The sequence below is a fragment of the Haemorhous mexicanus genome, chromosome 4 (genome assembly GCF_027477595.1).
Source record: "Haemorhous mexicanus isolate bHaeMex1 chromosome 4, bHaeMex1.pri, whole genome shotgun sequence".
Lineage (NCBI taxonomy): Eukaryota > Metazoa > Chordata > Aves > Passeriformes > Fringillidae > Haemorhous > Haemorhous mexicanus.
In genome coordinates this window covers 77,523,916-77,645,811 of record NC_082344.1, presented here as the reverse complement: position 1 = coordinate 77,645,811, position 121,896 = coordinate 77,523,916, and the positions used below count along the sequence as shown (strand labels likewise).

Here is a 121,896-nt window from a genome sequence, read left to right as displayed (position 1 = left end):
TTCCAGGCTTTCTTGGAGCCAGTTGCTCCATGCCAGAGCAGGGCTGCTGCAGCCAGGCCCTGAGCTGAGCCCCACGTGCTGTCCCTGTGCAGAGCCTGGGGAGTCCCACGGGGGAGTCCTGGGAGCTCCTTGAATGCCAGGACCCCCTGGACCCCCCTGCAGCTCCTCCAGCCCAGCTCTTGTGGCCCTGGACTGCCCCCCAGTTCTGGGTGCTGACCCTGGTGGAGAGCTGCTCGCCAAGGGCCAGGGAACCCCTCAGCTCTGCAGGGCTTCCACAGCGTGCTTCAGGTTCAGCTGGCTGGGGCCTGCCCAGGAGTTGTCCTTTGAGTCAGCAAAGCCCAGCCTGGGTGCTGTGGGGAGGGAAAGGCTTTGAGGAGAGTCCAAGTCCTTCCCTAACCCTCAGGTTCTGCTCCTCGTCCGCATCCTCAGCTGCTCCATGCACACATGGAGGCAAACATGATTTCTGGGAGAAAAGAGTGCAACATTCATGTGTTCAACCTTGAACTCACTTTAGGAACTGACTTGAGTTTTACTCATTATTTTTATAAAAATTTTATGTACATTTATTTTCAATTTTTTTCCCCTACCCAGAACTGGCAAGAAAATATTCCATGTAGCTCTAATCAATTTTCCTGTGATTTTTTTTTTTTTTTTTAAGTTGCCAAAAAATAGCTCACGGATGTTCATGGCATGGGCAGAAGCCTTCCTGGCTGGCATGACCCACCACCCTCCCTTCTCCTCCATCTCCCTTCCTCCTGTGCCCAGCACAGGGTGCAGCACCAGCCCTTCACCGCTGTTTCTGCTCCATGGGACACTGGTGACATCCTGGCAGCAGTGGCTCCACAGGCCCCTAACTGCAGATGCAATTATTCCATCCCTGCTACATCTTGCACTGCTTCCCTCCTTCTGTGCTGGCACCAGCTTTGAGCCAAACCTGCCCAGATTTCTCCCAAACCTTTGCATGTTTCACCCCGCACCACGCAAACAGCCCAGGACTGGTGTGGGGACTCGTGTCTCCCCTGATGACAGTGGTGGCTCTCCATCCCAGCAGAGCTGGTTTGCACCTGTCACCCCTCCTTGCTGGGAGACACGGGATTGGGGCTGGGGTTTGGGGCTGGGATTGGGGCTGGGGTTTGGGGCTGGGGTTTGGGGTCTGGGGCTGGGGTTTGGGGCTGGGGTTTGGGGCTGGGTTTGGGGCTGGGGTCTGGGGCTGGGGTTTGGGGCTGGGATTGGGGCTGGGATTGGGGCTGGGGTTTGGGGTCTGGGGCTGGGGTTTGGGGCTGGGTTTGGAGCCCTCAGAGCTGTCTGCAGCTCCTCCCGAGGGCAGCTCTGACCTCTGCTCTCTGGGACCAGGGACAAGACCTGAGTGAACAGCTGGAGCTGGGCCAGGGCAGGTTGAGGTTGGATCTCAGGAAAGGTTCTTCCCCCAGAGGTGCTGGCACTGCCAGGAATGGGCACAGCCCCGAGGCTGCCAGAGCTCCAGGGGCGTTGGGTCAGAGCTCCAGGAATGCCCAGGGTGGGATTTGGGGGTCTGGGCAGGGCCTGGGGTGGCACTGGATGATCCTGTGGGTCCCTCCCAGCTGAGGATATTCTAGGATTCCATGATTCCAGCCAAGCACGGCTCATCTGAGCCCCACCACTCTTCCAAGCCCCAGAGAACATCCCCCAGTTTCTTTCAGCTGCCCTTCCAGCACAGGAGCAGAGCTCAGCAGCATCCAGGACGTGCTGACAGGGACAAGCTGGCATGGCAGGAGCGAGGGGTCAGGAAAATGCGTGTGTGCTTTATTCATGGATATGTTTGAATATTGACATGTACAGAAAAGGTAAGTACAAGTTTGACCCCAGTTTGGGCTGGCACCCACCACCCTCCCCTCGAGCAGGGGCACACAGGGGGTCCCTGCTCAGCACCATCTCCCAGCCCCAGGTCTCCCTCCCAGCTCCTGCTCCCACCTGGACAATGCTGGACATGACATGACGTGACATGACATGACAGGTACAAGTACATACACAATATTTCACAGGCTCCCAGGGCTGCCAGACACTGGGAGTAGTGCTGTGCAGCCAAAAACCAGAGTTCAGTGGCTACAGAAAGTCTGGCTGGTTCTTTAACTGTGGTTTTTTTCCTTTATTTTTCACATGATTCTTCTTTGTGCTTATGGAAGTTGTCAGGAACAGAGCAATTCCTCAAAAAAAATTGTCTCCCTTTCTGTCTCTTGGCTCGCTCTGTCTTTTGCCTTTACAAGCAGCTGCTGTGACTTCTGTGGTTAATCAAGAGACTTAAAGATGAAGATCCATGGTTCACTTCACAGAATTCAGCAGAGATGGAATTTCATCCAAAAAAATTACTGACTTTTCACAAGGAAAAAGCAGTGGTCTGTGCACACATGTTGGTGGGTGGGAAGAGAGTAATCATGTTTGCTTCCTCCAGCAGAAAGGTTCAAAAGTCATCAATTTTTTCAAAGTTTGATTCATGAACAGGCTTGGAGGGAGAATCAACATTAAATATAGGTGAGAAGAATAAAATTATCAGAACAAAGCCATGAAAGTTTGGGGATAATTTTTTTTGTTGTTAATTCCCACTCCCCAGCTCTTTCCTGCCAGGTGAGAGGCTCCTTGCTCTGTGCCTCATTCGTTTCATCCCAAAGCATCCGTGAACCCCAAGGAAGCCCCAGGAGGGCAGGACCTGGCCTGGGACAGGGCTTGGAGGACAGGACATGGGAACTGAGGATCTGGAGTGAGACAACCAACATCTGCAGAGCCTTTGAAGCAAGACAGCCCTGGAAGTGTCCAAGGCCAGGCTGGATGGGGCTTGGGAAGCCTGGTCTAATGGAAGTGACCTGCTCATGGCAGGGGTCTGGAACAGGATGAGCTTTAAGGTCCCACCTGACCCATTTCATGATGCTGTGATGTGAATCCAGGGGAGATGATGATGTCTCTCATTGAAGTCATTGAAGATGGTACTGGGATGAGGTAACCTCTGGAGGTCTCCATCCCATCCAGTCCTTGAGTAGGATTCTCCACACCTCTTTTTACAGCATACCAGTCTGAAGGGAGAGGTGAGGTGGGGCCACCAGGCATCCTGACCACCCAGAAGAACTCTCTCTGCTGAATGAGAAGGAAGTGGCAAAGTGGCACTTCACCATCACTGGCACATGTGAGAGACACAGGAGTGGGTGCTCCTGGAAAGCAGCTGACACTTGCATCCCCATCCTGTGCAGATGCTCGGCCTGGGCATGACTGAAAGCTGGTGGAGACTGGTTTGATGTGTGAAAAGCAGAGCATGACTAGAGGACTGGAAAGGAAAGGGGCAGAAGGATGCAATTCCCAGCATGACCTCGTGGTGTTGAGGTAGTTCCTTGCCTTGAAGGGCTGAGCAGTCAGGGTTTCATCCCTCTCCACTGCAGCTGTGAGGACACAAGCTTTGTGTCACTTGGTCTCTCAGGAGACCCTGCTGTCCTGGGTGATGGGGAGACGTTCACAGCAGCTCTGTGCATGTGTGGGGTCACTTTGAAAGGACTTTCCTGCCTGCAGCTCTCCCTCCTGGCCTGCTCTCCTGGTCAGAGTGAGCCCCTTGGCCATGAAGTTCTCACATACAGCCTTTGCCGCAGGGTGTGACCCTTTGGTCAGATGTGTCACCCTGCACACAAGCCTTGGAACTGGGCATGTTCCTTTGCACAGCCCTGCATCAGGAAAACCAGCTGCTACAGCCCTGAGCACCTCAAGGAGCAGCACTTTGGACAGGATGCAGCAGGAGGATTTCTGTTCATGTCAGACACGTCCACAGGTGTTCAGCTGAAAACCAGAGGGGTTTCTTGCTGGAGCAAAAGCCAAGGAAGAAGTTGCTGCTGTTTCTCAGAAAATCTGAAGCAATAAACAATGGGAGAGGTTTTGCAGGAAATGGGAATAAAAAGCAATGGACTTTGCTGTGTCAGATGCTTCCTAAGCCTTTTCATGCATTCAAATGCCAAGGAATTGATGATATTTATTGGAGGAGCACAAACCAAGGAATAAATGGACTGCTGCAAAGGCCAGGCCTAAACACACTCAGGGGGATTCTGGGCCTATTGCTCTTCCTCCTATGGCACTCACCCTGGGTAAGTATTTATCCTGGGAAACCTTCTCACTCTTCCTTACCATCTTCTTTCCTGGCTTCAGTTAAGGGGTTCAGCCCCCCAAGAGGGCACTGGGACTCCTCAGCTCACGTCCTCGAGGAGAGACCCTGGGATGCTCAGGTAATCCAGGGTCACACGCCTGCCCCTCTGTGCCCCAAGACACCAGAGAGGCATCGATCCTCACCTTCCTCCCCTGGGCTCTGGATGTGGCTCAGAAGAAAGGGTCACTTCAGCAGCCATTGCTTAAATGACATCCTCCCTGAAAAAAACAGGAACAGGCAGGAGGCAAAACCCTTGGCCTGCTCACCTGGACACAGGTGGTTGCCTCAGCCAGTTTTTCAAGGAGGGGAAACTGTAACAATCCAGTCCCTACCCATGATATAATTCATGACTTGGCCTTTCTTGGCTGGGTATTTCTGTCTTCAGAGTGGTTTCCAGAAAACCTCTCCTACCCTGTCTCTTCCCAGGAAAACAAACAAAATCCCTTGGCTGGAGACCCTGTGCCTGTGAGACCAGAGGCCGAGCAGGTAGCAGGTGAGAGTGGGGTGTGCTGGGCTCACGTCAAACCCTGCCCATGGGCTCACACATTGGCCCCTGATGGAGAAAGGGTAGCCTGGAGTGGGACAATATTGGCCTCTGGTTGTTTGGATGTGACAAAAATGCCCCAAAACACTGAACAGGACCAGTGGATAAAGATGTTTGGGTTGAGACACAAAAAATTCAGCCGTAAACAAAATGCACCACACGTGTTTCTTCCTGAATAGCATCGATACAGGACACAGGTTTCCCTAAGAGGGAGGGCCCGAGGGGAGGTGACAGGTGAGACATGGATGCTGGTTGCACTCTGGCCATGGTTTTGAGAGGGTGGATAATCCCTGCCAGCCAGTTCAGAGTGTGGTTACTTGGTCCTCCCCAGAGGTGCTTCAGGTTCCTCTCCAGTGAACAAAACCAACCACCTTCCCACCAGTCTTCTGGTTTCTTCAGTCTGAAGGAACCAGGTGTGTTGTCCTTCAGGTCCTGAGCAACCGTGCAGACATCCCCATGTCCTGTCAAGAGCCCCTCAGTGTGGGCTTCAGGAAACCTCCTGACAGGTCATCCAGTCATTCATCCATCAAAAGTCTTTCCCCTCTTGGCTGGGGCAAGAAAAAGCATTTCCTTTGCAGCCCTCATTTCTTGGATCACCTCTCTCCTTCATCTTTTCCAAGGGAATTGTCCATGGCTTCAGCCCTATCCATAGAGAGCTGGAGAAACAACAACCAAGCTGTGGTGTGGAAAGGTGGCCAGGACCAAGAATGAGCTGGTTGCCAACAACGCTGATCATATAAAATCAAATAAACTGGCAGACAGATGAGGAGGAGGAAAGGATGCCCAAACACTGACCTTGCCTTCCCTTCCCCTCCCTTCTCCCTGCTCTCCTCCTGAAAAAGTTACTGGTCTGGTTGTTCAGTAAAGAAACCAACACAAATCGAGTCTCTGCCTGGTGTGTGCCAGCCCTCCTCACATCACAGGGAGGCTCAGCACAGCAGGGCCCAGGAGAAGCCACAGCTGCAGCAGAGAGGCTGCCCAGCAGGGAGGGGCTGCTGGGCTGGAGGTGCCTGAGGACAAACGAGTGGAGCCACGCAGGAGCCTCTCCTCTCCAGCCACCTAAAGAGAAAGGAGACAGCGTGGGGTGAGAGCTGTGCCTGATCATGGAATCATGAAATGGTTTAGGTGGGAAGGGACCTTAAAGACCATCCAATTCCAACTCCCTGCAATGGGCAGGGACACCTTCCACTGTCCCAGGTTGTCCCAAGCCCTGTCCAACCTGGCCTGGAACAGCTTCCCAGGACAGCCACAGCTTCTCTGAGCACCCTGTGCTAGGACCTCCCCACCCTCACAGCCAAGAATTTAGTCCCAATATCCCACCTAACCCTGCCCTCTGGCAGTGGGAAACCATCCCCCTTGTCCTAGCATTCCAGCTCTTGCCCCAGTCCCTCTCCAGCTCTCTTGGAGCCCCTTCAGGCACTGGAAGGCCACAATTCAGTCACCCTGAAGCTTCTCTTCTCCAGGCTGAACCATTCCAATTCTTTTTCTCCATAGGAGAGGGGCTCCATGTCTCTCACCAAACTGGTGTCCCTCCTTGGTGCCTCGGAGGATCTGGGGCTCGGGGGCTGAGCAGCCCCAAGTGTGTGCATATGCAGAGGGGCCAGGGCTGATTTCAGCACCCAAACTGCAGCCTGGAGGTCAGCACAGCTCTTCAGCTGTTGGTGAAGGTGGTGTCACAGCAGCAGAGTCATTTGTGGGCACAGCACTTGTTTGGACACTGGCTGGAGGTGTCTGTGTGAGGTGGGTGCCTGGGTGTCCTCTCAGGTCAGTGGCCATCCACGCATCTTATGGAGCCACTGCTGGCCAGTGCCTTGACCTGGTGACCTTAAAGGTGGGTGTGGAATATACCTCCATGGTGCTGGGAGACATTTCACCAGCTTTCCCCCTCAGGTCCAGAGGTGCCAACCTCATTAAACGTTGAACAGGATCTAGATTTGAAGCTGAGTCCAAAGTCAAGACCCAAATCTCTGGTTTCCAGCAGGGACCACACTCCAGCAGCACTCACACCCCAGAGGAGGGATGTGCTGCTGCCACAAGGAGGTTGGAGATGTGGCAGGCCCATCCTCCACTGCAGCTGCTTTTTCCAGCTTCCCACCTGCTGTTGGGAATACTGTCCTGGTCACAGACAGTTCACAGCTTCTCCTTCACTTCCAGGATGATGTTCTCAGTGCTAGGTCTGGACCTGAGGCCACTACTTGGATTTCTCTAAGATCTGGGGAGCACCAGCTGGAGGGAAAGGCTCCAGATCTGTTGGGTGCCAAACTTGTGGCCTGGTGAAGGTGTTCCTGTGCCCTGCAGCAATGCCACCGGGAGAGCAGTGAGGGAACCTGAGGCCACTTTTCTCCACCTCCCAACCTGCTGCTTATTGATGCAGGATGACCCCCAGCTGGGGAATGATGTGCAGTGACTCCATGATCCAGAAGGCTGAACAATGGCTTTATTAAGCTATACTAAATTATATTAGTACATATTGTGTGTGTATATATATATATATATACACTACCTACTAAACTATGCTAAAGAAAAACCCATGACTCCTTACAGACAGTCACAACACAGCTTTGACCTAATTGGTCAATCAATCAATCAAAACAACCTTCACCAGTAGCCAATTAACAAATCACTTTGGGTAAACAATCTCCATAACACATTCCGCATGTGCCAAACAACAGGAGCAGCAAATAGAGATAAGAATTGTTTTTTCTTCTTTTTCTGAGCTTTCTCACTGCCTCCCCCAGGAGAAATCCTGGGGAGGTCGTGCCTGCTGCTCTCTGTGAAGAGAGCTGTGGCCACAGCCACTCTGTGAAAACAGGGGGGAGAGAGGTGAATCGGGCGTTTTCCCCCCAAAAGAAACAGTGATTAGCCTTAAAATAACCCACACTTGGAAGTTCTGAAGTATCAGTCAGCCCAGTGCAAAGCTCAGTCCTTGGAGTCTAGTTAAAACTGACAGCTTCTGTAACCTGAACGTTCAGCAAATCAGGGGCACTGTTAATTATTCAATAGGAAAATAATTGAATCTGAAAATTACTCTGGTGTAGCAAGTCAAGGTCATTTTGTTTTATTTAAAAATAAAATATTTAATGCCTATCACAGCCATCACCAGTAAATGAACATGGTATTTGTTTTAAAATAATTTCAATTTAATATTATTCCGATTGTAATAATTTACTGATGAACAGAACCATTCCTTTCAAATTTTCCAATGCTTAGCAAACCTTAAACCTCTTAAACCTTAAACCTGCATTATGACCTCTAGAATCCTCAGCTAAAAAGGGAGGGACTTGTGTCCTGGGAAGTTGAAATGCTTGTCTGAAGCTGAACTGATGCTCTGAAGGACAGTGAGGAGCCAAGCCAGTGACCCTGGGTGAAAACCCCACGGATTTCCCAGGACTTCAAATGAAACATATCTCTGAATAATGGAAGGTTTGGGAAGGGAAGGTTTGGGAAGGTTTGGGAAGGTTTGGGAAGGTTTGGGAAGGTTTGGGAAGGGAAGGTTTGGGAAGGGAAGGGAAGGTTTGGGAAGGGAAGGTTTGGGAAGGGAAGGGAAGGTTTGGGAAGGGAAGGTTTGGGAAGGGAAGGTTTGGGAAGGGAAGGTTTGGGAAGGGAAGGTTTGGGAAGGTTTGGGAAGGTTTGGGAAGGTTTGGGAAGGTTTGGGAAGGTTTGGGAAGGGAAGGGAAGGGAAGGGAAGGGAAGGGAAGGGAAGGGAAGGGAAGGGAAGGGAAGGGAAGGTTTGGGAAGGGAAGGGAAGGTTTGGGAAGGTTTGGGAAGGTTTGGGAAGGGAAGGTTTGGGAAGGTTTGGGAAGGTTTGGGAAGGTTTGGGAAGGTTTGGGAAGGTTTGGGAAGGTTTGGGAAGGGAAGGGAAGGGAAGGGAAGGGAAGGGAAGGGAAGGGAAGGGAAGGGAAGATCAGACCTCCAGGAGCTGGAGGGTAGGTTGGATGCCTACGTGTGACACAGGTGGAAGGAGTTGAGGTGAGGAGGCTGCAGGAGGCACAGACATGGCTGATCATCTCTCTGGGCCAGGCCTGCCCTCTCCTACCTTGGTGGGCTGGAGGTGCTCCAAGCTGTTCTCTCTGAGGGTCGCCACAGCTCTGTTGGCATTTCTGTCCTGCTTGTACATCTGTGTGGTGGGGGGGATGGACGGGGCCACAGCTGTGTTCAGGTGAGTCCCATTGCCAAAGGCCTGAATGGCATTTTCTTGGTGTGGGAAAGATGGAGAAAAGGCTTGTCAGGGCAGGGTGAAGCCTCTCTTTCCCAGCCTCTTTCTCTGCATCACCTGAAGGGATGCCTGAGGCTCTGCAGAGCTCCTTGGCTGGTAGCACAGGGAGCTGGACACGCCCAGACCCTAGAGCACCGTGGCACCCCCAGGTCCCCATGCCCAAAAGCCCCCCCAGCATGCAGCAGTGGCACTTACGGAGGCAGATGTTGTTGGTGAAGAGGTGCAGGAAGCTCTGGCACTCGTCCTGCCGGTTCCCGCTGGCGTTGCAGGTGCACCAGGGAGCAATGCTGGATGTCGAGTTGTCGATGTAGTTGGGGGTGATGGGGCTGCCTGCCGGGACCGACGGACAAGTGTGACTGCAGGGCAGGGACGGCAGGAAGGGGCAGTGGCATCCCCTCGGGCTGCTCTCCTGGGTTACGCTGCCTCAGCTGAGCCCCTCCATGACAGCAGCAAAACCCTTCAGGTGCTGATGTCATGGCTCTGGTTTGCCCCAGGGAAGAGCAGAGGAGCAGTCACAACCCCTTTGCTCACATCGCCATCACCAAAGCCTTGGGTCAGTTAAAAAAGTGCTATCAGGCCAAGGAATGGGCAGTTTCTGGGAATTCAGGTTCCCTAATAACCTTCAGAGAATAATGGAATGGTTTGGGTTGGAAGGCACCTTAAATCCAATCCAGTGCCACCCCTGCCATGGCAGGGACACCTCCCACTGTTCCAGGTGCTCCCAGCCCCAGTGTCCAACCTGGCCTTGGGCACTGCCAGGGATCCAGGGGCAGCCCCAGCTGCTCTGGGCACCTGTGCCAGGGCCTCAGCACCCTCACAGCCAGAGATTCCTTCCCAATATCCCATCTGGTCCTGCCCTCTGGCAGTGGGAAGCCATTCCCCCTTGTCCTGGCACTCCAGGCTCTTCTCAGAAGTCCATCCCCAACTCTCTTGGAGCCACTTTAGGCACTGGGGGTGGCTCTAAGGTCTTCTTGAAGCCCTTTATTCTCCAGGCTGAGCATTCAAAAACTGTATGTGAATGTGCATAAATGTTTCCATGCTGTCGTTGAAAAAGCCAATCTCAATCTCCAGAATGAAGGATTAAAATGGAATGAAATGTTGGTCCAGAAAGGTCAGTCTGTCTCATCTATGAGGACAGACCTGGTCCAAAGGCCACTGGTTTGGACTCTTGTCTGTTCCCATGCCAACTGCTGCCAGCTGGGCTCTGCAGCATCTGAAATGCCCATCTGACACCCTTTGAAGTTGGCAGAATGGCAGTGCATGGTGATTTCCAGTGGCAGCACTGGCGATGGCATCAGGGAATCCCTGGCAGAGCAGACACCCTGGGACAGCCCATCTATTTCCAACAGAGAGAGAAGCTGGAATCTGTCAGTAGCCCATGGTTTTCCTCCCTCCACTGCTCCATTCTAAAGTTACCCCATACCCATGGCTTAGTCATGTCACTGAAGGGAGAAAGACCAGAACCAGGTTGGATGTGGCTTGGAGGAACTTGGTCTGGTGAAAGGTGTCCCTGCCCATGGTAGAGGGCTGGAACGAGATGGGCTGTACAGGTCCCTTCCAGCCTAAACCATTCCATGACTCTGTGGTGTCCTGGAGAGCTCAGCTCTCCACCTTACTGTCCTCATAGCCAGAGTAAGAGGAGACATTTCCCACCCAGAGGAGAATTTTCCCTCCCGGAGGAGAGGTTTCCCACTCACAGGAGATGTTTTCCTCCCAGAGGAGAGTTTTCTCTCCCAGAGCAGAGGTTTCCCCCCCAGAGGAGCAGTGTCCCCCCCAGAGGAGCAGTGTCCCGCCCCGCTGGAGGAGGAGGAGGAGGAGGCCCTCACCGATGATGCCGGTGTAGGCCAGCAGGCAGGCGGCGTAGCTGTCCCTGCGGCAGCCGCTGGCGGCCTGCGGGGACGGCTGGCAGTTGAACTGGAACTCTGCGTAGCGCGACCTGATGGAGCCAGAGCACAAAATGGAACGTGTTACCACATCTGTGGGGAAAGGGGATGCAACAGCACACCCGTGGTGTTCACAGAGAGGAACACATTTGCAAGATGCTGCTGTAGGTGTCCTTCAAACAGCTGGAACAGATGTCCTTTTACAATCTCCTGCCTATCCCAACAAACCCAGGTAGAGGTTTTGAACAGGTTCTGCAGTCAATGTTTTACAGGCTTCCTCCAGGACTGCAAGATAAGTCCAGTCTTGGAAGAAATGTTTGCTTTCTGTTGTGTGAGGTTGGTTTTTGAGGGAAGAGCTGTTGCCAGGAAGGAAATCAGTCTGTGTTACCATTTTCTATCTTTTGGGGGATAACTTTGCCCTAAGACCCCAGCTTTCATTTTTAGTCTGATTGGATGAAACAGAGAATTGCTCTGGTCCAGTTTCTTTCTCTAAAGACTCTAAATACAGCTGAAGTCACCTCAGATCAAGGGAAATGTCCAGAGGTTCAGACATGAAATGTCCTACCCATGGGCAGGGCTGCTGCCCATCCTCTGCTGCAGACACCCATTCTCAGGAGAAGGCCTCTCTGGAGCCGGTGGAGCAGGCAAATCATTCTGCCAGCCACGTATCTGCCACCAAACTCTTTAGGCATGAGTCAGCTCTTGGCACATGGTGGTGTTGGAGATTGTAGGATATCTGAGGCATCAGCACAGGACTTCCAGGCAGGACACAGCAACAGCTGGAGACCCAGATCCATCTCAACATTCGTTTCGTGGCCAGGCAGGAAGGGATTTCACGTGGCATCTGAGCTGCTTCGGAAACTCAAGCATGCACCAGCACTGACAACGCCTGAAGGGAGGGTTCCTTAGGTGACAACCTGCACTGTCTGAGCTGAGAACTGAGAACCTCAAACGTTTACCCTGCCCGGGCAGGGTTCCTTAGGTGACAACCTGCACTGTCTGAGCTGAGAGCTGAGAACCTCAAACGTTTACCCTGCCTGGACAATCTCAGAAAAACAGAGCATGTTTCTCCTCCCAGACATCCTCTCTCTTCCCGACACGTTGCTCTTGCTCCTGGTCAGTGTCAGCATTCCAGTTTGCACTTTCCAGCCCACTTCTCCCCTACACCCCTCTTTTTTTCTCATCTTTGTTCCCATGTTTGCCCCTTATCAACCCTTTCCTCCTGTAACATGGACAGGTAAAATCTTTCCCAAAACTTGCTGCATTGTTTGGAGATTTAGAGAAGGGAGCTAGTGACTGCAGATTTGATATAATCCATATTAGAAGAAGCCACCCCTCTGAGCTGGGAAGTTCAAAGGGCTAGAGCTGTGCAGGAGTGACAGGGTGAGACTTGGAGTGTTTCACTCCACCTCTTTATGATTTATTCCTGGCTTTCCTTGTGGATTCTGCACTGCTGGCTTTGACCAGGTCACATGTCAACCTCTTGCTCCCTCTGTGTCTCTAGAGGATATTTTATTTTATATATTCAGAGACCAAGGGACCAGATAATTAACAGCTGTGCTGCTTGCAGGAAATAGTTTCCAGTCTCCTGGGGAGTAACACTCTCCCCTTTGAACCTCTTCCTCCCCACAGGGCCCTCTTGTCATGTTAGGGAGAGGGTGGTACCCATCCACTTGGGATTCCCTGGACAGCCAGGGGACAACATCTGAGCAGGGCCTGGTCAGCCCAGGGGCTCTGCATCTCTCAGAGTCTACTTCTGCACAGTTCAGTCCTCCTCCTGCCTCCATGTTTCTGGGGTGCAGAGTGCTGAGGGTATTTGTACTTTCATGCTTCCAAGAGGATGCCACTGCTCTCACCTTCCTTTGTGAAAATACATAATATTTTCATTGCAATTAAAAGATGCTGTGCTGGTAGGGGGTGGCTGCTGGAAGTTCAGCTCAGGAAGTCCCAAACCCCACAGCAATTAGAGACTGAGACAATACAGGGAGGTGTGTCCTACACTTGTTCTTGTGCTCTTCCCCAGGTATCTGCTCACAGCCCAGCTGCACACAGGGCACTGGGCTGGGCCCCTGTGGTGCTGTTTTTGCCTTACATCTCTACTGCCAGCTGGGCTCTGCTCCCGAGAGCTCTGTGTGCATTAACCTTCTGGAATATCAAAGACTTTTTGAGCAACAGGGAGGGGGAAAATAGTGCAGATGAAGGAAAAGCACTGAAGGGGTTCTGCTGTCAGTGTGCACACGGGATGGGTCTGTGTGTGTGTGACTGGGGCTGGAAGGAAACAGAGGAGCCAACCAGGCTGGCCACAGACTGTGCTGTGGATATGGAACGACACCAGGACTCTGAGACTCCTGGTGCAATCATCAAATCATAGAATCACTGAATCACAAATGGTTTGGGATGGAAAAGACCCAAAAATCATCTCATTCCACTCCTGACATGACAGGGACACCTTCCACCATCCCAGGGTGCTCCCAGCCCTGTCCAGCCTGGCCTTGGGCACTGCCAGGGATCCAGGGGCAGCCCCAGCTGCTCTGGGCACCTGTGCCAAGGCCTCAGCACCCTCCCAGCCAGGAATTCCTTCCCAATATCTCATCTAAATCCACCATCCCTCAGTTTCCAGCCATTCCCCCTTGTCCTGTCACTCCTTGCTCTTATCCAAAGTCTCCTGCTCTCTTGTAGGCTCCTTTTAGATATTGGAAGGTGTTATAAGATCTCTCCAACAAGCCTTGCAGTACAAGGGTGTATTTTTTATGTATATAGAATAATTTTTCTAATTAAACAAGCAAGCAAACAAACATGGTTTTAAGGCTTTCACAAGTGCCTGTGGCTGTCAGGATACCTTGGGTGCTCCTTGAGGATGCTCTGGGCTGGGGAAGAGGAGCAGTGAGGGGGATGGATTGGTGAAAGTGGCTGTAAGGACCCCTCCCCCATACTCCTGCTTAGCCTGCACCTTCCTGGAACTGTTCCCATAACAGGTCTTTCTCTAGAACCAAAGCCAAAAATCCACAGAAAATGTCCAAAGAGCTCAGGGTGATCATCCCCCATCCCCTTCTGTCTGCGAACACGTTCTGTGGGGTACAGGGACAGGGCTGGTGGGAAGCACAGGGCCCGTCACGGCCATGTGGGACATGCCCCAGGAGCACCGGCGGGCGAGGGCACGGCTCAGGGCTGTCACCAGCCCTGCCCAAGGGAGGCCCTGCGTGGGGACAGCCCTGTGTGTGAGCATCACCTGCAGACGTAGTTGTCCCGGCAGGAGTCCAGAGGCGCCAGGCAGTTGGGCTTGTCCTTGGACTCGTAGGAGCAGGCGGGGACGATGGTCTGGCGCCGGCGCTCGGCGCAGGCCGTGTCCTCGCAGGGGCAGAAGAGCAGCTCGTGGGTGTACTCGGGGGGCACGCGGTCGAAGAACTTGCGCAGGGCCTTGTGGCACTTGGCGCGGTTGCAGGTGTCGGCCCGGGCCAGGCGGCGGATGCAGAAGGAGACGTACTCCGTGCGCAGCCGCTGGCACATCTCGTCCACGTTGCAGGCCTTGGCGGCGTCCAGACACCGGTTCACCTGGGTCACCTCGTTCTCAGACCCTGCGGGGCGGTGGGACACGGTGAGGTGGTCCTGCGCTGACCTCCCCACCAGCAGCACCGCCCCTGAGGCCTTCACCCCCTGCTCCCATCCACGGCCTCCCGGTGACACCACACCCGCTCCAGGAAGGCCATGGCCACGGGGAAGTGCAGGTTTGCTCTGCAGCTCCTGGTGGGACCAAATCCCCTTTCCACACTCATCTTTTCCCAGGAAGTGCCACAGTCACGTACCAGACTTCACCCCCCAGAGCTCACTTCACCAAGCTCGTATCTTTAATAAAATGAATTTTGCTTTAATCTGGGCATCTGGTAACACTTTATTAACGCAGATTAACCAGCCTGAGGCCTGGAAGACAGCAGGCATTAGAAAGTGCAGCTACTCATGGCCATGAGTGGATCCATCGAGTGTTGGGACCTCTACTAATGGACCTTCTTGCTTCTGCAAGTTGCTCAAGATCAAAGGCTGAGTCTCTGCTACATGGGTGGTCTGCACTGATTCCTGGCACCTCAGCCTCACTGCCCTGGACAGGCAGCTTCTCCTGGCCTCTGAAAGGTCATGTCTGGCTTTGGAGCAGCTCTGTTTGTTCACCCCAGGACCTGCCCAGCTAAGGGACACCTGTCTGGGTCTCAGTGTGCCCCATCCAGACCAGTCTGAGCCAGTACCCCGCTGTCCCCAGTAGTGACAGTGCCTCCCCAGGGTGGGATCAGAGGTACCATCCAGCCTTGTGTCCCTGGGACCTGATGCTGCCTGCATGTGAGTGCACGTGGGTCTCTCCCCACACCCTTTGCAGGGTCACCCCTCACTTACATCAGCAAAATCACCCTGCATGACCACCCTCCTAAACAAGAGGAGAAAGAATGTCCCAGTCTGGGTGGGAGAGCTGAGATGTGCTGTGGGAGGCAGGGAAGGTGGAGGAAATTTGCAGTAAGGGGAAAGGTCAGGAAAATAAAGCAAAAACTGTAGTGATGGATGAGAAAAACAGTGTCTTCAGTGGGAAAGTAGGGATCTCATGAGTTTATATGCCAACAGCCTTCTCTTTAAAAATAAGGAAAAGGAAGAGGAAAAGGCATTTGTCTAACACTGGTTGTAGGGCTGCTTCAAAGGTGGATGGGGGTCTGTTTTATAGAGGGGAAAAATGCTATGGAGTCACTGGCAGGAGTCAGTGGAACAGCAGACTGTGTCTGATTGAACAGATAAAACAAGGATCCTTCAAGCTTGAGAGAGAAAATGAATTTGAAGCTGTTTTTCAATTAACTCTGAATTAAAATCATGACCAGTAGGACACCAGAAGGATTTTCTCTCCAGCAGAAAAAGATTTTTCCACTGAGAAAAACTCCCCAGTATGATAAATTTCCAATGCAGAGTCAAGCCCTATCTTTGACTGGGAGTTAAAACCAGCCAGTCACTGCTGACAAGTGTTAAAACACTGACAATCCTCCTGAGCCCTTCTGAGCTGGCTGCCCTCCTTTATTTCCCTGACTTTATCAGATGCTCCTTCTCCCAGCATTTATTTTTTCCTTCCTGTTGCCCCCTGTTGCTTACAGTGAGCTAGAAGTCAAATTCCAAGTTTCTCAGTTATTTTATGGTGGGTGAAAGTTTTGCTTGTTGTGATCCCCTCATTAAATAGTTACCTCTAAAACTGCCCAGAGATGAATATTGTCAGAGCATCAGCTTATGCTGGGAAGCTGCCAGCTAACGTGTAGGAAACAGTTACTTGGAAGGGTTTCATTACCCATTCAGCCAATAAATCACAGGGAACATGCTGGATTCTCTCCTCTTCCCACGCAACACCAGCAGATGTGCTTTTTGAATCACTGCTACAATTAGAGTGGAGGGATATGGTTCCATTTGTACAGTTTTAGTAGTGGCCATATATTGTTTATGTAAAATTTAGTTAATATACCTGTTGTTCACTTAGCCTATGGTCACAGTGGTGTCTTATGTTTCAACAAGTTCTTGGGATTTCTGTTTGGTAGATTTGAAAGAGAATCCTTTGGCAGTGTTGACCATATGACCCTGGACACTGGACAGGCAGAGGGCAGCAGGTCATAAGTTATGTAACAGAAGATATTGATTAGTATGAATAAGGACAAAAAGGCCAAGAAATTTCGTGTCCCTAAGTGGATGCCAAGTCCTCTGAAGAATCCCTGCTGCTCTGGGCCTATTTGCTTTGCTGCACAACCTACTTAAATTTGCTTTAAAAACCTGAGAGTGTGTTAACCCTGCACAAAAATCCCCATCCCTTGTTTTCCCCATGCTCTGAAGCTTTCTGGGACTCAGCAGAACGGGAAAACTTCCAGTAAAGAAAACCATGATCCAGCAAAAAAATTTTCTGTCCATGCACCAATCTACCAGTCAGTAAGAGCAAGGTCGGGGAGCACCTCCCATCCCCTCTGGTGCCCTTCTCCAGGGCTGATGGGTCAGTTTGCTGCAGGACATCTTCACCAGCAAGTGTCTGGCCGTGGTGGGGACGGCAGACCTTGCCCAGCTGCAGGGACATGCTGCTCCTTCCTTGCTTGGGTGCACTCCAGCTGTGGATGTCACCCCAGAACAAGGCACACATTTGGAAAAGCTGTTTGGGCACATCTGCCAGAGACACAGGAGGAGCACAGTACCTGCTCCCAGACAGGTAGTTTGGTAAAACATCCACTCTTGGAAAGCTTCTCCACAGCTGTGGAGCACAGGCTGGTTGTGGTGGCAGCTGTGCCCTGGTGATGGATGGGTTATTGGTGGCCACACTGACCTTTGAACTGCTGAGCCCTCGAGGAGTTAAAAGGTGTCAGGCTGCTCTGCTCAGCCATTACCAGGGTTAGATGTACAGCAGAACACGGCTCTGGGTCGTGAGGTTGCCCTCAGGGCTGGTGGTTAAAGGCTGTGGCTGGGATCAACACATAGGCTGAGTTATCGACCTCTTTTCCTGCAGAGTTTGATCCTTGGCTGACGTGGAAGCACCTTCTCAAACCTGACAACGCCCAAGCAGCTCCTGTTTGATGAGCTGTCTGCATGGAACAGATCATCCAGCTGCTATGGAGAATGAGTGTGCCTGGGATGGGTCATTGGAAGGGGTCTTGGTACCACATCCCTAAGTCCCAGTCCTTCATAGTACGGACATGAAACAGCCCAAAGACAAAAATCACAAGCAGTTTTTTCCCAGAACATGTAACAGTTTAGCAAAGGAGTCAGAGGCACCTCCTTGGAAAAAACAACTGCTAGACCTGAACCATGCAATGCTCCCAAGGAGCAGAAAGGACTTCCCCATCTGCAGCCCTTGACCCCCAGCCAGGGCCCTCCCTGTGTGCACAGAGGTGTCAGAGCATTTCCCACCCACCTACCTGCAGTGATGGATGCCAGCCGGACGTAATCAAAGCCCCTGAGGAACGGCTCGTAAGGGGAGCTCTCCAGGACATTCATGCCTGGGGGGAGAGAGAAGCTGGTGAGAAGGCAGATGAGGCTCCTGAGGGATGGCTGAGATGCACAAGGTTCAACATCTGCAGTGAAAGATTGTTTGGTGGGTCCAAACTCGTGTAAAGGCCATGAGTAAATGAACACTCAGAGCCATGGGAACAGGTGTGTGGACACATCCTTGGAGAAGGGAATTGAATGTAACTGGCTTTAAAAATATATCTCCATTTTGGAGTGGGGCAGCCTGTCAGGAACTGTTGAGTTGCAACTCTCTGTAGCTCAAGCTCTGGGGATTGCCAGAGAGGACACCAGACTGTAGCACAGGCTCCTGCCCATGGGAAGAGCTCAAATCACCAGCTCCCTACACATACAGAGTTTCCATCACCATTCTTACAGTTTCTTCTATGTCCCTCCCTGGGTCAAATGTCCTCACCTCTTTTAGGACACAGACAGGGCTGTGCACAGGATTATGTTGGTGATGACACACTCCATATTTACTGTCACCTCTCCCTTTTCTCCCTGCCAACAGCCTTTTCTCACTTGGCACAAAGCTAGTGACCCACAGCTCCTGCAGAAACTTCCTCTGGTTGTTTTTAAGTCTCTGGGAGCCTGATTTTATTCAACTGGTGCTTCCCTTTCATCTGTGCAATGGTCTGTAATGCCCCATCATCCTGATGGATGCCATGGAATATTACTGAAGCAAACAGCTCAGTATCTGTTGGGTTTTTTATTAGACATTTAGAAGGATGTGGACAGCAGCAGCAGATGCACTGGCTGGGACAAAAGGGCAATCCAACCTCATGCTCTGGGCATGGGCTGACCTCCAGCTACAGCAAGAGGCAGCAAGAAGTGGCTCCCAGTGTCCACAGCCCTGTGCAATCACCACGGCACATTACAAGGCAGCTTTACACCTTCATTGAAATATCTTGCATCGTTACTGAGTAGAGAGGGGCCCATTTGTATTTTCCAGCATAGCAGTTTTATGTCCTGATGATAAAGCACCTTATCAGAGAGTTGTTATCGGGTTGTCATCATGTTATTGTGTCTCTAAGTGGGAAGGTGGCTAAACACAGCGTGCTCAAGAGAAGCTGAGTAAATAGTGTGCTTTGTAAATTCCCTGAGCACGCACTTCCACAATTGTTTTTGCAAGAGGGCTTCTAGGAAGCTTTTTGCAGCCTCCTGGGTATGTGTGATTGAGAACAAAGCTCTACATGGACCGTGTGGATTGGCTTCCTTTCTCGGTCAATTAAACATGTGTAAGGACTCTGAAACATGGGACTGCCACGATATATATCTCCCTGGGGAAATTAAGGCAAGGAAATCAAAAGTTTGGTGTGCGAATCTGCATTGCAAATGAAGTCAGTTGTTTGAAAAAGTGTGGGGCTCAGGACATGACAGCAGGGAAGTGGAGCAGAGCTGTTGTCAGCCCCCAAGAAGCCCTCTCCCAGTCACTCCCGAGGTGGAAGTCCCAAGGCACTGGGCAGGGAGTCCATCCATCACCCAACTGCTGTTCTGCATCTGGAGACCCAGAGCTGGCTCCTACTCGCTCTCAGCACTCCTTGCCAGCCTCTCTCTTCTCTTCCTTCTAGAGGAAGGTGTCTCTTCCTGCCCGTGGCAGGGGCTTGGAACTTTCAGGGTCTTTCAGGTCCCTTCTGACATTAACCATCATGTGTCCCAGAGCTGGAAACCCTCAACACAGCACTGCCCTACACAGCCATGTCACAGGTGACCTGTTTCCAAGTTTGAGCCATGAAGGCCAGCTGGGAAGGAGCTGTGACACCACCCACTGAGATGAATGGAGTAACTGGATTGCCACCTCTTCCCCAGACTTCCCTTCAATGGAAACAAATCTGGCACATAATTATGGGAAAGGCCACATACTGGAGGGTGCTGAGGTCTTGTATTTGCCCAGTCAGTTCATAGCACCGTGCTTGGCACCCTGCAAGCTGTGGCACCTGGAAGATTCCCAGGAACCTGATCAACCAGTTTCCACCCTGGCAAGCCTGTGCACTGCAGTGTCCATCCTCTTTGTTTTGCTTGGCCTTTTGGCCTGTGGTTTCACCCCTGCACTTTTCTTTTCAGGTTTCAGACAGTGTTTTATTAATCTACTTCACAGCCCATGGCTGGAAGGGTCTGTTTTATTCCCCATTTTAATTTTCATGGTGCATAAAATACTCACCAGCCTGACAAGGAAGAGTTATGGTCACTGAGGTGCAACTTTATGGTGACTCTTAAAAAACGTCAAAATCCAAACTTATTGAATACTGGCTCTGGGAACACTTTAAGTTCCAACTTGATGTCACCAGCCTCAAATCTTCACTAACACAAAGACACTGGTGCACTTGAGACATTCCAAGAGAGTGATTTTTTTGAAATTCATGCTGTTTTTCCTCAATGCCTGTGCTTTATGTTGTATTTCCATAAAATCTACAGTGTTTATGGTTTTGGTTAACATACTTAGATAAAAAATACGCTGTGCATTTCTCCAGCAAAAGATCTCAATGTATATTGGGAATGTCATAAAAGAGAGATTGGGTTAAAAAAAATAAGGAAGGAGGCATCTCAGGTTTTCAGTAGTGCTTTCTCCAAAACATCAGTACTGTGGGGATCAGTAGGATCACCAAATATCTTGAGTTGGAAGGGCCCCACAGGGACCCTCAAGTCCAATTCCTGGCTCTACCAGACACCTCAAAATCCCACCCTGTGCCTGAGAGCAGTATTCAAATGCTCCTGGAGCTCTGGAAGCCTTTGGACCATGCCCATTCCCTGGGGAGCCTGGGCAGTGTCTGACCACCCTCTGGGGGAAGAACCTTTCCTGATATCCAACCTAACCCCCTCCAACACAGCTTCATGCTGCTCCCTCCAAGATCAGCATGTCTTGAGACAGAACAGGATCATACCGGGGTGTTCAGCAGCAACCTCAGTGCTGGGGAGCTCTGTAGAAGGGCCCGTGAGCCATTCCCTTTTAGGAAAGACAGGAAGGAGTGCCCCGTCCTACTGACCTTCCATCAGCGTGTGGTGGATGCTCCAGTAGACGCTGAGGCAGTGCTTCTCCTTCTTCATGCCGCGCTTGCACTTGCAGCCGTAGAGCTGGCTGGAGAGCAGGGCGCTGACGGTGCTGCGGCACTGGCTCTTGGCGTCGGGGCCCAGCTTGTTGGCGCCGTTGCCCGCGATGCACTGGCGCAGCGTGCGGAACTTGGCGCTGCACACGGGGTCGGTGGTGCACGCCTCGCCCGCCTGCAGGCAGTCCCTGCTGGAGCCTGCAGCAGCTGCCATGCCTTCTGCAAGGGAAGGGGAGAGGCGGTCAGCGCCACGGAGCAGCCCCACGGGAAATGCCTGTGTCTCCTGCGATCTCCTTCTTCTAGGGGCCCCAGAGAAGGTGTGGATGCCCCGTTCCTGGAAGTGTTCGGGGCCAGGCTGGATGGAGCTCTGAGAAACTGGGATAGTGGAAGGTGTCCCTGCCCATGGCAGAGAGGTGGAACCAGATGAGCTTTGAGGTCCTTTCCAACCCAAATCATCCCATGGTTCTATGAAAGGATCAGCTCAGTAGCAGGATTACAAGAGACAGAAACTTGACCAGTTCCTAGTGGTTGATTTTTCCTTCTTGGAGAACAAAAGTATTTTCAAATCCTTTCTTTCCCAGCTCTCTATCTCATTTCTGCCCTCCAAAGTTAACAGTGGCCCAATGTTACAGAGACCCTGGCCTCTGCTCCTTGAATATGGTTTAACTGTTCCTACACCTTCCTGGAGCTATAAATGGCTCTGTGTGGGTGTTTTGACATGTAATCAGCCCACATATATCCCAGGAGTTGGCCCTTGTTCACTGTCACCAACTCCCCAGGACTCCCACTGTTTCTGTCTTGGCTTTTTCCAATCTTTTGTAAATTGTCTTCAGAGTTCCTTTACCAACACAAAATGCTGTGTTCTCCATTAGGAGATGACAGCCCAAAGCATGGGAGGAAGATGGTATTGCTACACATACACCAATAAATTTTCCCCTCAGGGCTCAGTGATGCTGTGCCTCAGTGCCAGGAGCAGACCAATCCCGTGTTATTTATTGCCCTTCCTCGCTAAAGCAGGCTGGACACGTCCAGGCTGGCTCCTGGGATCTGCTCAGCCCAAGGCTCGAGGCTGCATCGCTGCTCCTGGCAAAGGGCAGGGCCAGCCGTGCTCAGATGGGGCTGGGTGGCACCAGGGGGCAGAGAGGGGACTGGTGTGCTGGTCTGGAGCATTTGATGTAGGTCAGGCAGGACTGCTCCACGGCTTGGGAGAGTGAGGAAGAGGCAGACCTGGTTTATGGAAGGGGAGAATCAGTTCCAGTGGCCATACAGTAATTTTGGACACTGCTGTACTATCAAAACAGAAACTGCTGTCATGACCTTGAAGGAGAACTTCTCCAATATTTCCCAAAGGAAGTCTCTGTCTCTAACATAACTTGTCTTCCCTTTGGGTAGGAACCAGAAGGGGAAGGACAGAGAAGACCATTTGCTTTTTGACTCCCTCCAGTGTCTGCTGCTGGTGAAACCCAGCTTGGACAATATTAGAAAATCCTGCTCCCTGAGAAAAATGCGAGTCCCTGATCTCCATCTCTGAGGGCTTCATGAAATCTCTGCTTTCTCCAAGACTCTACAGATCTCTTAATAAAAGTCCCCTTTTCTGCCTTCCAGCTGCTGCCTCTGCCTAATTTCTGCACCTCCCAATTGAGCACTCGAGCCCAGTAGATCCATTTCTGTTCCCTCAGCAGTCACAGTGTGTTTGCTAAGAGGGAGCTGCCTCTGTTGCCCTTGATTAGAGTAGAAAGTAGCAGCTGGAGTTCAGATACTTCAATTATGTTTATTACAAACTTTGGGTGAACCCACTAGGAGGTTTCCTCCTGAAGTATCCCAGTGGAATCTCAAATGAAAAACCTTTCATCTAACTGCAGACTATTTCAAAGTGCCTCATGGCCAATGTCAGGCTTTCAGGTGTTTCAAATCTCACACTATCTCAAATTTGAGTTCTCCTGCCCCTGATTTATTCATAGACCTAGTTTATTTAGCACTCAAGGCTTGTTTGGATCTGCCTTACGTGGAGAGAGAAATTATTTCCAACATGTGGGAAACTCTGCCTTGGGCTGTCATATACTGACGAACTTCGAACACAGGGAACCAGTTTCCTTGAAATATCATATGGGCAATTTGCAAATTCACCGAGATCCATAAAATGAGCTAGAGAACATATTCTGCTCATATCTGAGCAGAATCCATAGGAATAAAGGAAAAAATACTTTACTTTGTTACTCTGGCTTTTTCCAAAGGTTCTCCTCTGAATGAGGATAAAGCCCAGCAGGCTCTATTCCAGAAGAGATGACTTTGTCAGTGTCCTGTCAGCTGCTAGAAAAGTAGGTTAAAATAGAAATTATGACCTTCCTTCTCTTTCTCCGCTACATGAATTGCAGAAGATACTCCCCAGGATGGTTATAAACACAACCAGCCTGTAAAGGCTATAAAACACTTTGGGATCCCACTCTAATAAATCAGGTAGATTGACCATTCAAGAAATTTTCCTGCAAAATTTTAAGTAAATATATCCTCAAATTGAGCCTTGCTTCATAGAACAAAGGCCAGGGGTGAATATTTACAGCCCAAACCCACAGCATAAAACACCTCCATTCAGACTTTATGACAGAGGTGCTTGAAGCCACTTGGAATGTCATGAATGACCCGTTCTGTAATTGTGTCACTTAAAAACCAAATCATTCAGGGGCTTTTATTGTTAGCAGTGTCTTTGCAACTGAGACAACACAACACCAGTTTTTCTCCTCACACTGCCCCTGAGAGAGTAATTTTATGCAACATTAAGACAGCACCTCTTAGGGAAAAAAATAAATCTCCATGACTTATAAAATTGATAGTGCTTCCTAACAGGCAGGGACAAGAGCAATATTAGGTCTTCTGTCCCAAAGATGGAGTGGCCTTTCTGGTTTTGCCTTCAAAAATAGCTCCTGGCAGGCTCTGTGCCACGGGATTTTCCTCCTCCTTGGCTAACCAGGGAATTGGGATATGCATGGAGCTGTGTGTGGCTTGGGCTTTCTGTGTCTCTGCTTTTCTAAGAGCAGCCCTTCCAGCTCCCTCTGCTCCCTTTAAAAAGCCATTTGTCTGGAGTTTTATTCCTCACTCCCTGCTAATTTCACGCTGTTTATGGTGGGCAGATGGAGTAATGAGTTTATTTTCACATCCTGTTTGTAGCTGTGCTCCACATCTGTTTCTGCTCACTCTTATCTCAGTGCCATTCACCCAGAGTGACTCCTCAAGTGTGGGAGTAAGAGAAAGTCCTGTCTCTTCCCATTTTACAGACCCTCAGCTCCTCTCAGATAGGTGTCTCAAAGTGCATTGTGCTGACCAAGCAGGTCTGACTCTCCTCCAAGGACAGAATTTCCTTCCTCAAGGAAGTGCAGCTGTGTCTGGGGTACAGAAGTGTGAAGGTGATTCTGTGTGGGCTGGAAATAGTGAATAAAATGCCTGGAGAGCACCAAGGTGGGTCCTGTCACTCTCTCTTTCTTACTCAACTTGGGCTTCAGATGTTTTAGCAGGAACCACACCAGTTCCACTGGGGGCCTTGGGACACATCCCCCTTCCCTGCCCTCCAGTTTATATATGAATTCAGTGGGAATCTTTTTACACTCCTCATTTGAGGGGCTGGAGAATGTCCCGAAAAGGGCAAGGAAGCTGGGGAAGGGTCCAGACAGTAAGTCCTATGAAGAGCAGCTGAGGGAGCCGGGAAAGGGGCTCAGTCTGGAGAAAGGGGGATCAGGGACATCTTGGAGAAATATTCCTAGTATTTCCCAACTGTCCATAAACCAGTAGTCATGCATGAATGGGCCCAGGTGGCTAATGCAGGTAGCTAATGCAGGTGGCCCCTGCTAAACCTTGTTTAAACTGTGTTTTCATGTCATGAATTTATAGCAAAATGCTCAGGATCACACAAGGAACAAACTCTTGTACACAGCTCAAATTTCATTGCCCATTTGCTGCTGAAATACCTGCAGAGCAGCCCCAGTGAACAGCTCTGCCATACCTATGCTCCTTCCCCCAGCCTGCTTGAGAACAGTTGTCCCACGAGATACCACACGCCTTGTCCAGAGCTTAGAGCTCTCACCTGGGTTTTGTAGAGCCCAGAAACCTCCTTTGGGATGCTGTTCTCCATGCGAGGGGAAGTTTCCTTCCCTTCCACCTGTCTTGTCCTGATCTCAGTGCAGGTTCCATGCTCCAACACCTCTCTGTTGCTGCCCCAGTGTTTCCTGTGCTAACTCAGAATAGCTCACCTGGGGAGGACACCACCACTCCTAGCTGACAGTCCTCTGTGGCCTTTGATGGTTTTACCAACACAGCACACACATAATGGAATCCCACACTGCAAACGGATCTTCTCCTAGTGATCCTTCCCAGCCAGCACTGGGGTGGTAGAATTTGCTGGGAACATCTCAGGAATGCAAGGTCTGAGGGTGTTAAAGCAATACTGGGAAGTTCAGCCCAATAACGTGCTGTGTGTCTTGATCAGGCATTAAAAATGTGCTGCCTGACTCTGTCCCTCCAGCTCTGACCCTTCACCCCTTCCCTCCACGTCTTGAGCAATCTTTTGTCTGGATTTGATCTGTGCCTCCACACGGGGCTTTACAGGCACTGCAGAGATACAAATAACCACAGCAACACCCACTGAATATTTCCTTCTGCCCTAATGGCTGATCCATACAGGAGATAACCACTCGCTCTATGGACTCAAACCCAAAGAAAACATTTCTCTCATCTGCCTGGCTGCTTATCACAGATTTATACATGACACCCAGATACCATGACAAGTTGTATCATGTCTCCATTACCCTTAAGGAGAACAGAATTCATCATGAAAGCCCTCATGATGACTTGGGGTAAAGTCTCCCTAGATATCATTGCCCCCCTACACTAACACATCCTTTTTGACAAGGCTTCAGCCTTTGTTTTCCAAAGATGCCTCTGGAATGCCCCATCCTGCTGGACTGACTCAGCCAGACTAACCACCAAATCAGCTATAAACAATATTCTTATGAAAGGAGGATGAAATCAGACCATCACGCTCAGTGCATGACCTGGTTGCAAATAGCTGTGTATCTATTTTAAATAAGTTTAATCCATCAGACCAGGAAGAAGGCTTAAAACTTTTGTGGATCCATGAAGTCCCAAAGTGGGTACAAGTTATTCTGAAATACTGGATATCTGAAACACAGATCACACAACTAGCTGCAAGTTTTGGCAGAGAAAATGATCCATCACATTCATTCCTTGCAGAAATTTGGGGACACCATGATATTGGTGTATTGGGAAGCTTCAGTCCCTGATTTCTGCTGGAACAGAGGCTCTTCTCCCACTCCCAAAGCCAGGCAGTCATACCAGACAGGGTGATTGGGGTTTGTGTTCACCAGGGTCTCAACACTGGTGCATTGTATCCCACAGTTATCCCATCCCGTGGGATAACTGGTGCTCTCTGGATGTCAGCTCCTTGTATGCCAAGGTGAGACAACTCTAGCAGAGAGCAGTAAGGACAGCTGAGGTCTCAAGGGCCAGAGGTGATCTTTAAGTAGTTACAGTAGATATATATGACCTCAAGTTCCACCTAAATTTGACTTTAAAATGTCCTGGCCCATGGTAAAGACATAAAGACTCTCTGCTGAGGCAGAGCAAAACAAGCTTAGAACCAGGAGACAGCTCCTTCTTTGGTCTAACTCAGCCTGGGTCTGCTCAGTCACATCACACTGTGATCTTTCCCACCTCTGACCTGCCATGCTCCCCATCCAGAGATGTCCCCATGTGCTGGGCAGGGCTCACACATGTCCCTGTTCACCTGAAAGATGATGGTGAGCAAGGAGTTTGTTCCCTTGTCTTTCTGTGGCTTCAAGTGTAATATTTGACCTGTGCACAGAATCATAGAACCATTTAGGCTGGAGAAGCCCTTCCAGGTCACCAAGTTCAACCATTCCCCCTGCACTGCCCATGTCCCCAAGTGCCACATCCACAGGGCTTTGAAACCTCATCATTAAACCCTTTGCATCTTCTCCTTTTACAAGCAAAAGTTCTTCTCATGTTGCAGTTGGTGCTCGTCTGCCACTAAGGCAGCATTCAGGAGTCATCAGCCACAGAGTCTGAAGGAACTGAGCTCCTCAAACATCACTTGATTTTGTACATGTATTTTTATTTCTCTATCTGTGCATCAAGATCAGCTCAGCTTCCCAGCCCAGATTTGGATAAGCAAGGCAGCCTAATACTCATCTTTCTGAGCAAAATTTCAGCTAACAACTCCCAATGCCTTAAAGGCAGTCAGCTTAAGTCCAGCAGAGTGAGATCCAGATCTTTCTCAGTGGCTGTAATGGTTTTATACACATACAGAATTAAATATCTGAGATTTTTTAAACTCCCTTAGCTCCACTTTGCTTCAAATCATTTGACTGAAGAGTTCTGGCATTCACCTACTCCTCAAAATCTTGCAAAGTCCTATTAATTAACTGTGCACTGATGTAAAAAATGACCACTTCTGGAAGCCCATATGTGCCACATAAAGGTTTATTGTTTCCTACGGGGTAACTTAATATGAGAGCCTCTAATAATGCAGTCTCAGTGCCATGGATGATCCCACAGGTCCACCACACCTGACCCAGCCTTGTTGTTTTTTGTCTCCAAGGTAGAAACTCCTGACACATTTCACACGAACCTATTTCTCCCATCCCTGTGTGCAGTGGTGGCCACTGCAATGGATTTTCATGATCTCACAGATTGTGTAGAATCCCTCAGGGCTGTAGCACTGGCACTGCTAATTCTTGCATCTGTGCACTGTGCTCTCAGTGACAGAAAGCTCTGGTCTGGATTGATTTGCAGCTCCCAAGCCTCCTGCCAGTGCCACTGTTAAAAGCTTTCTGCAGTGCCCTCTCCTTTGCCATGGCTCCCAGAAGTTTATCCCCAATGACGTTTGAGATGAGAGAAATCTCTTCCACCAGATTTCCATGGCCTATGCAGATCGCCACCAACACTCAAGAGTGATGCTCAAACACTCCCAGGACAGCAGGGCCTGCTCTCAGCTCTTGTTTTCCTGGTTTACACTGCTCAAACTCCACAGATGCAGCTGGAAAATTAAAGCTGGACACTCTCCTGTCTTCTCACAGGTGAATGGGATATTTCTTTAGCAACAGTGAGGGTCAATTTTTTTTGAGATCCATTTCCCCTACCTGAATATTTTTCTTTAACAACTGCAGCAAAGGCATCCCTCAGTGCATGAAGGTGCTTTTTGCAGAGTGGTTGAGAAAACAACTCCACCAAAGTGCACAGGAGTTGTGTCACACTGTCCTGAGTCATTCACAGAGGGATTTACTGGCCAGGTGGTTGATCTGGAGGTGAAATATTCAAGATCAGGTTGGACAGGGCCCTGAGCAGTGTGATCTAATGCAAGATGTCCCTGCTCATTGCAGGGAGTGCAGATCTCTTCAAAACCCAAACTATCCTCTAATTCTCTGGCACAGCTTGCCCAAACTCAGGTGCTTGCTTTCCTCTCTGTGGCTGGCAAAACTTGCTGTCCCTGCTGGCACTCCTGTTTCACTTGGAATCCTGAATAACAGCCCAGAAAGAACAGTCAGCTCATTTAATTCCAGGAGCCAAACCCTGCAAATCTTTCTTAGCTGTCAAAGCAGCATTTCTGCATTCACATGGCTTTGGCCAGAGTCTATGTATACGACAATTCACTTCCACTTTCTCCCAAATACCCCACATTTCTGATTTCAAATTAGATTTCTTTTGCCATGCCCTATTTTTTGACCCTTTTGCTGCCCTCTCCCCTACTCCCCAGTCTATGTGGACTGCAATGTCCTTATTTCCTTCAAGTAATTCTTGCATTTTCCTGTCAAAAACCTTTGAAGACAGAGGGAAATTTTTATAAGGAACATGTCCCATCAGGGACATTGGAAATGCAGACATGCAAAATCTTCTTAGTCAGGGCAATTTGCAAAGACCCAAGAGGGGCAGATCACAGGATGAAAAAACCCCACATCTCCAGCTATTGTCTTCAAAATACCTCCCTTGCTACACAAAGGAAAACATTTTCTCTGAATATTCCTGTTGAGTTGTTTGGGATCTAATCTCCATCTGAGGGACTTGTGCTTCTTTCCTGCTGCTCCCAGGGGCAGGCATATTGCAGTGACTTCTGTTTTGAAGAACTGTTGTAAGTGTTTGCAGATTGTCCCAACCCTTCCCTTAACTTCTGCCTCATGAACAGAGCAGCATTTCTGGAGGCTGAAGCACTGGGGGTTCAGGATCTGACAGCACAGATTTCTATGCCCTGCTCACCAGTGCTATTAAAGACATCTCAACACTGTTTTATTTTCTCTTTTTCCCCTGGTCCACACTTCCTTGCAGTGTATCACTTTCCAGATACCATCCAGTCGTTCTCATCCTTTTTCCCATTCACAAGGGTCTCTCCATCTGCTGCAGTCTCTGTCTGCAGTCAGTTCCCAGGGAGGAACTGTTAACCAAAAAAGAGATGGTGGAGCAAGGCTGAGGATGAGGAGAGGGATGGTTGTGCTGGTGATCCCTTGCTGCACAGCAGCTGACTCATAAACTGGGAACAGAAATGGATCTGGCATTCATGCCATGGCTTCTCCCTCTCTGGCATAACCAAGAACAAGACCTGAAATTCTGCTGTGGCACACGTCAGGACATGTGATGGGTGACGAGAGGGGCAACAGCTCCAAGGAGATGAAGTAATTTGAGGACATGGACCCTTTTGGGCAAGACCTTCAGAATGACATCCAGGCTGCTTCTGTCACATCCCACCACACTCTCCATAGAATAAGAGATGTTCCCCTCCAAATTCTGATTAAAATTTCCCCTCATGCCACAGAATTGCTTACACAGAAATACATTCTCCCAGGGGCTGCTGGACCCTGTCAGAGAGTCTGTGTATATGAGCTTCTAGAGGTGGTAGAAAAGTAACATCTTTATCTTTCTAACTCTAGTGAAGAATGAGATCCCAAAGGAGAGGAAAAGGAATGCCCTTTTTAAAGAAGCAGGAAAAAGAACCAGATGAATTATGGATCAATCTCATGGATAACACTGTCCAGGAATGCAGGTGTGATGTGATTTGACCTCTCCAAGATATTGGGCACAGGTCCAAGTGTGAGTGGCCTCTGAGCACTCACAGCCAAGTGGGTGCTCATGAACACAGAGCTCCAAAACCAGAAAAGGCACATTTTCAGACTCAGAGGTGTTTGAGAGTCTGTCCTGAGTCTGGTCCTGTTCAATATTCCCATAATGGCTCCAGTGATGGAATAGAGAACAGATTTCTGTAATTTGTGGCTGACAGAAGATGAAGAGGGGGTCACAAGCAATGGGCAAGACGAGACTGGAATTCAAAATTATCTTGGTCTGTTCAAGGCAGTGTATGAAATCAGGAAGATGACACTGACCAGAAGCAAAAGTGGCACTGGGAGATGTGAGTGTGAAAAGACAGGAGGGAAAAGCAAAGCTAGGAAATAGAAGCAAGGGAGATATGGCTGTGGGGAGAGAGGTGGTCACAGCCTGTAAAGAAACAGAGAAACAGGTCACAGGGAAAAGAAACAGGATGAAAACCAGAAAACATGTGGTCTGGGGCATAAGTGGCATGTGTTTATCACAGGAAGCAATTATTCTGCACTTCTCAGCCCCAGTAAGGCTTTAGCTGGAGTTTGGGTCATCTTTTGATAGGATGACACATTTTAAGGAAGATGACAAGGTCCCAGAGGAATTTTATTAAAATTATAAATGGTTTGCAGGCTGAGGTGAGGATGAAAGAAAAGGATTTGTGTAGTTTAGGACGAAGGCTGTGAAGAAACAAGATCAGAGCACTCAAATACATAAACAAGACACTTTAGATGTGGACAGTGATAGATATCCCTCCACTGTTGTGGGACATGAGATGAGATGTAATTCTGAGTAAATGTGCAGCAAGGGAGATTTAGATCAATATTAAGAAAAATGTTACATGGGAAGTTAAAAAGTGGAACAGATTATGTTTAATCCCCAGCAGTGGAATGGTTTACAAAAGCACCTGTCAGAAGCAACTCTTGCATCCTCCCTTCCCTGCTGGAGCAGAGGGTGTCATGCACGTGGTCCCTTCCCATTCTCTGTCCCTGTGACACCTTCCACGGGACACCTTGTGGCAGCTGTGGATTGTGAAACAAGGACAGGCACCTCACATCAAACAAACCACACTGGAGACAGGCACAAATGGAAGGGGAATAACATCTGAGTGAAGGGTGGCTCTCTCAGAACAATCTCCTCCCTCCTCAAGGCCAGACTGGACACTGGGGCTGGAGCAAGCTGGGACAGTGAAGGTGTCCCTGGCCAGCTCCTCCCTGCCTCACCAGGCTCCAGCACAGCTACTAACACTGTCTCTATCCACTGGCTCCCACACACCACTGACACTTCCACCAAGCTGCAGAAAGGTGGCTGGGCTTTTAAATAAAAGCACACACTATGTCCACCTTTGCCATCCCTGCCAGAGATCTGAGGGAACTGCTGTTCCAGGGCAAGCTGAGCCCATTTGCACAGCCCACGGCCTCCTTTGTGCCCGGAGCAGCTTGGAAGGCAGAGCACGGAGCACCCCTGTCCACACTGCCAATAACAACATCAGGGCAATGCCTTCAGAGGCAGAGCTCTGGGAACACAGAGTTCATCCAGCTCTCCGGGGGAGCTGTGATGCCCACGGCATCAAACAGCCCTAAAAATGTCTGATGCTCTTGGTTCAGCAGGGTCCAGCAGTCATTTTCAGGTCCCTGCTCTTGCTGTAGAGAAGAGAGGAGAAAATTATGTTTTCCTCGTTTGATCTCTGGCACTTGCTGGATCAGAAAAGTCTACGGGTGTTGAGTTTGAACTGCTGCCAGACCAACAATTGTTAGCAAAAATGGACAGGATTTGGATCCTGCCTTCAGCAGTTTCAACACTCTTATCTGTCCTGCACATCATTCCATATAACTAAGCACTGGAAAACCTTCCAGCTCTGCCTGCAAAACACAAGAGCAGCCAAGATGGGCCAAGACAACTGTGCAGACCTTGAGCATTCATTGCTAAGGACAGAATCTCACCCGTTTTGAAAGGGTCATTTATCAATGAACTCTCTTCTTAATGTACCTCTTTGAAGCACTTAAATGCCAGCATGCTCTGTGCTGCATGGTTATGATGGGGATCCCAGCCATGTGTCAAGCAGGAACTGTGACCCCTTTTTCTGTGATTAAGTTCATTTCTGTTCCATCCAATTTTTTTGTACATGATTAACCAGTGAATAAAAAGGCCGTTTTTTATTTTTCTTTGCAAGGGCTGAAGCAGTTTTAATCATATATAATTCAACACTTGCTATGCGATTTGCATTCCCTGCTTTAAGATGAATTTGGCACTAAACAAGCACTCAATTATACTCCCCCGCCTCTATTTTCTCTGGAAGTTGCAAAATTCATTCAAACAAAAGCTAAACCCTCCTGAAGATTGATGAAGATTAATGATGATTAAAATCAAAGAACAGAGATTCTCCTCCCGACGTTAGGCAGCCACAGGGCTCCAATAAATGTCCTCCAGTGACACTTTTCCAGGCAACCCTGGGTTCAAAGACAAAATTGTGTACATGTCTGTACCAGCACAGGTCATTGCATCTATCCATCATCCCTTCATCTCTCACTGACCTTTTTTTGCCTCTGACACTAAATATTAGACACGAAGGCTGGAGTTTGTAAGCCCAAATCAGAAGCAAGGACGAATAAGGCATACAGCAAAGCTGGAAGAGGAAGCCAAGTCAGAAAAACCAGGGAAGATTTTAGCTGAGGAAGGGAAAAGGCAGTGAGAAGTGAGTGGGGACACAAGACAACTGGAATTTAGGCATATAGCCATACATATGTATTTACACATTTAGGAAAATAGTTAGGGAATACAAAGAGGAACCCAAACTAAGTACTTGCTAAGTACTAAGACTCTCTGGAATCACTCCTGTGCCCTCAGTGACTTGAGGAGAGCCTGGGGAGCCTCACTTAGCTGGGACAGCTCCCACAGCCTGTGGGGCTCATGGTGGGGGAGTCAGACTACAAACAGAGGGTGGGAGGGCTTGGAGGGGAAAGGCAGGATGTGTTGGAACAGCAAAACCACAAAACCATGAGAACTTATATTGGAATCAACAATACTCCACAGCAGAGAGGCACTGAGGTTGTAAATGCAAGGATTCAAATCTGAGACATGCCATGGATAATCCAGAAGGAGCTGAAATCCACCCTCCCATCCCACACCAGCACAAGGACACAGTCACATAACAGCCCCAGCCTGTGCATTAATACAGCCTCACACAGAGGAGGGATTCTCATTGCACCTGTCTGCCTTGCCCAGAACGTCAGCTGGCTGACAGTCAGACCAGAGATACTATTTTAATCATCAGACCTGGGTGAGAATTGTACCTGTGGAGGAGTGCAAGCCCTGTGTCTGTACCTTGTGTAATATTTAGAGTGCTGTGCTGAGCAGGGAGAGGCTGCACTGTGAGATCTGCACGGCCTTGGCAAGTTTTTCCTAACACATCTCATAAAAGGGAGAGCAAAAGAGATATTTCAGCTAGGTAACTGAGTCATAAAAAGCATAAAACCAATGTGGAGGACACAGAATAAGGAAAAACAGTGGAAACATGGTGAGAAAGAGAGAAGATGAATGGATCATGTCTTGGGGTGGCTCCAAAACCAGGATGACAAATTGGTTTCCCCTAGGGCTGCTGAGTTGAGGCATTGGGCAGAAATGGGCAACAAATGAACAACAAAGGCAGTGTGTTAAAAAATAAAATATAGAGTGTACAGCAAGTAGTAAATTATCTGTCATGTAAGGGTGGTACAGAGGAAAAGAAGTCAAGGCCTGCTTGGAGCAACCTGGTCTAGAGGAAGGTGTCCCTGCCCATGGAACAAGATGAGCTTGAAGGTCCCTTCCAACCCCAACCATTCCATGGCTCTCTGATAATTGTGCTGCAGCCATTTCGTTTCCCCCCCGAGATGGGCGTCCTTGTTTCTGTGTCACTGGAGGAGCCAGCTCCCAGCTGTGGGTGTTTAGTGCAGCCTGGCATCTCCAAGGTACCTGAGACAGGAACAGGGCTACAGGTGGGACACAGCCCCATGGGAATCCTGCCCACTCCTGGAGCAGCAGCTGAGCAGAGCTCCGGGCAGGGCAGCACCTCAGCTGGGGCCTGGCAGGTGACATGGGAGGAGACAGCCCTTGGAGCCCAGTCCTGGCAGGTGACATGGGAGGAGACAGCCCTTGGAGCCCAGTCCTGGCAGGTGAAGCGGGAGGAGACAGCCCTTGGAGCCCAGTCCTGGCAGGTGAAACGGGAGGAGACAGCCCTTGGAGCCCAGTCCTGGCAGGTGAAACGGGAGGAGACAGCCCTTAGAGCCCAGTCCTGGCAGGTGAAACGGGAGGAGACAGCCCTTGGAGCCCAGTCCTGGCAGGTGACATGGGAGGAGACAGCCCTTGGAGCCCAGTCCTGGCAGGTGAAACGGGAGGAGACAGCCCTTGGAGTCCAGTCCTGGCAGGTGACATGGGAGGAGACAGCCCTTGGAGCCCAGTCCTGGCAGGTGAAACGGGAGGAGACAGCCCTTGGAGTCCAGTCCTGGCAGGTGAAACGGGAGGAGACAGCCCTTGGAGCCCAGTCCTGGCAGGTGAAACGGGAGGAGACAGCCCTTGGAGCCCAGTCCTGGCAGGTGAAACAGGAGGAGACAGCCCTTGGAGCCCAGTCCTGGTCCCACAGCAGGAGCTGCTGAGGGTGCAGGGAACAGAGAGAGGTGATGGTGACAATGAAGTCCCAGTGTCAGATGTGGCCAGAAGGAACCTCACTGTTCAGAGAAGGGCCCTGACCCGTGTCAGGGATGAAAAAAGCACCTGGAGCCAGACAGACTGAGAGTGCTGAGGGTGGGACAGGCTTTTCCTGCTCTCCAGAGCAGCACAGAGCCAGCAGTGCCCCCTGTCACAGACATGGCAGCGCTTCCCAAACTCCAGGGGAGGAGCAGCATCCTGAGCCACGGTGTCTGCACCTGAACCAGACCTGCAGTTACAGCAATGACATGTTCCTCCATCCCAGAGATCCCAGGGGATGGAAGGAAATTAAATAATAATAAGTTATTAAGCAAGGTTTGAACCTTTGTGCTGAACTTTCTCTTTATGCCCTCACTATTTCTGCCATGGAAATCTGTTTTCGGCCTCAACTTAAATAACCAAACATGAATTTTGCTGTAAGAAATTATCTTGTAATCCAAGATAACTTGAGCCATAAAAAGGTCTAGTAACTTGCTTGAAGGCTTCTTTTACCCTTGTAAAACAAGAGTTCACCCAGCAACAGAAGCAGAATTCTAATATTTAATTACTGGCTGCAATTCACAGGCAATTATTTATGACACGCTTTCAATGATTATTCATAGGTTTCATATTGGGGGTGGGGAGAGGTCAGCAGGTTGCAAACAAGCCTGAAATTCAGAATTACTTGCTGAGGAGAGTTGAAGAAAGATGATTATGATGGAAAATGCAAGAGAAGAGCATAAGGAAAATTGATTATGAAGATTTACCAGGAACATGTGTACTATTAAAAACTCTATTGCACATCAGTGAATTTCAGACACTTAAATCAACAGAACCTTCAAAGGGAAATCATATTTTTTATCATCTAATCAATGTAGGTAAAAGAGTTGTTGGTCTCTCTTCCCTGTTCCCTGTTGACTTCAGCTTCCCAATTTAGAGAAGCTTAGAGTTCAATCTAATTTTAAGTGTCATGAAGTTTGAATAGACCAGAGGCAACTGAAGTAATAAAGTTCAGCTTTCTTCCTAACTGTCTGTAAAATCCAGCTAATCCCAGCCCTCCTTGAATGGTGTTTGTAATTTCAGTAACCCTTTTCCCCCCACACGGAGCTGCTCTCAGCCTCGTGCTGCTCTGCAGAAGAGAACACAAAGGTGCCAGTGACTGCGGGGACCTTTCCTCCAGCTCACGATGGAAAGGAGCTGGGGGCTGTCTGGGCCTGGCAGGGCCGTGTCACTGCTCCAGGGCCTTTGTCACTGCTCCAGGGCCTTTGTCACTGCTCCAGGGCCGTGTCACTGCTCCAGGCCCATGTCACTGCTCCGGAGCTGTGTCACTGCTCCAGGGCCTTTGTCACTGCTCCAGGGCTGTGTCACTGCTCCAGGGCCTGTGTCACTGCTCCAGGGCCTGTGTCACTGCTCCAGAGCTGTGTCACTGCTCCAGGGGCTGTGTCACTGCTCCAGGGCTGTGTCACTGCTCCAGGGCCATGTCACTGCTCCAGGACCGTGTCACTGCTCCATGGCCATGTCACTGCTCCAGGGCTGTGTCACTGCTCCAGGGCCTTTGTCACTGCTCCAGGGCTGTGTCACTGCTCCAGAGCTGTGTCACTGCTCCAGGGCCGTGTCACTGCTCCAGGGCCTGTGTCACTGCTCCAGGGCCTTTGTCACTGCTCCAGGGCTGTGTCACTGCTCCAGGGCCTGTGTCACTGCTCCAGGGCCTGTGTCACTGCTCCAGGGCCGTGTCACTGCTCCAGGCCCGTGTCACAGCTCCAGGGCTGTGTCACTGCTCCAGGGCTGTGTCACTGCTCCAGGGCCGTGTCACTGCTCCAGGGCCGTGTCACTGCTCCAGGGCTGTGTCACTGCTCCAGGGCTTTTGTCACTGCTCCAGGGCCTGTGTCACTGCTCCAGGGCCGTGTCACAGCTCCAGGGCCGTGTCACTGCTCCAGGGCCTTTGTCACTGCTCCAGGGTCTTTGTCACTGCTCCAGGGCCTTTGTCACTGCTCCAGGGCTGTGTCACTGCTCCAGGGCCTTTGTCACTGCTCCAGGGCCGTGTCACTGCTCCAGGGCCGTGTCACTGCTCCAGGGCTTTTGTCACTGCTCCAGGGCCGTGTCACTGCTCCAGGGCCTGTGTCACTGCTCCAGGGCTGTGTCACTGCTCCAGGGCTGTGTCACTGCTCCAGGGCCGTGTCACTGCTCCAGGGCTGTGTCACTGCTCCAGGGTCGTGTCACTGCTCCAGGGCTGTGTCACAGCTCCAGGGCCGTGTCACTGCTCCAGGGCCTTTGTCACTGCTCCAGGGTCTTTGTCACTGCTCCAGGGCCTTTGTCACTGCTCCAGGGCTGTGTCACTGCTCCAGAGCTGTGTCAGTGCTCCAGGGCTGTGTCACTGCTCCAGGGCCGTGTCACTGCTCCAGGGCTGTGTCACTGCTCCAGGGCTGTGTCACTGATCCAGGGCTGTGTCACAGCTCCAGGGCCTTTGTCACTGCTCCAGGGCTGTGTCACTGCTCCAGGGCCGTGTCACTGCTCCAGGGTCGTGTCACTGCTCCAGGGCCGTGTCACTGCTCCAGGGCCGTGTCACTGCTCCAGGGCCTGTGTCACTGCTCCAGGGCTGTGTCACTGCTCCAGGGCCGTGTCACTGCTCCAGAGCAGTTCCTCTGCTGCCTTTCCCTGGCAGAGCCACGTTGTGTTTGCAGGAGCTGCTGCAGCCGGGCCAGCGCTCCGGGCTGAGTGCAGGGACAAAGGGCTGCACTGGCTGCTCTCCACCTTGGAGGTGTTTGTTCAGCTGTGGATGAACTCAGGATCCCAGTGCCCAGTGCAGCATTTCCCCATGGCCCCCTCCATGAACAGCAGAGAGGTTCTGACGCAGGGCAGGGCTGGAAGGTCCCCTTTAACTCAGAATATCTGATTCTGTGTCTGTGCAGTCTGGGAACCTCCAAACGAGGTACTGACTGCAGTGCTCTGGTTAAAAGAAGATCCCAGAATACCTTGATTTGAATGGGACCCACAGGATCATCCAGTGCCACCCCTGCCCTGCCCAGACCCCCAAATCCCACCCTGGGCATCCCTGGAGCTCTGTCCCAACGCCCCAGGAGCTCTGGCAGCCTCAGGGCTGTGCCCATTCCCTGGGCAGTGCCAGCACCTCTGGGGGAAGAACCTTTCCTGAGATCCAACCTCAACCTGCCCTGGCCCAGCTCCAGCATTCCCTGGTCCTGTCCCTGGGCACCCAAGGCTGCTACAGCTGTTTGAAAAGACAGAACCCACGAGGAGGACAGCCAGGAGGGACCAGGACGAGCCCATCTCTGCAGCAGCCCCACCCTTGGAGAGTGGTGAGGCCCAGGGCAGGACAGTGCTGGGTGTGCAGCCTTTCCAGATATCCTGGGAGTGCAAGCTCCCTGCCTTGTGTGGGCTCTGCTGAATTGCTAGCAGGTGTAATGGAGGGAACAAGGTCAAGGAGAGGCTCCAAGTCAGGGTGGACACAGGGGTGGCAGGAATGGAGGATGAACAGGGGCTGGATGTGCTCACTGATCAGAACAGAGCTGATGTGTCTAGAACAGAGGCTGGAAGTGGTTCAGGGTAGGGTCATTGGGAGCAAAAACCACCCTGGGTGGAAGAGGGTGAAGGTCTGGAGCCCTGGCCTGGCGCTGGCAGGACCTGCACTGCAGCAGGACGTGCTGCCCTGGCTCTGCTGAGATCAGTGGGGTCTGCAGGGGCCAGCAGGGCCTGAGACAGCAGAGCATGGGGGAGGCAGAGCTGAGCCCTGCCTCACACAGCCCAAAGGATTGCACCCACTCACGGTGGTCGTGGCCCCAGTAACTGGTCTTTGGCTCAAGTCTGTTTTCCAGAGAAGAGCCCTCATTGTCAAGAAAACCTCAAGAGAGAAAGAAATCTGTTATCATCCCAGGAAGTTTGTTCCAAAGGTTAATCACCCCTCTTGCCACAACGTGCTTTCTTTGGCTCCTTTGGTTGTAACGGGCCCAAATTCTTCCCCCACCTCTTTTTGCTGCTTTCCTGTGAGGATTAAATGCTTGGAAACCCTTTGATAACAGAATCACTCATCTTCCTTCTGCCAGAACTTCACTCCTTAAAACCTCTGTCCCTGGGAGGTCTTTGCAGAATTGCAGACCATTCCTGTGGTCCTGCAATCCACAGATCCAGTGGCTCAAACTCTGCCCTCCCAGGCAGGGGCGGGTGCCTGTTCCCCCTTTTTCTGACATCCACCTCAGCTCTGCTGGTTTGCTCCAGCGTGGAGCTTTCATCTGTGTGCCCATGAAGGCTTTGAGTAGTGCACACAACATCTCAGCAAATCATCAGCACTGCCTGACTGCCATGCCCCTGACTCTTCTCCCTGCTGAAATATCACCATTCTGTCATGAGGGATTGTGTTTTCACCCTCCTGGAAACCCAGAGCCTGCATTCAGCTAAAGAAAACGCTCACAGCATCTGCCTCGCTTGTCTACCAAAGATGAGGATTTGTGTCTTCAGTTATTCAATACCTCCACACTACAGATTTTTATCTTGTCCAAGAAGAGTATCAATATTTTTAATCATGCAGTTAAAGACCATATCAGAATGGAAACGCACAGGAGGAAGGGAATTACACGGCACAGTCAGCCTTGGATCTGTCACCGCCTGTCTCCTGACTGCTTGGCTTTCCTGCCTCAGCCTTCTCCGATAGCATCACGCCATCCTCCCTCACCAGGTCCCAGTGGGTGTAATGTACCTGTGCTGACCTCCCACTGTCCTCGGGAATGCAGAACAAACACAAAATAAACACCAAGCACTTCTCCAGCTGCCTTAGAGAGCAGCACAGGCACCTCATCCTGCCTGAACCTCCTCCCTCCCTGAACCCTCTGCACCTGCAGAGCACACCTGGGGTCAGCCGTGAGCCCCACGTTCCCAGAGCCTGCTTTGGGATGTGTGCCTGCTGAGAGGGCTCCTGGCCTTGCTTCCAGCAATGGGAATTGCTCAGCCACTCCATGCCTTGGCTGGTGAGTTTGGAGGTGCTGGCACGCAGCTTTGAGACCCTGGGTGCTCTGCCTAGAGGGTGACACTCACAGGGTGTTTACTTCTGTTGGCTTTGGAGTGAGGCTGGAGCCCTGCAGAGCTGGGAGCTGTGGTGTCTGTGCATGGCTGGCCCAGCTGGCCAAGAGCATCTGCTCATGGCAGGGCTGTGCCTGGGAGCAGTTCCCAAAGGGCAGGGCCCCCGATGGCACTCGGTGCCCACGGGACACAGGGAGCCTCCAGGGCTAAGCAAGAAGCCAATTCAGAAGGGTGTGATTACATAAGGAAGATATTCCTAAATCCTGGAGGGGTTTTGATCATTCCAGCCTAACTTTGTTTTCTGGAGCTGACTCCCCTCTCTGTCAAGGTGCCTCTGTACCACTAGTGGCCACATCCCCTCTGAAGTCTTATTTCATCCTGCACCCAATTCCAGTTTTCTTTGAGCTCTTGTGGGGCATTTTCAGAGACAGATTTCATGGAAACACAATGGAGGTGGGTTGAACTCTGGCCTGAGAAGTTCCCCTGAGTTCAGCAAGCATCCTCCAGCCTCCTACATCTACCACAGGTCTGGGCTGATGGCTGGGGGCCAGGTATTGAACCCCACAGTTCCCCTGGCAGTCACAAACTGCATCTGGGATTGCACCACAAACAGATGCTGGCCATAAACTCCGTTGTCCTTTGGCTCTGAACCCTGGGCCAGCACCATCCCTGCCCATCCACCCCTTCCAGGCAGTCCCTCTCTGGTCGGCTTTTGTGAGCTGGGAATTTTGTACTGCACTTGTGCTGCACATCCCAGCTGGCTGCAGTGCCATTCTCCAGGGAGAAACCCCCATTCCATGGAATTCAAGCTGGCACAGCTGAGTGAAGACAGGCTGACTCAGACTGTTCTGATGTTATGCTGATTTACACCGGCCTGGGGGAAGCCTCCCTGCTTCTCCCTGTCTGAGACTGAGCAGCCATGGGCACAGGAGAATGAACAGATGACAGGATCAGAGATCATGAATCTAGAAGGGGCAGCTGGAATTTCCCCAGCAGACTCACAATGCAAAACATCCCAGAAAAGGCCAGTAAAATATGAATTAATGTAAGGACAAGTTTTAATCATAGTCACACCACTTTCAAACCACAGAAATTCCACAGAGCTCAGCTTGGTGACTCTGGGTGTTTGCTGACATCACAGATGCCTCTAGTGCACAAGGAACAGGCTTTGATCTTATTTCTGATGGTGTCAGGTCTGCACTGAAGTCAGTGCTGTATAAAAGTGTGAGATCAAAGGCAAGTTTCCTGAGCTGGTGTGCCTAGGCAGCTCTGCTTCCTCTTGGGGACACACAAATTGTCCTGGGAGGCCCTGGCCCTGCCAGTGGTCAGCAAGGTTGTTGCAGAGTTTCTGCTCTGCACCACAGAATCACAGGATCATTCAGGCTGGAAAAGACCTCCAAGACCATCGAGTCCATCCTGTGCCTGATCCCCACCTTGCCCCCAGCCCAGGGCACCGAGTGCCACATCCAGGCATTCCTTGGACACCTCCAGGGACAGGCACTCCACACCTCCCTGGGCAGCCCCTGCCAAGTCTGACCACCCTTTCTGTGAATAAATTCTTCCTAACCCTCAGTGAAATTCTCTTTGTGGTGAAGATCAAAAGTGAAGGAAATGAAAATCCAAATGCTGGTTTTTCATTTGCCACTTGCAGGACTGTTCCAAATGGAGCATCACAACCAAAGTGCTGCTGAGCCCTGCAGGACTTCAGCTGCTCTGAGAGCAGAGAAGAGTCCTACAACCCATTCTGAGCAGCAGAAAATGGTGTGAAGGATGTGTCTGGCCCATCCCTTGCCTTGGGGCACCCTTATTGAACCATTTACAAGAGACTGCCCCTCTGCAGCCCAGACCCTTCCCTGGGGTCACCACAAGGCCACCTGGGAGCAGGTGGGATCACCCAGTTTGGCTCGGAAAGAGAGGAAGGGTCTACACTGGTGGTGTCCAGGTGAAATGCAGAGGCCCATGCCTGTGTTGGTGGAGTGTGGACAGGGCTTGGCTGTGCCCCCATGGCAGGGTGACTCTGGGCCACGGTGGCTCACATCCACGGCTTGGCCAAGCTGCTCAAGGCAGCCTCAGTGGAGATTTCTCCACCTCTGCACAGCAAACTAACCCAGGGGAGGCTGTCCCTGCCCATGACAGGAACTGCATGAGCTTTCAGGTCCCTTCCAACCCAACCCAGGCTGACAGAAAGGAGCCTTGCATGCTCCCAGGTGCCTCCTGGCTGCCTTCCTGTGGGCACCATGCACAGGGCAAGGCAGAGCCTGAGCCCTGGGGCAGGGCTGGCCAGGGCCCTGCATTGTCACAGCAACCAGGGATCTCCCCTGGTCCTCTGCTCTGTGAGGGACGTGCTCCTAAAGCCACAGAACACTTCTGGAAACGGGGCTCCCACGTCCCCTCAGTGCCTCTGAACGCAGAGCTCCTTATGTGAGAGACACAGGGGTGCTCAGCTCCAGGGAAATGACAGATTTCCTGTGGGAATCAATGCCACTTCTTGTAAATGCAGCAAATACTGCACTGACCTTGTATGTGCCTGGCTGTAAAGGCCCTGCCTCGTGGCTGCCAGGGCAGGGTCACAGACCCTCTGCTACCCCACTGCTCCTGCCACAGGGTGTGAGATCAGAGGAGTAAACCCAAGCTCAGCTGTGCAGTCACTCCACAAAGCAGACTTGGTAAGAAACTTCACTGAAACCAAAAAGGAAGGGTTTGCTTCAACTTGTGTAACCAATCTTCCCTTCCCCTAATGAAACAAACTCCTCCCTGCATTTTATTTTGGGCAAGGCCTATTCTCAGGGAAAACCTGTCCCACAAAGCAAATTTTTAAAGAAAATTTCTTCTAGAATCATAGAATGAGTTACTATACAGAATCACAGATTAAAGGTCAGATGGGATCCTAAAGGTTGTCTAGCTCCAACCCCAATTAATTATCTCTGCAAGAATGGTCTCCCAAAGTGCTGTGGGATCAAACATTTCTTTTTACCCACCCACAGAGAAAATGGAGACGCACAGGCAAAAAGATGACATATTTTTTGCCTATAACTAGAGAACCCAAATGTCCCCAAACGAAGACAAACGTGGCCTCTGAACTGCTGCCACTGGGTGTCCTGCAGTCCGGTCAGTTCTGCTCAGAGTTTTGCAGCTGGAGCTCATCTCTACAGAAGCAGCTCAGGAGCCAAACCACTTCTTTTTTGGCCAAAACCATTTTCTCTTTTGCCAAAAATTCATCGTGTTGCTGGGACAATCTTTCTTGGCTCTGATTCTGTCAATACTTCCCCGAGAGCAGAGTGGAACTCCCAGGTTTTGCAGCCCACTCTCAGTTAGAGCCCTGCCCAGTCCCTGGGGCTGTTTTAGGCTGGGGCTGCCCCGTGGGCTGTGCCAGAATGGTCTCAGAGCAGGCTCTGGCCTCGTTTGGGGTGAGTCACATCCTCCTGGGTGGCCTGGGCACGCAGGAGGAGCCCCACACACAGATCCAAAGTGCTCTGTGACCCAGCAGGGCAGCACAGCAGTGCAGGGCAGCTGGTGCCACTGGCCCGTGGGACCAGGGCTGATCAGTGCCTGCTCAGGGCTCACTCGGGTGCCACTTGGCCGTGGAATCCCTGGAGTGGGTGGCTGTGGCACCTGGGGACGGGGGTGGCCTTGGCAGTGCTGGACAACGGCTGCACCTGATGGTCTTACAGGGTTTTCCCAACCTAAATGATCCTTTGATGTTTCTATCAATCCTTTCTTACACGGGAAAACCTGGGTTTGTGGTCATCAAGGCTCACTTTGGGCATCTTTTGATTTTACAAGGAGAAGAGAAGGTCGAAAAATGGACTGGGCAGTTTTGTACCTGGGCTTCCCTGAGCCCTCCACGTGCACCCCTGACAGACGTGCCTCACTTGCACCTGGCACACCTCCATGATATCCTAAAGTCCAGGGCTCTCCTGTCAGTGCTCAGAAACCTCTGCTCTTGGCTCATGGTAAGCCACTGACTCCTTGCCCTTTATGGAGGTGCAATGGATGGGTCCCTCCTCTGCTGCTCACAGCTGCACCCCTGCACCCCCAGACCAGGGGAATCCCACTGCCCCTCTGGCTGCCCTGAAAAGGGCTGGGCCAGTGACAGCCTCCACGAGTCTGATGAAAATGTACATTTCTTCCTGAAGACCCATTTCCAATTAGAAACCAGTGTGAGAAGAAGAAAAACCCAGAAGTTCTGTTTTTCAGTGAGTCTCTGCAGTATAAGAAAACAAAGGCTGATGCAAAGCAAGGTTTTGGTGGGCATAGAATGGCCACAGCTCCTCACTGCTCACTGCTCACTGCTCACTGCTCACTGCTCACTCCACAGCTCCTCACTGCTCACTCCTCACTGCTCACTGCTCACACCACAGCTCCTCACTGCTCACTGCTCACTCCACAGCTCCTCACTGCTCACACCACAGCTCCTCACTGCTCACTGCTCACACTACAGCTCCTCACTGCTCACACCACCCCACAAGCCCAGGGCAGACCCAGGGACAGGTCCTTGCCACATCACCCTGCAGCATGAGCAAAGAGCTGCTGGCCCTCAGAGCAGGCTCCCCCTGCTCAGCTCCCCAGCTCTGTCTCAGCCCAGCTAACCTGCAGAGAAACAGGCACAGAGACAGCACCTTGCCCAGAGAACCTGGTGAGGAGGGTCTGTACATTCAGTAAAAGTGCTTTTAATCCCATTAGTGTTTGAAAGAAGCACTGGTGGATGAATCATCTATGCAAATGGAACAGTTTAGGGAATACATGCATTTTCATTAGCCTAACTTCTCCTCCAGCCCTACGTATTAGCATGGAATTAACCCATTAATTCTATTGATTTCAGTTAATATCGTGCATTCCATTAGAGCTCAAATCCCCACAGACTCCTTTCCAACCATCTACAGGAACTGGCTTGTTTAATCAACACTGAGCAACTAATTGAGGCAACAGTTTGGGTCATGAAGTGAAGAAGACAATTGTTTCTGACTGAGAGAACAGGAGGAATTTGGGGAGGCAGGACAGAGTGATTACTGCTGGAGCAGGGCCAGGGTGCAGAGATCCCAGTGCAGGTCTTGGCAGAAAGGCACAGGGGTTGTTCTGTCAGCACAGTGGGGAGGCAGGAGAAGATCATTGCACCTGTCCAGGAATGCTTGGGCTGGAAGGGGCCTTTCCAGCCCATCCATTTCCAGCCCCCTGCCAGGGCAGGGACACCTTCCACCAGATCAGGGCTCCCAGCCCTGTCCAGCCTGGCCTTGGGCACTGCCAGGGATCCAGGGGCAGCCACAGCTGCTCTGGGCACCTGTGCCAGGGCCTGCCCACCCTTATCCTAAAAACATTTTCTTTATATCTAATCTAAATCAACCCTCTTCTATTTTGAAACAATCACCCCTCATCCTATTGCAGCAGGTCCAGCTAAAACACTTGTCCCCATCTTTCTCTCAGTCCCTTTGGGCTCAGGAAGGTGTTTAAAGCTCCCCCTGAATCCTTCTCCAGGCTGAACAGCCCCAGGTGTCTCAGCTTCTTCCTATGGGAGCAGTGCTCCATCCCTTTGTCCTCCCCTCCCAAAATCCAGCCAGCACTATGCTGGCAGCAGACTTGCACCCTAAAACCACTCTGCTCTTCTCAACCATCTCGACCATCTCTGTGTGTCACAGGCTTTCATCACCTCTGTCACAGCCGTGCCTCTCACACTCCCTGTGTGTGTTCACAACCCCCTCTGCCCAAACTGCAGCCCCCCTGGGCCAGGTGTGCCCAAACTGCAGCCCCCCCCCCCCCCCCCCCCCCCCCCCCCCCCCCATCCCGGGCCAGGTGTGCCCAAACTGCAGATCCACTGCAGCCCCCCTCCCTGGGCTGGGTGTGCCCAAACTGCAGATCCACTGCAGCCCCCCTGGGCCAGGTGTGCCCAAGCTCTGCCCTCCAGGTGGTGCTGGTGGAGCCTGTGTGGGGTGCAGCCCCAGGTGCTGCTACACGGGCTGAGAGGAGGTGCTCAAATGTCCCCATGCAGGACAAGGAGAACTTCCCATCTCTGCAGTGCCAAACATTCCCTGCCACTTCAATGCAGCTGCAGGAGGGATGGTGTCACTTGGAGAAGTTCAGTCCCCAAGGGACAGGGAGGATCTCCAGGGACTGTCAAAGTCAAGGCAGGGTCACAAAGATGGTGTTTCATGTCTTTAGCTCAAAGCCTCTGGACTTTTTTTACTGCTCAGGTAGAAGAGCAGCTCTGCCTCTCGTAGCCTTTGCTTGGAGGAGAGGATAAATGAGGTCTTTGATGTAAAAATCCAAATGAAAGCAAACGACAAAGTTGCTCTTTAAACTTGGCTTATTCACCGACATCCAGCTCTGGCACTCTCCTCCCTGGGCAGTCTGGGCACTGGACTCACCCTCCCCAGGACTGTGCAGGCTGAGACCATATCCATGACATTTTTTACAGCACTCTTCAGCAATATTTCCTCTCAAATTGCTTTTGTAAAAGACTGTCTTTATTCCCCTCATCATAAGCCCTGCCTCATTTTCAGCAGCAAGCTGAACTCTCTCTCTCTTGCATCCTGGCCTAATTATTAAACAACCCTGTCAAAGTACTCGGGTGTTTGATGATATTTTACTCTCAATTAGAAGTATGAATGTGCTCCATTAGGCTTCTAATATCCTTTATGCTCAGCCTGACATTTGGGGAGCTGTTTTATTACAGCTGACACTCTGGGAAATAGGGCTGCCATAGTTAGCATCAATAATGGTGTTATTGACCCCAATTTTATGAATGCAGGAGGATGTCTGGATGTTACTCACTCAGTATCTCGAGGGTTCTCACTGTCTCACACCAGGGTCTGCTCTGGGAGCTCAGCCCCTGCCTTTTTGTGGAAGTGTGTGGTTGTTTTCTCACTCTGTTAAGCTCAGAGACACTTTCCTGATCAAGTGCTTGGCAGCTGGTTAACACACACAAAAGCTCATCAAGATAGTGAGGACTGAGGTTGAGTTTGTCACTGAGAAGCCCGAGAGCCTCTGAATAAGCACCAAACACCAGCAGGAATCCTCAGGGCTGCTCCCACTTCTGAAGCAGGCTGGGGGCACAGCCCTGGACAAGTCACTGCCCTTTCTGTTCTGGGACTGAGTGAAGCTCCCCCCACATCAGCACCCCTCTTTAAAGCATGGAATCATGGGATGATTGGGGTGGAAAGGACCTTAAATATCATCCAGCTCCACTCTCTGCCATGGCAGGGACCTTCCACCAAACCAAGCCCCAGTGTCCACCCTGGCCTGGGACAGCTCCAGGGACCCAGGGGCAGCCACAGCTGCTCTGGGCACCTGTGCCAAGTCACAGAGAGATGGGCCCTGCTGGGAAGGCTTTCAAGACCCAAGAGAAACTCCTGATCCAAACAAAAAAGGATAACTGGGAAGCTGCTGTTGGGATGTGGGGATTCCCAGACACAGTTCTCAGCTTCAAACCAGTCCTACCCAAGTCTTGCCATAGAATCTGGGAGGGCTTCACGTGCCTTTTAGGAACTCCTAAAATGGATCTCAGCCCACAGCAGGTGATGATGGGACCTCTGGTGCCCATCCTGCAGCAATTCCAGAGCACCACGGCCCAGAACAAAGCACGGAGCAGCAGTGCTGTACCAACACTTGATCTGAGCCCCTACACGAGTCCTCCATCCCCTCCTGCCAGGACTGACTCATGGGAGCTCCTGAATGCCCAGCAGGCACTGGAGCAGCTCTCTGAGAGGTTCCAGATGGGGATACACGGGCATGACTCATCCATAACCCAAAGCACTGCATTCCTGAGGACACAAACTTAGCCCTGCTGGGTTTCTCAGCAAGGACTGCACAGCAGGCTCTGTGTCAAATTCAGCTGGAATTTGTAAAACCCATGTCTGACTGATGCTTTCACCCTTTCTTCCTTAGCAGACTGCTGCACAGAATACTACAATTACACACAGCAAGAAAATCCTCCCCTTTTCTCTCCCCTCTTTTCCCAGCAGCACATAAGGACCTTGGGACAAAAAGAAATGGACATTTTGAAAACAGGAAAACACCGAGTTCTCATCAAGTTGAGATTATTGCTGAACTTTTGCTCCATTTCTGTGCTAAAATGTGGAATATCTTGCATTGAGGGCCGTTATTGTACTCTAGAGCCCTTTCAAAATAATAAAAAGCAGCATCCATCCATCATCCATCCATCCATCCATCCCTCCATCATCCATCCCTCCATCCCTCCATCCATCATCCATCCATCATCCATCCATCCATCCCTCCATCCATCCATCCATCCATCCCTCCATCATCCATCCCTCCATCCGTCCCTCCATCCATCCCTTCATCCATCCATCATCCACCCATCCCTCCATCCACCCATCCCTCCATCCGTCCCTCCATCCATCCATCCATCATCCGTCCCTCCATCCATCCCTCCATCCATCCATCCATCCATCCATCCATCCATCCATCATCCATCCATCCCTCCATCCATCCATCACTCATCCATCCATCCATCCATCCATCCATCCATCCCTCCATCCATCCATCCATCCATCCATCCATCCATCCATCCCTCCATCCATCCATCCCTCCATCCATCCATCCATCATCCATCCGTCCATCCATCCCTCCATCCATCCATCATCCATCCATCATCCATCCATCCATCCATCATCCATCCGTCCATCCATCCATCCATCCATCCATCATCCATCCATCCATCCATCCATCCATCCCTCCATCCATCCATCATCCATCCATCCATCCATCCATCCATCCATCCATCCATCATCCATCCATCCATCCATCCATCCATCCCTCCATCCATCCATCATCCATCCATCCATCCATCCATCCCTCCCTCCATCCATCCATCCATCCATCCATCCATCCATCCCTCCATCATCCATCCATCCATCCATCCATCCATCCATCCATCCATCCATCCCTCCATCCATCCATCCATCCATCCATCCCTCCATCCCTCCCTCCGTCCATTCGTCCGTCTGTCCGTCCGTCCATCATCCCTGTGGGTTTTTCATGCAAAGAGACAAGGCAGGCATGGGCCTGGCAGGGTGGAGAGGTTTCCCCAGGGAACACAAAAATCTGTGGCAGAGAAGAGCCAGCCCAAACCAGTCCTGTGCATTCACTCCTGACCTGAGAAATGCAGCTGAGCCTTGGCTCCATTCTGCCTCTGCTTTGTGTCTCCTGCTCTGGCAGGACAGTGGTCTGTCTGTCTGTCTGTCTGTCTGTGTGAGGTGCCAGACCTTGTCCTTGCTCCTCCAAAACCAAGGCATCAGAAGGGGAGCCAGCACCTGTCCAAATGGAGCTGGATATTTGTGTCAGGGATCCCACCTGGGCTCCCCTGCCTGCAGAAATTGCACTTGCACTGCACTGGGGATCTCCGACCCTCCTCCAAATCATCCTGGGCCAAATGAGCACTGTCAGCAGCAGCAGGTCCTTCAGCCACCCCCAGGGGCAGGGCCAGGCAGGGAGGTGCAGGGCAGCTTGGGTGGGCAGCTCAGTGTCCCAGGGATGCAGGAGCAGGACAGACTCTGGAGCTGCCCCAGCTGCACTGAGCAGCGCAGGCTCTGGGCAGCCCCACGTTCCATCCAGAGGTGCCTCTGGGTGCCTTCAGAACTGCAGGGCTGTATCACAAGGAGCTCCCAGCTCTTCCTAACAAGGGATGGAAGCTTCCAGAGCCAATCCCCAGCCAGGAGCTGTTTGCTTTCCCAGCTGGGTCTGTCCTTGGACACCCACACAGAGCCAGCCCTGCACTGACACATGGGGAAGTCAAACACCCCTCGTGCTCCCCCAGCCTCCCCAGCACACACAGCCCTCCTCCTGCAACAACAAAGCTCCAGCCTCTGCCTCTGAACGTTCAATCTTATCTCCCAGCACCACTCCAGCTCCGCTCACCTGGGATCCCATCTCTCCCTCTCATCTGACTTTAATAGCAACACCATTCCCTCAAAAGGAGGAGGACGGAGCCCAGATTCAAAGGAGCTGTTTAGCTGGCAGCAATATTCCTTTCCTTTGCCCTTTGATTTTTGGTTTTTTTGTTGTTGTTGTCGCTCTTGCATTTTTTATTGAGCACCTGGGCTGAATGGCAGAATAAAATCGAACTTCCCAGCTGAGACCACACCACAGCTGCTTGGCTGTGCATACCTGAGGGAAAAACGTGGCCAATTTCCATTTTGGCCAATTATTATGGGGGGGAATCTTTTATTCTGGTGGGAAGGTGGACAGGAGGAAGAAAAGCCTTTGCAGGCACCAATTATCTTTTAAAGGAATGCTGGCCACTTGAAATTGTTGAGCCAGAACTCCAGCACACCTGAATCAGCAGAGATCCCTCATAAATGGGGGATGAAAAGCTAAGGATTTAGCTGGGAATCTGGGGTTGGATTCACCCCTGTTTGGTTTTATATCACTGCAATTCTCTTTAATTTGGTTTGTGTATTTTTTCCTCTTCCTTTTGCCCTGGGCATTGGAAATCAGCTCATTTGCTTGGGATCACATTTCTGTGACTTAAATTAATCCCAGGACACAAGCACTCCTTCCTCCTACCCTTGCCAAGCATTCACAGGTCCTGCACTGCTGCTCTTTGTGCAAGCCCAAACTCCACAAACTACCTTTATTTCCTTTGTTTGTGCCCAAATACCTTCCAGAGCACCTTCTCCTCCTCTCTCCCTTGTTCTGTTCTCTCATGAGCGTGTCCAGGCAGCTCTGCTGTGCTCATCCCTCTGTGTTTTCCCTTCCTCCCCTGCAGGGCCATGGCTGCTGCTCCAGATGAGCCCCCCTTCCCCAGGGCCAGCTCCCCTCTGGGAACAGGGCTGGGGGACCAAGGGGGGGTGCCTGAGGATGATGAAGGCCAGCCCAGCACAGGGTGCTGTGGGACCAAGGGGGGGTGCCTGAGGATGATGAAGGCCAGCCCAGCACAGGGTGCTGTGGGACCAAGGGGGGTGCCTGAGGATGATGAAGGCCAGCCCAGCACAGGGTGCTGTAGGACCAAGGGGGGTGCCTGAGGATGATGAAGGCCAGCCTATCACAGGGTGCTGTGGGACCAAGGGGGGTGCCTGAGGATGATGAAGGCCAGCCCAGCACAGGGCGCTGTCCCTGGTGCCCTTCCAGCCTCCAGCCCTTCTCACCCTGTGGGCACGGAACCACAGAATTATTTGGGCTGGAAGGGCTTTTAAAGGTCTTCCAGTCCAACCCCCTGCCATGGGGACACCTTCCACAGGGCCAGGTGGCTCCAGCCCTGCCCTGCCTGCCTGGGACACTGCCAGGGACAGGACACCCTCCCTGAGCAGAAAGTGGTTTCTGAGCAGACCAGGGACTCTCCAAGGTTTCTCTTTGGGGCCCCTGTCCGGTGTCTCCACGAGAACATCCTGCTGTGAGGAGCTCCAGGGGTTCTGTACCTACATCTGCCACCCTGAGCCACTGCAGAACCTCAGAGCTTGTAGGAAATGAGCCTTCCTGGAGTACCAGGGGGAATCTGCACAAAGCAGAGACACAGGAGGGGGATTCCACCTCTTTACTTCTGACAGATATTGCATGTTGAGATTCCCACCAGGGAGCTTCCACCCTGGTGCCTGGCAGTGCTGCTGCTGCAGCAGGGTTTCAGCTGGGGCTCCTCTGCCTGTGCTGTGACACCCAGAACCAAAAAAGTGACTCACCAGCCTGTAAACCTTCCTGGGCAGAGGCAAAATAAAGAGAAAAAATCATCCATCCCAGGGCTGTCCCTACTGAGAGGCTGTTCAGGAGGAGAAAAGTTCTCCTGATGTTTGAAACACTAAAAATAGGATACAGATGGGTGTTTGCTGCAATGGGCCAAAAAAGGCTGTGTAGTGCAGAGTGTAAAAGCTCCTTACAAGATTTTAAATAAATAATAAATTACAGAAAGGCTGCAAAAAAAGAGAGATACCCTTTTGTGATGCCAACAGACTTATCCTGTGCAAACAAGAGGATTGGGAGGGGGTGTGTGGGGGAAATAGAGTTGGATGGTTTGACTGCTTGGCTTTGGTTCCTGGATCTCTTCTTGGATTAGGAAATAATGAAGTTAGAAGGAAAAATATCAAGAGATATTTGGAGTGGCCATGTAACAACAGCCCTGAGCCACAGGAACAGCAGCCATAAGTAAAATTTCCAGAATCACTCTCTCTGCCTTAAGGTCAGACCTTTGAAGGGAAAAAGAGTGAAAATGAGAGTGCAAGTATGAGGAAATCCATTGCAAATATGTAAAATACATAATGTTTTTTCAGCTGCTTGCATTTGGATTTGAGATGAGACTGTTCCCATGGGGACAAATGGACAAGAAAACAACCTGGAGAGGCAGAGCCCGGGTTCACAGAGCCCCAGGAGGCTGCCAGTGCCATGTTTGTGACCCTGACTCTGAAGGGGGGCTGTGAGAGCCCTTCCCCCCGGGCAGCCCCTCTGCACTGCCCCAGCAGGGTCAGAAATCCCAGAGAATGGATCCCCTGCCCAGGCCCCCTGCCCAGGGACTGCAGCACTGAGCTGCACACAGCTTCCTTTTCCTTTCCAAGCTTATCAAGTGTCTAGGCTCGGGATGCTGAGAAACCTGGCATTGACCCTCCCTGCCAGGGCCCAGGTATGACCTTGACAGCAGCAGCTTCTCCCCAGCATTCCCTTGCTCGTGCAGAGTGTGAGGAGCTCCTTTGTTAATTGGGGGGTGCTTTCCCAGACCCTGAGAACAGGGTGGCAGAGGGGTCTCCCCGAGAGCCACTGAAGCCTGCACAGCCCGATTTTGCCCATCAACTCCCAGCTTGAGATGGATTCTCATTTTTGTTTAGTTGCTAGCTAAAACCCTTCTTTTGAGCTCCTGTGCTCCTCTGCCAGCCCGACCCTCCCAGGATGAAGGGCTGCTCCTGCTGCAGCCCTGCACACCTCTGGGCAGGGCTGGAGCACACCCAGCACTGCCCAGAGAGCTCCCACCTCGGCTCACAGAGCAGAGAAATCCCCCTCAGCAGCAGCCTGCAAGGAGCTGTGCCTAACAGCACTCCTCAGCCAAGGGTTCTGGCTCACACCCACAACACTGCCCACCATTCCAACCCCGGGAACAGGCTGTCTGCACATTAACCTCTGAACAGCAGAGGGGACCCACAAAGGCCAGGCCTCCAGGCTGGCATCCTGCACCAGAGCTGCTGAGCTCCCACAGACAGAGGGTTTGTGTGGGGGGGTGCCAGGGCAGCCAGGAATGCCCCCACAGACTGTGGGTTTGTGTGGGGGGGTGCCAGGGCAGCCAGGAATGCCCCCACAGACTGTGGGTTGGTGTGTGGGGGTGCCAGGGCAGCCAGGAATGCCCCCACAGACTGTGGGTTTGTGTGGGGGGGTACCAGGGCAGCCAGGAATGCCCCCACAGACAGAGGGTTTGTGTGGGGGGGTGCCAGGGCAGCCAGGAATGCCCCCACAGACAGAGGGTTTGTGTGGGGGGGTGCCAGGGCAGCCAGGAATGCCCCCACAGACAGAGGGTTTGTGTGGGGGGGTGCCAGGGCAGCCAGGAATGCCCCCACAGACAGAGGGTTTGTGTGGGGGGGTGCCAGGGCAGCCAGGAATGCCCCCACAGACTGTGGGTTTGTGTGTGGGGGTGCCAGGGCAGCCAGGAATGCCCCCACAGACAGAGGGTTTGTGTGGGGGGGGTGCCAGGGCAGCCAGGAATGCCCCCACAGACAGAGGGTTTGTGTGGGGGGGTGCCAGGGCAGCCAGGAATGCCCCCACAGACAGAGGGTTTGTGTGGGGGGGTGCCAGGGCAGCCAGGAATGCCCCCACAGACTGTGGGTTTGTGTGCTGGTGCCAGGGCAGCCAGGAATGACCCCACAGACTGTGGGTTTGTGTGCTGGTGCCAGGGCAGCCAGGAATGCCCCCACAGACAGAGGGTTTGTGTGTGCTGGTGCCAGGGCAGCCAGGAATGCCCCCACAGACTGTGGGTTTGTGTGCTGGTGCCAGGGCAGCCAGGAATGCCCCCACAGACTGTGGGTTTGTGTGCTGGTGCCAGGGCAGCCAGGAATGCCCCCACAGACTGTGGGTTTGTGTGCTGGTGCCAGGGCAGCCAGGAATGCCCCCACAGACTGTGGGTTTGTGTGCTGGTGCCAGGGCAGCCAGGAATGCCCCCACAGACTGTGGGTTTGTGTGCTGGTGCCAGGGCAGCCAGGAATGCTCGAGGTCTCCTCTGCCCTGGGGCTCTGGGGAGAAGGAGTGTGTGTTTTGAAGGTGAATTTAGGCTTGCTCAGGTTTGATGCTGACAATTCACAAGCAGATCATCAGGGGAGGGTGAGGAGAAGCACACAGCTGGCTAATTCTGGAAATTAGCAATTTTTTGTTGTGAAAAGCAGAGGCAGTGAGTAAAGAGCCCAGGGTGTGTTGAGGTGGGGACAGTGGCCCACCAAAGCACAGCAGCAGTGCAGAGGACCCTGAAGCCTCCTGTGCCTGTGCCCCAGCAGTGACAGCACCCCTGGGAGGGTGGCCAGGCCCTCCCAGTGCCATCTCTCCTCCAGTCCAAAGCCAGCCCTGAGGCTGGGAAGGCAGGCAAGCAGCACTCCCGGGTTCTGTGACAGCCCTGGGGGAACCCCTGGGCACCAGGGAGCCTTTGATGTGCCCAAGCACCCCGGGCTCGTGGCAGCCCCAGATGTGTCACTGTGCTGTCCCAGCCTGGCAGCCCCAGATGTGTCACTGTGCTGTCCCAGCCTGGCAGCCCCAGATGTGTCACTGTGCTGTCCCAGCCTGGCTGGGGCTCTCTCCCCAGGGCTTTGCTCTCTCTGTGCTGCCAGCCAGGGGCTGTTACAGAGCCACAGAGAGGCCTGGGTTGAAGGGGACATTTAAAGGTCACCACTCCACCCCTGCCATGGCAGGAACACCTTCCACCATCCCCAGTGTCCAGCCTGGCCTTGGGCACTGCCAGGGATCCAGGGGCAGCCCCAGCTGCTCTGGGCACCTGTGCCAGGGCCTCACCCTCATTGTAAAACATTTCTTCCTTATATCAGTCAATCTATTCTTCCTTAATGCAAACCCATTCCCCTCCTCTATCACTGCAGGCCCTTGTAAAGAAGTCTGTCCCCATCTTTTTTACAACACCCCCTGAAGTGCTGGCAGCTGTAGCTACTGAATGTTGCATTGGCTCAAGCTGGAAGAATTTACCCTCAGGAGATTGCTCTTTCTTCTCCCCATGCCTGCTTTTGCACACCCAGAGGGTTTCACAGCCCCCAGCCCTGCTTTCCAAGGCTGGCAGGCTGCAATCCCATCCCCACTGCTGCTCCCAGGCAGTTCCAGCTGGGCTCTGCAGAGCTGCCTTTGCTCTCACCTGAGCCTGCTCTGTGACCTGCACCCCCAGAACCCAGGTGTGCAGCTGCAGAGGCTGATAATGAACCAGCCCCACAAAGTTATCTCAGCTATAAAATATTACTGCATCATCAAATGCAAGGCTTGGCTGGAGCTGCCCTCAGCTCTCAGGGCTGTGTGAGTGACAGAACAGCAGCCCTGCTGTTTTAATTAGTGCCTCCAGATTCCTTCAGTCCTTTTGCCAGATCAGCCTGTAATTTCTGGAGTGCCTATCCTTCATTAAATAAAGAGTCTGACTGACTTTGGAGCCTGAAACACCCATTTTTTTGGTACAGCTGAAGGTCAAGGCTCAGGCATTTAAGACACAGTGCTGCTAAACCACACCTGAACCTGCCCTCCCTGCACATCAGCCAGCACAGTCTGGAGCAATCCCCCCTCCGTGCCAATCCATGGGCTGTGCCTTCTGCTCAGATACTGAACACACTTTTGGGACTGATCCTGGAATGCAGCAGGGCCAGGGGGACTGGTCATGACTGGTCTTTCTTAAAACCCCCCTGTGTTTAATTGTGCTTTCTTCTGTGCAGCTGAGGTCCCCACACTCAAAGCTGTAGAAAGCACCTCTCCAAGCTTCACTTGCTCAGGAATTTCACAGAGCTGTCCCATGTTCTGGGGGCTCTGAAGGAGCTCAGTGGGATGAGCCTGAGAGGAGAAGGAGCTTCTCACAAGACACGGGAGGAGCTGCAGTGGAAGAGGAAATCAGCCTGGACAGAAAGGGCTGAGGTAGATTTGAGAAGAGGGAATGTTCTGAGACACTGGGGCAGCCCAGATGGTGCAGCAAACACGGGTGAGACCTGTGGGCTCTCTGACCATGGTGGGCTCAACATGGCAAAGTGATGGACATCCCTTGCTTGGTACCTGGGGGAGAAGGTGGCTCAGATTCCTAGGAAATGGAATGTCATGGACTGAGGGCCAAAGAACAGCTCACTGCATTTATGAAAATAAACAGACTAATCAAGACCTTTATGTTACAAAAGGATTTTTCTGTTGTTAGTCAATTTATCTTTGTCTCAGTTTGATCAGCTTCAATAAGGATCCTGCAGCACTGTTCTTGTTCCCTCCTGTTCAATCAAGAAGCAAAATGGAAAGAGGAATTTCTCCTTCCTGCACACAGAGGGGACAAGGCACTGCCCCGTGTTTCAGGACAAATCCATTAAACCCCAGGATGAGCCCCAGTTCCTCACCTGTATCACAGTGACCCAGCACTGAGCTACCCGGGCTGGGAGCTGCACTGACCCTGCCACGTATTTCCTCTGCTATTTAGCAGCTGTAAGGAACAAAAACAACTGCTATTATCTTTTGGATATTTTTTTAATCCTATTCTGAACCCGTTTGTCATCACGAGCCGGAGTCAGAGGAATTCAGGCTCTGCAATGAACACGGGATGGGGATGTGGGTACTTGACAAGAATTGCGAGGCTCTGAGTGATGTGCTGGGTACTTAATGAAGCCACCTAGAAAGGCTGACATATTTGCATTCCTGTTAAAAGAAAATAATAACACTAATTTGAGGCTGTCAGCTCTGCCCTGACAGCGCTGGAAAATGCCTCTTGTGTGCCCACAGACACAAAGCAGCCCCTGCTCCTGCTGTGCCTGCAGGGCTTGCAGAGAACCCTCCTGCTCTGGGACACAGCTGCTCCCTGCTGAGGATGGCCCCGTCACCCCTGGGCCCCTGCAGTCCCTGGCCCAGGCTGGGGGCACAGGGAGCTGCCAGCCCCATGTCCCACACCTGCCAGCCCTGTGCCCCACACCTGCCAGCCCTGTGCCCCATGCTTGCCCCACACCCTGGGTCAGGGCCACGGGCAGCTGCAGGGCAGGGCCTGGGGCCATTCCTGTGCTGGGGCACCCCGGGTGCTCCTGCAGGCTGGGGAACAGAGCCCAGCCCAGGCTCCAGGGCAGCAGTGTCTCTCCCCAGGGAGGGTGGCAGGGGCTCCTGCTGCCTCCCCCTGCACAGCCCTGCCCCTCCCTCCCTCCCTCCCCAGGACCCTGCCCTGCCTGCACGTTGGTGGTTCAGTGCCAGAACCACAGCTGAGGGACCTGCAGCTGCTGGGGCTGCTGACACAAAATCAGATTGTTTCTTTTTGCTGATGTGTGCTTTGGTTTCCAGAGTGCTGGGTCTGGGTTTTGTCCTTCCTTCCTTGGGTCCTCAGAGTCTCTCAAGTCAAACCTCAGCCTGCCTGGAGGATTTTCAGCACTCCCAGTGCCACACAGTAAAGAGGCTCTGAGGGTCATCTCTCGCTTTTCTCAGAGAAGCAACTCACTGCTCTCCCCACAACGCCAAATTGGAGGTGACATGAGAGCTGCTGGGAGCCCGAGGAGAGCCACAACCTGCTGCTGCCCAGCGTGGGGGATGGCAGGGTGTGTGTCCAGCTGGGCTGGCAGCCACTCAGACCCCCAGCTGGGGCTGGGCTTTGGGCTGGCAGGGTCTGAGCCCCCACTCCACACCAGGCTCTGCAGGAGAGGCTTCACTGCAGAGAAAGGCACCAGGGAGGAAAGCAACGGTGAGAAGTAACAAGGAGAAAAGCAAAGAGAACTCTGGACTGGAAAATTTGTGCCCAACGATTGTCTCTAATAAGGTTTGACTGTGTTAATTAATTGAGATGTGCCTTGGAGAGTGGGAGCTGCTGCTGATGGAAGCCAGCCAGGCAGGGAAAAACTCTCATTTTCTCTGCAAACCTTCTGACCAGACCAGATCTCTGAGGTTTGGTGTGGCAGGCTCTGGGGAGACGGGCAGGTTTTCTGCCCTGTGACACAGCCACAGGTAGAATTTGGGTGTCACAAACTGCCAGGGAGGGTGGCCGGGGTGGAGGGGGACAAGGCTTTGCCGTGGCACCAAAATGGGTCATTCCCTCACACAGGCTTTTGATAAATTTCCTACATGAAGCCCGAAGGTCTGCACTTCCCTTGCTTGTGTGGGGAGAAAGACAAAACGAGGGTGTGTGCCATTCCCCAGAGGTTCAGGTCACTGGCAGGGCTAAGAGCACCCCAGCCCCACGGGGACAGCTCTGAGGGGCAGGGACACGGCTGGGCCAGGACTGCAGCAGGGACCTCACACCAGCCCCTGCAGAGCCCTGAGAGCAGAGCTGGGGGCAGTCCGGGGGAAGGAAACACCTCAGCCTCTGCTGAGCCTGTCCTGCGGGCTCCCTGGAGAAACAGAGCTCAGGTGGCCAGCCTGGGGCTCGGGGGGGCCAGCCTGGGGCTCGGGGGGGCCAGCCTGGGGCTCGGGGGGGCCAGCCTGGGGCTCGGGGGGGCCAGCCTGGGGCTCACACAGAGCTCAGGGGGGCCAGCCTGGGGCTCGGGGGGGCCAGCCTGGGGCTCGGGGGGGCCAGCCCGGGGCTCACACAGAGCTCAGGTGGGCCAGCCTGGGGCTTAGGGGGGCCAGCCCGGGGCTCAGGGGGGCCAGCCCGGGGCTCAGGGGGGCCAGCCTGGGGCTTAGGGTGGCCAGCCTGGGGCTCAGGGGGGCCAGCCTGGGGCTCAGGGGGGCCAGCCTGGGGCTCACACACCTTTCCAGTTCAAATTTCAGCTGAGGACTGGCAGGGAGGGGACAGAACTGAGCTCTCCAGCTCTGCTCTCCTGCGATGCAGAGAAACTGCTCCCTGCTTTGAGGGCTGTGGGGCAGCAGCCTTGTGCCCTCAGCCCACCCATGGATCCGAATTCCTGGATGTCCAAGGACCCCCCTGCCCTGCAGGAAGTGATGGATGTGGAGAAACAGCCTGCAGCCCTGTGAGCTGACAGCAGGGCACAGAAACACCAGCCTACCCCAGAGAAAAGTCCCCCCAGAACAGAGACATGGCTGGGCACACTCAGTGTGCCCCAGGGCTCTTCTCATCTGATTTCTCCTCGTGGAAGTTTCAGCCTGGGAGCAGAAGGAATCTTTTCTATAGCTGTTCACCCTTCCAAATTTTTTTCTAAAAAATGTGACCCCTTTGGTTTGGATGTTAGTGACTGCATTTAAAGTAAACAGAGTACAAACACTGCTGACAACCCCTGTGACTCCTATTACAGTTTCTAGACCAGGACTTGAGGAAATGTTGGACAGAGGTGGGCCCTGCCTGGCACAGGGTTCAGGAATAAGAGACGTTGGGCCACTTCTGGGATTCCCTCCTGTTCCCTTTGGACATGATTTCAGCACTCTTGGAAAGCAACTGTCCAGCTTTCCACAGATGCTTTTTCTGCCATAAGAGGGAAATAATCGAGACTGAAACCACTTCCACTAATTGCCTGTATTTTAAATCTGAAGTGGTGCCAAGTTCCTGCTTGGAAATCGTTGGAGCAGCTGCTGTCACCAGGCTCCCAGAGGATGTTTGCACAGCAGTGGGCACTGGGACTGGGGACAGGGGTCAGTCACACAGCCCTGGGACAGGGATGGGCCTGGCACAGGGGTCAGTCACACAGCCCTGGGACAGGGATGGACCTGGCACAGGGGTCAGTCACACAGCCCTGGGACAGGGATGGACCTGGCACAGGGGTCAGTCACACAGCCCTGGGACAGGGATGGACCTGGGACAGGGGTCAGTCACACAGCCTGGGACAGGGGTCAGTCACACAGCCCTGGGACAGGGATGGACCTGGCACAGGGGTCAGTCACACAGCCCTGGGACAGGGATGGACCTGGGACAGGGGTCAGTCACACAGCCTGGGACAGGGGTCAGTCACACAGCCCTGGGACAGGGATGGACCTGGCACAGGGGTCAGTCACACAGCCCATGCCAGTGAGGACCTGGCACAGGGGTCAGTCACACAGCCTGGCACAGGGGTCAGTCACAGCCCCTCCAAGGGATGGGCCTGGCACAGGGGTCAGTCACAGCCCCTCCCAGGGATGGACCTGGCACAGGGGTCAGTCACAGCCCCTCCTCAGACCCATCCCAGGGATGGACAGGCTGCCCTGTTTCTGCCTATTGAACATTTTAGCTCTGTAAAGGCTATATCATGACATAATTTTAAGCCCCAACATAAAACCAGAACAGAAGGCAAATACTTTCCCCCCAAAGACAAAGGATTCCAAGTCTCTGCAGAGGATGAAAGACCTGTATTTGAGGAAGAGGGGGGATGAGATGTGTTCAATGACCTTTGTTTAACCCAAGAGAGCACCAGCCCACAAGCCCTGGCTGGCTCCAGCCACGGCCATTGCTGTGGGGCTCTCTGGAGCTGTCTCTGGTGCTCTCTCATGGCTGCAGAAATCGTGGATGTTCCAAGCAGGGGAGGCCACAGGACTGGGGGAGAACAAGAACCAGAGGAATCGTGGTGATGAGCCCAGCTCAAGCAAACTCTGCCAACATCTAGCTGTACAGTGATACCTGGTTCAGGCCCAGAGTCACCCCCTCCCCTGGCACCCACCTCGCCCAGGAGCCCATGGGAAGCTCAGTGCCCTGAGACAATGAAAATACCTCAGCATTTTGGAAGGCATTACACAAGGCAAGGAATTGTTCCCCGGGAGGGTGAGGCCCTGGCACAGGGTGCCCAGAGCAGCTGGGGCTGCCCTGGATCCCTGACAGTGTCCCAGGCCAGGCTGGACAGGGCTGGGAGCACCTGGGACAGGGGGAGGTGTCCCTGCCATGGGTGGCACTGGGTGGGCTGTGGGGTCCCTGCCAGCCCAAACCAGTCTGTGAATCTGTGACTCTTCCTTTGATATGCCAGTCACATGCTTTTCCAGCACCCCCTTTCACCAGCACACAGCCACGGGCTGCCTGGGGTATGAACAGGTAAAACCAGCAGAAATCCACCCAGAAAAAAGGAGAGAAAGTCCCTGCCCATGAAAAAGCAGGAGGGTGAACACAGATGTACCAGCAAAGCTCCGTGCCTCGGGTATTTCCTATTCACACTTGGTGGCTGCTGTCCCACTGTACCTTGGCCCCAGAGAGAGCCCCTGGTGCTGGGGAGCAGGGGAGGACTGCTGGGGAGCAGGGAGGAAATGGGGTGCTGGGGAGCAGGGGAGGACTGCTGGGGAGCAGGGAGGAATGGCCAGCTCCTGGTGGGAAGCATTTCTCTGGAGGCTGAGCTCAGCCCTGTCCTGCTGAGGCTCTGGGGTTTTAGCTGCATGCCCACAAAAACCCAGCCTGGACAGCATCTCTGCCTCTGGGGTGAGAGAAACACAGAATTCCTGAATGGTCCGAGTTGGAGGGACCTTCAAAGGGCATTGAGTCCACCCCCCTGCAGTGAGCAGGGACAACAGCAGCAGGCTGGCCAGGGCCCGAGCTGGCCTGGGGCATTCCCAGGGCTGGGGCATTCCCAGGGCTGGGGCATTCCCAGGGCTGGGGCATTCCCAGGGCTGGGGCAGCCTGTCCCACGCTGCTGCTGGCTCCCTGGGCTGACTCAGCCCCTCAGAACAGGCCCTGGCCCCATCCCAGGTGCAGATGTGCCTGGCCTGGGCCACGTGGGTGAGGCTGGGGAGTGACACAGGTGTGTGTGTGTGTGTCCCACCGGGAACCTGCTCTACACTCAAGCTGCCTTGGCATTAATGTGTAAATTAAAGTACGACTGCAGTAATAGTCAAAAGGGAGCCCAAAAGAGAACAGAGAAGATGGATTATGTGCATATTTTAAGTGCTTTGTGACTGTGAATGTTTATCTGAAAAATAAGAGTGAACGAGCAGCACTGATGCTACAAATAAAAATAATAAAGGGAAATACATCTATTTTATTATTAAATTACAGATTAAAATAGGAAACAAGGGGGAATATAGAAACATATATCTCTTTGTGGAGGCTTTCTATAACAATCATCATAAAATAACACAGCAGTACCTGTCAGCTCAAATAAAGACAGGAGCTGAGGCTCCTATCTACACATTTATCTCCTCTGATGCAGACAGGGTAAAGAGGCATAAAAGGCTGGGATAATAACATCTTCCTGCACACCAGCTCCCAAACGATGGGCAGATTTTATACTCGGTTACTCCACATAATGTCAACATTGTTAGAAAACAAAAGCACCATGAAGGAACATCTTTTTCCCTCCTTCTCTTTCACCCTTGTTTCCTTGTGATCCATCACTCTGTGATTTCTGTGGGACACACAGGGGGCAGATCAGAAGCTCTGCTGCCCTGGATTTGTGGGGCAGCAGGACAAGGAACCAAGGCAGGGGGCAGGGAGGCTCAGGTGGGAGCACAGCACAAACTCAGGGGAGCAGAGAAAGCACCAGGGAGATCCCCTAACCCCTGCCCAGGTCACAGGGGTGCTGGAGCAGCTCTGGAGCCCTCCTGCCCTGGCAGGTCCCCTAACCCCTGCCCAGGGTCACAGGGGTGCTGGAGCAGCTCTGGAGCCCTCCTGCCCTGGCAGGTTCCCTAACCCCCACCCAGGGTCACAGGGGTGCTGGAGCAGCTCTGGAGCCCTCCTGCCCTGCCCCGTGCCCCCCCACGATGAGGGATGGACAGAGCTGTCCCTGTGTCCCACCCGAGCCACCAGCCTGGGGAGGCACACACTGGCCTGGGGCTGAGCTGACAAATGGCCTTGGGACAGCCAGGTGCTCCCTGCTCCCCAGGCTCTGTCACCACGAGGGACTCAAAGCCTGGGAGCTCCTCCCTGAGCCTGCTCTTTCCCAGTTCCCCTCAGCACCAGCAGTGATTCCTGCTGCCCCTGAGCCATTCCCCCACACCCTTGGCACGCCCAAGGTGACACCACAGCATGAAAACACAGCCTGGGGAGTTCCTGCAGCAAGCCACCCACACTCCTGAGGAAAAACACTCACCTGGTGTCACAGCACACGTCCCAGCTGAGACAGCCACGACACCCAGAGTGTCACCACACAACTTCAGAAAGCTTCACCCCACACACAGGAACACCACCTCCCTTCTGAAGGCTTCAAGTATCTGTCCTTCTTGTTCTCCAGGCCAGCCTTTTATCCCCTGATGGTCACACATCACACCTGGGTGCCCTCTGCTCCCTGGGTGGTTGCCCAGCACACCTGGGCCCTCCTGGGCAGTGCTGCTCACCTGTCCTGCCCAGGTGTGCCCAGTCAGGGCTGGGGCTCACCCCAGGGGCAGTCACCACACGGTGTGCCTGCAGCCTGGCACAGCACCCTGAGGGCAGCTGGATTGCTGCATCCCCTTCCACACACACCTTCCTGCCCGGGGCCAGCCCTCCCCACACCGGGCAGTGCTGCAGCCCGTCCCCATCCCAAAGCTCCTGGCATCTGAACTTCTCCAGAAACTTCTCATCCCACAGGGCTGGATGGGGCCTGGGGCAGCCTGGGCTGCTGGAGGGTGTCCCTGCCTGGGCTGGGGGGGAAGGAGATGAGCTCTGAGATCCCCCAGCCCAAACCATTCCTTGAGTCTGTGATTCTGTCTGATCGGCCCCGGGGCTCAAAACCTGCCGGGGGGACAGACTGACACACACCAGATTCATTTTCTCAGGAAAACACAGCTGGAAGAACAACACAATTCAATTGTGTACCTTCAGTTGGATCAGGTGTTAATTCTTCCCACCTGAAGGGTTTTCTCCAGGGACCCCATACTGGCCCAGCTGGTTTGTTATGAGACAGAGTTCTTGGCCCTTACTTGAGGAGAGGCAAACACCTTGGCAGCAGCAGCAGCAGCCCGTGTTTGTCTGGAAACATTCACTTTTGGGCCCCAGCACAGCGGAGGGTGACAGTGGAGTGGCTGTCCAAGCTGGACATGGAGCCAGCCCCTGGGGAGGGGAGCCAAGCTCCTGCCTGGCCCAGCTCCACCCGGGGGAACAGCAGCTGTGTCCTGGCAGGGGACACTGGGGTGAGGCACCAAGAGTGCCCTGGGGCCGAGCAGGAGCAGGAGCCAGCTCCCCCAGGAGCCAGGGGCAGAGCTCAGGGTCCCCAGAGGCAGCTCCAGCCCAGAGCCCTCCCAGCTGCAGCACCCAGAGGCACAGAGAGCGAGCAGCACCCCCTGCCCTGGGGACCTCTGACATGAATCTGGGGTGTTCTGGGGAAGGGGGAGAGCTGGGGCCAGCCCTGGGCTCCAGGGGCTGCAGGCAGCAGGGCGACCCTCTGCCTGGTGAGAGGAATGGTGGATTTGTCTTCCCAAACCAGCTGTGGGGCTGCTGGTGGATAAAACCAGCACTGGGAGAGAAAAGAAACAACGGGGAGGATTCCACTGATTGATGAATGGAAAAAGAGATTTGCTCTTACAAATAAACTTTGGGTTTGCTGATAAGCGAAATTAGACATTGAAAGGTGAAAGAAACAATGGGGAAGAAAAACCCCTAAACTCTGTAAGAATTAAAAATTAAAAGGGAGGGTCATACATATATATTAGAGAGTTACATAAATATCAGAGGGAAATCTTTGAGAAGTCTTCAGCATCAGGTGTATCGGGGAGCCTGAACCTCTCAGGTTCCTCAGCCATGAGGAAAGAGAGAAGGGAAATGTGGCTGGAAATTGGGGTAAAAAGGAGGCTGCGACCTGCATCAATGTGAGAGACCCCAGGGGATGCCCCATGGCCTCTGCCTTTACTGGAATAAAGCCAAAGGGCTCTGTCTGCTTTTGGACATCAGCCTCTGGGTTTGTGGATTCATTTTCCAAACTCTGGTGGCACTGCTGCTGTCCCCGAGGCCACACTGGCCCCTTGTTCAGCACCCAGGAGCTGCAGATCCTGCACAGCCAGGCAGGTACTCCTCCCCTGAAAAACCTCATCAAGCCTCAGGGATAACTCAGACTGAGACCCTGCAATTTCTCTTTCCATTATAAATGAGAAAGAAAAACAGCCTGAACATTTCACTCCTAATAAACTTTTTCCCTCGGTGCTTCCCGCTGCTGCAGCCTGTCCTCCCTCCCTGTCTGACAGGAGTGTGACTAATCCTCCTCCTCCCTGGCACCCGTGCCTTGCAGGGATTCACAGTGAGCTCCTCCTCTCTCCTGAGCCTTTCTTCCCTCTGCAGCTCTGGATAAGCCAGGCACCCACCCCGGGCACCTCTCCTGTGCCCTGCCTTGCTCCGTGAGGCTGTGCCCAATGCAGCGCCAGGCAGGAGAGGCTCTGCCTGCTGAGAGGGCATGGAGGGCTCACAGAGGGCTCACAGGGGTTAAACAGGGCTCACAGGGCTCACAGGGGGTTAAACAGGGGTTTAAACAGGGCTCACAGGGGGTTAAACAGGGCTCAGAGAGGGCTCACAGGGCTCACAGGGGTTAAACAGGGCTCACAGGGCTCACAGGGGGTTAAACAGGGCTCAGAGAGGGTTAAACAGGGCTCACAGGGGTTAAACAGGGCTCACAGGGGTTAAACAGGGTTAAACAGGGCTCAGAGAGGGTTAAACAGGGCTCACAGGGGGTTAAACAGGGCTCACAGAGGGTTAAACAGGGCTCACAGGGCTCACAGGGGGTTAAACAGGGCTCAGAGAGGGTTAAACAGGGCTCACACAGGGCTCACAGGGCTCACAGGCATCACTGCCCTGTGTCACCTGTGTCACAGCCAGGGCCATCACTGCTCTGTGTCACAGCCAGTGCCATCAGTGCCCTGTGTCACCTGTGTCACAGCCAGGGCCATCACTGCCCTGTGTCACAGCCAGGGCCATCACTGCTCTGTGTCACAGCCAGTGCCATCAGTGCCCTGTGTCACCTGTGTCACAGCCAGTGCCATCACTGCTCTGTGTCACCTGTGTCACAGCCAGGGCCATCACTGCCCTGTGTCACAGCCAGTGCCATCAGTGCCCTGTGTCACCTGTGCCACAGCCAGGCCTGCCCTGGGCTGGGGCAGCAGAAGGGGTGGGAGATGGAAGTGGGGCTGCAGGAGACGAGCCAGGTGCGTTGCCCAGCAGGGTCTGGGGCTCCTGAGCAGCAGCAGGTGGTGCTCTCAGTCAGGGTGGTCTCAGGGACCTCGCCCCCTGGGCCCTGCAAGGTCGGGGCAGGTCCCAGAGGCCAGGGTGCCCAGGCAGGCTGTCACAGTGCCCTCCCTCACTGCCACCCCCACACACCAGCTGGGAACAGTCCTTGCCTTGTGAGCAGGGCCAGAACAGGACAGGCTGGCCATGGCCAACACCCCTTCAGGGACCTTGACAGTGGCACGAGCAGATCCCCCTGGCCCTGGGAGGGCTCTGAGAGCACCAGGGGAGGCTCCAGCTGCACGCAGCCCCAGCCACCAGCAGGGCTGGGAAACACAAGCTTCTCACTGGATTTCTTTCCTTCTCTTTTGACCATGGAAAAATATGTTCCTTGGGGAAATCTGGGCTTTGCCAGTAGAAAAACAAAACACTAAATGGTGTTTTCATCTCATTTTCTTTATCTTTCATTTCTTTAGTTGTATAGATTGACATGATGGGTCCTTGGCTTCTCCCTCCACATCAGCTGCTCCTTGGAGAACCACGAGAAGCTGGTGGCTCCAGCTGGGTTCATCTCACTGACCAAGGGAAGAGCCAAAAGTGTCACTGGGATTGGCTTTGAAGCCCTTGGAGGTGACACCAGCCTGCAGAGAGGAGCAGGGTCCCTCCAGGCCTGCCAGCTTCTCAGCTGAAAGGAGAAGTTCAGGAGACCAGGTGAAAACCAGGTGGGATGAAACCCATTTCCTGCAGCCCCTGGGACCTGTCTGGTGTGTGGGCAGGGGACAAGTGAGAGACAGATTCCATTTCTCTTCCTGCCCAAGGTCCCTCTGGGAAGGCCATTTTCTGTTTTCTTAATAAAGGCAGATAAAACAGAAGAGGAACATCTGTGGCTTCATTTTAGTCCTCATTTTCCTTCCCCTGGAATTATACTTAATAAGCATTTCATTTTCCACTTGCTATCTCTTATTTCAAGTGTTACTGTTCCTGATCTGTCATTGTTGTTGGAAAGTCAAACTGTACCAAAAGCCCAGTATTTTGCTGGGAAGTGAGCTGCTGCTTTCCAGCTTCCCTTCTGCCCGAGGCTGTTACATCCCTCCTGGCTGTCCCTGGTGCTGGGGCCAGCCCTGAGCAGAGCAGCCCAGTCCCAGGGCAGGGCAGGAGCCCTCTCCTGTGCATCCCTGGGATGGGGCAAGGTTTGCAGAGCCCTTCACTTCCCCTCGGTCCTGCCCAAGCCCAGAGCAAGAGCTCAGGGGGCTCTGTGCTCAGGCAGGGGCTGCTGGAAGTCACCTTGCTCCTGATCCCAGCTTGGAGGCTGCTGTGGCCACAAACACAAATATCCCGGGTCAAACACTGCTGGTTCTGCCTCACAAGAATTCCCTGCTTTAAAAATGTCCTGATTTTACACCTGGGTGCAGTGAATTTGCATCATTATCCAAAACCTGAGAGACCCAGAGACACATGCTGCAATTCCTCATCCCATGGGACAGACTCACCCTGCAGATTAAACTCTTCTGGGGGAGTTCACTGGATTCCTCCTTGCTATTTGGTTTTTTTTTTAATTCCTGTTTGTTAGTTTGTTTTTTGCTCCAGCCCTTCCATTATGATCAAAACTTACTGGAAATGCAATAGCATCTAAGGACCTCAATCAGAGATCTGGGCCCCTGGAGTCAGGCAGTTAATTACCCCAGGCTTCCCAGCACACATCAGGGGCTGCCCTGGCTGCCCTGGGGAGGAGGAATGGAGCAGGACCAGACAGGCAGGTAAATCACCTGCTCTGGCCCCAGGAAGGTGGACACTGCCTCTGCTTCTCCTGGGATGTGTGTCCTGCCCACAGTGACAGATGGCCCCGAGCTGTCACCTCACCTGTGGCAGAAGCAAGGTCCAGCCCTCGGGGCTCTCAGACCTTCCCCTGCTCCCAGCTCCTGAACTCCTGGGAATTCTGTCACCATGGGCAGCTCCCTCTGCACCTCCTGTCTGACACCTCACGGCCTCTTCTCCTCCAGTCCCACCCCAGAGCAGAATCTGCTCACAACCTTCCTGCTGCTCCCAAGTCCTCTGGCCCTGACAGAGAGCTCCTGCACTGCAAGCTCAGCCAAGTCCCCAGAGCAGCAGCAGAGCCTCCAAAGCTGTGTCCTACAGCAGGTTCCTCATCTCAGGACATTTCCTTCCAACATCACAAAAAGGAGACAGGATTTCTAGCCAGAGGGGGAAAATCAGCATATTCCCAGGGGATGGGGCCCCCAAGCACTCTTGGGGAGCTCCCAGGGCAGCTCTTCTGGTTTAGGGTTTGCTAATTCCCCAAAGCCTGACAGGTCCTCCAGTGATCCCATCAGCCCTCCGAGGGGAACCTGGCTCTTCTCCCTCCAGGTCATTTGAAACCAAAGCTGTTATTAACAGAGCCACAGAACCTTTTAGGCCAGGAAAAACCTCTGAGATCACAGAGTGCAACATTTCAGTTTTCCTGCAGCAGTTCCTGCCAGGCAGCAGGCAAAAGGTGTGAGCCCAAGCTCCTGCCCGAATTTGGGGTGCTCAGAGGTGTCAGAGCCCCTCACGGTCTGTTCTGAAGGCACTGCATTCCTCACCCACCGCTCAGCTCCCTGGGCAGACACCTCTGTCACCTCTGTCACCCTGGAGGCTTTTCTGGGCTCTGAGCACCACGACCTCCAGCACTTTTCCCACCCTGAAGGGAAGCTCTGTGCTCCCCCAGGGGCTCTTGTGTCCCCTGTGACAGCAGCCCAGGGTGAGCACTTTGTCTCTCAAGCAGCCTCGCTGGGTTATGTTCTCTTGCCAAGAGGAAGAAACAAGACAAATGTCTTGGAAGGGAGGAAAAATGTACCATGAAATTGCTGTAACTCGTGTCACATCAACTAACCTTGCAGGGAGGAGTGAACTCCTCAGCAGCAGGAGACACAGCACACTCAGCCTCACCCAGGGCTCACACAAACAGGTAAATGCCTTTGGCTCATCCCAGCCCGAGGATTCAGCATGCAGGTGTGCTCTCCTGCCCACTCACACACCAACACCACATCCTCACCTTTGGCTCATCCCAGCCCGAGGATTCAGCATGCAGGTGTGCTCTCCTGCACACTCACACTCACCAACACCACATCCTCACCTTTGGCTCATCCCAAGGATTCAGCATGCAGGTGTGCTCTCCTCCCCTCTCACACCCCAACACCACATCCTCACCTTTGGCTCTTCCCAAGGATTCAGCATGCAGGTGTGCTCTCCTGCACACCCACACACCAACACCACATCCTCACCTTTGGCTCATCCCAAGGATTCAGCATGCAGGTGTGCTCTCCTGCACACCCACACACCAACACCACATCCTCACCTTTGGCTCATCCCGAGGATTCAGCATGCAGGTGTGCTCTCCTGCCCACTCACACCCCAACACTGTGTCCTCACCTGCAGCCTTCCCCACAGAAGGTTCCAGGGGGTCTGTCCCCCCCAGCCCTGTGACAGCTCTCTGAGGTGCCCTGAGCTGCTCTCAGCAGCATCCAGGGAAGCTGCAGAGCCCTGCAGAGCCCTGCCGAGCCAGCTGCTGCCTCCCTGCAGGCTGCAGGGGCTGGGGCAGCAGTGCTGAGTGCCCTGGGCAGCTGGCACGGGCAGGGGAGGGACAGCACAGGGGACAGGGGACAGGGGAGGGACAGCACAGGGGACAGGGGACAGGGCGAGGGACAGCACAGGGGACAGGGGACAGGGAAGGGACAGCACAGGGGACAGGGCGAGGGACAGCACAGGGGACAGGGGAGGGACAGCACAGGGGACAGGGAAGGGACAGCACAGGGGAGCAGGTGCTCTGATCCAAAAGCTGTTCCCCAGAGCCACACACAGGTGAGCTGTGAGCCTCCTCCTGGGTGTCCTCACCAGAGCAGCTCTCAGGAAGGGGGGTGGGCTGGCTGCAGGACAAAGCACTGCATCTACAGCCAGCCCTTTGGAGCTGGAGTGCAGAGATGGGGATGCAGAGCACTCTGCCATGGAGCCCTGGGATGGTTTGGTCTGGAAGGGACTGAAAGCTCATCCTCCTGCTCCACCCCTGCCATGGGCAGGGACACCTTCCCCTGGGCTGAGCAAGGGACACAAAGACATTCAAGTTGCCATCACAGTGCAGGTGATGCTTTTGGGGGGTCCAATTGGAGCAGCAAGAGGGAAAAACCCCCACAGTGTTCAATAAAGGCTGCAGCAGTTAAATAAGGTGGAGGTGACACTTAGGGGGGTCCACTTTGGGCAGCAGGAGGGGAAAGAAAAAGAGCAAAGTGTTCAATAAAGACTGCAACAGTAAAAGAAGATGAATTGAGAAATTCAAATCCCTTTATGACTGATTTACTGTTTATGTAAAATTCTCACGGACAGGACCACATGAACTCTGCAGAGTGGTGGCCAGACACCGTGTTTGCTCAAAACAAGAACTCAGCCACGTTCCCAGAGAAGGCTCCCTCCCCACGAGCCTGTGGCTGCCCTGTATTTCCTTGGCTCTGATTAATCGAGGAGGATGGGATTTCCCAGGAGGCACCAGCCAGCCTCGTTTGATGCACAGCTGAAAGCAAAGCCTGATTATTTTGCAGAGATGGAGTTCACTTCAGCACCTCTTTAGGCACCCTGGAGCCCTCAGGACCTGTCCTGGGCACTGGCTGGGTCCAGCTCAGCTCTGAGGCTCCAGAGCCCTCAGAGCATGCAGGGGCTCCCCGAGCTGCTCCTTGCTGTCTGCCTGGAGCTGAACTCACCCTTGGGCACTTCCAGCCCTCCTGCAGCCACAGCAGCCCCGCTCCCCGGAGGCACAGGAGAGCTGATCCCCCTGGCAGCGTGGGCTGACCCAGCCTGCCTCCTTGGTCACGGTGCAGGTTACAGGAGGGAGGAGGGAAAACCCACCGAGGCTGAACTCACAGCCGTCAGCCCGGGAGCTGTTGGAGTGCCCTGCCACCCCCGTGGGGCAGCACAGCGATGGCTGAGCGTGGAGGGGTTTGAAAGATGGGCAATCTGATCCTCCTCCTGGAAGAAGCACCAAGAAACCTGTCCCACTGCCTTCCCCTCCAAACGCAGCTGGCTGCTCTCGAGTGTCAGAGCAGCCTGGGAGCCACATGTCACCAGCAGAGGGGGAGTGCTGCCATAACTCTGCCAGAGCCTCGGAGGGGACAGCTACCTCACACAGGCTCTGCCAGCTGGATCCCATAAATCAGAGCCACAGCACAACTGCTCTGACTGCATCTCTCAGGCAAACTGCTTTCCAGAGGGATTTGCATAGAAAGAGAAAAATGGAGTCCCAGAATAATTTAAATTGGAAAAGCCCTCTAAATTGGAAAAGACCACTGAGTCCAACCACCCCCAGCACTGCCAGGGCCACCACTGCCCCTGTCCCCAAGGGCCACATCCACAGGGCTGTGAAATTCCTGCAGGGATGGGGACTCCAGCCCTGTCCTTTCCATGAGGAATGTCCCCAGTGCCCACCCAGACCCACCCTGGGGCCGTTCCCTCTGCTCCTGTCCCTGTTCCCTGGAGCAGAGCCCGACCCCCCCGGCTGTCCCCTCCTGGCAGGAGCTGTGCAGAGCCACAAGGTCCCCCTGAGCTTGCAGGGGACACCTTGGAGGAAGGAGATGGATTCACATGAAGGGAGGTGAGACCCGAGAGTGACAGGACATGGCCAGAGCAGTTTTGAGATGGAGAATATTTGTCTGACACAGCAGGACAGAGGGAAGAGCTTTTCCCCAGGAGGACTCTGGGCAGTGAGGTTTGTTCTGTCTCTGGGGTGGTCCATCCTCCCAGCCCCTGCTGCAGGAGCCAGAGCCAAGGCCCAGCAGCTCCTGCCAGGGGGCAGAGGGCAGGGCATGGGCAGGCTCTGGGGGCAGCACAGATGTGGGGTGAGCAAGGACCCCCCCAGGGCAGGGACAGATGTGCCATTGCTGGGGGACTGCAGGGCCCCAAGAGATCTGCAGCTGGGACACCAGCTCACCACAGAGCCACAGAACAGCTTGGGTTGGAAGGGACCTTTGAACGTTCATTTAATCAAAAATTAGACCTTTTAAAGTTCATTTAATCAAAACTCCCAGTCACAGACTGGTTGGAGCTGAAGGGAACTTTCCAAGAACAGAGACATCTTCCACTAGGGCAGGCTGCTCACAGCCCCATCCAGCCTCAGCTTGGATGCCTCCCGAGGTGGGGCCTCCACCACTCTCTGGTGAGATGCAGGAGATGCCTGGCAATATCCACGAGGACCACAGCCTCTCTGAACAGCCACAAGCTCACTCAGCTCAGCCAGAGCCAGCTGTGGCATTGCCTGCTATCAGCCCAGGCCCCAGGTGACTCACAGGTGATTGAAATGGGATGGGACCTTCCTGCAGGCTCATTTTCCTTCCTTGTGGCACCCCCAGCTCCTCCTTGCCCAGGATGAATGGTGGCTTCCCCTCTGGAAACCCTCCTTGCCCTGGGTGAGGCAGCCCTGGGTCCTTGTCCTGCACCCCACACCCCTGCCCAGCCACACAGGCTGGGCTCTCCTCCCTGTCCTTCTGCAGGAGGAATCACCACCCTGGTTCCAGCTGCCACCACCTCCTCGGGCTCCCCCTGTCACCCACCCTGGTTCCAGCTGCCACCACCTCCTCGGGCTCCCCCTGTCACCACCCTGGTTCCAGCTGCCACCACCTCCTCGGGCTCCCCCTGTCACCACCCTGGTTCCAGCTGCCACCACCTCCTCAGGCTCTCAGCCAGGAGGTTCCAGGCTGCTTTCCCAGGAGTGCAGAGCCCAGCAGGGATGGAGCCAAGGGACCCAGGTGGGTGGGCAGTGCCAGCCCTGCAGGTGGGGGAGATGGACCCAGGTGGGTGGGCAGTGCCAGCCCTGCAGGTGGGGGAGATGGACCCAGGTGGGTGGGCAGTGCCAGCCCTGCAGGTGGGGGAGATGGACCCAGGTGGGTGGGCAGTGCCAGCCCTGCAGGTGGGGGTGATGGACCCAGGTGGGTGGGCAGTGCCAGCCCTGCAGGTGGGGGAGATGGACCCAGGTGGGTGGGCTCTGCCAGCCCTGCCCCTGAGCCCAGGCACTGCCAGGGGGGTTCTGTTCCGCTCTCACCAGAGGGGATTCTGACAGAGGCTTTTGGAACAAGGGAGCTGTTCTGAGCTGAAGACTGACAGGAACAAGCTTGCCATAGTTTTGTTCCTTTTTTTCAGTGAAATGTGTTCTTCTGAAAAAATTTTCTAGCAGGAGAACTACCTTTCAATTTGTCCTCTCTCACTTTTGGGTTGAGAAGAAAGAGGTCATTTATATTTTTTTTAAGGAAGCAAAAGGAATATAAAGTCCACTAGAGGGAAAAAGAAATCATGAATATCTTGGTAGCAGGGTATTTTTATCAAAAGGTGGCAAACTTTAGAGACATAAGAAGTCATGTTTTAAAATGGCCAAGTGTAAAGTTATAGAAATGAACAAGTCTTGTGTGAAAATGATGAAGGGAATTTCAGGCACAATAGAAATCATCTGTGAAAATTGCCGGGAGAGCAGGGAAGACATTTCTGTCTCCAAAAGCAAAATAAAATGCTATTCACAGTAATTCATACTAATTATTAGCCTTAAGTAGTACTAATTTTTACCCAGCAATAATTACTATTTCAGGCTCCAGAGCTCTGGAAAAAATATTTTCTGGGTGTGGTAAGGTCCTCGCAGAGGAATCTGCAGAGCATTTTTGGGCAGCCTGTGGAGGGAGAAGTTTTATTTCTCCTCTGCACCAACATGGACAGACATAAATATCATATTCCTGTTGATGCAAATAACGGATTGCTCCTGTCAGAACTGACAAAGCCACTCATTTAAGGAGAGTTTCCCTCTCTCACACACACAGATGCATTTTTCAAGAGATTTTTTCTGCTTTTCCCTGGGCTCTGAGTTCCCAAACCAGGTGAAAATTGGCCAGACGATTCTGTGTTTGAGGGGATCTGTGCAGAGCCTGTGCCAGTCCCAGGCCAGGAGCCCTGCAGGTGTTTGAGGGGATCTGTGCAGAGCCTGTGCCAGTCCCAGGCCAGGAGCCCTGCAGGTGTTTGAGGGGATCTGTGCAGAGCCTGTGCCAGTCCCAGGCCAGGAGCCCTGCAGGGACCAGCCAGGAAAAGCTGCTGCAGGAACCCCCCGGAGCCCCCAGGCCCCTGCCCTGCCCCAGGGCTGAGCTGACTCCTGCTCCCAGGGGATCCCACAGCAATCTGCTGCTCCAGCTGTGCCCAGGTCCCATCCTCAGCTCCACCCAGGGTTCTGTCAGGGCAGGGGCTGATGTGTCCTCTGGGATCCCCGGGGGGCTGCTCCCAGGTGTAGCCCTGTGTCCTTGTCAAATCCATTACAGCCTTTACATGGAACGCTGTCAGTGCTGCCTGGAGCCCTGATTTTCCATAAAGTCTTCCTGAAAGCCTCAGCACAGCCCCGTGAGTGGGATTTCTCTTCAGATAAATACAGGGGACACTCCAGCAGCCACGAGCTTGCCCCAAGCCATGTCCCTCCTCCTCAGGGGTGGCACTGTGCTCCTGCTCTGCCCTCACACTGCCATCAGTGTGGCTGCTGGGGGACAGCTCAGGGAGCTGATCTGGCTGAAAAGCAGCTGAGAAAATAAAACCACTCTTCAGTTCTGCATGCTGCCTGCTCCGGGCCATGCTGTGTGCTTGTGCCAGCAGGAAGCTGGGATCTCCATCCAGGCTGCCCGTGGTGACACTGCCATCAGGAGAGCCCAGATCTCACCAAGAGCTGCCTCCTGCAGCCAGGATCATCCCAAAAATGCCACAGGGGACACACTGCAGCCCACTGGGATGGAGCTGGGAATTACCAGGCTCGTCCCTTCCCTCTCCAGCCCTGCACCCTGGACCCCTGCAGGGGATCCCACGCACATCTCCGTGTCCATCCACAACACAAACATCCCAGAAATACCTCGGGAAAAGGCTGAGGGTGTCCAGGAGCATCTGCTGGGGTGGTGCTGTGCCTGCAGGGGTGAAAAGGTTCCCCTGGGCCAGAAGGGCAAAGGGTGAACAGCAGCTGATGGCTTTGCTCTGGCTTGGAGCAGAGGTGACAAGTGTGTCCCCAACACGTGTCCCCTATTCCCAGTGGCACTGCCGACAATGGGACTGGCCATTTGCTCTTTTCTCTAAGCCCACTTTCTCTAGAGAAATCGATCAGCCCACCAGCCAGTCAATCAGGCAGTCAATCAATGAGGCAGCCGATCCGAGCCGCTTGGAAAACGGATCCTGCCGAGACCGGGACTCGCACCCGAGCCCCGAGAGCCCCAGGGAAAAGCTGCAGCCCTGGGGGAGGCTGAGCCCACCCAGCCCGGGCACAGCCCCTGCCCCGGGATGGAGGAGCGGCCATCCCGGCCGTGCCGTGCCGTGCCGTGCTCCCGGCACTCCCAGCCCCGGAGCAGAGCGGGCCCTGCTGAACACGGCCGGGCCCTCCTGGGGGTCGGATTTGTCCCCATCCCCACCTCTGGGACTTGGAAGAGTTGCTGCTGCTGACATCTAGTGACAGGGAGAGCCGGCACGGGGAATCACCTGGAGCTCCGGCAGAGCCTCCCCCCGCGGGAGAACGCGCTCGGTCCCGCCCGGAGCTCGGTCCTGCCCAGGGGCTCGGTCCTGCCCAGGGGCTCGGTCCTGCCCAGGGGCTCGGTCCTGCCCAGGGGCTCGGTCCTGCCAGGGGCTCGGTCCTGCCCGGAGCTCTCTATCCTGCCCGGAGCTCTCTATCCTGCCCGGAGCTCGGTCCCGCCCGGAGCTCGGTCCTGCCCGGAGCTCGGTCCTGCCCAGGGGATCGGTCCTGCCAGGGGCTCGGTCCTGACTACAGCTCGGTCCTGCCGGAGCTCGGTCCTGCCCGGAGCTCGGTCCTGCCCGGAGCTCTCTATCCTGCCCGGAGCTCGGTCCTGCCCGGAGCTCTCTATCCTGCCCGGAGCTCTCTATCCCGCCCGGAGCTCTCTATCCTGCCCGGAGCTCGGTCCTGCCAGGGGCTCGGTCCTGCCCGGAGCTCTCTATCCTGCCCGGAGCTCTCTATCCTGCCCGGAGCTCGGTCCTGCCCGGAGCTCTCTATCCTGCCCGGAGCTCGGTCCTGACCAGAGCTCGGCTCTCCCCAGGAGCGGGGCTCCAGCGGGATCGAATGCCGGGCGCCCCACGATGTCCCAGCCACTTGCAGTCACCCCAAGACCTTTTCCTCCTGCAGTGGCACTCGAAAAGAACAGGCGCATCCTATTCGCAGCCTCCCCCCAGCCCTTCCTAGACACGGGCTCAGTGTTGGCTTTGGTGCCTCAAAGGAGCACAGGGAGGGGACAAAATGCCCCAAGGGGAGGAGCCGGGGTGGCACCCGGGCAGTCGTCAGCCGCGGCCGGAGGCTGCAGCCCCTCACCCCCGTTCCCGTCCTCCCAGGGCCGCGGGAGCCCCGGGGATCGCGCAGGAGACGCGGCCGCTCCGGGCTGAGCGGAGGGAGGATGCGAGCGGGATGCTGAAAGCGCGGGAGCCGCAGCCACAGCCCCGCGGACCCCGCGGCTGCCAGCCACGCCAGGGGACCAGGGCTGCCACAGGGTGGGGAGAACATCTGGGGTGCTCACTCCCTGCTCTCGGTGCAAGAACAAAGCCCTGAGCACGGCTGGCTTCGGGGGGTGTCAGGGAATCTCAGCAGGGACCCCCGAGCGCAGCCCGGCGGACGCGCGGCTCGCTCGGGCTGTGACAGAGAGGTGACAGAGCGGTGACAGAGCTGGGGCTGCCACCCCGCACACACTGCCCCAAACCCCGGCACCACCGGGGCATTCCCGGCGCCGTGCAGAACCCGCCTCCCCCTCCCCGCACAGCCCCTCCGAGCCCTGTGCCCCGAGAGGCGCTCCGGGCATCTCCGCGGCGAGCAGGGCCATCCGAAAGGACAGCAGCGAGCCCAGCTCGGGTCCAGGGCAGAGGAGGCAACAGAAAGCCGATGGATGAGCACGGAGTCGCGGAACGGTTCGGGCTGGAAAGGACCTTCCCGAGCATCTCGTTCCGACACCCCTGCCACGGGCAGCGACACCTTCCGCGAGCCCGGGCGGCTCCAAGCGCGCCCAGCCCGGCCTCGGTGGTGCCGGCCGGGCTCATCGCCGCTCCCGGAGCGCTGGGGAGCGGAGACCCCCCTGCCCGGGGGTGCCCGAAATGCCCCCCAAGCGAGCCCGGCAGAAAGTTGTGCCCCGCTGCCCCGCGCCGCGCTACTCACCCAGGAGGATCAGGGTGCAGAAGCAGAGGATGCCCCTCATCCTCCCGCTGGGCTCGGCGCGGACCCCCGGCCCGGCCCGGCGCGGCTCGGCGCGGCTCGGCGGTGCCGGAGGATGCGCGGAGGGCTGGGCAGGGCGGAGGGAGGGGGGCGGCCCCGCGGCCCGGCCCGGCCCCCCCGGCCCGAGCGCGGCCCCGGCCCCGGCCCCGCTCCGGGCCCGGGTCATGCCCGCGGCCGCGCCGGGCCCCGCGGGCTGCCGAACGCCCCCCGCGCCATGCTCCGCTCCCGGGATGGCCACGGGGATTTTATGCGTATGGATTAGTTAATTTTCCTTTCTTCTTATTACGATTTTTTCCTTTGTTTTTGTTTGTTTGTTTTTTTCCTTTGTGGTGTGTTTTTATGTTTGTTTTCTCCTCCTCTCTCAGCACGGAACTCGCGGCGGGCGCAGCTCCCCGTGCCCGAGCGCCGGGGCAGCCTCGCTGCCTTCCCCGGGCCGCCCCCGCCCGCCGCGGCCCTGGGGAGGGGCTTGGGGCCCGGCCCCCGCTCCTCCTCCTCCTCCTCCTCCTCCTCCTCCTCCTCCTCCTCCTCCTCCTCCTCCGCGGCCCCGCATCCCCGGCCCCGCATCCCGGCTCCGGCGGGGGTTCTCTCGCTCATTTCCTGCAGCCGTGCCTTGGGCATGGCCCTGCCACCCTGCAAGCCCCGGGCTGGCTTCTGCCTCGCCCGCTGCCCTCCTGGAGGGTCCCGGCATCTCCCCCCTCCTCCCAGCCCTCCCGTTCGGATGGAAGCCCCGGCCTCATGGCACTGGAGATGTGTCCTGCTCCCGGCCGTTGCTGGCAGTGACACTGCCCTGAACGCTTGGGCCACGTCCTACCCCCCTCCCGGCCACGGCACCTTCCAAATTCCCCTGACAGGTGATGACCTCCCAGTTCTCCTCCAAAACCCTCTGTACATTCGGGTGATGTGCGTCCATGAGTTCCCATCCAGCTCCCCACACCTCCCTCACCCTGGTGCCCTGGTCCCTCGCCATCATTCCCTGGTGCTTCCCCCAGCCCTGATCCCCAGGGCCCAGCAAGTGACCCTGGTTCAGGGAGCAGAGCCTGGCTCCTTCATCCTTATGATGGTGAGTGAGCCTCATTTCTCACTGCCTCCATTTCATGCATGGAGAACCTGAGACACAAAACGTGAAGTGACATCTTCAGGTTCCCCAGTAATTAACTGACCCATGGAGCAGGGGCAGCCTTGTTCTGAGCCAGTGTGCTCTGCTCAGCCACCTCCTGCTCCTACACAGCCCCCCTTCCCTTCCCTTCCCTTCCCTTCCCTTCCCTTCCCTTCCCTTCCCTTCCCTTCCCTTCCCTTCCCTTCCCTTCCCTTCCCTTCCCTTCCCTTCCCTTCCCTTCCCTTCCCTTCCCTTCCCTTCCCTTCCCTTCCCTTCCCTTCCCTTCCCTTCCCTTCCCTTCCCTTCCCTTCCCTTCCCTTCCCTTCCCTTCCCTTCCCTTCCCTTCCCTTCCCAAACCTTCCCTTCCCTTCCCTTCCCTTCCCTTCCCTTCCCTTCCCTTCCCTTCCCTTCCCTTCCCTTCCCTTCCCTTCCCTTCCCTTCCCTTCCCTTCCCTTCCCTTCCCTTCCCTTCCCTTCCCTTCCCTTCCCTTCCCTTCCCTTCCCTTCCCTTCCCTTCCCTTCCCTTCCCTTCCCTTCCCTTCCCTTCCCTTCCCTTCCCTTCCCTTCCCTTCCCTTCCCTTCCCTTCCCTTCCCTTCCCTTCCCTTCCCTTCCCTTCCCTTCCCTAACCTTCCCTTCCCTAACCTTCCCTAACCTTCCCTTCCCAAACCTTCCCAAACCTTCCCTGGCTCCCTGGATGACTCAGGGGATGACCAGGACACTTTTCCCCCTGGCACTACTTTTGGATATTTGCAGAGAGAGCTTTTTCCCACTGCTGGCTCAGATCTTTTCATGAACAGATATTTAAATGCTCTGGGAAGTTTTTTTTTTTCCGCTGGAGCTGTTCAGGGTTCTTAACTTGCATTTCCTCGTGGCATCACCTCATTAATCCTTCCTGCAAGAACTGCACGCTTTTATTTTTCAGGAGTAAAACAGAGAAGGGAAATAATTCATACAGCCATCTGTAGGTGTTATATATCAAACAGAAAAAGTCAAGAAAGTACTTTTTATTTTCCTTTTTCCTTTTTTTTCTTCCCACTTGGCAAATCAAAAGGAAAGTGTGATCCTTGGCCTTCCTCCCCGGCCTTCCTCTCCTTTTGAAAGCTTCCACCATGTTCCAGTCTGGAACTATCCATTTAACAGGTTTCCCAGTCCTCTGCCAGAATTGAAAACTTGTAAATACATGAATGTCTCTAGCAACTGTATTTCACACCCAAAATGAGCATTTCCTGAGCTACTCAGTGGGGAAAAAGAAAGTGTTAATAAAGCCTCATTTGGAGTAAAAAACATTGCTCTGGAGCTGGGTTTTTTGATTTCTTTAGGAACAGTATGATTATGTTTAAGCAAATTTCAAGATGAAATTGCACTGAGCTGCAGTTGAAACATCGACTGGGAAACTGGAGAAATGATTGGATTTTTCTGCTTATTATTAGTTTTAATTATTTTGCAGATTCTTTTTCAGTGTTCTATTTTTGAAGTGGCTGTTTGTCCAGGGAAAAAAAAAGTCTTTGGAACATATGTGAGTTTTAGTGGGATTTTTAACAAACAAAAAAAAAATATTTTTCTTGGAGAATGTCTTCCTCAGGAATGAGGAGTTCTGGTGCTCTTGGACCAAAGGGGTGTCCTGAGCCCCATCACACCAAGGGTGGGTTTAGCTCAGTCCCACCTCGCTCGGGAGCTGCCATGTGAGGACTTGCTTTCCCTGGCTCTGCCGTGTCCCCCTCTGAGGTCTGAGCAGCAGGAAATCCTTCCTTTTGGTCAAACCAGGGGAGCTGCAGGAAATTCTGCATCCTCACAGCTGCAGCCAGAGGAGCAGCTGGAGGCTGCCTTGGTGCCACCCCTTGGGCTGAGGCTTGGTCCTCCCCCCGGACAAGGGGAAGCTGCCAAGGAATCAGTGCTATGAAAGCATCATTTCTTCCTAAGTCTGAAGAGGAAATAAAAAAATGGGGGTTTGGGGATGTGGAAAGTGCAGGCACAGACAACCCCCACTGGCCATCCCACCAGGGAGGCATTTCCTGCCTCCTGTAATTACTCGTGGGACAGCCAGGACAGACAAGAGCTGCACTGGGAAAAGCTGCCCAGAAAAGATCCTACAGATCCCGTGGGGAGAGAGGAACCATTGTTCCCTGCAGCCTCGTCCATCAGAGCTGGCTCTCCCCTCCTCGCTGGGGCGTGCTGGGATGAGTGCAGGGCAGTGAAGGCACTCCTTCCATGAGTGGGGCAGTGAAGGCACTCCTTCCTCCAGTGGGGCAGTGAAGGCACTCCTTCCATCAGTGGGGCAGTGAAGGCACTCCTTCCATCAGTGGGGCAGTGAAGGCACTCCTTCCATCAGTGGGGCAGTGAAGGCACTCCTTCCATCATTGGGGCAGTAAAGGCACTCCTTCCTCCAGTGGGGCAGTGAAGGCACTCCTTCCATGAGTGGGGCAGTAAGGGCACTCCTTCCTCCAGTGGGGCAGTAAAGGCACTCCTTCCATGAGTGGGGCAGTAAAGGCACTCCTTCCATCAGTGGGGCAGTGAAGGCACTCCTTCCATCAGTGGGGCAGTAAAGGCACTCCTTCCATCAGTGGGGCAGTACAGGCACTCCTTCCATGAGTGGGGCAGTGAAGGCACTCCTTCCATGAGTGGGGGCAGTGAAGGCACTCCTTCCATCAGTGGGGCAGTGAAGGCACTCCTTCCATCAGTGGGGCAGTGAAGGCACTCCTCCCACCCCCTGAAAGTCACCTGCTCCCTTTCTGTGCAAATAAGTCAAGGTATTGTTCAGCCAGCTGGAAAAACATCCCATTGTTGCTGCTGTTCGACCTATCCCAAAAAGCTGCTCCCCAGAGCTCCAGACAGCAGATTTAGCAGAGGCAGTGAAAGAAAGGATTGTTTGGGTAGGTCCGTGGAGAAATCACTGGGCAGAGAAAGCACAGCAAATATGCTGATTAAAAGAAATGCATTTGTGGAACTGGTCCCACTGGAAACGAGGACACCTTTGGAGTGTGTTCCACAGTCAGGGTGCTGTGCAGGACCCTGCCATGCACAGTCCCAGGGCCAGAGATGGCTCCAACTCCCAAAGCAGCCGTGGGAGCAAGGCAGGAGAGCTGCAGTGCCACTTTCCATGGGTGGGGAGGTCACTGTGAGAGCAGCCACCCTCTCCTGAGCTGGAGAAGCTGCTGGGACCTGCATCCCCTCCTGCTCCTGGCACCTGCCTCCCCTGCTGGGACCTGCATCCCCTGCTGGGACCTGCATCCCCTCCTGCTCCTGGCACCTGCATCCCCTGCTGCAACCTGCATCCCCTGCTGGCACCTGCATCCCCTGCTGCAACCTGCATCCCCTGCTGGGACCTGCATCCCCTCCTGCTCCTGGCACCTGCATCCCCCTCTGGCACCTGCATCCCCCTCTGGCACCTGCATCCCCCTCTGGCACCTGCATCCCCTGCTCCTGGCACCTGCATCCCCCTGCTGGCACCTGCATCCCCCTCTGGCACCTGCATCCCCCTGCTGGCACCTGCATCCCCCCCTGGCACCTGCATCCCCCTCTGGGACCTGCATCCCCCTCTGGCACCTGCATCCCCCTCTGGCACCTGCATCCCCTGCTGGGACCTGCATCCCCCTGCTGGGACCTGCATCCCCTCCTGCTTCTGGCACCTGCATCCCCTGCTCCTGGCACCTGCATCCCCCTCTGGCACCTGCATCCCCTCCTGCTCCTGGCACCTGCATCCCCCTCTGGCACCTGCATCCCCCCCTGGCACCTGCATCCCCCCCTGGCACCTGCATCCCCCTGCTGGCACCTGCATCCCCCTGCTGGCACCTGCATCCCCCTGCTGGCACCTGCATCCCCCTCTGGGACCTGCATCCCCCTCTGGCACCTGCACCCCTGCTGCTGCTCGGGCTGCAGCTCCCCTGATGTGCAGCCCCTCTCTGGCCAGGTGGTTGCTCCTGACTGAAGGAGGGGCAGGAGGAGGCTCCTGGCTCAGCCTGTCAGCTGTTTGGGGTGCAGGAGCTGTGAACTGAAACCTGGGGGGTTGTGCTCAGGAACTTTTCCTCTGGCTCCTCCTTATTGCTTTCAGATGTGTTCTTGTGGGACCCTCTCGTTGCTGAGCTTCTGGAACTCTCCAGCCTCTGAAACTGGACGGGCAGGAGAGGAGGAGGGCTGCTCGTTAGCATTTAGGATCCAACCAGAGCAAACCCCAGTGACTGTGAGACTTTTCAGGAATATCTTCATTCTCCCAAGGACCCTGCAGGGTCTCAGCACCTGTAGGGTGTGCAAACTCTTTGCCAAGCAGGTTTGGCTTTCCACTGCTTGCAATAATTTTGATGTTTCCAAACGGAAAAGGGAATTTGAGTGATGTGATGACCCCAATCTCCCTGTAATCTTTGTATATTCATTCGGGGGACCCCTCCAAAGGAAACAAGGGGAGCTGGACAGACACTGTCCAGAAATGAAGGAGGAATCGTGGCTGATACCCAGCTGTGTGTTTGCCTTGGTGTCCGTAAGATCCCTCGGAAAAAAATCAGTGTGACAACTTTGTTTTCTGGTTTTCAGGAACCACTGAGGAGGGTGGGAAAAGCAAAGTGCACTGAGAAAGAAAATGTGCTGAGAAATGAGAATTGTGGATTCATGGAATGGTTTAGGGTGGCAGGGCCCTTAAAGCCCATCCAGTTCCACCCCTGACAGTGGCCCAGAGTGCTCCCAGCCCCTCCAGCCTGGCCTTGAACAACTGATTTGTTTGGATTTGCCATAACAATTCTGGCTCCCAAGATGGAACTTGGGCTCTAATGCAAAACCTCCATGAAGTGTAGCAGGAGCTGAGTGTCTCAAGAAGAGCTCAAGGATGAGCAGAACAGGATGAAACAGCTCAGCACCTGAAGTCACAAAGTTTCCTTGCAAGGGGCACTCCATAAACCCTTTCTCTGCCGGATGGAATTCCCAGTGAGCCTGGCAGGATGAACTGGCCATGGGCACTCGGGGGCTGGGGCAGCATTTCTGGTCACAGGGAGGTGCTGGAGGCACCAGGCCCAGGTGCAGGCTGTGCTGTAAAGCACCTGAGCCCCTGAAAAACCAAACAGCCCGCTGCTGGAGGCTTCCTGCTCATCAGCCCTGTGAAGGGAGGAGGAGGAAGGATTATTTGGGACACATCCCTGGGTTAGCCAGACCCAACGTGCTGTCCTGCCAGGGTGTGACACCGTGTCTGGTCCAGCTCCCAGTTCCTGAGATGGAACCACTTCTCCTAAAGCCACTTGAGATGTGCAAACAGCCCTGTCAACAGCAGCTCGCCAAGCTGGGTGGCTTTCTCTGGGCTGCAGTAGCCTTGGTAACTCTCAGGGAAAAAAATAACCTAATTTTCTCTTTCATCCATAAGCTGAACCCTTTAATTTGCTTTCAAGTGAATTAAACATAAGCCTCCATTTTTTAAATTCCTTTGTCCTAATTTAAAAGTACTGACATTTATCAAAGGAGTTTTCTGGATTCCCCATTTGCAGCTCATTGTTTTAGTATTTTTTTAAATAAACCAGAGACTGATTTTTTTATTGCTGAAATGCTTTCCTTCCCTCCTCCTTTTGTTAATAACAAGGGGATATTGTTCTCATTTCTAAACTTCCCCTGCTGACCTGGAGAGCAGCCTGTGTCCTGCTGCACTGTCCAGGTGCCCGTGGTTCATGGCTGAGCTTTGCCATCATTGCCCTGTGATGCAGGAGCATCCTCGGGGGCACAGAGTTCAGTGTCCCCAGTGCACTCCCACCCCTCCCAACGCAGCAGCCAGCGAGCCCCGGCTCATCCCCGGGAGTTAGGGGAGGCACCAGGTGCTGGAGAGCAGCCCTGGTGTTATGGAAACAGTGACACAGCAGCACCAACCTGTTTGTGCTCCCAGGAACTGCAGCTGCTCCAACAACTCTCCCCCTGAAAGGTGGGCTTGGCGCCCTTGAGCCTTTCTGAACACGAGATTTCTCCTGTTTGCACAGCATCAGCCACACTGGAACCATCCTCTGAGGGCAGCACGGAACACAGCTGGGGCCAGGAGTCACCTGCCCTGCTGGGGCACCCTCCTGCAAAGCCTGAGCCTTTGCTTCCCACGCCTGTTTTTCTTTGGGGTGCTTGGCTGAGGGGCAGCTCTGGGAGCAGAGCCCTGTTTGTGCCTGCAGGGTGACCCTGGAACGTCCCCGAGCTCTGCTGGAAGGACAGGGGGACGAAGGGCACCCATCAGGAGATGACAGCTCCTCTCCACACAGCCTTCCTCATTCCAGCACCAGGCTGTTTTTCAGCGCCTCGTGACAAATCCCCATTTCCCCTCAGAATTATGGGTTGTATTTTGGTTTGCTTTCCGACCCTGGCAGCCCTTGCAGCCTGCATTAAGTTATCTCAGAGCAGCTGATCTCCTGTCAGTGTTAATCTTGGGTCTGGCGTGTGGGGAGGAGTGATGGGGAGTGTTCAGCACCAGACCCAATCCACAGCCTCTCCTGCCTTGGTCTGGCCAAGGTCACATCCTGAGGCTTGCACTGTGAGCCCATTCCTGTCTGCTTGGAGACCTCCCTGCCTGCCCTGAGGCTAAGGAGATCACCCTTAGAGCAAGGGCTGGGTAAAACAGAATTACACAGCTAAAACCTGGGGAACCCTGGGATGTGCTCAGCTCAGGAACAGGACCAGGTGGCAGCAGGAGCCACCTTGGATGTGGGGAGGAATGAAGCTGAAAGCAAATTTAAACTGGGATTTCCTTATCCTTTTGCTGGGGTTTGGGAGGATTTCCATAAAAGCTTCTCCCTCGTGCGTGTGGCCCAGTGTGGGGCACAGCCTCACCCTCCCCATGCCCTCTGGGCACAGCCTCACCCTCCCCATGCCCTCTGGGCACAGCCTCACCCTCCTGCTGGCACTGTGGGCACAGCCTCACCCTCCTGCAGGCTCTGTGCCCTCCCCATGCCCTCTGGGCACAGCCTCACCCTCCTGCAGGCTCTGTGCCCTCCCCATGCCCAGTGTGGGGCACAGCCTCACCCTCCCCATGCCCTCTGGGCACAGCCTCACCCTCCTGCTGGCTCTGTGGGCACAGCCTCACCCTCCTGCTGGCTCTGTGCCCTCCCCATGCCCAGCCCTGCCCTGGTGCCTCCTGCCCTGGCTGGAATGATCAATGGAGTCAGAGCTGGCTGTGCTGGAACTGCTGGCAGGGGAGGGGTTAAAACTGGGACTAAAGGAGCTGTCCCCAGCCATAAACTGGAACCTGGAGTGACAGAATCCTTCAGGATGGAAAATCCCTCTGAGGCATCGAGTCCAGCCACCCCCAGCACTGCCAGGGCCACCCCTGCCCCTGTCCCCAGGTGTCACATCCACAGGGCTGGGAAATCCCCCAGGGCTGGGCACTCCAGCCCTGCCCTGTGCACTTCCAGTGCCTGAGCCCCCTTCCATGGGGAAATTCCTGCTGTGCCCACCCTGAGCCCCCCTGGCCCCCCCTGAGGCCGTTCCTTCTGCTCCTGTCCCTGTTCCCTGGAGCAGAGCCCGACCCCCCCGGCTGTCCCCTCCTGGCAGGAGCTGTGCAGAGCCACAAGGGCCCCCTGAGCCTCCTCTGCTCCAGGCTGAGCCCCTGCCCAGCTCCTCAGGGATTCTCCAGCCCCTGCCCAGCTCCCTCAGGGATTCTCCAGCCCCTGCCCAGCTCCCTCAGGGATTCTCCAGCCCCTGCCCAGCTCCCTCAGGGATTCTCCAGCCCCTGCCCAGCTCCCTCAGGGATTCTCCAGCCCCTGCCCAGCTCCCTCAGGGATTCTCCAGCCCCTGCCCAGCTCCCTCAGGGATTCCCCAGCCCCTGCCCAGCTCCCTCAGGGATTCTCCAGCCCCTGCCCAGCTCCCTCAGGGATTCTCCAGCCCCTGCCCAGCTCCTCAGCCTCTCCTGGAGCTCCAAACCCTTCCCCACATTTCCTGATTTCCACTGGCACTAGCTTGGGTGCAGCCCCTCAGTGCAGAGGAGAGGAAGAAGAGCTGGGCATGGGACATCTGATTTCCCTTTGATTTCCCTTTGATTTCCCTTTGATTTCTGTTACTCCTCTGCTCCTGAACCCATCTCAGTTGCCTATTGCGAGGAATTGAACTTTAAAAGGAAAAATCAGCTCGTTGTTTTTCAGTGAACATCTGTCCTTCGTTCCCTGGTGGACATTTTCTGCTGAAATGCTTACAAATAAGAAAGTTTTCTTTATAGACTTAGAGAGTACCCTTTAAAAAGTAAAGTAAGGTTTCAGTCTCTTCTGGCAGCAATTAAGAATACAGGGTATTGTGCCTTTGAAAATTGAACCTCTTATTTAACTGTCTAAATAGAGATTTAATTTTCCTGCTTTTGGCACCTAAGCTTGAAAATTTTCTCCTTACAGATGAAAACAGAACATTATAGAAATTGAGTCTGTGGCATTTGTATTCTGCTTTGTGAGAGAGAAAAAACCGAGGAAGATATTTTATCAGTATTTGCACCTCTATTCTAACCCCTTTGAACCAAAATCCCTCATAAATGTCATCTCTGGCCCACTCTGGATATACCCAAGGGCTGATTTCAGTGCAGCCAGCCCAGGGGAGTGTGCAGGTGCTGCACGTGCTGCCTGGGCTGCTTCCCTCAGCTCCGTGCCACTGAGCTCTCAGCAGAGCTGTGCAGCACATCCAGAGCAATAAATGAGGAAAAGCCTCTCAGATCAGCCAGCCCAGCCATCCCCAGCCCTGCCCGGCCCCAGTGCCCCTGTCCTGAGTGCCACATCCACAGGGCTGAGATCCCCCAGGGCTGAGATCCCCCAGGGCTGAGATCCCCCAGGGCTGTGAGACCCCCCCAGGGCTGAGATCCCCCCAGAGCTGTGAGATCCCCCAGGTCTGAGATCCCCCAGGGCTGAGATCCCCCAGGGCTGAGATCCCCAAGGGCTGAGATCCCCCAGGGCTGAGAGATCCCCCAGGGCTGAGATCCCCCAGGGCTGAGATCCCCCCAGGGCTGAGATCCCCCAGGGCTGTGAGATCCCCCAGGGCTGAGATCCCCCAGGGCTGAGAGATCCCCCAGGGCTGTGAGATCCCCCCAGGGCTGTGAGACCCCCCCAGGGCTGAGAGATCCCCCAGAGCTGTGAGATCCCCCAGGGCTGAGATCCCCCAGAGCTGTGAGATCCCCCAGGGCTGTGAGATCCCCCAGGGCTGAGATCCCCCAGGGCTGAGATCCCCCCAGGGCTGAGACCCCCCCAGGGCTGAGATCCCCCAGGGCTGAGATCCCCCAGGGCTGAGAGATCCCCCCAGAGCTGTGAGATCCCCCAGGGCTGAGACCCCCCCAGGGCTGAGATCCCCCAGGGCTGTGAGATTCCCCAGGGCTGAGAGATCCCCCCAGAGCTCTGAGATCCCCCAGGGCTGTGAGATTCCCCAGGGCTGAGAGATCCCCCAGGGCTGAGAGATCCCCCAGGGCTGAGAGATCCCCCAGGGAGCTCAGAGTTCTCTTCCAACCTCTCAGATTCTGTGAATTCCTCCTCCCCTGTGGGGTCCCCAGTCCTTTGGAGCAGGCTCTGACTCTTCCTCCAGGTGTGCCTGACCAGGGGCTGGTGTCCAGGTGTGCCTGACCTGGTGTTGGTCTCCGGGTGTGCCTGACCAGGGGCTGGTGTCCAGGTGTGCCTGACCAGGGGCTGGTCTCAGGGGCTCCTCAGCCCCCCCTGGAGCTGGGTTAGAAGAGCAGGTGCAGGGAGCACCGTGGTGTGACCACCTCTGCCTGCCCCAGGCTCTTGCCTTCCCTCCATCTCCTGTGCACCCAGAGCACCTCTGATGGGCAGGGAGGATTTGGGCTCTGCTCCTGTCACAGGTGCAGGCTGCAGGAGCAGGGACCCTCAGGGAGCAGGAGCAGGGACCCTCAGGGAGCAGGAGCAGTGGACCCCCAAGCTGCAGGAGCAGGGCCCCTCAGGGAACAGGAGCAGGGACCCTCAGGGCTCTGCTGCAGGAGCAGGGACCCTCAGGGAGCAGGAGCAGTGGACCCCCAAGCTGCAGGAGCAGGGCCCCTCAGGGAACAGGAGCAGGGACCCTCAGGGCTCTGCTGCAGCAGTGCCTGCAGGGGCTGCACGGGGGGCGATTGTCCTTCTGTTCTTCCAGCCGGGGTTTGCTCCGGGGCTGGGGATGGGGGTGAGGGGAGGGACTGTGGGGTACAGGAGTGGGGAGGGTGACAGTGGCAGTGTCTGTGCCAGTGACAGGGTCACAGTGACAGGACCAGTGGGAAAGCAGGGGTGGGGCTGTCTCTGGCGCTGCCCAGCAGGGATGCTCTGCTGTCTCTGTGTGTGTTAGGTTTTATTCCTCAAGGCCACCCATGAAGGAAAATCCAGCAGGGAAAAAGGAAATGGAAGCCCAGAGGGAAATGCTGGAGTGAGGGTGAGGTGGCCCTGGGAAGTGTTTCCGTGGTTTGGTTAATGGGACAGGCTGGAATGGGGCTGTCAGATTCCCCAGGCTGGAATGGGGCTGTCAGATTCCCCAGGATGGAATGGGGCTGTCAGATTCCCCAGGATGGAATGGGGCTGTCAGATTCCCCAGGGTGGGACGGGGCTGTCACATTCCCCAGGGTGGGATGGGGCTGTCGGATTCCCTAGGGTGGGATGGCGCTGTCAGATTCCCGAGGATGGGATGGGGCTGCCGGATTCCCCAGGTTGGGATGGGGCTGTCACATTCCCCAGGTTGGGATGGGGCTGTCGGAGCCCTGGCAGTGGCCGTGCACCCTCCCAGCCCTTCCCCGGAGCCGCCTGGACACCCGCAGTCCCCGGAGCCGGGAATCCCTGTAATGGCCACAATCTGCTGTCCATTAGATCGGAGAGCTCCGTTATCACTGGTAATTAGCGCTAATTAGTGCGGCTCTCCCGGGGAGCTCTGCAGGGGAAGGGTTTAGTCCCTAACTTCTCCTGAAGGCTGTTTTCCACCCGAGGAGCGCCGCCTTGGAGGGCACTCGGGGACTTGAGTGTGCAGCTTTCCCTTGAGTGGGAATGCTGCACGAGGTTCTCCCGAAAACAGGAGCTGGGGGGGAACGTGCAGCAGGGTCCGGGCAGCCCTGGAGAGGGGCAGGGCAGGTGGAGGAGCAGGGGATGAGAAGGTGGAGTAAAAGGGCCAAGGATGATCTTTTCTTCACAGGGCTGGAACAGCTGGAGCTGGGCCAGGGCAGGTTGAGGTTGGATCTCAGGAAAGGTTCTTCCCCCAGAGGTGCTGGCACTGCCCAGGAATGGGCACAGCCCCGAGGCTGCCAGAGCTCCTGGAGCTTTGGGACAGAGCTCCAGGGATGCCCAGGGTGGGATTTGGGGGTCTGGGCAGGGCAGGGGTGGATGGATGTCTCTGGTGGGTCCTTTCCAGCTGAGGATATTCTGTGGCTCTGTGCTAAGTACAACACTCCCTTCCCATCTCAGAAGATTCCTGGGAAGATGACAAAAGTTGCTACTGAGGAGTGAATGATGACTTCCTTCCTTTTAATGTTTTAATAGTTTTAATAATGAGTTTAAGTTTTAATAATGAAACATGAACACATTGCTCACCATCAATTTACGCTTTGGTTTTTTTGGGTTTTGTTTTGTTTTTTTGTTTGCTTGTTTGGTTGGTTTTTGGTTTTTTTTTTTGGTTGGCTTTTTTTTTTTTTCTGATGGAAATCTGCTCAATTAAAAGGAAAAACCCCTCACATTTCTCTTTCCCAATCCTATGCTTTCCTCCATGTCTCAAGCCCTCCATAACCCAGAGCTGCTTTGTCAGGAGAGGAGAGCACTGGAAAGGAGCTGGTTGCTCATCCCATGTCCTGACGTGGGTGCCTCTGCTCAGGAACTCCCCTGAGTTCTGGTTTGGAGGGTCCCTCTCTGCAGCAGGGGCAGGGATTAAGAGGATGGAGATGCTCAGAGGAAAAGGCAGCAAACAAACACACCCTTGGATCCTTTTCCTTCATGTGCAAGAGCATAACTGGGGTCTGTCACAGCTGGGTGAGACGTGGCTTCTCCTCTCCCAAGCCATTAGTGAGCTAGAGGCAAGACTGCCACAATAAAACTCCTTCCATGCTCTGAGCCCTGCAGAACCAGCCCTTTGCTCCTGAGAAACAAAACCCCTCCAGGACCCTCGTGGGTGCTCAGTGACTGAAACTCCTCCTTGAGAACAGCCCTGAGACCCTCCATCGCCCTGGCACTGCTGCCTGTACCCCAGGTCTTTGTGGTCTCTTGTATTTAACTGTGGGAGGTGGTGGTGAGGAGCTGGCTGAGGTGGCCCCAGCTGCTGGCAGGCTCAGGGTGACTCTGGCCCAGGCTGGGTGCGGCTGCTGCCACTCCTGGGGCTTTGGCATCTGGGCCATTTGTAAGGCAAAGAGGGGCTGGAGCTAAAAGCTCCCTTAATGGATGCTCGGTACAAAAAGGGAGATGGCTGTGGTGAAGATGCCTCAGGGGATGAGCTCGGTTCTGTCCTTTAATCTTCCTGCTCTTCCCTTGCCCTTAAATCTCTGCCAGCTGTCACCTGCAGGTGACATTCTGCCTCCAGGCTGGAGAGGGAGCAGGGTCACATCCTGGAAGGACATTTTGTAATGCCCAAAGCTCTGGCCCAGCATGCTTCCCTTTGCTTTGGCACGCAGGGACTGACCCCTCGGAGCTGTCACGGCCTGCCTCAGTTTCCCCGGGATGTGTGTCTGGGATGTGCCCGGGGTGTGCCCTGGTATGGGCCCGGGGTGTGCCCAGGGTGTGCCCGGGGTGTGCCTGGGGTGTGCCCAAGGTGTGCCCGGAGTGTGCCCGGGGTGTGCCCGGGATGTGTGTCTGGGATGTGCCCGGGATGTGCCCGGGGTGTGCCTGGTATGGGCCCGGGGTGTGCCCGGGGTGTGCCCAGGGTGTGCCCGGGGTGTGCCCGGGGTGTGCCCGGGGTGTGCCCGGGATGTGTGTCTGGGATGTGCCCGGGATGTGCCCGGGATGTGCCCGGGGTGTGCCTGGTATGGGCCCGGGGTGTGCCCGGGGTGTGCCCAGGGTGTGCCCGGGGTGTGCCCGGGGTGTGCCCGGGATGTGTGTCTGGGATGTGCCTGGGGTGTGCCCGGGATGTGTGTCTGGGATGTGCCCAGGGTGTGCCCGGAGTGTGCCCAGGGTGTGCCCGGGGTGTGCCCTGGTATGGGCCCGGGGTGTGCCCGGGATGTGCCCGGGGTGTGCCCAGGGTGTGCCTGGGGTGTGCCCAGGGTGTGCCTGGGGTGTGCCCAGGGTGTGCCCGGGATGTGTGTCTGGGATGTGTGTCTGGGATGTGCCCGGGATGTGCCCGGGGTGTGCCTGGTATGGGCCCGGGGTGTGTCTGGGATGTGCCCGGGGTGTGCCCGGGGTGTGCCCGGGGTGTGCCCGGGGTGTGCCCGGGATGTGTGTCTGGGATGTGCCCGGGGTGTGCCCGGAGTGTGCCCGGGGTGTGCCCGGGGTGTGCCCGGGGTGTGCCCTGGTATGGGCCCGGGGTGTGCCTGGTATGGGTCCGGGGTGTGCCCGGGGTGTGCCCGGGATGTGCCCGGAGTGTGCCCGGAGTGTGCCCGGGGTGTGCCTGGTATGGGCCCGGGATGTGTGTCTGGGATGTGCCCAGGGTGTGCCCAGGGTGTGCCCAGGGTGTGCCCGGGGTGTGCCCGGGGTGTGTGTCTGGTATGAGCCCGGGATGTGTGTCTGGGATGTGCCCAGGGTGTGCCCAGGGTGTGCCCAGGGTGTGCCCGGGATGTGCCCGGGGTGGGCCCTGGCAAACACCAGGCTGGAACTGACACTGTTCCATGACTCTGTGATCCCAGAAGAAGCTCGGGTGGGTCCTTTGAGGGGGCCAGCTGGGAGCTGTGGGGCCTGGAGCCTGTGCTGACCTGGGAGGGGTGAGGAGCACTGCAAGGCCCACTCAGCTCAGTGCTGGGAACAGACTCCTTTGCTTTGGACCTGGTCAAGGGTTGGATGGATCATCTTGGAGGTCATTCCAGCCCTAGGGGTTCCGTGATTCTCTTTGAGAAGCCTTGGGACGGTGCAAAGCATCAGGGAGCTGAGCTCCATTCTCACCTGGATCATCTGCACCTGAGGTCCTGCTAGGACCGGGTCCCTGCCTGGCCCAGGCTGACTCTGCTGGGCCAGGGAGATGCTGGAGCCCAGCCACAACGCCATCCCAGAGCCACAGCCTTCCTGTGCACGTTCCCCTGTCCCACTCCTGTGCTCCTGTCTGCTAACCAGCCCTGAAACACCAAATTTCAAACAGAAATTCACTGCAGCAGCTGGATCTGTCCTGATGGAATGTTCTGGTGCCTTGGATGCTCTTTGAGGGAGGGAGGTGTTTCCAGCAGAATTCACATCCAAGCTTCCAATCAAGTCCCATTTCAAAGTGCTCAGATCTTGCCTTGGATGAGGAGGGATTTGGACCTGCCCTTGGCAGCTGTCTCCACAATTTGGAGAATTCTGGGCCAGAAATTGGTATCGATTTCAAAGGGATTGCTCACACCTCTCCAGGGCCTTGATGTTGGTGTCATCCATTGGTTCATTATCTCAGAGGGTGTAAGAACAGCCCAGAGGAAGGTTTGAACTCAAACTTTGGACACCACTTCCAAGTTTTCTAAGATATTCCAAGAGTTTGACCTTACCAGCCTTTAAGGTGGATATGGTTAGCAAATGTTTTGTTCTTTCCTGAAAACAGAGATAAAATCAAAACAGAAGAGCTTCTGTTCTTTCAAGGATAAAAAAAAATCAAACTCTCACTGAGCCCAGTGTTTAGTGAGGTTTTGGCAAAAAAAGCTTCCCCAGGTTCAGTCTTCAGTGAGCAATGTGAGTATTTTCAAAGGAAGCAGAGACTTTCCACACACACCAAAAAGAAAAAGAAAAAAAAATAAAGGAAGTGAACTGTTCCATTCCACTCAAATCACTTACAAATGATATAATTGTAAATATTTTCACAGCTCTGCCCTGGATACACTGTCACTTTTTACTTACTAAATCTTTTCCTAGCAGAAACACTGCCAAACTGCTTTTGTTAAATCCTCCCTGTCCAGGCTCCTCCATCCTGAGCGCAGTGCTCAGGTGCTGGGTGGATGTCAGAGCTCCTTCCACAGGTGCTGGGTGGATGTCAGAGCTCCTTCCACAGGTGCTGGGTGATGTCAGAGCTGCCTCCACAGGTGCTGGGTGATGTCAGAGCTGCTTCCACAGGTGCTGGGTGATGTCAGAGCTGCCTGCACAGGTGCTGGGTGATGTCAGAGCTGCCTGCACAGGTGCTGGGTGATGTCAGAGCTGCCTGCACAGGTGCTGGGTGATGTCAGAGCTCCTTCCACAGGTGCTGGGTGATGTCAGAGCTCCTTCCACAGGTGCTGGGTGATGTCAGAGCTCCTTCCACAGGTGCTGGGTGATGTCAGAGCTGCCTGCACAGGTGCTGGGTGATGTCAGAGCTGCCTCCACTCACACCCAGAGCCCAGGGCGGGCACTCAGACCCTGCCCTGGCACACAGCACTGCCCACACCTCTGCCGAGCCCGAGCACGGGTGATGTTCACTGCTGACTTCCAAGCCTTGAACTGAGGGAGCTCAGGGATGGATGGATCTTGGGAAGTGGGAATTGCTGGCTGGGAGGGTGGGCTGGGGATGGGCTGGAATTCCCAGAGCAGCTGGGGCTGCCCCTGGATCCCTGGCAGTGCCCAAGGCCAGGCTGGACACTGGGGCTGGAGCACCTGGGACAGGGGAGGTGTCCCTTGTCCCTGCCATGGCAGGGGTGGAACAGGAGCATTTTTTAAGTCCCTTCCAAGCCAAACCATGGTGTGATTCCTGACCCTGTGATCCCGCTGGCTGCAGCACACACCTGTGCCCTGGGTCCTCTCCTGAGTGTGACTCACACTGTGGCTCCTTCAGAGAGCCCTTCCCAGTTTATTAGAGGAGATTCTTCCATTTCATTAACCAGGACATTTCCTGAGTTTGTTTTTATTAACACCACAGCATGCTGGGCCTTGCTCTGTGCCCTCCAGTTGGTGTTTCCAATAACCCCTCCAGAAGTGAGGCAGAGCATGATTGCCCAGGCCTTTATTCCCTCACATTTACTCTCACAGCTTTTAAATTACACGTCGTGTGGCTTTCCTCCAGGGAAGCACTGGAGATGTCCTTTGCTTGCAATGACAATTATAATCTGTCCCCTGCAGTCCCTGTCCCCCTGGGCTGCCCACAGGCACAGCTCCCTGCCCCAGCAGCCCACCAGGTGTGGGGATTTTCTGCTGGCTCCAGGAGGCCAGGCAGAGCCAGGGATGGGTGCACAGAAGAGCTGCAGGTATTTCCCCTCCCTGGTACTCCTAAAGATCCCTTTGTGCTTCAGAGGGACCCCCTGGGCCTCCTGTGGCACCACTTGGCAGAGTCTGACAGGACAAGGGGGACGGCTTCAGCTGGAGGGGGGGAGACTTGGGTTGGATTTTAGGGAGAGATTTTTCCCTGTGTGGGGAAGAGCCCTGGCACAGGGTGCCCAGAGCAGCTGGGGCTGCCCCTGGATCCCTGGCAGTGCCCCAGGCCAGGCTGGACAGGGCTGGAGCACCTGGGACAGTGGGAGGTGTCCCTGCCATGGCAGGGGTGGCACTGATGGGATTTGGGGTCCCTTCCTTCCCAAACCCTTCCAGTTTGATGACTCTCCACTCTGCACTCTGGGCTCGGGGCTAATTGTGGTTTTCATCAGAAACTCTGCTTCCTCTGACAAGGATCTTCCTCCTGCCTTACTCTGCCTCTGCTTTTCCAGCCTTGTCCAGCTCCCTGCTCCTGTGGGAAAGGCAGGAGAGGGGAAGGGAGATGGGAAGGACAGGAGATGGGAAGGGAGATGGGAAGGGAGATGGGAAGGACAGGAGATGGGAAGGGAGATGGGAAGGGGAGATGGGAAGGACAGGAGATGGGAAGGGAGATGGGAAGGACAGGAGATGGGAAGGGGAGATGGGAAGGACAGGAGATGGGAAGGGAGATGGGAAGGGGAGATGGGAAGGACAGGAGATGGGAAGGGAGATGGGAAGGACAGGAGATGGGAAGGGAGATGGGAAGGGAGATGGGAAGGACAGGAGAAGGGAAGGGGAGATGGGAAGGACAGGAGATGGGAAGGGAGATGGGAAGGGGAGATGGGAAGGACAGGAGATGGGAAGGGAGATGGGAAGGACAGGAGATGGGAAGGGAGATGGGAAGGGAGATGGGAAGGACAGGAGAAGGGAAGGGGAGATTGGAAGGACAGGAGATGGGAAGGACAGGAGATGGGAAGGGAGATGGGAAGGACAGGAGATGGGAAGGGAGATGGGCAGGACAGGAGATGGGAAGGACAGGAGATGGGAAGGGAGATGGGAAGGACAGGAGATGGGAAGGGAGATGGGAAGGACAGGAGATGGGAAGGACAGGAGATGGGAAGGGAGATGGGAAGGACAGGAGATGGGAAGGACAGGAGATGGGAAGGGAGATGGGAAGGACAGGAGATGGGAAGGGAGATGGGAAGGGGGATGGGAAGGGAGATGGGAAGGACAGGAGATGGGAAGGGAGATGGGAAGGACAGGAGATGGGAAGGGAGATGGGCAGGACAGGAGAAGCCCCCTGTGCGTCCGTGGCCCTGCTGTGCGAGGCCCTCTGCCCTGCAGTGCTGCTGAAGGAAGGTTTCCTACAGCAAACAAGTTGCTTGTCCTGAGTGTGCAGCAGTGCCAGCTGGCCCCAGATGACTCACATCTCCTATTTATCTGATTTTGTGCTGCCTGACCTCCATCTCCCTCCCCTCATTCCTGGAAAACAATAAATCAGGATTCAGTGTTGCCTGTGTAATGGGGACCTGGTTTCCCAGCTGGGGTCAATGGCTGAGCACCCCCAGCTCTGCTGAGCCCAGGGTGAGCACCAGCCCCTTCCCCCAGCTCCCTGCTCCTCTCTGGGAGCTGTGAAATGAAATGTTTGTAGGAAAAGATGTCTCTCTTTTCCTCCCTCTCCGTGACAGACAATACAGAAGAGCAATTTCCCCAAAGTGTTCTCTAGAACAGCACAGAGGATGGATTGATTTGTTTGCAATTCTTTTGGAGGTGCAGCTGCCCAGAAATCAGGCTGAGAGCACGGGTGGGACTGCAGCTCACAGCCTTGGTGCAGGGAACTGTTCCCTGTTTAGCTCTCTTTCCTCCAAAGAGCTCTTCTGCTGTGCTGCCCCTCTGGTCCTGCACAAGAAATGTTTCCTTAATGGTTTTTCTTAGGCTGTAGTTTTGGTGGATTTTTATTCCTTTTTCCTCTTTTCTGTATCTGTAAAGTTCCTGTAAGTGGTGAGGGCAAGGTGTGGAGTGTGGATCCAATGCCAAGGTGACAGACACAGCACAGAGAACCCAAATGTGTGAGGAGAGGAAAGCCCAGGCTGCTCAAATGTCAGTGCTAACAGCCCCAGCGTGGGTCAGAGTCCACAAGGGAGATTTACTGAGAAGTTTTGCCCTGGAAATCTTCTCCTTCCACCTTTGCACACCACTGCTGGGAGCAGCAGCTCCCTGTTGGTGGGGAGGTGTTTGCACCCTCCATCCTCTCCAATGGACATGGGCAGGTGCTGCCCTGGACCTGCTCCAGCTCCAGGAGACCACCAGAGAACCCCAGCTCTGGGTGGGAAGGGCCTCAGAGATCCTCCAGTGCCACCTCCAGTGCCACCCTGCCATGGCAGGGACACCTCCCACTGTCCCAGGGACACCTCCCCCTGCCCCAGGGACACCTCCCCCTGTCCCAGGGACACCTCCCACTGTCCTATGGACACCTCTCCCTGTCCCAGGGACACCCTCCTCTGCCCCAGGGACACCTTCCCCTGCCCCAGGGACACCTCCCCCTGTCCCAAGGACACCTTCCCCTGCCCCAGGGACACCTCCCCCTGCCCCAGGGACACCTCTCCCTGTCCCAGGGACACCTCCCCCTGTCCCAGGTGCTCCCAGCCCCAGTGTCCAGCCTGGCCTTGGGCACTGCCAGGGATCCAGGGGCAGCCCCAGCTGCTCTGGGCACCCTGTGCCAGGGCCTGCCCACCCTGCCAGGGAACAATTCCCAACTCCCAATCTCCCATCCCTCCCTGCCCTCTGGCACTGGGAGCCATTCCCTGGCTCCTGCCCTCCATCCCTTGTCGAACAGTCTCTCTGCTCTGAGGTGGCAGAAGATCAGTGGTTCCAGGAGTGGCTGGGAGAAGGAGGAAAGGGCAGAGCACAGGGAGGCAGAAATTACCCCAGTTCTTTAGGAAACAGGAGTGGGGGAGGTGTGGCTGTGGCAGCCTGGAGGGGGCAACAGGGACAGCCTGCAGATCACAGGAATGTGCAAGGAAGGGTGCACAGCTGGCATGGGGCCAGAATTCCAGAATTCCAATTCTGGCTTTTGTTTGCAGCAGCTTTTGGATGGGGCTGCCCAGCAGATCCCAGGGCAGCCCCTGCAGGATGGGGGCAGATCCCAGCAGGGAACAGAGACAAATCCACAGCTCCTGAGACAGGGGAGGGCCACACAGAGCCTGCAGGGCTGGGCTGGGATCATGGGATCACGGGATCACGGGATCATGGTGTCATGGGATCACAGGATCACGGGATAATGGGATCATAAGGTCATGGGATCACAGGATAATGGGATAATGGGATAACAGGATCATGGGGTCATGGGATAATGGGATCACGGGATTGTGGGATCATGGGATCACGGGGTCATGGAATAACGGGATCATGGGGTCATGGGATCATGGGATGGGATGGGATAGGATGGCATGGCAAGGCATGGGGTGCAGTGGGGTGCTATTGGCAGGGATGATGCTCAGGGTTGTTGGTCAGGGATGTTGCTCAGGGATGATGCTCAGGGAGCTGATGTGAGCTGAGATTTCCCCCCAGTGCTTCTCCTGCTCTGGGAAGGAGCAGGGTGGCCGTGCCTGGGCCCGCTCCTTGCAGCCACCCTGGGGCTCTGTCCTTCCCCTTCCACAGCCAGCCCTTGTCCCAGGGCTCTCTCCAGCCTGTCCATCTCCCTGCACAGATGTGCTTCCAGCTACATCCCCAGTGGATCTCAGACCTGCCAGCACGCAGGAAACTGCTGAGAAGTTCAGGAGGAATTTATTTTTTTCCCACATCTTCATGTTTTCAATTACTGTCTATAAGCACAGACTATTTATAATCAGGAGAAGGTATTCAGCCCACGCCCCCAGGAGATGCAGCCTGGTTCAGAGCAAGGTTCAGAGCTTCTGAATAATTTTTTTCAGGTCCCTGATTTTACTGGAATCAATGAAAAACAACTAAAGTAACTCAAGTCCAACTATTTCCCCTCTTATTTTCAGAGAAATGAAAAAAAGCTGGAAAATGATCCATTTGGGGTCAACCCAAAATATTTCCCTTTTCCTCCTAATTAAATTTTTTGCTTAATTTTGAAGTTTTTAAAAATAACCAGGTCCACTATGAAAGAAATTCCAGTTTCAGATGACAAATGGAAGCTGAAAGGTTTTGCTTTGAAAGTGCTCTGGCGTTTCTGATGTGAAACATAAGACAGGTTGAAAAGAAATATTTTGACATTTCACTTCCATCATCACCTTACTTTTATTTTCAGTTCAAACCATCAGCTACACTCAGCCCATATTCTCCAGTAACCCACAGCCCCCATCCTCCACTTCTAACTGAATTCCCTCCTAGTGAAAAATGATCCACAGCTCTCTACACAACATTTGCTCCCAGCTGGTCAAAAACTTTTATTTTCTGCTGCTGGATTTTGCTGGTCACCAGCAATGGCAGGGACAGCCATAATCTGGGGGTTACAGCCCAAAGTGAGAGGCAGAAGGCTCTCACTGGGCCATAAAGAGGTCCCAAAGACATGATTTTGTGACACTGGGTACCTGCACACCAGCCCATGGGTGCAGCACAGCACTCCCAGGGATCTGAGGCTGAAGGATGCTGCTGGGAGTCAGAAATTTCCAACAGCAGAGGATCTCACCAATAGCTCTGGGATTTCCCAGGGCACGTGGAAGTGTATCTTGGTTAGTCCTGGCCTTGCAACACCCCCAGGTTTGCTCAGCTCTCGCTTTAAACGAGCTGTGATCAATTAAAAGCTCTGCTCACTGCTTATTCAAAGAACATATAAATCTTCAGAGTCTGCTTCTCCCTTCTGGACTGCCTTGGGAAGACTGAAAATAAATCCAGTGCCAATTCTAAATATTTTCTGTCTCTGTGTTCCCGAGCTCAAATGAGTCTGACGGCTCTGGAAGCCGCAGGGAAAGAGCCAGAGCAGAAATCGTGGGGGGAATTTTCACCTCCCATCACCTCTGAAGGGAAAACATTCCTTGGTTTTCTTCTGACCTTAGACAAATGTGGGCTTTGGGGACAAACGGGAGGGTTCCAGCACTGTTCCTGCTGAAATCCAGCTGTAAAGACACAAGGACACCCTGAGAGGGTTGGAGCTCTGTCCAGGAGGCACAGAACCCTCCATGAAGGAGGTTCAAATGCACCTTAAAGGCTGAGGAGAGGATTCTCCTGCCTGGGAGTGCATGCTCCTGATGGGTGGCTCCAGGTTAAAGCTGCTGGCACAGGAGATGGAGCTTGCCCAGCAGTTCTCCTTCCATGGCACGTCCACGACCAGCTCTCCCAGCTCTCCCAGCTCTCCCAGCTCTCCCAGCTCTCCCACCTCTCCCAGCTCTCCCAGCTCTCCCAGCTCTCCCAGCTCTCCCAGCTCTCCCACCTCTCCCAGCTCTCCCAGCTCTCCCAGCTCTCCCAGCTCTCCCACCTCTCCCACCTCTCCCAGCTCTCCCAGCTCTCCCACCTCTCCCACCTCTCCCACCTCTCCCACCTCTCCCACCTCTCCCAGCTCTCCCACCTCTCCCAGCTCTCCCAGCTCTCCCACCTCTCCCAGCTCTCCCAGCTCTCCCACCTCTCCCAGCTCTCCCAGCTCTCCCAGCTCTCCCAGCTCTCCCAGCTCTCCCACCTCTCCCACCTCTCCCACCTCTCCCACCTCTCCCACCTCTCCCAGCTCTCCCAGCTCTCCCACCTCTCCCACCTCTCCCAGCTCTCCCAGCTCTCCCAGCTCTCCCAGCTCTCCCACCTCTCCCACCTCTCCCAGCTCTCCCAGCTCTCCCACCTCTCCCACCTCTCCCACCTCTCCCACCTCTCCCAGCTCTCCCAGCTCTCCCAGCTCTCCCACCTCTCCCAGCTCTCCCAGCTCTCCCACCTCTCCCAGCTCTCCCACCTCTCCCAGCTCTCCCAGCTCTCCCAGCTCTCCCACCTCTCCCACCTCTCCCAGGGAGGCACTTTGGTGTCACTTTGATTTTTTAAGATTTTCTAAGCCTTCTGATGTTTACATTCTTGTGACAAACTCTCTCACACACTTTCTGTAAATAACTTATTATTTTGTGTTCTTTTATGGAAGAAGAGAAATTTGATAGACTGTTTGTTTGTCCAGTGTCATTGGACAAGTGGCACTGTCACCCTCCAATCCACTGTCACTTTTAGAAACATATAAATGTTAAAGTCAGAAAATAAATTCCCCCTTTTACCTTGCAAACAGCAGCGTCTCCACGTCGTGTTATTTCGTGTCTTACAGTGACACTTTGGAACTGTCCCACAGCCCTGAGCCCAGCTCAGCCTGGGCTGGACTGACTTTGTCATGTTAGCATTTAACCCAGGTCAGCCTGGGCTGGACTGACTTTGTCATGTTAGCATTTAACCCAGGTCAGTCTGGGCTGGACTCTCTCATGTTAGCCCTGAACCCAGGCCAGTCTGTGCTGGACTCTCTCATGTTAGTGTTTAACCCAGGTCAGTCTGAGCCTGACCCATTGCTCATATTAGCCCTTAACCCAGGCCAGTCTGAGCCTGATCCATTGCTCATGTTAGCCCTGAACCCAGGCCAGTCTGAGCCTGACCCATTGCTCATGTTAGCCCTTAGCCCAGGTCAGTCTGAGCCTGACCCATTGCTCGTGTTAGCCCAGCCACTGGAGCTGTGGAGCCACTCGTGGGGCACTGCCAGGGGGAAGGAAGGGCACTGCTGCCCTTGCCAAGGGCCCTCCCTGCCGGCCCTGCTGGGGGCTCCAGGACTGCTCCTGCTGATCCAGGGCCCCTTCCAGCCTGGGTGGTTCCAGGGCCCTTGGTTTAGGGATGGATTCCATGATCCCATCATGTCCAGGCAGTGCTGTCCCCCCACCACAGCTGTGTCCCCTGGCTGGGGACTGGACTGACCTCCCCATCAGCAGGAAATGCCCCCAGGAATTCCTGCCCTCCTCTGACCCGGGTTCGGGGCACCGACAGCCCCAGGGGTGCTCATCAGGCACGGGGTGAAATCCTTTCCTTTGCACACGAGGACTGTCTCCTGAAGCTCAGAACAAATTGTTGCTCCTCCACTTAGACCCTTGTCTTGTTGGCGGTGCTGTTTTTGGGAGCTGCTGGAGTCACAGGATGATGGCAGCATGGGAGGGTTTGTGTTGGAAGGGACCTCCAAGATCATCGACCTCCACCCCCTCCCACTGTCCCAGGCTGCTCCCAACCCCACCAAACCTGGCCTGGGACACTGCCAGGGATTCAGGGGCAGCCCCAGCTGCTCTGGGCCAGGGCCTGCCCACCCTCCCAGCCAGCAATTCCTTCCTTATGTCCAATCTAAACCTACTCTCCTTAAGTTCAGAGCCATTCCCTGGCTCCTGTCCCTCTGTCCCTTGTCCCCAGTCCCTCTCCAGCTCTCCTGGAGCCCCTCCAGGCCCTGCCAGGGGCTCTGAGCTCTGCCTGGAGCCTTCCCTTCTCCAGGGGAGCATTCCCAGCTCTCCCAGCCTGGCTCCAGAGCAGAGGGGCTCCAGCCCCAAATCCCATAGTGAGAACAGGAGTGTCCTGTTTTCAGGGTAACTCTGCTGCTCAGGATCCCACTCCAGAGCCCACCCAAGCCAGTCAAGGAGAATTGCTTGGTTTACATCAGTTGATAATCCCAACTGGTATCTAAAAGCAGAGGAAAGAGGCAAAGTTCCATAAAACCAGAGCTGGGTGCCTGGAAAGCCCATTAAACCCCCTCAGACTACAATGGATAATGAATCCTTAACTGGCCATAACGTCTGCGTAACCCAGTGGGCAGCTGACATCACATTTATCTTCCAAATGTTACCTCTGGTCCCTTAAAACACATTATCAGCACGGATTTGTGTTGCTGGAGAACGGGAAACATAAACACTGCAATTAAAATCTTTATCAGCCCGACAGGGCAGGAGCTGAGGAGCGGCGCCGAGCCCGTCCGTGCCCAGCGCTGGCCCGGAGATGCCCTGCAGGAGCAGCTCTGAGGGCAGGGTCCCTGTGCTGCTGGCCAGGTAGCTGTGTGCCTGGTGGCTCTGTCCTTGTGCTGCTGGCCAGGGAGCTGTGTGCCTGCAGGCTCTGTCCCTGTGCTGCTGGCCAGGTACTGTGTGCCTGGTGGCTCTCTGTCCTTGTGCTGCTGGCCAGGTAGCTGTGTGCCTGGCAGCTCTGTCCCTGTGCTGCTGGCCAGGGAGCTGTGTGCCTGGTGGCTCTGTCCCTGTGCTGCTGGCCAGGTAGCTGTGTGCCTGGTGGCTCTGTCCTTGTGCTGCTGGCCAGGGAGCTGTGTGCCTGGCAGCTCTGTCCCTGTGCTGCTGGCCAGGTAGCTGTGTGCCTGGTGGCTCTGTCCCTGTGCTGCTGGCCAGGTAGCTGTGTGCCTGGTGGCTCTGTCCTTGTGCTGCTGGCCAGGGAGCTGTGTGCCTGGCAGCTCTGTCCCTGTGCTGCTGGCCAGGTAGCTGTGTGCCTGGTGGCTCTGTCCCTGTGCTGCTGGCCAGGGAGCTGTGTCCCTGGTGGCTCTCTGTCCCTGTGCTGCTGGCCAGGTAGCTGTGTCCCTGGTGGCACGGTCCCTGTGCTGCTGGCCAGGTAGCTGTGTGCCTGGTGGCTCTGTCCCTGTGCTGCTGGCCAGGGAGCTGTGTGCCTGGTGGCTCTGTCCCTGTGCTGCTGGCCAGGGAGCTGTGTGCCTGGTGGCTCTGTCCCTGTGCTGCTGGCCAGGTAGCTGTGTCCCTGGTGGCTCTGTCCCTGTGCTGCTGGCCAGGTAGCTGTGTCCCTGGTGGCTCTGTCCCTGTGCTGCTGGCCAGGTAGCTGTGTGCCTGGTGGCTCTGTCCCTGTGCTGCTGGCCAGGGAGCTGTGTGCCTGGGGGCTCTCTGTCCTTGTGCTGCTGGTCTGGGCTCTTCTCCTTCCCTCAGCGCTGCAAATTCATTAGTCACAGGGGCGGGAGGTTAAACGGCACTGCGTGCAGAGCCTGCTTTATTTTAGCTTGCACAAGCTTCACAGAATTTCTGCCTAATGCTTTTGCATTCTCTCCTGCCCTCTCCTCCTCCTTTCCATTATTCCTGTCAGTCTCACAACTAACAAGACTGATCTCGGTGCTTCCTGATCCCGCTCCCCTCCCAGCCCTGCCTTCACAGTACTTTTCATTGTAATACGGCTGAATAGGAAGGATTCAGAGGCACAAAGGCCGGGAGGGATTTGCTTCCAGGCAGCGTGCCCCGAGGCACAGGTGTCTCTGTGTCCTTGGACCCCCTCCCACACTGAGGAAATGGGGGGTCTCAAAGTGCCCCGGCAGCCCTGCACCCCCTGCTCTGCCCCCCCTGCCTGGCACCCGGGCTCCCCACCAGCACTGCAGGGGTTAAGGGAGATGGGGCCTGACCCCTGGGGCCTCCTCCACAGCAGAGCTTGTGCTCTTGGCTCTGGATTTGTGTTCCTGCTCCTTTTCTGGTGAGCCTCGAGGTGATGGGGTGTCCTTCCTTCGGGTGCACCCTGTAACTACCTTCATTTGGATTCACATCATCCCAGGCCTTCAAAACTTCAAATCTCTGTGACTTTAAATGGCTGTTCACACCTCCATCCAAATTAGCTGCCCACCCTGCATTCCTAATCCAGGGAGCAAAACGGATATTCCAGGGATGGCTTATCCCATCCTGAGCAAATTCCTGAACCAAACCAGGTGCCTCACACCCTGCTGGCTCCGTGGGGCACCAGAGGAGCCCAGGGCACTGCCTCAGCTGGAGCTGCCACCCTGCAGCCCTGTCTGAATCACCAAATCCCAGACTGGGCTGGGTGGGAAGGGACCATAAATCCCATCAGTGCCACCCCTGCCGTGGCAGGGACACCTCCCCCTGCCCCAGGTGCTCCAGCCCCAGAGTCCAGCCTGGCCTCGGGTTCCAGCAGTGGGGCACCAACAAATCCCTGTAGTTGCTGAGCTACCCCTGGGAGAGAGGCTCTGGCCTCATTACACCCTGGGATAAACACCACCTCTCTGTGGTGATTTACACCAACCAACTTCCTCACCTCAGGCCACGGAGAGGACTCAGAGAAATCTGAGTTTTTGTTTTACAGCAGGAATAACTGTTGGGCATAAATTAACCTGGGTGACCACAAGCCATGGAAATTCCCCTTTGGAAAATGTTCTTGAGGAAGCAAAGTGGGGAGGGAGATGGATGGGAGAGCAGTTAGAGGCCAGCCACGCACTCCATCACGCCTAAAGGAATGAGCTGTCACAGGGATCTATGGGGAGAGGGACACTGCTCAGTAAATTAGGGCCCTGGCAGCCCTTGACTCCACTCCAAAGTGCTAATTGGAAAGCCTTCAGCTCCTGCTGTCCCCAGAGCCTGTCTCCATCACAGCCTGCCCTCCCAGCTCAGCTCAGAGTGCCATCTCTGCTGCTCAGGCTTTTCCTGGAACAGGCTCAGCAGTGTGGGGAAATAACGTGTTTTCCTTGCTTCCCCACAGAAATGTGTTTTCTTTACTTCCCCATGGAAATGTGTTTTCTTTGCTTCCCCATGGAAATCTGTTTTCTTTGCTTCCCCATGGAAATGTGTTTTCTTTGCTTCCCCATGGAAATGTGTTTTCTTTGCTTCCCCAGGGCTCCTCTGGGCCCTGCTGGTTGGGGCACCCAGAGGAAAGGCTGGTGCCTGCCTGTGGCAGGGCTGTCTCAGCACACGGGCTGTGCCCTGGGTCTCACTGGAGACCTGCTGCTGGTGGCAGAGCTGCCCTGGGAGAGAGGCTCTGGCCTCATTACACCTGTGGGATAAACACGGAAATTTCACACTCTTAATTACAGCTCTGACTGATTCCACTGTTACTGATTAAGGACCAATTATGCAGATTTACTGCAGCCTGTGGCATTGTCTGTATCCAGCATCTGACAGCCCAAAGCTGCTCCTATTAAGCATTAAGGTGATATCTGAGATCCTGCTGGCAGGAGGAACTTGGCTGTGGGCAGGGCAGGCCTGACTTTCTAAGAGTGGCTACTTTGACTCTGATAGCTGGATCCATCTCCTCTTGGTTCATGAGATCTGCTTGTTTGCTTTGGAGGACACTGAGATCTTTGACCCACGCTGGGTGCAGCTCCCAGCTGGTTTGAGTGCAGCCATCCATCAGAGCTGGGCCTGGAGAGGTCATTGCTGCTCCACTTACCCCACACTCCCTTGGAGAGAGAGAAACCACTTGCACTCTCTTCTCTGGGAGACACGAAAACTTGGCAGTGTACATTTTCGTGTCATTTCATATTGGAAATGCACAGGTGCTCTGGAGTTACTGGAAAGGCTCTCCCTCCCCAGAGGTAAAGTGTGATCACCTTGTTCAGGGCTGGCCAAGAAATGCAGACACATCCTCTGCCTCTTCCAAGAGAGCCCCAAGAGCTGCAATTGCCCGAAGAAATTAGGAGTGCAGCCCTTCTCCATGACCCAGCAGTAACAGCTGAAGAACATTTTCCTCTCAGTTCAGACCAGTCTCATCAGCAGCTCTGAGCAATCTAAAGTTTTCTTACCAAGGTATTGTAATTCCATCACTGTGAAACACTTTCCCTGTGGCCTCTTAGAAAACCAGCATTTTTGGTAACTCAGTGTTCATCTAAATAAGCGAGAGAGAGATTTTCATGGCAAAAGGGACAAAGCCACCCCGGGGGGATGGGACAGAGAAAGGTTCCTGCAGGAGTGCAGCAAACATCCACTCAGTGGGAACTGCTCCAGGAGTTAACTGGGATGGGGCACAGAAAATGTTCCTGCAGCAAACATCCACTCCCTGGGAGCTGCTCCAGGAGTTAACTGGGATGGAGAACAGAGAGGTTCCTGCAGCAAACATCCAGTCCCTGGGAGCTGCTCCAGGGGTCAACTGGGATGGGGCACAGAGAGGTTCCTGCAGCAAACATCCACTCCCTGGGAGCTGCTCCAGAGGACAGCAGTTGGGTTAACTGGGATGGATTGCTGGGCTCTGTCCCGGAGGAGGGCACACACTGCTCCAGAGCAGAGGGACAGCCCTGCTGGTGTGCAGCAGGAGGGCTGGCAGGGGCAGCCAAAGGCTCTGCAGAGGGCTCTGGTCTCACAGCACTTCTCAGGGAGCCCTTCTGCCCTTCTGCAAAGCTCTGCTAGAAACTGAAGAGAGCTGAAGGAAAGGAAGGGCGAGCTGGGCCCTTCAGATGTCTCAAGCACCAAACTCCAGAATTGCTGGGACCCTGGAAATGACCTCCAGGTGACAATCACCATTAAATATATACTAATCAGGCTAATGGATTAGAGGTAATCGAGGAAGCCTCAAAACAACTCATGACATCTGTGAAGCTACTCCTGGTTTGCACCCTGGAGTAGAGGGATCAGACCCAACCTCTGCAGAGCTGAGCTGTGCAGCTGTGCCCATCACACACATCCCAACAGAAGGAAGGCACATCCTCTGAGCAGGGAATGCTGGAGCTGGGCCAGGGCAGGTGGAGGTTGGATCTCAGGAAAGGTTCTTCCCCCAGAGGTGCTGGCACTGCCCAGGCTCCCCAGGGAATGGGCACAGCCCCAAGGCTGCCAGAGCTCCTGGAGCGTTGGGATAGAACTCCAGGGATGCCCAGGGTGGGATTTGGGGGGTCTGGGCAGGGCAAGGGTGGCACTGGATGATCCTGTGGGTCCCTCCCAGCCCAGAATATTCTGTGATTCTCTGCAGACAAACCTCAGCCTGGACCATCTGTGTCTTGTCAAATTCTCCACCCAGCTTCCCAAGGACAGCAGCAGCTCAGAGCAGCATCCCTGGCTGCCTCCTGCTCCCTGAGCTCTGCCATGCCAGCCATGCAGCCCGGGGCCAGCACCTTGGCAAGCTGCTGTCAGCACTGGGCTGCAGCTGCAGGGCTCTGGGAGCTGCACAGCTGCACCTCTGGACACTGCTGGACACTGCTGGACATTGCTGGACATTGCTGGACATAGCTGGACTGCTGGACATAGCTGGACAGCTGGACATTGCTGGACATAGCTGGACATAGCTGGACATTGCTGGCCATTGCTGGCCATTCTGGACAGACGGACAGCTGGACAGCCCCTGGTGCTCAGCATGGCTCGGGAGGCTCTGAGGGCTGGGCCCAGCCCCGTTCCCCTCCTGGAGCCCCCGTGCTGCTGCTGGCCTGGGACACGGCCCTGGCTGAGGGCTCCCCTGGCTTTAATTAGTGCCACAATTAGCCCAGGTTTGGTGGCTGCCTCTGCCCTGGCCGTGCAGGAAGGGACAGCCCTGAGCTCCAGGGGAGACAAGGACAAGAAATGAGCTGGGATGAGACCCAGGGAAGGTGACAGAAGGGCCCAGAGCCTGTTCAGGGAGCCAAAGTGACTTGAAAGAGCTGTGCAGCCTTTGTGCAGCTGCTCACAGTTCACCTGAGCACAGGGACAAAATCAGATTCAGGGAGCAGCTTGGGTTGGGAGGGACTTTTAAAGGTCACCTAGTCCAACCTCCCTGCCATGCCCAGGGACATCCTCAACTAAGCCAGGTTCCTCAGAGCCCTGTGCAGCCTGGCCCGGAGTGTTTCCAGGGCTGGGGCAGCCACCCCCCCACTGGGCCTCTGGCTGCAGTGATTTATCACCCTCGCTGTAAAAACTTCTAAAAAGCCAATCCAAACGGAGCTCTTTTAGGGTACAACCATGCCCCCTGTCCTGTCAGTGGGTGGTGGGGAGCACTGCCCACTGCTCTCACCCGCAGCTCTGTGACGAGGCCATCTCAGGGTTTGTTCCCTCCCCTGGGAGGAGGAGCTCAAACCTCCCCACTGGGAAGGTCTGATGGCCACGGAGGTCCCAGGTGAGTGATGCTGCTGCTGCCACGCTCTGTGACCATAAAGGAGGCACATAAGGAAGGCCAGCAGCTGTGCCACACCTCTGCCAGCTCCTCTGCTCCAGCCCTGTCACTGAGCAGAGTAAACAGGGAACACCCCTCTCCCTCCTGATCCTGACTGGAAGTTCACTGCTTTTGTTTCAGACTGACCAAAGTCCTTGGGAACCCCACGCCTGCCCTGTTCCTCCCACACCCTTCTAAGTCACACATGCACAGGAGCTGCTGCCCACCCCATCCCATCCCGTTATCCCATGCCATGCCATGCCATGCCATGCCATCCCGTTATCCCACCCCATGCCATCCCGTTATCCCCTCCCATCCATCCCATCCCGTTATCCCATGCCATGCCATCCCCTCCCATCCCATTATCTATCCCATGGTCCCATGATCCCATCCCATCTTTGGGACCCCCCCCAGGCTCTCCCTGGGCCCTGCAGATGCACCAGGGGCTGTTCCCAAGGCCCCTGAGGACACGTGGGCTCAGATCCCCCAAACCAAGGCCCTCAGCAGCAGGAGGAGGAGGATCCTTGGCTATCTTCCTGTTCCCATGATGGAGATCTTCCCAGGCTCTCTGGGCTCTGCCATTGCCCAGGTTGCTCCTGGGTGCTCCTTGCCCAGAACCAGCCCCAAAACTGGGGCTGCAGAGGCTCCTGCAGGAAAACACTGCCTTGTGCAGGGCTGCTGCAAACACAGCCTGCAGGAAAACACAGCCCTGCAGGAAAACACTGCCTTGTGCAGGGCTGCTGCAAACACAGCCTGCAGGAAAACACAGCCCTGCAGGAAAACACTGCCTTGTGCAGGGCTGCAAACACAGCCCTGCAGGAAAACACTGCCTTGTGCAGGGCTGCTGCAAACACAGCCTGCAGGAAAACACTGCCCTGCAGGAAAACACTGCCTTGTGCAGGGCTGCTGCAAACACAGCCTGCAGGAAAACACTGCCTTGTGCAGGGCTGCAAACACAGCCTGCAGGAAAACACTGCCTTGTGCAGGGCTGCTGCAAACACAGCCTGCAGAAGCTGTGCCCCCAGCCCTGGAAGGCCCAAAGCTGTGACACGAATCTCTGTCACCAGATCAGCTGGGCCAGAATTGTCATTTACACCAGGAAAGAGGTGGGAGCCCTGGCGGGGGCAGCGCTGTGGGCGGGCACCTTCCACTGCCACCGATGCATCAGCTCCCACCTGCTGATAAACACCACCTTGCTTGTTAGGGTGTGAGAGCTGCTGCTCCCTCAGCCCCGAGCACAGGCTGGCACTGACCACAGCCTGGCACTGACCACAGGCTGGCACTGACCACAGCCTGGCACTGAGCACAGCCACGCACTGACCACAGCCTGGCACTGAGCACAGGCTGGCACTGACCACAGCCTGGCACTGACCACAGCCAGGCACTGAGCACAGCTTTGTGCTGACCACAGCCTGGCACTGAGCACAGCTTTGTGCTGACCACAGGCTGGCACTGACCACAGCCTGGCACTGACCACAGCCTGGCACTGACCACAGCCAGGCACTGACCACAGCCTGTGCTGACCACAGCCTGGCACTGAGCACAGCCTGGCACTGAGCACAGCTTTGTGCTGACCACAGCCTGGCACTGAGCACAGCCTGGCACTGACTACAGGCTGGCACTGACCACAGCCTGGCACTGACCACTGGCTGGCACTGAGCACAGGCTGGCACTGACCACAGGCTGGCACTGACCACAGCCTGGCCCTGAGCTCAGCCTTGTGCTGACCACAGCTTTGTACTGACCACAGCCTGGCACTGAGCTCAGCCTGGCACTGACCACAGGCTGGCACTGACCACAGGCTGGCAGTAACCACAGCCTGGCACTGAGCTCAGCCTGGCACTGAGCTCAGCCAGGCACTGACCACAGCCTGGCACTGACCACAGCCAGGCACTGAGCACAGCCTGGCACTGACCACAGCTTTGTACTGAGCTCAGCCTGGCAGTGACCACAGCCAGGCACTGAGCACAGGCTGGCACTGACCACAGCCTTGTGCTGACCACACCTGGCACTGACCACAGCCAGGCACTGACCACAGCCTGTGCTGACCACAGCCTGGCACTGACCACAGCCTGGCACTGACCACAGCCTGTGCTGACCACACCTGGCACTGACCACAGCCTGGCACTGACCGCAGCCTGGCACTGACCACAGCTTTGTACTGACCACAGCTTTGTACTGAGCTCAGCCTGGCAGTGACCACAGCCAGGCACTGAGCACAGCCTGTGCTGACCACACCTGGCACTGACCACAGCCTGGCGCTGACCAGAGGCTGGCACTGACCACAGCCTGGCGCTGACCACAGCTTTGTACTGATCACAGCCTGGCAGTGACCACAGCCTGGCACTGACCGCAGCCTGGCAGTAACCACAGCCTGGCACTGACCACAGCCTGGCACTGACCACAGGCTGGCACTGACCACAGGCTGGCAGTAACCACAGCCTGGCACTGACCACAGCCTGGCACTGAGCACAGCCTGGCACTGACCGCAGCCTGGCAGTAACCACAGCCTGGCACTGACCACAGCCTGGCGCTGACCAGAGGCTGGCACTGACCACAGCCTGGCGCTGACCACAGCCTTGGCCATGGCACCCCGGCTGTCCCTCAGGTCTCCTTAGTGACAGATCTGATCTGGGGCCTCGTGTCCATTTCCTGCTGTGCCCTGCAGCACATAAAGGGTTACTGTGCAGCCAAGGGGCTGTGGTGGGGCAAGGGCAGACAGGGGAAGCATTAATCACGGTGAAAAATGTGAGGAATGTCACCCTCTGCAAAACCAAGGCCTTGTTACCAGTTTGAAAGACAGCCATTCTGGGCTTTGCTTCCTGCCCAGGCCTCCGAGGAGCCAGCACGGGGGGCAGGAGGGAGATGTACCTCTGTCCCTGGCACGGGGCACCAGCGCAGCCCTGGGCACCCCAGGGCAGGGCCAGAGACCTCCCTGCCTGCCGGGGAGGGACCGGCAGCAATGTGAGCCTCAAACAGCAGGGGCACAGCAGGGCAGGGATGGCACCAGCCTGCTGGGAGGGCTGGAGACACCGGGCACAGCAGGGCAGGGATGGCACCAGCCTGCTGGGAGGGCTGGAGACACCGGGCACAGCAGGGCAGGGATGGCACCAGCCTGCTGGGAGGGCTGGAGACACCGGGCACAGCAGGGCAGGGATGGCACCAGCCTGCTGGGAGGGCTGGAGACACCGGGCACAGCAGGGCAGGGATGGCACCAGCCTGCTGGGAGGGCTGGAGACACCGGGCACAGGGAGGGGTCTGGGGGGAAACACCGGGCACAGGGAGGGGAGAACACCGGGCACAGGAGGGGAGAGAACATGACACAGGGAGGGGAGAGAACACTGGACACAGGGAGGGGTCTGGGGGAGAGAACACTGGGCACAGGGAGGGGAGAGAACACTGGGCACAGGGAGGGGAGAGAGCACTGGGCACAGGGAGGGGTCTGGGGTAAGGAGAGAGCGTTTGCTCCGTGCCTGGGACAGGTGGAAGAGCAGAAGTGGCAGGGCAATGGTGAGGTGCTTGTGGGGCAGCTCTTGTGGAAGAAGGAACAGAGTTCCCAAGGGCCAGGAGGAAGGTCACACCAGGGATGTTCTTCTGAGTCAGTTCCAAAGCCTTAATGTCGATTTTTATCTGCTTTTTCTCCCTGGGTCAGGGTCAGGATGGACCCTTCCCCAAGGCCTCAGTGAAATGCAGTGTTCTCTTGGGTTCAGTGTCTGTCAGCACAGAAAGTCTAAAAATCTCTGTTGGCAGGGTTCCAACACCTTCTGTTCCCTGAAATCCAACCAGGTCTCCCTCACCTGAGTTCGTTTAGTTCATGGTTAGATGGGAGTGTCCCTGCAATGCAGCAGCAAGGACAATACAGGTGTCCTCATGTGACAGAGGGATTACCCTGACCAACTTCCAGGACCTTCAAAGGGTCCAGACTCACAGAATTGTTGGGTGGGAGGGCCTTTTAAAGGCCATGCAGCTCAGCCCCCTGCCATGGGCAGGGACAGCTTCCACTGACGTGGCCTTGGGCACCTCCAGGCATGGGGCAGCCACTGGTAAGAACAGAAAGGACACAGTTTACAGTGCATTCCACACTGCACCCCGAATTCCAGTCAGCCCCACACCTCTGTCCCACACCTGCAAACAGCAACTCGGATCTGCCCCCCACATCTGCAAACACCACCTCAGATCTGCTCCCACACCTGCAAACACCTCCTCAGATCTGCTCCCCTGAGTGCAAACACCTCCTCAGATCTGCCCCCCACATCTGCAAACACCACCTCAGATCTGCTCCCACACCTGCAAACACCTCCTCAGATCTGCTCCCACACCTGCAAACACCTCCTCAGATCTGCTCCCCTCACCTGCAAACACCTCCTCAGATCTGCCCCCCACACCTGCAAACACCTCCTCAGATCTGCCCCCCACACCTGCAAACACCTCCTCAGATCTGCTCCCACACCTGCAAACACCACCTCAGATCTGCTCCCCACACCTGCAAACACCTCCTCAGATCTGCTCCCTCACCTGCAAACACCTCCTCAGATCTGCTCCTCACACCTGCAAACACCTCCTCAGATCTGCTCCCCTCACCTGCAAACACCACCTCAGATCTGCTCCCACACCTGCAAACACCTCCTCAGATCTGCTCCCCTGAGTGCTGCAGCTCCTGCAGCCCCAGGAGGGCTCCTGGGTGGGCTCCTGCATGGGCTCCTGGGTGGGCTCCTGGGTGGGCTCCTGGGTGGCTCCTGGGTGGGCTCCTGGGTGGGCTCCTGGAGGGCTCCTGGGTGGGCACCCTGGGGTGTCCCTGCCCATGGCAGGGGGGGACAGGAGGGTCCCTTCCAGCCCTCACCATCCCATGGCTCCCTGCAGGGTCTGATCCCTTCTCTGCACTCACTGTCAGGTGGCAGAAGGAGCTCCTCACTCTCTGAGGTCCCTCCACAGAGAGGACAGGGCGGGATGCTGCATTTCCTGCTGGAAAGGTTTTTCCTGGTGGGAGCTCCCCCCAGTTCCAGAATTCCTGTAAAACACGGGTTACAGCCCTGAGGACAAAGGTGTTAGAGCAGCCAAACTGTGTCTCCTGGCTCCTTTGAGGCCACACAAGTCCCAGCTCGTAAATGAAGAAGCTGAGACGCAGATGTTGGAATTGTGGAGTGGTTTGGGTTGGAGGGACCCCAAAGCCCACCAGTGCCACCCCTGCCATGGCAGGGACACCTCCCAGGGCACCAGGCTGCTCCAGGGCCTGTCCAGCCTGGCCTGGAAGGGTTCCAGGGGCTCCATCCTCTCCCATGCCTGTGATCCAAGGTCTTGGAGGACTTTTCCCCACTGTGGACTTAGGGGAAGCCAACGTTTGTTCTGCAGCAGCAGAGGCTTTCAGAGCCCCACACACGAGGGCAGAAATGCAGCCTGGCTGTGGTGTGGACCTTCAGCCCCAGCCCCAGGCTGGGCATTGGGCATTTATGCACCTTCCACACACGAGAGGTCAGGGATCACCATTCCCAGGACAGCTCCTTTGGAATAACACCAACCTCTGCCTGAAGCTGGCAGCCAAAATGACCTTCAAGGGCTGCAGAAGGCTGAGAACCAACATCTCCATCCCTGGGGGCTTCCGAGCCCAGGCTGGTCTGACCCTGCAGCTGAGCCTGCTTTGGGCAGGGGGCTGGGCTGGGAAGGTCCTGAGGCCCCTTCTGCAAACAATCCTCTGGGCTGGGAGCACAAAACCCTCCCCAGTGCTCCTGGCCCGGCTGTGAGCAGAGCCCTGGGAGCCCCTCCTGCCATTGCTGCTTCCCACCCTCAGCTGGCCCAGCAGGAGCCCTGAGGAGCTGGGGGCTCTGGGCTGGGGAGCTGAGCAGGAGCCCTGAGCAGGAGCCCTGCAGAACCTTTTGTCCGGGGGGAGAAGCTGATTTGGGCTGGTTTCCTTTTGCACCAGGAAAATCACTGCAGCTGGAAGCATGCAGAGAAAGGGGAAAGGGCTCCCCTAAGCTGATGATTTACTTGGTGGATTAATAGATTTACAGATTGTTTTTTCAGTGAAATTTTTGCATCTTCGCTCCTTTATGAAAGAGATTTTCCATAAAAAGCCAAGTGTGAAGTCAAGGGAACAAAGGCCTGTCTGCTCTGATTTATCCAAGTGGAAATGGGCTTGGAGCACTGCAAAACTGGTCAGTTTGTCTTGTGTGGTATTGCAAACATTTTGGTATTTATTCTGTGTGGATTGTTTGTGATATTGGAGCACTTTAGTGAAATTACCATGCAAAAACATTGACTGTGTGAATTTTCAAATCGTGATGCTTTCCAACTGCACAGATCTTCTGCATTCAGTGACCCCAAATGGCCAAGAGCAGCTTTCACATCTCATTGGGAATCACAGTGATTCAGGACTGAGGAAAATTGATGAGAAAATTGATTTTAACAGAATTTCAGTGGAGAACAATCCAAAGAAGCATTCTCATTGTGCACTGGCCCTCCCCTCTGGGCCTGCCAGCCTCCCTTGGAAGTGTTTGTTCCCAGGTTTGCTTTATGTGCTGTCACCTGCACAGAAGCTCTAGGGACAGCTGGCATTCCCTTGTACTGCCTGAGCTGAATCCCACCACCCTGAAGATAATGTTTTACCTTCTTCAAGCCAGGTGCTCTTCAATGGGTTGATTTTCTGCAGACCAAATGCCAACACCGGGGAAATGTTTCAGAAGGTGGAACTTCTGCTTTTGACTCCTTGTTACTGAACTTTCCCTTTGTCTTCCCCCCAGACCTGATGAGGCACTGGGAGCTGAGGGCCGGGACTCCTGCCAGTGCTGCTGAGGTGGGTCCCAGGCTGGGGTGGCCCCAAAGCCCATCCTAGCCCCGGGTTCCACCAGGCTGGGATCAGGGCAGGGCGTTCTGAAGGCTGCAGAGAGGAGTGAGCCCATCCCTCCTACCCTGGCTCGGCCAGCCCCGGGGCAGTGCCTGGAGCAGGGACCCAGCTGCTCTCCGTGGGCTCCAGGGCTGCTCTCACCCCAGCCTGAGGGCCAGCAGCCTGCCAGGACACGCTGGGAACTGAGGATCCTGGAGAGATTTGTGTGAGCCTGGCTGCATTTCTGTGGGTCTGGGCTCCAGGGGTCCTCTGGCTGCCTTGGAAGGTTCCAGCCTTTAACAAACTAATTACAAAGCAGCACGTAAAGCACACTGCACCCCACCCTCAGCAGGGGCCACAGGATGTCTGTCACTGCAGGCCTGAGGAGCTGACCCGAGGACAATTTGCTTTGTTTCAGGGGAAAATTCCCTCCTGAGCATTTCAAACAGCCGAGCACTGGGCTTTAAACCCACCCAGTTACCTCGGCACAGGCTCCCACAGCCAGGAAAAGGCAGGAGAAGTCCCCCGAGTGGGTCTCAGGAAGGCAGGGCTGCAGAGCAGACCCATCAGTCTGGCTGCTGTGCTGCCTCACTCCTGCCATGGCTCTGGCACTGTCCAGCAGCTCCTCTGTCCCCAGCAGGGCTGCAGGACAGGAGTGTGGCCAGCCAGCCCTGTCTGTGTCCCCAGCAGGGCTGCAGGACAGGAGTGTGGCCAGCCAGCCCTGCCTGTGTGACCATTGCAATCTGCCCTCTGGGCTGATGTGGTTAAATAGGGCCAGCCCTGAAGCACCTGTCCCCAGGTGAGAGCAGTGCTGCCTCCAAGGCTGCCATGGCAGCTGCAATGAGTGCCGTGACCCAGCCTCATGGAAAGCTCCCCCAGCCCCCCTGGTGTCTGACCCAGCCTCATGGGAAGCCCCCCCAGCCCCTCTGTTGTCTGACCCAGCCTCATGGAAAGCCCCCCCAGCCCCTCTGTTGTCTGACCCAGCCTCATGGGAAGCCCCCCCAGCCCCCCTGGTGTCTGACCCAGCCTCATGGGAAGCCCCCCCAGCCCCCCTGGTGTCTGACCCAGCCTCATGGGAAGCTCCCCAGCCCCCCTGGTGTCACTCTCAGGGCAGCACTGGGCACCTCTCCTGCAGGGCTGCCTCGGGGCTGGCACAAGCAGCAGCTTTGGGGCAGGTTCAGCAGGGCTTGGCAGAGTTAAAGGCTCTCTCACAGGCTGCTGCTTTAGAGCAGCTCTCACTCAGGTGAGTGCTGGTCTGACCAGCTCTTATTCCAGGTTTAGGGATTAAATCCCCACCAGCCACGTCTCAGTGGACCCATCCCAGGAGAAGCTGCCCCTGCACCACCAGAATTCCAGAGTCACCAGGGCTGGAAAAGGCCCATGAGCTCCAGCACTGGGATGGTCTGCCCAGAGCACTGGTGGGGAACCACTGCCCCCAGAAGTGTCCAGAGAACACGAGGATGAGGTGCTGGAGACAGGGCTTGCCCCTTGGGCATTGGGGTTGGACTTGATCTCAGGGGTTTTCCAGCCTGAACGGTTCTGATTCTCTGGCTCTCCCTGACAGCCTCACCCCCGAGTGACCCCTGCCATCCTCCAGTGCTGTGGGTCCCAGGTCTGATCTCTGCTCTGCCATCTTCTCCTCCCCTCCCTACTCCTGTCTGCCTTCCTCTTCTTTCTCCCCTTGCTGGTGTTTTCTCTCATCTGTTCCACACCTCAGAAAGCTTCTGTCAGTAAATGGTGGCTGCTCAGGTAACTAGCACAAAATGAAGCTCTGGGAAAACATCTGCACTCTGTCTTAGGGACAGCAAAAGACTTCTGAGTATTCTAATTTACCCTTCAGCTAAAGATAAAGAAGCCAGCAGATGCAAGAGCTGGTATTCTTCAGGAGGCACGGACCCTGGAGGGACAGGAGCTCTGATCCCACCCCAGCTAGGAAATGTGCTCATGTTTTACAGGCTCGGCCACAGCTCTCCCTGTGCCTTTCCCCGAGATCTCATGGATCCAGGAGTAAAAAGCCATTGAGGAAAGGGGATGCTGAGGTGACAGGCCAGAAATGCACAGTTCCAGTTCCTGCAAGGCCCTCCTGGGGTGGGATGTGCCCGCAGGGGAATGTGCCACATCTGCACCTTTCTGATCAGCTCCTTGGCTCTTGCTTGCCCTCCTCACCCTCTCCCAGCAGCCCTGAGGGATGTTTGTCACCCCTGGCCCAGATGGGGAGCTCTGGCTGTGGGATCCTGGCTGTAGGATCCCTGCTGGGAGCACTGGGGGGGATCCAGCACCGGGCACACAGGTGTGACAGCTCTGGTCTGGAGGTTTGGGTGGCAGAACTGACAATGGCAGTGCCCAGCTGTGCCAAAGGAGCCCTGCAGGAGCTGCAGCTCTGGTGGCAGACGGGAGGAAGGGTCATTAACAATTAATTGGCCCTGTCAGGTAATGGCAGGATGGAGCTGTGGTGGGGCCTGGTCCCTGTCCTGACACTGCCAGTACCCACAACCACCCCGTCACCTCCCTGTGCCCATCCATCCCTGTGCCCACACTCATCCCTGTCACCTCCCTGTGCCCACATCCATCCCTGTGCCATCCATCCCTGTGCCCACATCCATCCCTGTGCCCCTCCTGTGCCATCCATCCCTGTGCCCACACTCATCCCTGTCACCTCCCTGTGCCCACATCCATCCCTGTGCCATCCATCCCTGTGCCCACATCCATCCCTGTGCCATCCATCCCTGTGCCCACATCCATCCCTGTGCCCCTCCTGTGCCATCCATCCCTGTGCCCACATCCATCCCTGTGCTATCCATCCCTGTGCAGTCCATCCCTGTGTCCACATTCATCCCTGTGCCCTCCTGTGCCATCCATCCCTGTGCCCACATCCATCCCTGTGCCATCCATCCCTGTGCCATCCATCCCTGTGCCCTCCTGTGCCCACATCCATCCCTGTGCCCTCCCTGTGCCCACATCCATCCCTGTGTCCACATCCATCCCTGTGCCCACATCCATCCCTGTGCCATCCATCCCTGTGCCCACATCCATCTCTGTGCCCACATCCATCCCTGTGCCATCCATCCCTGTGCCCACATCCATCCCTGTGCCATCCATCCCTGTGCCCACATCCATCCCTGTGCCATCCATCCCTGTGCCATCCATCCCTGTGCCCACATCCATCCCTGTGCCCACATCCATCCCTGTGCCATCCATCCCTGTGCCCAAATCCATCCCTGTGCCCACATCCATCCCTGTGCCCACATCCATCCCTGTGCAGTCCATCCCTGTGTCCACATCCATCCCTGTGCCATCCATCCCTGTGCCATCTATCCCTGTGCCCACATCCATCCCTGTGCCATCTATCCCTGTGCCCACATCCATCCCTGTGCCATCCATCCCTGTGCCCACATCCATCCCTGTGCCATCCATCCCTGTGCCATCCATCCCTGTGCCCACATCCATCCCTGTGCCCATCCATCCCTGTGCCCAAATCCATCCCTGTGCCATCCATCCCTGTGCCCACATCCATCCCTGTGCCATCCATCCCTGTGCCCAAATCCATCCCTGTGCCATCCATCCCTGTGCCCCTCCATCCCTGTGCCCATCCATCCCTGTGCCATCCATCCCTGTGCCCTCCCTGTGCCCACATCCATCCCTGTGCCATCCATCCCTGTGCCCACATCCATCCCTGTGCCCTCCCTGTGCCCACATCCATCCCTGTGCCATCCATCCCTGTGCCCACATCCATCCCTGTGCCATCCATCCCTGTGCCCACATCCATCCCTGTGCCATCCATCCCTGTGCCCACACCGGTCCCTGTACCCTGTGCCCCTCCTGGCACGGCGGTTCCTCTCTCCCTAGCACGGATGGGGCTGGCCACGCTCGGCTCCCAATTAGCGCTGTTAATTAGCGCTAATTGAGCGGCCCCGGGGGCGCGCACCGTGGGCAGGAGGGGCGGGCGCTCCGAGGCTTGGCGGGCTTCTTTCTTCTTCCACTTGGAAATGCAGAAATGCGAGTGAGGGATGCGGCTTCCCGCAGGACGTTTTCTCAGGACGGGACTTTTATTCAAGCAATGAATAAATAAATAAATAACTAGCGGACTCTCCTGATGAGACACGGAGCGGAGAGCCCGCGGTCGGAGGGGGAGAGGTGCAGATGGATGCCTCCACAAGGAGCAACAAGGAAACCTTGGGAGTGCCAAAATAAGGGAGAATCTCTTAGATTAGACAGCACGCACTTTGGCTTAGCCCCCGGACTCACAGGACTGAATTGCCCCGCTCCAGCAATTAAAATCGTTCTGTTTTGTCTTCTCCTCCTGTCAAAGTGTCATTTCACGTCCCGGGGAAGAAGGTTAGAGATCCGGGTGAAAATGGCCAGTTTTGTGCATTGCCGTTGTTTTTATTGCCATCCCACGGGTGCTCTGACCGCCGGTGCCTCTCGGCCCCTCTAAGCAGTCCCAGATTTACGAGCTGCCAGTGAAGCGCTGGGCTGGCAGCCCCGGCTGCAGGTGGCCGGCTGTGATGGGCTCAGGGGCTTCGGGGCGCTCGGGGGGCTCCAGCAGCTGGTGTGCTGTGGCGCTGAGAGCTGTCCCGTGGTAACCTTCACCGCCCCGAGTGCCAGGCCTGACTGGCACGGTGCCCGCCCACGGCAGAGCTCAGAGCTCCTGGTGTTTGCTCAGGGGATGAGCTGGAGATTCAGGGAGTCCCTGGGGGTGCAGGAGCCTGGCAGGGGCTGCTCCAGAGCTGGGCTGCCCAGCCCTCACGGGACATGGAGAGCATATTCCAAGTGCTCTGCTGGTGGGACCTCGACAGGAGGGGGAATGATTGCAGAGGTGATGGGGACACCGACGGGGAAATAGCTGAGACATAAAACTCCTTGGGAAACCCATCTACAGCAGCAAAGACAAATTGCAAACCTGCCTGGAAAAGCAGGTTGGTCATTGATAAAGAGGCAAGAGGGGATTCCCAGGAACTGTGAACAGACCCAGCACAAATCAACCTCCCAGTGCTGTGCTGCAGGGGAGGCTGGAAAATCCACTGACAAATTTGTAAACTGGAAATTGCAGAATTTATGAAGTAACATGGAGTAAGTGATGGTCCCTTTCTAAAGAGGAAGGGAAAGTGCTGGGGAGGATCTGCTGCTGAGGGAAGAAACTCACTTCTCTCTGCCTCTGCTTTGGCCAGCTCAGCTGCTTTAGAAGATGCTCCCTGCTTTTTCAACAGCTGTGGGAAGAAGAATGATGGCATCCTGTGTCCAGGGATGTGCAATCAGCCAAGCTTGGGAATTCAGGATGGCTGCACGAGTGGCACCTCCTTCCAGACTGCTGGAAGTAAAGAGAAGGAAAGAAACTCTAAAGCACGAATAAAAAAGCAAATGTCAGAAAAAGAAAAAAAAAAAAGGAAAAAAGAAAAAAAAAAGCAGTCATTGAAAAAGAAGAGTGATTCTGGCAATTGTAACTGCAACTAATGAAACAAGTATTGAGCAAAATAAATTCCTACACAGTGGATAAAGAAAGGGAGACCAGCTCAAACCCACAAGCATATGCCCAAGTCCATAAAGAGTAAATCTCTGCAAAGAAATTTGTTGCCTATTTTTAGCTGAAACTATTAGTGGATAAAGAGTTTCTGTTTGGATTTTATTAAAACTCTTACAGCCCTGCTCTCAGGATAAATTCAAATTGGTGTTGCTTGGCCGGGCTGCAATGGAGGGAAACTGGGGTGTGAAATGAAACAGGGGTTCAGCAACCCCGAGCCTTGCAGGGGCACAGAACAGCCCTGGGCACAGGAGGGGTGTGAGGGAGAGCAGGGACAGCAGGGTGAGTCCTGGCCTTCAGAGGAGGGCACATCCACACAGGAGTGGGCCAGGCTGCTGGGGAAGGGAGAAACGGGGAGCCAGCTCCTTTGGTAACCCCTGCTGGAGCCCATCCCCACCTGGCCCTGCTTCCCTCCATCCCCACCTTGCTCTGCTCCCCTCCATCCCCACCTGGCCCTGCTCTCCTCCATCCCCACCTTGCCCTGCTCCCCTCCATCCCCACCTTGCCCTGCTTCCCTCCATCCCCACCTTGCTCTGCTCCCCTCCATCCCCACCTTGCTCTGCTCCCCTCCATCCCCACCTTGCCCTGCTCCCCTCCATCCCCACCTGGCCCTGCTCCCCTCCATTCTCCATCCCCACCTGGCCCTGCTCCCCTCCATCCCCACCTGGCCCTGCTCCCCTCCATTCTCCATCCCCACCTGGCCCTGCTCCCCTCCATTCTCCATCCCCACCTGGCCCTGCTCCCCTCCATTCTCCATCCCCACCTGGCCCTGCTCCCCTCCATTCTCCATCCCCACCTTGCTCTGTCCCCTCCATCCCCAGCTGGCCCTGCTCCCCTCCATTCTCCATCCCTAGCTGGCCCTGCTCCCCTCCATTCTCCATCCCCACCTTGCTCTGTCCCCTCCATCCCCACCTGGCCCTGCTTCCCTCCATTCTCCATCCCCACCTGGCCCTGCTCCCCTCCATTCCCACCTTGCCCTGCTCCCCTCCATCCCCACCTTGCCCTGCTCCCCTCCATTCTCCATCCCCACCTTGCTCTGTCCCCTCCATCCCCACCTTGCCCTGCTCCCCTCCATTCTCCATCCCCACCTGGCCCTGCTCCCCTCCATCCCCACCTGGCCCTGCTCCCCTCCATTCTCCATCCCCACCTGGCCCTGCTCCCCTCCATCCCCACCTGGCCCTGCTCCCCTCCATCCCCACCTGGCCCTGCTCCCCTCCATTCTCCATCCCCACCTGGCCCTGCTGCCCTCCATTCTCCATCCCCACCTGGCCCTGCTGCCCTCCCCCAGCTGGCTCTCCTGAGCAGTTTTCCCCAGCAGTGAGGGCAGCAGCAGTGCCACAGCTCTCCCTGGCACTCCAGCAGGGATCCAGGATGGATGCACGGGGCACACAGAGAGATTAAAAGCAGAGGCTCCAAGTCAGAGATGTTTTAAAAATGTGTGTGCTCAAGTAAAGGACTTTTTAATGTTTTAATAACAAATATTACAAGATATTTTTCTCCATGCCCAGTGCCTGCTGAGCCATCATGCTGAGCCTGTATTTATGGCACTGTAAAGCACAATGAAGGCAGCAGCACTAGGAATACTAATAGCCTCCAGTTTATTACACTAAGGCTGAGTGCTTCATTTTAATTGCATGGAAACATTTAATTTGTTAGA

General features: G+C 55.0%; 1 protein-coding gene across 2 annotated transcripts; it reads right to left on the bottom strand.

Annotated features, from left to right (window-relative positions):
* Positions 1-1,761: 1,761 nt before the first annotated feature.
* LOC132326865 (GDNF family receptor alpha-4) lies at positions 1,762-76,959 on the bottom strand. Of its 2 annotated transcripts, none has more exons than XM_059845594.1 (8): positions 76,822-76,959; positions 20,774-21,052; positions 17,702-17,782; positions 14,026-14,371; positions 10,740-10,849; positions 9,109-9,243; positions 8,734-8,891; positions 1,762-5,756 (listed from the first exon to the last, which is right to left on the bottom strand). In XM_059845594.1, exons 1-8 carry the CDS (start codon positions 76,859-76,861, stop codon positions 5,610-5,612), a joined length of 1,296 nt encoding a protein of 431 aa, XP_059701577.1. In that variant the 5' UTR covers positions 76,862-76,959; the 3' UTR covers positions 1,762-5,609. The 2 variants fall into 2 exon arrangements, with proteins under 2 accessions (XP_059701577.1, XP_059701578.1); XM_059845595.1 differs by lacking the exon at positions 1,762-5,756 and adding an exon at positions 7,740-8,057.
* Between the last annotated feature and the right edge of the window lie 44,937 nt (positions 76,960-121,896).

What these genes read in the sequence shown, in the direction of transcription:
- LOC132326865 (XM_059845594.1), bottom strand. Translation starts at nt 76,861, where the DNA reads ATGAGGGGCATCCTCTGCTTCTGCACCCTGATCCTCCTGG. An exon ending in CCACCACACGCTGATGGAAG is followed by an intron (nt 17,783 to 20,773) that starts GTCAGTAGGACG and finishes CTCTCCCCCCAG; the next exon opens with GCATGAATGTCCTGGAGAGC. An exon ending in CGGGACAACTACGTCTGCAG is followed by an intron (nt 10,850 to 14,025) that starts GTGATGCTCACA and finishes TGGCTCCATCAG; the next exon opens with GTCGCGCTACGCAGAGTTCC.